This window comes from Hypanus sabinus, chromosome 10 (genome assembly GCF_030144855.1).
Source record: "Hypanus sabinus isolate sHypSab1 chromosome 10, sHypSab1.hap1, whole genome shotgun sequence".
NCBI classification, from domain to species: domain Eukaryota; kingdom Metazoa; phylum Chordata; class Chondrichthyes; order Myliobatiformes; family Dasyatidae; genus Hypanus; species Hypanus sabinus.
This window is the reverse complement of record NC_082715.1, coordinates 133,533,588-133,677,766: the sequence shown is the minus strand read 5'-3', so window position 1 is coordinate 133,677,766 and position 144,179 is coordinate 133,533,588. Positions and strand designations below refer to the sequence as shown.

The 144,179-nt window shown below is 44.3% G+C and overlaps 1 protein-coding gene across 5 annotated transcripts; it reads left to right on the top strand.

The window, feature by feature from the left end:
• Positions 1–29,949: 29,949 nt before the first annotated feature.
• On the top strand, positions 29,950–136,372 carry prdm1a (PR domain containing 1a, with ZNF domain). Of its 5 annotated transcripts, none has more exons than XM_059983022.1 (10): positions 29,950–30,163; positions 31,825–31,897; positions 41,207–41,395; positions 107,751–108,063; positions 115,131–115,250; positions 118,846–119,098; positions 122,539–122,610; positions 131,072–132,168; positions 133,291–133,419; positions 135,032–136,372. In XM_059983022.1, exons 4-10 carry the CDS (start codon positions 107,884–107,886, stop codon positions 135,605–135,607), a joined length of 2,427 nt encoding a protein of 808 aa, XP_059839005.1. In that variant the 5' UTR covers positions 29,950–30,163; positions 31,825–31,897; positions 41,207–41,395; positions 107,751–107,883; the 3' UTR covers positions 135,608–136,372. The 5 variants fall into 5 exon arrangements, with proteins under 5 accessions (XP_059839005.1, XP_059839006.1, XP_059839010.1 ...); XM_059983023.1 differs by lacking the exon at positions 29,950–30,163 and adding an exon at positions 31,467–31,670; XM_059983027.1 differs by lacking the exons at positions 29,950–30,163; positions 31,825–31,897; positions 41,207–41,395 and adding an exon at positions 105,382–105,643.
• The last annotated feature ends 7,807 nt before the right edge of the window (positions 136,373–144,179 follow it).

The following is a 144,179-nucleotide window of genomic DNA, read 5'->3' as shown; positions in this document are numbered from 1 at the left end:
GTTCACGAACTTGGCAGTGTACACAGTGGATGAATTCCTCTGTTGATAACTATTAGGACCTACAGTTTTATAGTACTGTAGTAGTATTCTTAGTGTTCTAATTAAGTCTGCATTTCATTTAAATACACATTTTTTTACTTGGTTAAATGGTAGTTGGTCTTTTTTTTGAACTATTTCCATGAAAATTGGCTTATTGTGGCAGCTGCTGAATTGGGCCTGTCCTGATGAGTCCCTGTTATTTATCGGCTTTGATCTGGTCATATAGATGGGCCTCACCTGCCAGTGCTTTCCCTCAGTATTCTTCAAGTGTGAGCCTGATCATCAGGCTGTCGTTCCCCTGCCCTTCTGCAAGAGTGCACCTCAAAGCCTAGCCCCTATCTGTACATTCAAATTTCAAAGTAAAATGATCATCAAAATGCGTATATGTCACCGTTTCTCATCTTCTCACAGACGTTCGCAGTAGAACAAAGACGTACAATACAGTCAATGAAAACTGTACACAAGAAAATGATGTGGAAAAGGTCAGACTGTGCAAATACAAAAAAAAGCAAATAATAATAATAAGCTCTTTATATAAACTACACCCAATACTTGTGAAATTCCTACAACATCTAATGAAGCATCCTAATCATCCTATCTATTAACAGTCAAAAAAGAACAGACATTGTCATCAAAATAAACCGAGGCAGTTTGCAGGACGACTCATTAAACCCATTATGATTTTGTGCTGCATTAAACCCACTCTCCACTTCACTGAATCAGACAAAACAAAGGTATCAAAACAGAGATAACCAAATGAATTATACCTTGACACATCTTCTGTAAATGATTTGAAATTACACGCGCCTTCATCAGTAAAGCTGAAGCAATTAATTCAAATAGTAGGCAACACGAGTGAATCTGCAGATGCTGGAAATAAATAAAAACACAAAATGCTGGCAGAACTCAGCAGGCCAGACAGCATCTATGGGAGGAGGTAGTGACAACTTTTCAGGCCGAAACCCTTCATCAGGAGTGAAGTAACATGGGATGGTCGAGGGGCGATAAGAAGTTGGGGGAGGGATGGAGTAGAGAGCTGGGAAGTGATAGGCTGGAGGGAAATGGGCTAGGGGGAAGGTGGGGAATTATGGGAAATAAAAGAGAAAGAAAGGTAGGGCTGGGGGGAGATTATAGTGAGGGGGGAAAAAAAGAGAGAAAGAGAACCAGACTAAAATTATAGGTAGGGATGGGGTAAGGGCGGGGGGGCAGGGGTATCAACGGAGGTCAGTGAGTTGAATGTTCTTGCCGGCAGGTAGGAGGCTACCTAGGCGGGAGATAAGGTCTTGCTCCATCAACCTGCATGTGGCCTCATCTTGACGGTAGAGGAGGCCATGGACAGACATATCGGAGTGGGAGTGGTCTGTGGAATTGAAGTGTGTGGCCACAGGGAGATCCCATCACTGCTGGAGGACTGAGCGCCTGTGTTCGGCGAAACGGTCTCCCAGTCTGCGGCGGGTCTCCCCAATGTATAATTCAAATAGCAGAACTATTTTTGAGAGATAGAAGCATGAACTCTAGACTAGATATGTGCATAAAGAAAGTTGCAATGGAGCTAATAGAATATAAAACAGCGCAGCAGGATACAATGCAACTGATGGGTGAATATGAAACATATGCTGTAAGTATCTGGGATATCAACATGCAAAGAAAATAGATCATAGTGCGATAAAGAAAGAATTTCAACAGAGTTTACTTTAAGGCTTATAAAATCTGCCAAACAGAGCTCAACAGTAAAAATATAACAAAGGCAATAAACTCTTTCACTATACCCGTATTAACATATTCTTTTGGCATAATATCTTGATCTAAAACCGATCTGGAGCATTTGCAAACAAAATAAGAAATTAAATGACAAATTTTAGAAAACACTTGAACACACTCAGGTTAACCCTACATAGCAGAGAAGCAGAAAGAGGAACAACAGAAATTTAAAAATTTACACAAGTCAGATAAAACCTCCAAGGATTTACCTCACCAACGAAAACGGGATTCAGCACTCCACGTAAGCATAGGCAATTCTGATAAGAAGTATACCTCACTAAATTTATTTGAGAGCACAACCCAGAAAAATGAAGACATTATCACTCCAGAAGAAAAGGATAACCAGTGGAAGAGCATGACCCTCCATGGAAGACATCCCAATGATCGGAGCAGGCCGGATGTTGACAAAGAAGCGTCGAACACCTGGCTCAGAGTTGGAGACCTCGTCCCAGAAACAGAGGGTCCCTTGTGGCAATATAGGACTAAGAGGTAAACACACAAAAAAAATCAAAAATACATAATAAAATATCAGCAAACTCAAGACGGTAAATGCAGAAAATGCGAAGAGAAACCAGAAACAATCCAGCGCATCGCAGGATCCTGCAGCAGTTCGACTCAATCTGATTGCTTACACAGGCACAATCAAGAGGTAAGCATCATTCACCAAATCTTGCTTTAAAATACAAACTCATAAAAGACATCATGCCTTACTATAAGTAGAAGCCTGATCCTGTTTTAAAGTTAGAGTGCCACAAATTATGTTACAACCAATCCATCATAACCACCCCAATATAATATTACACGATAATCAAGCAAGGATAACTTAATTAATAGATATAGCCATTCCAAATATACATAACATACAGAAATCAATAAGTGAAAATCTGCCAGAAATATGATGAATTAGAAGAAGAAATTGAAAGACTATGGAACATGATTAGGATATACATTGTCCCAAATGTGATATCTACAACTGGTATCATTCCAAAGTCTCTACACAATAGCATTAAACAATCAGGCCTACACAACAATATGTAAATCTCCAGAAAACCACAATACTAAACGCCATTAGAATAGCCCAAAAGTCTGTAGCAATTGTGGAAAAAAATGGCATTACATTTCAATTCCTCCTTGTAGTGAAATTACAAAAGAGCGAAATAATACAAAAAAAACTGCAGAGCTTGTAAACCTGAAATAAACACAATACTGGAGATACTTTGCAGATCACCCAGCATCTGTAGGGAGTGGAACAGGGCCATTGACCTTTGATTGGATGAAAGGTAGTCAACATGAATTTTAACCCTTAAGACAGTCCACCTGTTTGTAAATTTGTGGCAATAATCTGATTTGAGGATTAATGATATGGAGTTCGGGGAACTTTATCTGCAAGATTGACAGTGCAAAACGCAAAACTATGCCATTATAATCTCACTGCGTTTAGAATAGGGGTCAGCAAGCTTTTTGCCTCTGTGGACCGGATCGCGTATTAGTGAGTGGACGGTGGGCCAGATAATTGCCGTAAAAAACTTGAAATATGGGAATTATCCATTTAAATACAAATAGTTATATTTTGCCTCAAATTCATGAATAACGCATGCTAGAAAATCATTTGTCCTTAACCAAGGATGCCAATTAATAATCGAAGAACTCAGTTTAGTTGCAATTTATCTCAATCAAGACATCTTTTGAATCTATTAAAAGGACACAAATAATCTTTAAACATAAAACATATGAACATGATGCATTGAATGGTGGTAAATTAAGTATAATAGAAAAGAAAATTTTAGTGCAAACAGTCGATAAATCAATGTGAAACGATGCTGTTTGTTGCTTGAAAGCTTCTCAATATTGGGTGTCAGACTTGTTGATACCAAGAGCAAGACATTATCCAGATGGGCATCAGTCAATCTTGTTCTCAAATGGCTCTTGGGTGTGCTTCATTTTTGAAAATAATTGCTCACACAGATAAGTGCTGCCAAACAATGATGCCATCTTTTTTGCATGGTCCGCTAAGTTAGGATACTTCCCACTTGGATGAATATATTTTCTATAGAAGTCAAGCACTGACACACCTTCAGAATGAAATTTCAATCTCAATATGTCGTCGCACTGCATCTCAATCAATTCCATTTGAAAAATGTATGATGTAGTGTCCACTGCCACATCAAATGGAGCAGCAAACAGCTTGAACTCATTTGCATGCAAGCGAAAATCAGCAAAACAAGATAAAATCTTTTCTCAATTCTTGGACCATACTCACAAAAATGCCTGGATCTTGTGCTTTACTTTTTTGAAAAGTGGAAAAATGTGCACAATTTCCTTTTTGAAGCAGGTACTCCCACAACAATGTTTATAACATCTTTTAATTTCAAAGACGGAACACAATGCCTCTTGGTGGATAATGCAGTGAATTTTAACCAGTTTCTGTGCAATTCCAAGGCTCTCTATTTGTCCTTGCAGCAAACCGATGATGCTTTTTTTCTGTCCGAACATTGCTGGTGCCCCATCTGTTGAGATGCCAATTAGCTTTGACACATTAAGTTTCATTTCTGACATCATTTTCAACAAAGCTTCAAGAATGTCTGCTCCAGTAACTGTGTCCTTCATAGGAATTGATTGAATAAACACTTCAAGAATTTGAAATGTTGGAGTCACTCCTCGTACAAACTCTGCAAGTTGAGCAGTGTCTCTCAAGTCCACGTTCTCATCAAGCGCAATTGAAACACATTGCAATTCATTGCGGGAATCCCTTAAACGCGAGTTATTCAACAAGTATCAAAGCACATGTAAATATCCGGATATTTAGCATGGATTTCTTGGTAAAACACAGTGACACTGTTTCTGTTTTCAAATTTGAACGATCCCATCTGAAAACCTGCACGTGCACAGAGAGTATCTAATACATATTAATGAGGTAGTCTGCCTTCCTGTCATTCGTATCTCCCAGTGTTTGGTTTGGAACAAAATGGAACCTGGGGCCGGTGTAATCAGACACAATGCATGTCCGTCAGTGTGGTCGAATGAAACATTCAGAATAAGGCAAAGTCACTCGCATAAGCATAGTATCCCAATATTTGCTCACAGGCTGGTCAAAATACCTTCACAGGCCGGATCTGGCCCTCGGGCCATAGGTTGCCTACCCCTGGTTTAAAACCAATCAACTGCATTATGACTCTTATTTTGCACAGATATAGAAAGAAACAATAGTGAAGGCTGACAGAGGTCAGGCATCGTCTGAGATAAACTTAATGTACAACAGTTGGATATATTTCAATACCGCCATTTCTTCTCTTAGAGCAGGGGTGCCCCACCTGATGTCCACGGACCCCTTGCTTAATGGTATCAGTCCATGCCATTAAAGAAAAGGTTGGGAACCCCTGTTTTAGCAGGTGATGACTTTTCTACCTCAGGGAGCTGTAGAGGTGCAATCACTGATTACATTCAAAGCAGGAGTCTACAGATACTTCAGCCACAATGACATCGGGGGTACGGGGAGAGAGTAGGAATGCGGAGATAATTCCAAGATTGAATTAACCACTGTCTTGTTGCATGGTGGAGCAGGCTCATAGTTACAGTGGTCTATTCCTGCTCTCGTTTTCTCCTTATCTTTGTGTTCGTTATTTACAAAGAGAATTGCATTGAATCCAGAATTGTGCATGGCTTTCAATTTCCTTAAAATAATTTGGAAACCTTTGAACCAGTGCCAACTTAATCCTGCTATCAATGATCAACTTAAGACAAAACAACACAACTCACTAAAACAAAAAGTATTTTAACTGTGGGAGAATACAATCACTAAATGAGATCACATTGGTATCTGTATATGGAATGACTGTGTTTAACATGTAGAATATTAACAGGTTAAAAAAAAGCACAAGATATCAGAGGTTCAATATCCTCATGCACGTATCATCAACAGTGATAGTTTACAAAATAATCTCCATTCCCACAATAAAGGTTGATAACAGGAACTAGGAAACCAAAATGCTAGCTCTGCAGAGAGTAACAGGCCTGCTAATTTAATCAAGTACCCGAGATGCCTTTAAAAAAGCACAACAAGGTAAATTCAGTGATCTACTTACCTCAGAAAAAGGATGCAGAACGGTAGTACAGGGACAGTTATCTGTTAATAATTGCAATATATAATATTATACTAATTTGGTTTAAATAAAGGATCTTTACTGACAGGCATGTGAAGCAAACAAAATCTGATTCAGCTAATTGAAAGTGCCCTATGTGTCAGTGTTGTTTCCATTTAAGCTATGGTAATTTCACTTGAGCCCATTTACAAATTAGCTGCTGGGTAAAGGAAGTTAGTGGAGTAATTGTCTGAAGGTAGTTCATAATGACTGGTTACCTCTAATCTGAAAATACAATGAAAGATTTCAATTTGTAAACTGTGATATCAGTCTGCTGACAAGTGATACATAATGTCATCATCATTATTAGGTGCCGTGTCACACAACATGGGCAATCATGGTCTCATGACCATGATTGTTCTTGGCAAATTTTTCCACAGAGCAGGTTTTCCATTGCTTTCATCTGGCAGTGTTTTCACAAGACGGGTGGCCCCAGCCATAATCAACACTCTTCAGAGATTGTCTGCCTGGCATCAGTGGTCACGTAACCAGGTCTTTTGATGTGCGCCTGCTGCTCATACGACCATCCACCACCTGCTCCCATGACTTCCCATGACCCTGATCGGGGGCAGGGAGGGGGGGGGGCTAAGCAAGTGCAACACCTTGCCCAAGGGTGACCTGCAGGCTCGCAGAAGGAAGGAGCACCTTACACAACCTTTGGTAGAGATGTATCTCCACCCTGCCACCCATTACATGACATACTACTCCTAAAAGACAGTAAGACAGGAACAAGGATAGGGAAGGTTTAGAGGGATATGAGCCAAATACAGGCAAATGGGACTCAGGCAGGAACCCTGCTTGGTGTGGATGAGTTGGGGTAAAGGAGCTGTCTCCGTGCTGTACAGCTCTATGGTTCTTTGACTCCATGACACTTCTGCAGATTAATAGCAAGTGCAATCTTCTGAGATTTGCATGAGTGTTTACCTACTCGTTCACCATACTTTCACCGGCATATCAACACAAAACTTGGAGAAACGAGGCTTATACCTTTCCTCTAAGTATTTCCCAGTTCCGCTCTGGAGATTACATTGTGAGATTGGGAGAATGAATGCAGATGAATACAGATTGACAGTACTGGAACAATCCACACAGGAAACAAAATGCCCCATAATGTTGCAAGAAGCAAACAGCTGGAGGAACTCCTTGGATTTTGGATGCAAAGGGATAGCTATCATTTGAGAAAGAGACCCTGCGACAGGATCTCTGAAGAATCAGCTCTGTCTTGGCCTCCACAGATGCTTCTTGACCCACTGAGTTCCTTCAGCACCTGCAATCTCTTGGTGCTTCTTGATTTAAGCAGCTCAGTAGGTTTTGTAGAGCCCTAGACTTTCTACAAGGTTAAGTATTGTGTACAGCTGGAACCACTGAGCTACAAAGGTAGGATTCAAGTCATGGACATAGGGCAGATCAGTGAGTCTGAGAAAAGAAGGGTTAAAGATGGTTTGGTTTGATAGAAAAATGGTACCATGAGGTTCAGAGGAGTGATTTATGAGATAAGGGATTTAGATATGGGAGTTAAAACAAGGAAAGAGTTGAAGGTACAACCAGAATTAACTCCTGCCTGAGCAAGGACCTGGACCTGCTGTAATTTACCTGTCAGCACAATAGGTCTACAGTGGATGCAATTTTACAGGCTCTCCACTCAGCCTTGGACCTCCTGGACAACAACAATACCTATGTCAGCCTACTGTTTATTGATTACAGCTCTGTGTTAAGCATCATCATTCATTAAGTACCAATTGACAAGTTTCAAAACCGGGGCCACTGTAACTGGATCCTTGACCTCTTCATCAGAAGCCCACAGATAATGCGGATTGGAAGTGACACCTCCTCTTGCTGAAAGTCCACGCAGCCACACCACAAGAGTGCATGCTTAGCCCACTGCTCTACTCTCTCCACAGCCGTGGATGTGTGGCTAGGCGCAGCTCAAGAGCCATTCATAAATTCACCAATGTTTGCTGTCATGAAGGTGTACAGGAGCGAGATAGGTTCAATGGCTGGGTGGGCCACAACCTTGGGCTCGACAACAGTAAGACCAAGGAAATGATGAAGAATTCAGGGAGGGAAATCGAGGGAGCGCACACCAGTCTTCATTGAGGGGTCAGTAGTGGAAAGGGTGAGCCATTTCCTGTTCTATGTTCCTGGCTTTCAACATCCCATGGATCTACCCTGGGCCCAGCATCTCGATACAGTAACGAGAAGGAATGCCAGGCACTATAATTCATTACCAGTTTGAAGAGATTTGATACATAACCAAAGACTCTAGCAAATTTCTACAGATGCACTGTGGAATAAATACATGCTGACTGTTTGAATCACCCCTGGTACAGAGGCTCCAATACACAAAATTTAAAATAACTGCAGAGGGTTATTGCCTCTGCCAGCTCCATCATGGGCACTAGCCTTCCCCATCATCGAGGACATCATTAAAAGTGGTGCCTGAAGAACGTGGTATCCATCATGAAGACCCTCACCATCCAGCACAAGCCTTCTTCTCATTACAACCTTCAGTGAGGAGGTACCGGAGCCTGAAGATGCCTATCAACCTTTCAGGAACAGCTCCTTCGTGGCTACTGTCTGATTTCTGTATGGTCTTTCCCCACTATATTTTTTAGATTTCCTGTTGTAACTTCTTGTATTGATTCCTTGTACCCCCGCCAACAAATTTCAGAACATATATCGACAGTGACAGTAAATCTGATTCTGATTTGGCATTGCAATCAGAGGTGATGATGATGCTACATCATGTTCCCCATAGATCAGGCAGCAGCTATGGAGGGGAATAAACAGTCGACATTTTGAAACAAGGCCGTTCATCAGGACGTTCTTGACCCGAAACATCGGCTGTTTAACTCTGTTCTGCTGAGTTCCTCCAGCACTTTACATCTGCTCCTCAAGATTTCCAGCATCTGCGGAATCTTCTTCTCCAATGAATATTTGGGATTTGGATGGAGTACACTGTCTATTAGAGTGAACTTAACTGCAGCTTTCAAATAGGAATTGGAAAATAATTCTGATGTGAAAAATATGCAAGGAAGCTTGGAAACAAAACAATTGCTTGCTTTGAAAGAACCAATGCTGTGCATTAAATGGCTTCCTTCAAATCTGTAGATTTTGTTGATTGTATAAGTTCAAATTTCAAAGGTCAATGTAAATTAATTAACAAAGTAGATAGATGTTACCATATGCAAATTTGAGACTCATTTCCTTGTGGGCATACACAGTAGATCCATGAAGCAGAATAGAATCAATGAAAGACCTCATCCAACAGGATGGACAAACAACCAAGGTGCAAAAGACCACAAACTGCGCAAATACAAACAAGAAATAAATATATAAGCAATAAATATCAAGAACATGAAATGAAAAGTCCTTGAAAGTGAGTCTATGGATTATGGGAACAGTTCAGTGATGGGACAAGTGAAGTTGAATGATGTTATCCCCTCTGGTTCTAGACCCTGCTGGCATGGGTCCTGAGGTTCCTGTAGCTTCTTTCTGATGGTAGCAGTGAGAAGAGAGCACGGCCTGGTGAGGGTCCCTGACGATGGATGATGCTCTGTGCAGGTGTGCTGAGTGGTGGAGAGGGCTTTACCCAAGATGGACTGGACCATACCTACTACATGTTGTAGGCCTTTACATTCAAAGGATTGGCGTTTCCATAGCAGGCTGTGATGCAACCGGTCAATATGCTGTCCACTACACATCTATAGAAATTAGTCAAAGTTTTAGATGACATGTCAAATCCTCGTAAACTTGCAAGGAGGTAGAGGCACTGTCATGCTTCTTAATAGCACTTACGTGCAGGGCCCAGGACAGTTCCTCCAAAATAATAATGCCAAGAATTTTAATTTGAGGCCCCTCTTCACCTCTGATGAGGACAGGCTCACGGACCTCTAGTTTCCTCCTCCTGAAGTTAATAGTCAGCTCTTTGGTCTTGCTGACGTTGAGTGGGGGGTTGTTGTTGTGGCAGCTCTCAGCCAGCTTTTCAGTCTCCCTCATCACCACTTTTGATTCAGCCTATAACAGTGGCGTCACCAGCAAACTTAAATATGGCATTGGTGGCTCACAGTCATAACAAGGAGAGCAGGGGGAATAGCACTCTGCCTTTTGGTCTACCTGTGCTGATGGAGATTGTGGAGGAGTTGTTGTTACCAATCCAAACTGACTGGGGTTTGTAAGTGAGGGAATCAAGGATCCAATTGCACAAGGTTGTATTGAAGCCAAGGTCTTGAAGTTTATTGACTAGTTTTGAGGGGATGATACTGTAAAATGCCAAGCTGTAGTTATTAAAGAGAGATCCTGATGTATGCATCTTTGCTGTCCAGATGTTCCGGAGTTATGAGAAGAACCAATGAGTGGCATCTGCTGTTCATTTATTGTGATGGGAGGCAAAATGCGGTGGCTCTAAGTTGCTTTTCTTGCAGGAGTTGATATGCTTCATCACCAACCTCTCCAAGCCCTTCACAGTCAATGTAAATGCTACTGGACGATAGTCATTAAGGCAGGTTACCACGTTCTTCTTAGCCACCTGTGTAATGGAGGCCCACTTGATGCAGGTGGATACTTCAGACTGCCAAAGTGAGGGAGTAAAGATATCGGTAAATACGTCATCCAGTTGGTCAGCACCAGTCTTTAGTACTAGGCCGGGTATCCCATCTAGGCCAGATGCTTTCTGCGGGTACACCCTCCTGAATGATGTTCTCACATCGGCCTCAGAGATTGGGTCATCAGGGGCTGTGGAAGTTCCTCTATGTTTTGATGGTCAAATGAGCATAGAAGGCCTTGAGGTCATCTAGTGGCGAAGACTTGTTGTCACCTATGTTGCTTGGTTTCACTTTGTAAGAGGTCATGTGATAGCATTCAAACCCTGACATACTGCCGAGCATCTTTCAGTGACTTAAGTTTGGTCCGAATTGCCAGTTCACACATGAAATGGTTTTCTGGATATCCACCTGGTCGTCTTGTATCTTACTTGGTCACCAGAACTAAATGCCACTGATCTGGCCCTCAGCAGTGTTTGGACCACATGGTACATCCAGGACTTCTGGTTGAGGAAGATTCTGAATGATTTTGTGGGGACACACTCATTATAAAGTCCACGACGACTGTGGTGCACTGATGGGTCCTTGAGCATGGCCCAGTCCACTGACTGGAAGCAATCCTGTAGCTGCTCCTTGGCCTCCTGCAACCACCTCTTTGTTGAGCTTATCTCTGGAGCCTTGCTACTTAACCTCTCCCTGGATGCAAACAGGAGAAGAACTGCCAAGTGATCAGATTTCCAGAAATGTGATCTATGCATGGATCAGAAGGCATTCCTTATCATAGTATGGCAGTGGCCAAGTGCGTTGGGCCCCTGTTGCTGCAGGTTATATGCTGTTGATAATTGGGCAGAGATTTCTTCAGACAAGCCTGACTGAAGTCGCCGACTTTGATTTGAAATGTGTCACATGGTGTGTTTCTTGTTTGGTGATGGAAACATTCAATATCTTGAGTGTTTGATTAATGTTGGCTTTCGGCAGTAACTAAACTGCGGTCAGCATCATGGAGGAGTACTTTCTTGGTAAATAGAATGGTTGACGCTTAATCATCAGAGGCTCCACATTGGGTGAACAAGAGTGCGACAAAAATGCCATGACCAAGCACTGCAAACAGTTTACAATGAAAGATAAACCCCCACCTTTTGCCTTCTCTGAATCAGCAGTCTGGTTCATCCTGCGTATCTCGAGGTCTTACTGGTGCGTCTGGTGTGTACAGAGTGAGCCACGTCTCCGTGAAACACAGAACCCAGCAATTCTCCATTTCCCTTAGAAACAGCAGAGGTCCTCAATTGCGTTCTCTAATAACTGCACATTTGGAAACAAAATACTGGTAGAAGAACTTTCATTGTTCTGGCTTGGAGTCTTTCTGTCCTGCTGCTCTTCCAGGCATAGCAATATACTTTCGCCTGCGTGCTTGAGAGTTAATTCCACCGAGCCCTTCAGAGGATTGTGAAATTGAAGTTCAAAAGTACACTACTTAAAGCGAAATTACAGGCTGCAGATTGCAGTGAGAGTAATTCAGAAGAGACATATCGACAAGTTTTGTAAGCAGTCCACAACACATCACCAGTGCCATCTTGCCTGTTTTTCGTCTGAAAAGAAGATGAGACTAGAGAGCCACATAAAGTAGAAAACTACCTGGAGATACTGAATTTGAAGTAAGGAAGAACTATTCTCTATCATCAGGATGTCCACTAAGCATTTTATCATCAGGCTAACAGGTTTACATCTTCCCGGAAAGGGTGTCACTCCTCCAATATAAGTAATATTTAACAAAGGGAAATGGGGTGATAGATTCCTCTTGCAGAAAGATAAATGTATAACTAATGCTGGATATTTCTATCTCACATAAGCACGTGGAAGTGCGTGCAGAATATGCAGCAGAAACAATATATCTGAAATGATCTAAGAACAGTAGTACTCTAATAATGAGCTTGTCTTGCACCTAATAATCTGCTTGAGGATCTCAACAGGTCAAGCGACATCTGGGGTGGGGTGGGGTAGGGGGGAATTGTTGATGTTTCGAGTCAAACCCTACACCAAGATTAGGAGTCGAGAGGGAAGATGGCCGGTATAAAGAGGAGAGCAGAAGCAGTGAGAAAGGAACTTGAGGTGATTGGTGGACCGAGAAGGCTTAAAGATAATGGGTAGGTCAAGGTGCATTGAGGAAGGGGGAGGGAAGGTGGATGACAGCTGGAGAAGCAGATGGAGCAAAGTGAGGGAGGGATCTCCAGATTACTCTCGATGCAACTTGCAAAGTTCCAGAAGACTGGAAGGTGGCTGATGTTGTTCCATTGTTCAAGGGGGGTAGGACGGACACGCCAGGGAACTACAGGCTGGTGAGCTGACTTAGTTGTATGCAGGTTACTGAAAGGAATTCTGAGGGTGCAGGATTTACCGTGAATTGAATAGTCAAGGCCTGATCAGGAAGAATCAGCATTGTTTTGTTGCTGGGAGATTGTGTTTGATTGATCTTGGGGGGGGGGGGGGGGTGGGTTGGGTGTTTCAGAGGTAACTAAGGGAATAGTTGAAGGTTGAGCAGTGGCTGTTGTCTATGTGGACATTAGTAGGGCCTTTGACGAGTTCCCACATGGCAGGCTGATCTGGAAGGTTAGATGGCATGGGTTTCGGGGAAGATAGTGAGGTGGATTCAGATCTGGCTCAATGGTGGGAAGCTGAGGGTGATGGTTGTAGGTTAACTCTCCACCTGGAGGACTGTGACTAGTGGAGTGCCATAGAGGTCATTGTCGGAAGCAGCATCTGTGCAAAGAGAAATGAGTCAACGCTTCAGGAAGATGAACTTTCCAACGTTCTCTTTCTTTAGTTCTGATTTCCAGAATCTGCAGGTTTTCTTTAGCATAGCCGTTTCTCAGGCCTGGATGAATAATTTTGTGGCACAATTCTGTCTCATCATTGTCAACTGGGCATTTAAGTTTATTATAATAATTCTGGAATTTTTCAAATAACATTGACTATAAAATTACAACAATAAAACTCAACTCATGGAAGGTAATGTGCCTTTCTCTCCTGGTCTGACACCTACTAGCAAAATGGCCAAGCAATCTAATTCAAATTAAGCGGAGTGAATATGAAATCAATACTACAATGAACATGAAGATCTTAGAACAAAGAACACTGGAATCAACAGTCATAAAGAAACAGTAGTCATTTTTAAATTTTATAGTCATTCTTTCACCACCAAGCGATTCCAGGTTTAAAAAGTACTCTGAATGACTTCAGATAGTAAAGAGATCATTTAAACCTTTCTTTTAAAGGTTCCAATTGCTTCTAATTGCTTCCAATGGCAGATCCATGAGGACTACAGATATAATGCTGCATTCCCTAATTCCTGTTCTTTCATTGTTCATTTTAATTTACGAAATTTATCCATCACATTCCTCTCCACAGTCTAATTCGCTCAGGCGACTGTGAATCCCTACTTCAATTTACTCTGATTGGGATTAAAAGGCTGCTGAAAATTGCTACTTTCTATTTTTCACTCTTCCTAAGGGTCACTTTGCAAACCGCAGTCTTCAAAGTCCATGCTCACACCTTTACTCAAGAATCCCTTCTTTGAAGCAGCCCGTTCTGGTTTCTCCCCAGATATCACTATCGCCTCTCTGTTCTTTCAGTCCAGCTGTGGAGTCTCAACCTGTTCATCTCCCTCCACAAATGCTGCGGAGTTACTCCAACGTTCAATTTCCTCCACAAGTGTTGTAGCACCTCTCCAGCAGGGTTGGCTGCTCCAGATTCCAGTCTCTTTTGCCTGTTTCTACCTCTCTCATGGCACCAGACTGCATTTTTCCACGGCCACAATACATTCTACTTCCTTATTTTCCTGATGTTTGTACTGTTTGACGGGGCTCTGAGCATATTAAAGGGAAACCATGAAAATCTAACTTCAAGTTATATTATGCAATGTTTTACATCCACCTAATTGGGCTGAAGAGGCCTTGGTTTGACACCACGTCTGAAAGATGGCATCTCTAATCTGCAGTTTTTTCTGCATATTACAGAGCATGGCCGTCTAGATTACATGCTCAGACATCCTGAGAAGGAGAAAACCTCCTCCTTGTGAGAAACATGATGTACACTTATGTAATTCTGCAAATGATGGCAGTCCAGAGCAACACGCACAAAATGCTGGAAGAACTCAACAGGTCAGACAGCATCCATGGAGGAGAATAAATTTTATTCCATCGATGCTGCTTGACTTGCTTAGCTCCTCCAACATTCTACGCGTGTTACTCATAATTTGTCTGGAATCCAGTGGAAAAACTCTATGACTGAAAACAAAGGAATTTAGTCCCGTAAGTGAGAGTTCTTGCACTTGGGGAGGTCAAGTTTAAGAGGAAATGGTACAGTAAATATCAGGACCTTGAGGAACGTTTTGTTGCTTAAAGGGATTTTGGGGTACAAGTCCATCGCTCCCTGAAAGAGTCAACGGCAAGTAGAAAAGCTGTAAGGCTTCACTCTGGGTGTTGGGTTTAAAAGTCAGGAGGTCAGGAGGTCAGCTGTATCAGTCAGGTGGCATTCGGAGGATTGTGGGCTGATCTAGTTGCCTCTTTACTGGAAGGAAGTAGAGAGCCTGGAGAGGCTGCTGAAGAGGTTCACCAGCAAGTTTCTTGGCTTGGAGAGAACTGGCTTGGACAGAACTTGAAGAGGTTGGACAAACAACTTGTAATTTTTCTCTGGACCTTTGGAAGCTGAGGAGAAACATGACTGAAGTAGTTGAAACGGTGAGAGGCATAGATAAGGAAGATAGTCTTACTCTTTTTCTTGTAGGATGTCAATAATAAATAGTAGAAGGCATAGCTCTTAAGGTGAGAGGGGGAAAGTTTAAAGGAGATTTATGTGGCAAGATTTTCATACAGAGAGTGGTTAGGTACCTCAAATGCACTTCCTGGAGAGATGGTGGATACAGATATGATGCCATCATTTAGAATGTATTTATTCAGACACGTAAACAGCCATTGAAGGACATACAGTAGATCAAATGCAGGCTCTCTAAATGTCTGTGTTCAAAAACCAAAGTTAGGTCGCAAAGTTGGTGAATACGCAGTATGTAACTGAAGCAGGTTACAGGAAAATAAATGGATCAGTAGGTTTGATAGTGTTACTCAGAACCAGAATGTTTAATATCATCAGCACATGTTGTGAGATTTGCTGTTTTGCACAAGTAGTATAATGCAATACAGAGTAAAAATAAATATATGAATTTAAAAAGAAGTGAATATTTTAAAAAATAAGTAGAAGGAAAATAATAATGAGGTGGTGTTCATGGGTTCATTGTCCATTCAGAAATCTGACTGGGGAGGGGAAGGAGCTGTTCCTGAAACATTGAGTGTGTTTCTTCAGGCTCCCGTACCTCCTCCTTAATGGGACCAATGAGACGAGGGCGTGTCCAAAAATCTTGATGTGATTGCAAAGAAGAGTCCTTAATGATGGATTTTGAGGCAATGCCTTTTGGAGATGTCCTGGATACTGGGGAGTCTCACGCCAATGATGGAGCTGGATGAATTTACAACTTTCTGCAGCTTTTTCCGATCCAGTGCAGTGACCCCTCCACACCAGACGGTGATGCAACCAGCTAGAATGCTCTCCACGGTACATCGACAGAAATTTGCAAGTATCTTTGATGAGATACTAAGTCTCTTCAAACTCCTAATGAAATATAGCTACTGCTGCACTTTCTTTGCAATTGTATCAACATTTTCGGCCCAGGATAGATCTTCAGAGATGTTAGCACCCAGGGACTTGAAATTGCTCACCCTTTCCGCCTCTGATCTTTCAATTAGAACGGGTGTGAGTTTCCTCAGCTTTTCTTTCCTGAAGTCCACAACCAATTCCTTGGTCTTACTGACTTTGAGTGCATGGCTGTTGTTGCAACACCACTCGACCAGCTGATCCGCCTCACTCCTGTACGCCTCCTCGTCGCCACCTGAAATTCTGCCAACAATTGTTCTCCAGGAGCCAGCATAAACTTGATGAGCCAAGTATTCCCCTTTGTTGTGCAAGAAAATATGAGAAGCAAGGAATAAAAATCTACAGATGACCATTAATGCCAGGTATCTGACTCTGCATTAGCATTGCCAACTCTGGCTGGACGTATGAAGGTGTTAGTACAGAACCTATCCCAACCATATCCCAGGAACTCCACATTAAATCAAACAAATCTTTGAAACTTTCCAATATTCTTATCACAATAATAAATGCCTAAATGCATAATTTGTTTTAATATCCTTACAACTTTGCCCGTTGTAACTCACATCAAAATTGGCAAAGTTTTATTAATGCAACAGGAATTAGTAATGCTCTGGCTCTGAGCAGGTGGATTTTGAGATGATGAAAATCGTTTAAAATTTATGTTATACCATTTAAAGGCTGTGTAAATGAACACTCCAGCTGGCGAGGTGGAGGTGTAAGGTGCTCCTTCCCTCTGCTAGCCTGCACATCACCCTCGGGCAAGGTGTAGCACCTGCCTAGCCCCCCAATCAGGGTCACATGAAGCCATGGGAGCGGGTGGGGGGTGCTCATATGAGCAGCTGGTGTGTATCACAAGCCTCGGTTCTGCGACCACTGCCGCCAAGGAGACAGTCTCTGAAGGGTATTGATAATGGCTGGGGTCACCAGAAAAAGGCAATGGCAAACCACTTCTGTAGAAAAATTTGCCAAGGATTATCATGGTTATGGAAAGACCATGTATGACATGGCACATAACAAACGAACAAAGGTATGTGAACACTAGTTCACTCCCTGGCAAACTAAATATCTCTTGAAATTTAAAAATTATTCACCTGTAATCAAAGTAAAAAGACAATCACTTGAAAGACCAACTCTAGAAACTGTGAGCTGAGATTAGGCTTGATTGTCATATAATCAGCTTGAGAGTTTGTTTGCCAGTTCCTACGCTGACCCATCTGTCCTCAGCCTTACCCACTGTAGTGGTGAGACTGCAAGAACAATATCTGATATTCCACTTCAGAGGCCCATAACCAATGGTATGAATGTTGAATCTTCTAGTTCCAGGTAAATCAAATTAGTGTGTTCTATTCACACTCCTATCAATCCATTTAGATTCTCCCTCCCCCTAGTCACCTTTCTCATCTCTTCCCCATTTGTTAGCATAACTTTTCACCATCCCCCACCTGGTTCTATCTTTCCATCGCCTAGATACCTATTCACCTGAGATTTTACCTTCCTTTTCCCTTGAGTCACTTTTTCTATCTCATCCTCCATCTGGTTCTAATTCCCTATCATCCCCTCTTTATCTGGTCCCACTGATCAGCCAGCAGTCTCTGTCTCACCCCTCCCTCTCACTTGTACATATTAGCTATCATCCCTGTCTACTCTCAGTCCTGATGCAGGTTCCTGACAGGGTCATAGATGGGAAAAGGGTTAGAGGGATATGGCCTACTTGCAGTCAAATGTGATTAGCTCAGGTAGGCAACATGGCTGGCAAGGGCAGAGATTCTGTTTCTGTGTTGTATAGCTCTATGACCTGTTTTCTGTCTGTTAATCAGTTCATGTGATCTTATTCATCACCTTCCAAGTGACATCTTATTGATATCCCTTTAAAAATACTTCAGATTCCAGTTAATTGGGCCATTGCTTAAAAAGGGCAGCCGCTTATTTGGGACAATTCTTAAAGAAGAAAAACTAATCGAGACAATTGGAACGCAAAGCCACTCAATTGGGACAGGAGGCTGTTGCCTAACAGCTTCTAACTAGCATCAGTCATGTGCACTTGCTGTGGCATTAGTCACTACACTGCGTTTAGGGCAAGCACTTTTTAAATAATATCAGTTGCCTGTGTGTTCGGTTTCAAAAATTGGTGATTTTTGTCACTGGTAGTTGCCGAGAAATAAGCAGTAAGACAATTCAGAACTGCTTCGCTCACTGTGGTTTCAAGCACTCCATCTTGGAGATGCCAGGAACAGCGGGGAGCAAAAATGAAATGATTTCACTACTTCAACAAGTTAGAAACTGTGAAGGTATCGACAATCATCTTGAATGTTACAATGAAAATGAAGATGTGGAGGATGCAATAGTCAGAAGTATTGTATGAAGGCAGTCCAATATCTGCACTAGGTGATCATTTACACGCAAGAGAACACGACAGCGTACATTGGATGTGTTCCCCCGCCGATAACTATTAGAAGCGAATACGCAGTTTTATAGTACTGTAGTAATATTGGTAAAACTCTTAATTTGTTCTGTATTTCATTTAAACATGCAAGTTGTCACTCAATTAAATGGCAGTTTGTCTTTTCGTACCTTTTTAACTACTTCCATAAAAATTCAACTAACTGTGGTAGTCACTTAACTTGGCCACAATATACTGATTCTGATGTATCAAATTAACGGGAATCTGCTGTATAAATAAACCACACCCACATTGTTACTCCTTTATCTGTTATACTAGATATACGTTTTTTAGAAACTCCAATATTTTACCCAAAGATATGTAGCTCAATCTTTCTTGGTATTTTGAGAATCATGTCCATTATTATAGAATCCAGCAGCTTCCCTTCCCTGATGTCATTCTAACAGATGAATCTTATTTCTTTCTTTCCCCTTTGCTTCCGTTGTGGGACCACATTTGCAATCCTTTAATCTGTACGAACTATTCCAGAATCTGTTGAATTCTAGGAAATTGAACAAGAGCATTGATTGTATCTCTAGTCATCTTTTTACGAAAATTTTGGAACATAAATGACCAGGCTCCAATTAATGTCTCAGATAATACTTTATCACTAACACTAAACATATAACAGTCTTGGGGATAGCAGCCCGTGTGATTATGAAAATGAAAATTTGAAGAAAGTTTCTAAATGAGTAAAATCAGTAGAAATCAGCTCTGATTTTGGCTCAGCCTGCTTATTTCTGTTTCTTTTTTCATTTTAATTTTTCCCCTTCTGAGATTGAGAGACTTGTCCAGCCTAAACCACTGGCGATAGGTTCAGGCTCCGAAATTCACATTCTTTGTCTATGTTCTTCTGTTTTGCTCTCACTGTCTAATTGCTCCCATTTACTCACAGACCAGATAACCTGTTTACAGTTTATCCATGTGCTCAGCCCGGTTTTTTTCCCAATCGCAGATGCCCCTGTCCCCAACCCTCCTTACACCTCAGTGAGTTCCTTTTCTCTCTTTCCTACTTCTGACGAAGGGTCTTTGACCTGAAACGTTACTTGGCTCATCCAGGCTTCAAATCAGCCACCGTCATCCCTGCACCGAAGAACTCCGCACCTTCGGAACTAAATGACTACCGCCTGGTGGCACTGACACCAATCATCATAAAGTGCTTTGACCGTCTGGTAATGGCACATATCAAAAACTCCATTCCTGCCACACTGGACACTCACCGACAGAACCGCTCTACGTTCTCACTCAGCTGGCCCTGGCCCATCTAGAAACCAAGGGCACTTAAATCCATGTGCTCAGCCCGGTTTTTTTCCCAATCGCTTTGTCAGAATGCTTTGTCTGGATTTCTGTTTCACATTCAACACTATTGTCCCACCAACCTTAGTGAACAAACTCCTACTCCTCGGTCTAAATACGCCACTGTGCAACTGGGTGTTGGACTTTCTAACCAACAGACACAACTCCCCATCATCTTCCACATGGGTGCCCTCCCCCCCATGGCTGTGCACTGAGCCCACTGTTGTAAACTCTGCTCACCTTTGGCTGCATGGCCAAACACCCGAACAATCGCATCGTCAATTTTTCTGATGACATTTCCGTGGTGGAGCTCATAGCCAGCAACGATGAGACGGCTTACAGAGGTGGGAGGGCTCGAGGATTGGTGCCAGGCAAATAATCTCTTCCTTAGTGCCAACAAGACAAAGAGGAACTGGCACCACTCACAACCTCCCTAACGTCAGCAGCACAGCCGTGGAAACCCATCAGCTTCCATCTCCCGGGAGTGCGCATCGCACATAACACCTCACGGTCTCAGAACACATCCTATACAATCAGGAAAGCTCAGTCCTGCCGAAGGGAGTACTCTTTTCCTAGGTGCGGCCTGCGCTCCCCCAGCACTTTGTGTGTGTTGCTCGGATTTCCAACATCTGCAGATCTTCTCTTGCATTTGTGCCAAGGGAGCTCACCAACGTCTCTACTTTCTGTGAAGGCTGAGGAGAGCTGGACTTAACCCATCCATACTCTTGTCATACGACAAATCATCAGACCATAAGACATGGGAGCAGAATTCGGCCATTCGGCCCATCGAGTCCGTTCCACCATTTGATCATGCTGATCCAGCTCTCTCTCAACCCCATTCTCCTGCCTTCTCCCCCGTGCCCTTTCACACCCCGACTTATCAAGACGTGCAGCAGAGAGTAGCAAGCTGCATCGCAGCTTTGGGAACTGCAGCGCGGCAGACAGGAAGGATCTGCAGCGGGTCGTCGAAACTACCCATCGCATTGCCGGCCGTCAAGGATGTGTGCACAGAAAGGTACCAGAGAGAGCCTAGCAACATCATGAAGGATCCCATACGCCCTGCCAATGGACTGCTTGCCCGCTTAAGTCAGGGAGAAGGGTACACAGGATCCACACCAGGACCACCAGACTGAAAAACAAGTTACTTTCCCCAAGAAGTCAGACTGATCAACACCTCCACCCACTAACTCCACCACTGCCTTATTATTTCCTGCCACCTTACGTAGAGCCTAGCATCACTTTGCCAGCATGCAATCAGCCTATGGTAGAAGCTATCTGACATATTTATATTTATTTTGAGTTTTTAGTACATTCTTTATCTTCTGTGCTCATTTCTTTGGGCAGCCTCGGATCCGGATTAACAATTATTTTGTTCTCCGTTACACTTGTGTACATGAAATGACGTCAAATGAACTCTGTTACTTTTCCCACAGATACCTGCTGAGTATTTCTAGCATATTCTGTTTTTTAAAATTATTTTGTGATCAGTGGAATGCTCCATTGCCTCAGAAATGTGATGGTTTTGTCGGTGGAGCACTTGCAGGTAAATTAAACTCTTAAGCCAATGGAAAAGTTCACGCAAAATATTCAAGGGTGTGACGAACGGTATACATCACTCAGATTCAAAATTCCCATTCTTTTGCAACATCCTCAAAGGTATTGTCAAATAGGCACAGAAAAAGTTAGATGCCATTACCTTCAGAGTAAAAGAGTAAGGAAGGAAGCTGAGAAAAATACAGCCCACATATCGGTAGAAATGGTATTTGGGGCTCAGGGGAAATTACAGTGGGGAATTTACAAACTCATGATATTAATTCTTCTAATTTCAAGCATTAATTAAAAAACATCTTGATAATGTTCCTGATGATCAGCCTCTGTAATTTGCTATACAATGTGTATAATTCCATATGCATGAACAATGTTTTTATTAGAACACTAGCAAATGAAATGTTGAAAAACAAGACAAAAACAAATGTTGGATTCACTTATGCTTAGCTGGGGGAAATCATACTCCTTAAGCTCCCAATGACAGGAGAAGATCGGTTAAAATGGATATAGAATGGTAGGCGCTAGAGACTTGCAGATGCTGGAAATCTTGAAGTGCATACACAAAACCTCAGAGGAACACAGCAGATCAGGCAGCATCTAAAGGAGGGAAATGAACAGTCGACATTTCAGGCTGAGAACCTTCATCAGAACCGGAAGGGCAGGGAACAGAAGCCAGAACGACAGGGTGGGGGAGAGAAGGAGAAGGAGAAGTACAAGATGGCAGGTGTGTGGTGAGATCAGATGAGGGGGGAGTTGGGTGGGTGGGTGGGAGAGGGAAGATGGCAGGAGAAGCTGTGAGGGGATGGGCGGAAGAGGCAAAGGATTAAATAAGGGATATAATAGGAGAGGACAGTGGATCACAGAATAAGGGGAAGGAGGAGGGGACCAGAGGGAGGTGATGGGCAGGTCATGAGGGCAGAGTAGTGGAAGAGAAGGTGAGAAAGGTTAACCAAAATGGGGATTAAAAAAAAGAAGGGGGTTAAACAGAGGGGAATGATTACTGGAATTTAGAGAGATCACGTACGTACCGGCAGACGGAGTAAGAGACGTTGCTCCTCCCACCTGAGTTTGACCTCATCATGCCAGGAGAGGGGTTCAAAGTTCAAAGTAATTTCATTATAAAAGTACATATGTGTCACCAAATACTACACTGAGATTCATTTTCCTGTCGGCATTCACAGCAGAATAAAGAAGTACAATCGAACCAATGAAAAGCTACACACAAAGGATGAAAAGCAACTAATGTGCAAAAGAAGTTAAATTGAGCAGGTACGAACCCCCCCCCCAAATAATATTAAATATATAATACTGACAACATGAGTTGTAGAATCACCAAAAGTGAGTCCTAAGTTTGTGTTCAGTGATCAGCTCAGCGTTGTGTCGAGTGGAATTGGCTCTGCTGGTTTTGCAGCTTCATGGTTGAAGGGTAATAACTGATCCTGAACTTGGGGGTGTGGGACCCAAGGCCCCTGTGCCTCCTGTCCAATGGTAGCGGTAAGATGAGAGCAAGGCCTGGATGGTGGGGTCCTTGGTGATGGATGTTGCTTTGCCACACGAAGGCTGCTTTGCGACAATTCACATACCTGGTATTATTTATTTATTTAATGCTATTTGCCTTGTATTTTTGCACAGTTTGTCTTTTGCACATTTGTTTGCACGTCAGTGCTTTTGTGTAGTTGTACTTTGACAACGTTGTCTTTCTTTGCCCTGCCACGAAAGCCTGCAAGAGGCTACAGACAGACATGTCAATATGGGAATGAGGAGTAGAATTGGAATGGGTGGCCATAGGGAGATTCTGTCCTTTGTGCCGGGCAGCGAAAAGGTGCCTGTCAAAGTAATTCCCCAGTCTGTGTCAGGTCTCACCAGTGTAGAAGACGCTTATTGGCATCACTGTGAACATTAGGTGACCCTGATAGACTCACGGATGAAGCATCACCTCACCTGGAAGGACTGTCCGGGGCCCTGAGCGGTGGCGAGGGACAGGAGTAGCGCTTGTCATGCCTGCAGCGTTCAGTGCGGAGGGTTGAGTGGACAAGGGAAAAGCAGAAGGAGGCGGAGGAAAGGACATGCCTGATGATAGCATCCCAGAGGAGTTTGCTGAAGTTGCAGGAAGTGATGTGCTGAGTACAGGGGCTTGTGGGACGGTAGGAAAGAGCAAAGGGAGTATAATCCCTGTTACGAAGGCAGACGTGTGGGAAACGGAGCGGATTTATTTATTTATTCACAGTGCTGTGAGAAGGTCTTAGGCACATATGCACAGCCAGGATGCCTAAGTCTTTTGCACAGTACCGTATCTGTCAATGTGGAGCGGAGAGCAAGTGTGTAAATCTAGCGGCAGCAAAGGGTGTTGGTATTGGCGAGGGTGGAGCGCCGTGGGAGGGGTCTGAGATAGGTGGCGGAAAGGGAGTGCCGGAGGTGAGGGGTGGTGTGGGTGCAGACACACCCAGCCCTGAGACACCAGGCAAGGTCATTTGATTCCAAACAATTGCTTTATTGATTATTACAGAATGTCTGTCTGGTGCTTCTCGCTCCCTCGCCTCTCCCTTCCCCTTTTCCAACCATGCTCCTCCTCTCCCCACCCCCTTCCCACTTTCAGTCCCATATCAAAATCAGGTTTATCATCACTCACATGTGTCATTTTTTTTTGCCCCAGCAGTACAGTGCAACACCTAAAATCACTAGACTACTGCACAAAAGTCTTAGGCACCCTTCTGGCCCCTCAAGCTGTGCTGCCCAGCGCCCCCCAAATTTAACCCCAGCCTAACGACAGGACAATTTACAATGACCAATTGGCCTACCAGCCTTTGGACTGTGGGAGGAAACCCACACGGTCGCAGGGAGAAGGTACAAACTCCTTACAAGCAGCAGTGGGAAATAAACCCAGGTCACTAGGTCTCTAGCACTGTGCGAACCACTACACTACGGTGCCTCCCGATCTGGATGAGGGCAGCATTGATGGTGTTGGAATGGAATGGATGGATTAGACCTTCATTCAGACTTCGGGGTTTCAAGACACTTTGCCAAATGTTTTTAATCATTCATGCTCAGAACTGCAGATCCGTACAACATTGATGAAGGCTATCTGACCCCTCATATGTAGGCGGTTGATTGAAAAATGAGGAACTGATCCCAATTTCCTACTTTTTCCTTGAAAGTTCTAGACAGGATATAGAAATGATACAGAGAATGGTTCCAGGGAAGAGAGATCTGATCATCACCGGAGGTGTCACACTGGAGATGTTGCTATTCTCACTGGGCCAAAGGAGACTGAGCAGGGCTGGAGGAACTCAACTGGTCAAACAGCATCAATGGACAGGAATAAAGAGCTGGCCATTTTGACCTTCATCTTTATTCCTTTCCATAGATGCTGCCTGACCTGCTGAGTTCTTACAGCATTTTCCGAATGTGTTACTCTGGATTTTCAGCATCTTCAGAATCTCTTGTGCTTGAGATTGAGAATCTGTTTAACAGAAGTATAATAGATTTTAATTGGTTCATGCGGGTCAATTGAGAGAAGTGATCCCATTAATGGATGGCTTGAGCACCACAAGACATGGATTTAAAGTGATGAGCAAAATACTCATGAGAGATGTGGAAAAAAGCTATTTACACAGACCAATTATAATCTAGAAGTCACTGCCTGCAAGGATCATAAAAATTGAGACACACAAGACTTTTGAAAAGGAGTTGGATAGGCATCTAAAGAGAAAATTACTTGTAGGTCCTGGGGACTGAATAAACTGTCATTTAAGGTGTTGGAATGGATACAGTGGATTAAATGGTCGCAATAATCTCAAGTAAAGATGCTACCTAACAGCTTCTGCGGCCAATGTTCTACCCTGATGTCACCACATTGCAAAAATACAGGGGGTGAAAGGGTAGCTGACAACTGTAAACTGACCCTGATTATGTGCACAGCAAAATCTGATGGGGTTTTGATGGGAAGGTAGATGAATAAAACATGGAATTAGAGTTAGTGCAAGTAGGTGCTTGATAGCAGGCAGGCTAAATTACTTGTTTCAATGTTGAGTATCTCCAAGACTGTGACTTACGTCTGTGAGAATATTCTGTGACTTGAATGATCCAGTTCCCTTTTAAAAATATCCTCATTGGAGTGGTGTCAAGTGACATGACAGATGGGAAACTTTTCAACTTTTGTGGCCTCCATGTCAGGATCAAGGTCATCCCAACCTCAGAGTATTCAGCAGAGTACATTGGTGAACGAGCCTTATGCATGAAGTCACAACCAACGTAGAGGTAACCTGTGCAAATGTGAGGTTTTGCATTTTGTGGGGATAGGGTTCAAATAGACCCTTAATGGCACTGTTGTACAGAGGGATCTTGGGGTCCAAGTTTATAACTCCCTGAATGTAGCCTTGCACTTGCAAGTAGAGTGGGTGATGGAGGTGTACAGCATCTATGTCTGGATCAGTCAGGCACCAAGTACAAGGTTAAGGAAGTCATTCTCCAGCCACATAAAACTTTTTAGTTATACAAATAGGAAGGATGTGGAAAGAATAGTTGGCAGCATGGTTAGCACAACATCTTACAGTACCAGTGACCTGTTTGTAAGGAATTTGTACATTCTCCCTGTGGCAGTGTGCAGTTCCTCCCACAGTCCAAAGACGTGCTGGTTGGTAGGCTAATCAGTCTCTGTAAATTGTCCTGTGATTAGGCTGGGGTTAAACAGCTGGGTCGCTGGGCGGCACAGCACGGAGGGCCAGTAGGGCCCACTCTGTGCTGAATCTCAAAACATAAATAAAAAGACATTTACCAGGACATTGTCCGAGTTGGAGGGCATGAGTTATAGAGGAAGGGTGAGAGAAACGTCCATGGAGCATTGGAGGCTGAGGGGAGACCCGATATCAGTTTAGACTGAGTGACTAGTCAGAACCTATTTCCCTGGGTATACATGTCAAATACTGGAAGGTATGCATTTAAAGTGAGAAGGTGAAAGCTGGAAGTTTTTATTTATTGGAATTTAGTTATTTATAGAGATTAAGTGCAGATTAGGCCATTCCGACCCTTTGAGCTGAGCTGCCCAACAAACCCTGATTTAATCCTAGCCTAATGGCAGGACAATTTACAATGACCAATTAACCTGCCAACTGGTATGTCTTTGGACCATGCAACCTTTGACTATTCGAGGGAAAGAACATTTGATGATTAAGACCCATAGCAAAGCTCATGGTTTATGGAACAGAAGTGATTCTTGCCCCCTACATCTTTCTGAGATATGCATTACCCACAGTGGATGCCCATATGCCCCACTGGAACCTAGCACTATCTCAGCATAAACCTCCAAATTCACTGGCAGAATATGCAAAACAACATCTGGCCAACTTCTCTAGCCTGAAAGGCCACGCTTTCCTAAACAAAAGCCTTGGCCCAAGTTGTCAGCTTTTCATTTCATTCTATGGTTGCTGACTGACCTGCTGAGTGTTTTGTGTCTGTTAACAAGAACCCATTTTCCAGAGCAGAGAAGTCTACAACTGAAGGACTTAGACTTAAGGTGAGAGAAAGATTTGAAAGGGACCCGAGAGGCAACTTTTCCACACAGAAGCTGTGGGTGTATGGAACAAACTCCAGAAGAAGTGGTGTATAATTAGAGTTTAAAAGATATTTGGACAGGTAAAGGATTTAGAGGAATATGGATCAAAATGGGAAATGTGACTAGCTTGGATAGGAATCTCAGTCAGAGTGGGCAAGATGTGCGGAAAGGCCTGTTACCATTTCACATGAATTAATGAGTCTATAACTTGAATCCCTTTGAGGGCAGCACGCAGAAATCCAGTGTAAGTACCCACTTGGCACCACCTGCCCCACCTGTGGCAGAGATTGCAGGCCCCACAATTGGCCACTGCCCCAGTCCCCCTACACTATCCAAAAAAGGAAAAAAAAGAGAGGCTAACTACAACGAGCTAAGTAGCAGAAAAGCCGATGCCGTTTAACCCCGAGGCCGATGCCACTCAGGGTCGAAAAGGAACAGACGAGATACTTCACAGCGGGCGCTGATGTGTATTTTACTTAAACTATCAATATCATCAAATGTGAAATAACGTTTACTCGCACGGCGGTGTTGATTTTATTGAAAAAATAAAATTAGCCCTTGCGTACTGAGTGAATGAGGTGAACGATCGCTATTGTTAAAGAGAAAGAAGACAAAAGAATTAATAGTTCGGCTAAACAGTTCCTGAAATGTTGACAAACAAACTCCTTGCCTTTTGTGACCCTTAGCCAGCGAGAATATTTCTGCGAGGTGGAAGGGAATATTCCACTTTCTACCTGGTGGATGCATATTCCACAGGCGGGCAGATTAAAAATGTTCATTCCAGAACCCAGGGTGAGATTTTATTTTCAGGTGTACGATGACTTATTGTTGTCGCGTAATTCAATGAAGGACTTTCGTTCCGTTTCATTAAAACGGTGAGTTGAAAGGAACCCCAATTTCACACCACACGGCCCTTTACGTGCCTCACAGGACAGGTTTTGCCTGGGATATCTTTAAACGCGGGTGCGCGGTGAAAGATTCACCTCTGCGCCCAGACACAGGTATACTACAGAGCCTGAAGGTGCCTCCGTCGGAAGAGCACTAAAAACCGGGCAATAAATAGCTGGCGGCAGGCCGGCTCGTTTGGAAGACTTGAGCTTCATCTATCTCTTTGCTTCTGCTGTGGGATCAGCAAAGGGCTTCTGTGAACGCATTGTCCCCAGAAAGTTACAATAAACGTCTTTGCACTCTGAGCTATATCTGCTAAAAACTATTCATCAGCGTTTATGGACACTTTTCACTCTATCTCGGAGATCAAATCCAATCTGAACCACACCCAGGCTTTGTCGTCCTGCCACCGCAATCATCCCTCCATTCTGTTTTCCCTCGCTAATCAGATGAGAGGTGAGGGGGGGGGGGCCCAAGAAAAACATTCTTGCATGAGAATAGCTCCCAATCGTAGCCCCGCGATTGCCGGACCCGAGGAGTGGGAGAGGTGTTATTTCGTGACTTCTTTTATTGTTATTCTTACGAGCCATGATCAACTGAAAATGGTTGCAATCGACCGATATTCTCTGAGACCTTAAAAATATAACAAGCTGCTAAACTGCAGGACAACAATCCCCGTCCCGGTCGGAAAGCGAGAATTCGTTGGCGTCTCCATGCCTGAGCATCGAAAACACATTTTTGGTTACTAGGGTCACTAGGTGTCCACACAAACCTCTCACATCCATCCTTTTGTAAACACGTGCAAACGAATTTATAAGTGAAACGTGTTTTCTTCTCCGGCTCAGTGAATAGGCAAAGTTCAGCAGCGTCCTGTCTGAGGGCGCACAGGTAAACGGTCTCAGATACAACCCTTTGCTTTACACCGTAGTCCCACCACAGAGAGGGAGTGATCTCCCATGCTCGCCGTCAATCTTGACCGCAAGGATGGAGTGAGTTTGTGTTTAGAGAAAGATTAAGACTGGCGTAATGATAATCCGAGCATCGATTTGCATTTTGAAATAAGTGAGTCTTCACACTTTTAACTGCTCTTGTTATTCACGGGAGTAACCTGTCGAGGCAGCTTTCTCTCTGAACATTTTTTTGTGCTGCAATTGGTATCAATTGAGAAGCCGAGCGCTCGGCTTTGGGGGGGGGGGTGCGTGAGGGCTGCGGTGGGTGACAATCTCAGAGAGGGAAGTGGGGTGAATAGGGAATTTTGATAGAGAATCGGCTGGGATTTCGCTGGTAACGCCGGCGTTTTCTGACGCGTGCTGATTCTCTCCCCGGAGCTGTCTCTTTAGCACCTGATCCAGGGCCCGAGCACAGACAGATCCCACGATCAACCTATCTCCTAAAACACTTGCCGAAAGTCAATGTGGTGCCAGCTCATAAAATATTCAAGACTCTCTCCCTCGCTTTCAGCCTCCCTGAAGGAATAAAGTACAATCGAGAGCATCGTTAACAACCTGTTACTCACCTCTGGCAAAACAAGAGAAACTCCCCCCCCCCCGACTAATCAATCACACATAGTAACAAGGACTTTTAAGAAACAGCTCGTCACTTGACTTACTGCCGGCAGTACTCAACATTGCGAGGTGGGTACATTCTTATTAAGCAATTTCATTTATATGCTGTGTATCGCAAGCAGGGGAGAGCGATTAACTCCAAATATCGGTCAGACGGAGAGTTGATCTTTTGATTTGTTTTACACGCACTTACATACGATTATCAGTCACTATAGACTGAGGTAGTCGTCTCTTTGTTCCCAACGCCGCTGGGAGTCTTTACCAAATGACCTCTTGTAAATATTGTGAGTGGGTGAAATAATGTAACAGGAATGGTTATTTTTAATATGTGTATATGCCTAATTTTCTACTCACTGCGCAAAGTGCGTAGGTGCAGGAAATTAACTTGCACAATATTAAGGGAAAAAGCAGCGTAGCCTCATCTTTCTAAGAACATTTCGAAACCGTAGCTCAGTCCTGCAGATGACCAGTGAGGACATAATATTCTACCACGCGAACGCTGCCGCGAAGCCCGAGTGGCCGACCTTTCTTTTACAACATGGGATCGCTTGGGGACTGAGAGGACATGCTAAACCTGGGATCGCTGTATGCAAGGAGGAGGAAAGTTTACAAATAATTCGACTGTGAAGGAAAGACGGCAACTTGGAGTCGCTTTGCTGTTTATTCTGTGAGCAGCCACTTCCCATTAAAGCGTAAGATGGAGCTTCCCACCTTTTCTGAAATAGAGGCGTTTAACACGGGGGGGGGGGGAGAGAAAGGTTCGTTTTAGGAGTTTGAGACTTGACAGCGGGACTTTCTCAGTTTTAAGTCGAGACTGATGGGGACAGTTAAACAGAAATGTTTTATCTCACATAGAAGCCCGAGAGGCGATAACCTGGTGATTCATTAGTTGGTGACGTTCAGCTTACTGTCACTTCTGATGTATGAGTTAAAGTGAGCTAGGACTAATTTCGAAGTCTGAATATGTTTCAAACCAAGCGGATAGCTTCCGAGGGTTGTAAATATTCTACATTATTCCTTTATACAGGACTTTGCACAGTGCGTTCAACTACGTTAAAAAAAATTCAGTGTCACATTTTCCGCAGTTACACTTTTTCCGGCATTTTTAAAGTCTTTATAATCCATCGAACGTTGATAGAATCCATTTCCCTCTATCTCCATGTTCCTCTCAATGGAATAGCAAGGACAACTATTCAACTCTTTCCCGCAAAACTTTGGTATTCGCGTCTGCGTTTGCCCAATCCCACAGCGCTGCTTTAGCTACCATCCTTTATTAGTTAATGTAACTCATCCATTTTCTTTCCCGGGATAGAGTTGACTTAATTGATTTAAAAAAAAGGCGGAGAGGCGATCTGATGAAGAAGGGGTTCTCTTGCCCAGGGTGGAACAAGCTGCGTAGCTGAGTTAATGCGCTCGGGATTATGAACTATCTTTATGACAACTCGCTAAGGTATAGATGGCTGCGATTCAAGCGCTGCTAACTGGAACTAGAAGATATGGACGGTGGAGGAAAGGACTTGTTTTTGTGCTGTCCACAGCTAGGGTAGAATTAAGGGGAAATCATATGTTCTGATACAATTTGGCCATGGACAAGGCAGGTAGAATATCTGCCGAATGGTGTATAATAGCATGAATGGTGTATAAACCCATTAATACAAAACCACCATCCCAACCGGATTTAAGAGCTCGATTTACTTTCCGTTAGATTGAAGGAGACCATTGGGGCCATCGTTTCGGTTCTGTAATCTTCCCCAGGCATAGTAACGCTTATTTCGCAATGGCCACCCTCCCGTCGACAAGGGATGGAAGTTCCTATTTCAGAAAAGGACTAAGTTTGTTCATTAACCGCAGTGAACCGTGGGGGGAGGAGAAGGGGGTGCTCTGGGGTGCTTGCAGTCCGGGGACTGGTTGGGGGGGTGGGGAAGAACGTCAAGTCTCTCATTTTAGGGTGTCTCAAATGTTGGCGGAAGTTGGCCCTGGGGTCACGTGTGAGAGGTTAAACAATTACCAAGGAGGGATCCTGTCCATAATAAAACAAAGTATAACTTAAACGGTGCATGGAGTAAACTACCCCAGTGGCTGAGTAGCTCTCGGAGACACTTTAATCGTCCTGAACCGATCCAATTATTTCGTCCCAAATTCCCTGTGTGGGAGTGGGCGGACCAGAGGAGGTGAGGCATGGTTCGATCCGACCAACAGGTAAAGGCATTCAGTCTAATGAGAAAGTCCGTGTTCTGCAAACCGACACACTCGGAGTTCCGAAACGAAACCCGATTTTCAAACAAATGCTGCGGTGGTTGTTTATTTGGTAGATGATGAAATTTGTATTTCATGCAAATCTTGTACGTCGCAGGTTTGAACTACATGGGACCGCGTCCGCGTGATACCAGTCTGGGGCGACGGGCTTCGCGACCGCTCTAACTCAGGTAGGAACGCACACGGCGAGCCGCGTCATCCGGTGTGGATAGCCCGTCAAAAAAGAAATTACACACCGACTTTCCATTGCAATTGACAAAGTACCAAAGCAAATAGATCCAGGCGGTGCATTTTATTTGAATTCTTACGGTAGTATAAACATTAGTGTTTCTCCTCTGCCCTTCCTCGCGGTCCAGTTTCGAGGAATTATTCTCAGTAATAAAGGTGCTGGGGGAAGGATGGGTCTTGTGCCCGCACTGATTCTATTGGGTTTGCAAAGGGCGTGCGAGGGTCTGGGCGCTTTACAAAGACTCGGCTGGAAACCGGGAACAATCTTGGAAAAAGATATCAATTTTGTCCTCCGGGTAAGAAAGGGGTGGGGGGGGGGGGTGGTTTAAAAGGAGGGGTACTTGCACCGCTTGAAGTTTTGCATTTTAGAAATCTCTCTCTCTGCATACAGAGCGGCTGTAGGTATACAGAATTGTTCCAGAATAACTCTTGCCCCGACTGGAGGGGGTGAGATGGGGGGGGGGGGGGAGCTGAAGCCAGAAGCAGCTCGGTTAACGGCGAAGCTGCATTGCGTGTCTCCCCGTTAACCTCTTCTACGTGATCTCAATTCATCCCCCCACTATTTTCTGTTTCTATCCCGCCAGTGGTATTTTAGATCAAATCTCCCGACACTTTCGCGGTGGGCTTTGTGTAAGGCTGACACGGATCGGAAGAGATTTATCTTTCGGAGTGAGGATTTGAACTGGTGTGTAGGGGGCGGGGCGGGAGTCTGAAACTCATATTTTGGAGATGTGTTAATCTGCTGGAAGCCACGGAGAGGGCAAATTAGCGAGTCCCCTTTTAATAGAGGCTTGTAGCTGGGATGAACAATTGGCATTGGGGAAAATGAGAAAATCCGCCTGAGTCGGGCGTCAGTTTCTCTGAGGAGGGTTACCCTCCGAGGCCTTTCTTCATTTGGTGTTTTTAGAACCACACACCGTTCCCTGGCCAGTCCAAGGCAAGGTGCCAGACAGCACTGGTGAGTTCTCCGCAATGTTTGGTTTTGGTCACATCGAATGACCTGTTTGGGGAAAGTGAAGGATTTCAGCCAGAAAGGAGAAGCTCGGGTATGTATTCCCTGGAGCAGAGAGGACAGGGAGGAGATGGGGGGCGGGGGGGGGGGGCGGGTAAGAGTTTAGGGAGGGTTAATGCGATGCCATTCCCAGGTTGTGACAGGGACTTGAGCACAACTTTAGAGTAGTGAGTGACTGTGGAAGAAGCTTTTCTAACCAGTGCACCAGTATCAGCAATTCTTAAGTTGCTCTTTCAACCAAGAAAGGGGTTATATGTTAGAAAATGGGGTGCAGTGAAAAGAAGAGTGGGATAGGCACAAAGCAATGGGGAAAGAGAGGGAGGGCTACAGTATTTCTCAGCAGAGGAGCATGGGTGAGTTAGGTCCAATATCTCTCCTCCTGCCCCAAAACATTTCCAACCAAGTGGATGAGAGCAGAAGCTGAAAGCCTTCATTTGCCACGTCCATCTCAACAGCACCCTGTACTCAGCCATTTGAGGCCCTTTTCTCCAAGGCTGAACAAGACCTTAGCTAGTACTTGACCTCAGTAACTGCTTTGGTCTCGATCCCTGGCTATGTTGGCAAGCCAGTCCTCTGGAAGGGACACCATACCTTGATGTAGTCCAGCTCTTATTCGATGGCCACGTTCTGGCACTCCTACCAAAGTTAATTGAACTGGTTCAGGATTATAGAAACTGGTCCTCTATCACAGTGACTATTGAGTCCAAATGTGATTCCTTGTAACTAGATCCTTTAACTCAGGAAGTGAGACCAGGGTTGAAGGTGGCGCTTACCGCAGCTTTGGAAAGGAGTTCGCAAGGAAAACTGGCCAGAAAAGTAAAAGTCAATGGAAGTCAAACGTGGCTTCAAATGCAATATTGGCTGAGTGACCATGAGCAAAGGATGTGGTTGTCAGGAGTTTTAACATCTGGAAGTGCTACTTGGGATTTTGCTGCAGCGCCTTGCTAAGTGCTGCAAATGTAGCGAGAAATGGCCAAGTGGTTCAAATAATGAGTTGCAGAAAATACCAATGGCTAGGCCTGGTGGATAGGAAAGTGTCCAAATGGATTGCCTGGAGCAGTGTGATTGGGGTAGAGGGACATGTTAAGAGTAGAAATAACATTGATCTCTGGATTCCTGAAGAGTGCAAGTTCCTTTCTCGTCTTTGACTGTAAGAGCTGGGAAAAAATGTTAGAATTATATGCACTATTAATTAGGCCACAGCTAATACTTCTCATCGCCACACTGCAGGAAGAAAGTGGTTGCTTCAAAGAGTCTGCAGAGAAAAATTACAAAGAATTTGGTTGGTATTAGAGGAACTTGGCTGTAAGTAATTTTAGCTCAAACTGGATATAGCGAAATGAATTTCTTCAGAATAGAGGAGGCTGCTGAGGAAGGACTTAATTGTCTTTATGAGAAGAGGGAAGGAGGCTGCATAAGGTGGGTAAGATTTCAATTGACGTTAGTTAAGGTGTGTCTTGGAGAATTTGTACACAAATGAGAGCAAAGTTAGAGGGAAACTACCACAAGTGTCATGAGGGTTCGGAACCTACTACTCAATAGTTCTTGCCTTGTCTTCCTCCAGGTTTTGTGTACACTGACGCTCTGGATTAAATTTAGTAACTTGCTTACGTGCCAGTACACCACATGATTAGTTCAGAGTTTTTCGGAACAGCAATCCCATTAATGCAAATTTTGTTCCTTAAGCATGATTAAAGTCATGGGCTCAAACGTTGTCTCCAGCAAGGAGGAAAGAAGCTGAGTTCCTATGTTTTCGAGCAACAGGAGTCAGAAGGATCTGCTGCAAGTTGCAAGCTTTGCTGTGATGGTCTTAGTGCTGGCTTGCACGCAAGGTCTCCATAAGCTTTAATAATTGTAGGGAAACCTGACATTCCCAGAAAGCAGAAGAAACATGCCATGTTGGTTCACTCCAAAAATCAATGGCGTAGCCATGTTCCTCCAAATCAGGTTCAGAAACTTGTAAGATTAGTCAGCTCCATCATGGATACTAGTTTTCATAGTATCCAAGGCACCTTCAAGGAGTGGTGCCTTAGGAAGGTGGTATCCATCATTAAAGATCCCTATCTCCCAGGGCATGCCCTCTTCACACTTACCATCAGGAAAGAGGTACAGAAGCCTGAAGGCACACACTCAACAATTCAGGAACAGCTTCTTCCCCTCTGCCATCCAATTCCTAAATGGACATTGAACCCATGAACATTACTACCTTATAAGATTTCTGTGTTTTTGTGCTAATTTTAACTTAATGATTTTAAAATCCACTTCATGTAACTCAGTCTCTGTTTATCATACCGCTGCTGTAAAGTTAAAAAATTTCACGGCGTATGCTGGTGATATTAATTCTGATCTTCTGGTCCCGTTAGCTCATGTCACCCAATTACCTCAGTACTATCAGTCTAAGTCTGGAACAGTCACTGTCTTTGGAGGTAGAGAATCCCACCCTTTAACTGAATAAAAGCTTCTCTTGCATTCTGTCTCTGAGGAGTAAACCCTCATATTCTGAGACTGTGATCTCTGGCTGTTGGTGACCCAGACAATGGACCCTCCTGTCAGTGCCCATTCCAGCAGCTCCTTGCTCATTCTTCTAAATTGTAAGGAATATATAGCATATTTTACTCAATTTGTCTCATTGAAAAATCATCCCCCCCTCCTTCCTTGGTTCACTTTAATAAATCTTTGCAATTTAATGAATTCAGATCTAACGCTTTGAGTTGAGACATAGAACTCTCCAGAAGTTTTCCCAAACGCATTAAATATATTTTTTCGTAAACTTAACCCCTTTCCAATAAAGCACAACATTTGATTTTCAAATTACTTGTACATACTTGGGATTCATGCTGTTCCCTGGGCATGACTTGACAGTAACTAAATACAAGATACTTGTGCTTGCTCTCTGAATGTCAGTATTTCCCACTCCCTCCCAGTTTCAGTTTCTCCTCCCCTTATGCTTTCCCACTTTCTTGCTTGATCATGAATCTTGCCTTTATCCCTTTACAGATCAGTTGCCCGTTCTATACAGCTTACGTTCTGAACATGTTTAATAATGTCAGCATCCTTGCAAGCAGGTGGGATTAGTTTGTATGGTTAGAATGGCTATCGCGAGCTGAAGACTCTATCCTCGTACTGTATTGCCCAACGTAGCATCTTCATGAAACCAGTAGTCATCGTCTGCTGACACAAAAAAAACTGCCCACCCTCTGCCGAACGAACCCTTGTTTAATTTCTCAGCTCAATCACATAAATCCTGCAGGTAGAGTTCAGGCAGTGGTAAAGCTACCATATGCGTGCCCCACTCTCTCTGTTCTCTGTCAGCCCTTTCAGCTCAAACACAATATCTTGGCTTCACGTCAAGCAGGTTTGCTGGAGTACCAATTGGGGACGAAGACCGTAGCTGATTCTGCTCTCCGATTTGGTGCAAAGAAGCAAGTTTATCAGGAGGGCTGAGTGACTTCAGCTGGAGCCGCCTCGGTGCCGTCTCGCCAAGATTCTTCCAGAGCTGCATTAGTTTAACACACCTGCTCCAATGTCATTGAGAGTGAGCAGCAAAGCTGTTTAGAAATGCTGAGCCGTTCCTTTGAGCTTCTGTAAAACTGAATATGATCCTTGTGACTTGCAGATCATTGGCTTTAATCTGGCACAGAATGGACTGAGTCCCACTTGTGTGGCAACGGAAAGCCACCCTCACTTAATCTGCCACTCACTTTGTTATTGATCTGATTTCACAGCTTTGCTCAAATTTTGGGTGATGCAAGGCAACTATTGGGAAATTTGCAGATTCCCATTGATGCACCAGCCGATAACATTGCAGGGTTGTGTATATATTTTTGCAAAAAGTTTAACTTTTGCCATTACCTGGTTCGAGACTGACGGCAGATGATGTAATTTATTCAAGATGATGGAGAGTAGAAAGCGAATTGAATCAAAATGGAATCTGTCAGTTGCCTGGTAATCCGGGGAACACTTATTTAGCAGCACAGTTTCTCAGCCATCCCCAACACGACAAGGTTGTACTGTGCTGTGTAGTTTGGCTCATGACCTGAAATATACAGCAAAGCCCGTTACTGGCTTCGGTCCACCCTTATCACATTCCAGTTGTACACAATAAATTAATTAGTGTGCTGCTCGTACTACTAATTGCTTCCAGATAATGAAGTCAAAATCCTGCGGAGTTCTGTTGGAAGCTGTGCACGATTTGTTTTGACAGGCTCCTGACAACTTTTTTTTAACTTAGGGGAAAGTTAATTTTCTTCATTCACTGGCGTAGTTTCCCCTTTTGGTGTGGTGATGGGAGGTAGGTGGACGGAATTATACAGGTCATTATTTTCAGTCCTTTAGTCTAGCCAAGACAAACACAGTGTTAAATATTTATGGCCTTCTGTGTTACTGATACCTTTCCTCATTGTGAAGAGATGGATCTAGTTCCTGGCAACTGTTCTTAAACTGGCACATCTGCCCCCCCCCCCACCCCCCTCCCCGGCTCTTTCTCCTGCTGTCACCCTTTCTGTCACGTTAAGTTAGATAAACATTTGCTTCCCAGTAATTATTTATGGCTGAGGATACCTCTCCTTGCCAGTCATCAATGCATTACCTCGCCTGCTGTGCCGGGTGATTTGACACGTGCGTGCGGGGTGGGGGGAGAGCTTACAGCATCTTCAGCTGAGCATAGGTCAAGGGGACTGCTTAGATCAGTGGGCGGGGCCGCTGGGTTTATTTTTGGGTGAATCGATTGACATGTCTGTATAAGGCAAACAGGAGGGGGGAAAAAGTTGCCTCTCTCCCTAGTCATCCAGGTGGTTGTAAGGGGATCAGAGAGACTGAACGTTTTTATGGAGCTCTTAAGGAATGCCTGGAATTCTAGTGGTACTGATCTGTAGGAAGCTCTGACTAGCTGCATACGTGAGTTGTTTCAGGACATGCATTTCCTTTCCTCTTAAGAGAGTCTGGTATTTTTTTAATGACTCTGCACTTTAGTTTGTATCAGTAATTTCTCAGTCAACAAGTGGGAATGACTTGCCTTCCTAAATAAAAAAAAGCTGTCCAGAATTGGTTTAAGCTAATTGGTAGAAAAATTTGGAGGGAATTTGGAGAAAATAGTCTTGTTTTGGAGCATTGTGGAGGTTTGAGCTCAATGCCAGGAATCCTCACCACCTGTATAACAAATATCTAGAACGGAGCTTGAGGTACTGTGTCTGATTAATACTTGTGTGTCACATTTACGCTGTAGGTACCACGTATCCTATACTGTCCCTACGCCATAGGGTGACATGCACCTCCCCAAAAAATTAACTCGCGCGTCGTGGTGACGCAGACTGCGACAACTGTGATTGGTCCGCTTGGTAGCATTGCATTTCCGGTTGCTGCTTCTCCGCTGCGTCTGTACACCGACAGGAAATAGATGAACCAAATTGTCAAATCGACCTGGCGACGTGCAAAAATGTTTGAAATGCATTTCCTCATCCATGTCTCTCATGTAGAAACTCAGCACGGTGGCATAGAAACCCCACCGCCAACTAGCATTTTGGCACTCGCCACGCATGCTCGCTACAGCGTAGAGCCTATGCAGAAGTGAAACTCAGGCCTAAGGCATAGCCCGTACGCACGAGTATAAATGAGCCTGAAGCCAAAGATTAGTCATGAGCAGGTTTTATTTAGGCTGGTACAACCAATTGGGAACATATTGTGCCGTAAATTTCCATGATCCCATGACACATCACAGCATAGAGTTATGAGGTAAATTATTCAGTGCATATTACAACAGGCAGCAGGATGGCCCCAGGGCACCCAATAAATTATTATCCAAATGTTGTTGGGTATAGCTAATTCAGAGTAATAGGGAATGAGTCAATATTGTAATGGCTATATGGCTAGCAAATCCTTGTTGCTTAAGATCGAGTTTCTTGACTTGCGATAATCCTCGAAGCCCATTGTTAATGTTTCCTGTTGAGTAATTGGCAGAAGTGTAGCCACATCATTGGAACTGAACATCCATTCTGTATAAAATAAATCTGCTGGAATTCTTTGAGGAAATAACAGGCAGGATGGACAAAGGAGAATTAGTGGATGTTGTGTACTTGGATTTTCAGAGAGCTGTTGCACATGAGGCTGCTTAACAAGATAAGAGTCCATGTTATTACTGGAAAGGTACTAGCTTAGACAGCAGATTGCCAGGAAGCACGAGAGTGGGAATAAGCAGAGCCTTTACTGATTGGCTGTCGGTGAGTAGTGATGGTCCACAAGGTTCGTTGCTGGGACCGTTTCTCCTTGCAGTGCTTTGGTTAATGGAATTGATGGTTTTGTGCCCAAGTTTGCAGATGATACAAAGGTAAGTGGGGAGGCAGATCGGGTTGAGGACGCAGGGAGTCTAGAGGAGAATTTTGACGTATTGGGAGAATGGGCAAAAGAAGTGGAAAATGGAATGCTGTGTCAGGAAGTGTATGCCTATGAACTCTGTTAGAAGGAACAAAACTATTTTCTGACCAGCGAGAACATTTTTAAAAATTTGAGGTGCAATGCGTCTTGGGAGTCCTTGTGCAGGATTCCCTGGCGGTTCATTTGCTGGGTGAGTCAGTGGTGAGGAAGGCAAATACAATGTTGGCATTTATTTTGAGAGGACTAGAATATAAAAGCAAGGATGTAATGCTTGGGCTTCATAAGGCACTGGTGAGGCCTCACTTGGAATATTGTGAACAGTTTTGGGCCCCTTATTTAAGAAAGGATGTGCTGACATTGGAGAGGGTTCAAAGGAGGCGCAGGAGAATGATTTTGGGAGTGAAAGTCTTATCATATGGAGAGTGTTTGATGGCTGTGCTGGTTTGATTCCAGCGCTTGTTGGAATTTAGAAGAATGAGGGGGAATCTCGTTGAAATCTATCAAATGTTGAAAGGCCTAGATTGAGTGGATGTGGAGAGGATATTTCCTATCATGGAGGAGTCTAAGACCAGAGGGCACAACCTCAGAATAGAGGGACATCCATTTGGAATGGAGGAATTTCTTGAACCAGAGGGTGGAATTCATTGCCAAGGCAACTGTAGAGTCCAGGTATTTAAGAAAGGTTGATTGGTTCTTGATTAGACAGGGCCCAAAAGGTTACAGGGAGAAGGCAGAAGAATAGGGTTGAGAGGGAAAATGATTGGCCATGATGAAATAATGGAGCAGACTCGATGGGCTGAATGGCTGAATTCTGCTACTATGGCTCATGGTCTAATGACCTGAGGTGTGTTGGTATGTGCTGTCAGCTTCTAGGATTAAAGGTTTTCGTCAGTGTTGGACCGTGGAAATTATTGGGTGAAATGAGGCCAAGTCCATTCAGTTTCCCTCCACCAGCTGGGTTGCTATGTGCTACAGAATTAATATAGTTGTTGACTAGTTACAACAATCAACCCCTCTCCATCAGCCTACAACAGAGCCAAAAATAAGGGTGGGGGTGGGGGGAGGTATCTCTCTCATCAGAGAGCCAAAGTTGCTTGTTCCTCCCAAGACTTTGTGCGTCTCAAAAATCTTACTCTGATGGAGAAAATTCCGATCGTGTTACCTGAGCATGTAAGTGTTGGCCAAGGTGTGCCAGGATGTTCATGTGAAAGAATCACTGTGTGAGGAAGTGGGTGAGCGAGAGACGGTTGAAGTTTGTTGTCGTGTGCACAAGTACGTGCAGGCGCAGATGAGAGGCACGGCATTCACAAGAAAAGCATCAAATTAAACATAAAATAGTGAAAAAAAAATACCAGGATGAGCACAATTGGAACAAAATGAACCAAGTTGATGACCATAGTGAAGTATGCAGGTTGGATCAAGGAGTGAGTAGCTGAAGGGAAGTGACCATTCTGAAAGCTGGTGGTGAGGTAATGAATTGTTTACTTGCTCCCATTATAGGAGACGTGGGGGGCTACCCCAGATAACATAGCCAGACAGTTACAAGCCTTGCTGTTGATAGCAGCTTGTGGATGAATACTCACAATGGAATTTTGATGGAGGCTGAGGCTGGTTGCTAGCACACTGACAGTGTTGTTAACAGGTTTAGAAGCTGTGGGTTGGAGTCTGTTGCAGAAGGGACCAGATCTGAAGTTCACCTTTAGGAACAGAAGCCTAAGAGTCTGTGTTTTTTTATTTTTAAAAAAAACTTGGTTTAGCCTGTGCAGGCAACGGCTAAGCAGTGGTGTTTTAATGCGTCCAATGGACCATCTTCCTGACAGTAAACCAAAGGGAAATGTAACATCCGTGCCCCTTTTTCTGCCTATTCCAGCTGGCGTCACCGGGTAGCAGTTTGGAGGAAGGTTGACTTCTGTTCTTTCCTCATTCGAACTACAAGAAGCCTTGCCTTGCCTTGCCTGAGACCAGCAAAGTCACACGGCTCAGAGATCGTACCCAGTGCATTCCTCAGTCACATGGTTCAGTTACTCATCAGGTGACCTTCCTGCAATCAAATCACCAGGTGAGTGGCGCGAGAGATTTCCCAAACGGTTACACTTTTAAACTGAGCTCTGGGCAAACGTTGAGGGTGTGGGAAGAACTGTGGTGTTCTTTTTTTCAAAGGGCTAGCACAGGGAAGATGGGCTGAAACACTACCCGGTATGTTGACCGATTGCTGTTGGCAGAATCTGAAAACACTCGCCTTCAGAGTTGGGTGTTTCTATTTTTTTTTCTCATGTTTGACATTCAAATTCAAGTTGTAGTAATTGTTGGTGTCATTTTGAAAGTTCAACAAACAAGCTCCCGCAAGACACGAGAGCCATTTATATTTTCCAGCTTGTTTGACTACACAGTATGCCCTCTTACTTTTCAAGTGTGGTTAACTAAACATGAACCGGACTCCAGCGCCAGCGCTAATGAACAGTCCACGTTTTGGTTTATTTAAGGATCGTTGCAGAGACTATATGTACCTGGAGACAGTCCTGTGTTTGCATCCAGAACAATATCACTCTGTGTGATACAAACTGAACTACCTGGCACCTTTCAGACTGTCGCATTTTTCTCCCTCAGTTTTGAAGCCGCAGACCAAAGGTTCTATTTTTTTTGTTTTACAGAGGACCATATACCATGTGACTCACCTTGCTTTTATGGTGGGGGGGCGGTGCACCTCTAGTCTTTTGTTGGCTGGGGGAGTGGTAGGAAGGTGGAAAAAATCTCTTTCAGTCCTTACAAAACTGTCATACAGAGTGCTGCGATCAATATTCCTCCCTGAGCAAACTGACACATAGCAAGTGGGCTTGCCAGTATTTTTCTTTGCATATGTGTGTTTTCTATTAAATTAATCAAAGTAGTTGTTTGCACAGTCACTTTACTTTCTAACTGGAATTTCCATGATCACTGAAATCGGATGACTCTCCAGATTTCAGTACATTGTCACAAATTTGTTCATCTCTCCAGTTCCAGGAATTGCTCCTAAGTTTAGACCATGCCATTTTTTTTTAAATTGAAATAGAAATTTTTTTTAAATTCAAAGGGAATGGTTGCTGGCTAATTTTCATAGATACTGTGTCAGATTAAGGGGAGTTCATTCAAGATGGGGGTGCATGGGAATTTCTTCTTGCAGAGGGTTGTGAATTACTGGAATTCTTTACCCCTGAGAATTCTGGAGACTAGACCACTCGGGACAAGGTCTGGTGAAGGTTCGCAATGTTAATTGACAAGCTCAGACTCGAGGGGCTGAGTGGCCTATCTTATGTTCTTTTGTTATACATATTGTGTGATTAGATTGTAATATTAGCAATTTCAAACCATTTGGGCCCTTAAATCCATGTAATCATTCGTTGGTATTTCTATCACAGCTTGAAATGCTGTGTTTGTGTTCCATATCCCTTGGTAGACTAGGTGCAAGTTGAATATGACTTGGTGGTTTCATCCACACACAGTTCCTCTCTTCCCATTACAATTTGACTACTTGTCAGTTAACCTCCCAGAATTTGCTGAAACTGTAATTATTTGCTTGTGGGATATTTCACTCAAGATGCTACTTACTCATGAGATGCATTTGTGCCATGTCCCAGCCCTTGCTGTGGTTTCTGGGTTGTGAGCAACTGCACAAACCTTGGCTACTATGGAATGGTATTCTGGTTGGAGCTCCATAATTTTTGGTGGTTGTCATGACTGGTATTTGGACCTCTGTCATTTCCGATGTACATAAGAAACTTGGATCAAAATGTAGTTGGAGTGGTTGGTAGGTTTGCAGATGCTAGAGTTTTGGGAAGTGAAGAATGTTGTTAAAGGATACAGGAAAAGATCAACCAGTTCCACTTGTGGGCAGATAAATGGCAAATGCAGTTTAATCCAGTCAGATGTAAGGTGTTACACTTCGGGAGAGGAACTGTAAGGAAAAATTATAGTTATTAGAAGGGACCTTAATCACATTAATGTGCATTCTCAACCTGGGGTCTAGGGACCCTCAGTTAATGGTAAGGGTCAATGGCATAAAACAAGTTTGGGAACCTGGTATAGATAGATATTGGCATCCGTCCATTCAAAAAGTGGCAACATACAAGGCAACAGAGTAAAGTTTACAAACTTATGATGTGGTTTTATAACAGTTTGATTAATGCACGCTTGGAATATTGCAGGCAATTCTAGTCACCCACATAGGAAGAATATGGAGGCTTTGGAGAGGGTTTAGAAGAGGTTTTGCAGAATGCTGCCTGGATTAAAAGGTACTTGTTTTAAGGAGAAGTTGGACAAACTTGAATTTTCTGAAGTGTCAAAGCCTGAGAGCAGACTAATAGAGGTTCGTAAAATTACCTGGCATAGATAGGGTAGGCACCCAGAATTGCTCTCCTAGAGGACATAGCTTTAAGACAAGAGGGAAATATTTAAAGGGACTATTCTGGCAAAGTACCTTTACACTGAGTATGTAAGTACCAAGGGTGGGAATGGAAGCAGATACGACAGTGGCATTGAAGAGGTTTTAAGATAAATGCAGGAATATTTAGGGATATGGTTCAACTGCAGGCAGCAGAGATTAGTTTAATTTGGTACCAAGCTTGGCATCACATTCATTCTGGACTAGCAGGCCCCTTACTGTACCGTACTGTCCGATGTTCTAATATATCCACTTTAACTCAGACCTTGCACCATTATCTATTCCCTTGAGATGCACTTGGGACCCCTTCGGGTCTGCAGATCCAAACCACTTACAAGTTGAAGTTGCTGGTCAGTTTTTATGGTTCAGAAAAATAATGTTAATTGAAGAAAAAGATTGTTTACTCATCTGGCCAGTGAGACAGAAATGGTGATGCATTCATTTAAGATTAAAAAGTACTCTCCTGTGTCAGCACTCCTGTTATCTTATGTACAGCAATGAAAGCAGATCAGATACAAGGGTGGGGGGGGGGGGGGAGAGAGAGGAAATATAAGTCTCTGCTGCTCACTGCCAGAACCTGCTGAACGACAAACTTCAAATGAAGTCTTGTCTCAGTAATGGCTCCTTCATTGGGAATTGACTTGGATATGTGGGTGGCTCCTGATATCAGCTGATGGGGGCAAAGTGCTTCACTCTCAACTACTTCCTCAGTGCAGGGAGAATTCAGGTTGGAGGACATTCTGTCAACAAATCGTTGGGGGGGGGGGGAGGTGGCGAAACACTGCACTCCGCCTCTGTTGGGATGCATCTCAATGCTTTGGCTGAGAAGTGTTGGCATGAGACCCTGTTTTGGATTTGTATGTGTGGAGTAAGATGGAAGTTGAATTGAGCTAGCAACAGAGAGTTAAAACTCTGCTGTCTGACTCTTTGGCTGTTATTCAGTGGCACTGTTGAATGTGTGGGATGTTTAGGGAGCAAAGGAGAATATGACTAGGTTGTGGAAATTACTGATGACCCTGAATCAGAAAGAAACCCTTGAACTGCACTGGAGGAGACGGTACATGGGGGGCACGCAGATTTCTGTATTCATTTATTTTTGAAGAGTCTCACCTTGCTTAGAAAACAGTTTTACAGAAGACCTAGGAGCTGCTGCAAACAGCATTTAAATTCAGTGCATCCTGGGGTAAAGTACTTGTAGCTCCTTCTTTTCTTTATACCTGCAGGGAACAATAGGTGCTATTTAGTGTTTGTAGCTGACCTGCTAATTGCGGCATGCCTGCAGGACAATAACTGTTCAGAGTGGCATTCTGTCTCTTGGAAGATTGGGTGGGGAGGGGGAGCATTGAGAGAGGTCTGCACTCTGGAATAACACCTTCACAAATGGAATTGGAAAACCAAAATCAATCTTTAACTCAGTGTGAAAACAGTGCTCCTCTATGGCCCTGAGATCTGGAGAACAACAAAGAAGGCACTACAAAACCTGCAGGCTTTCATCAACCAGTGACTGAGAAGGAACCTAAACACCAGCCAGGCACTGTGGGGAAAGCACCAGCCAGGAATTCAGGGATACCAACACATAAACAGAAGTGGAGTGGTTTGGCCACGCCCTGAGGAAGCCAACTAACTACATCACCGGGCAGACATTAACATGAAGTCCCCAAGAGAAAAGGGGAAAAGGGATGTCCAAAAAAAATACATGAAGGAGAGACGTCCATTCTGAAATTAGACGATGGGTTCACTCCTGTTCCACCCTTGAGAAACTGGCTCAGAACCAAGGTGAGGGCAGGAGCTCATCAATGGCCTATGCCCTGCTGGGAGCCAAGGACCAAAGACAAGAAGAATGGAATTGGAAGGAATCTCTCAGGGCAGGGTCACACACATCATGGTGGAGTATGTGTCGAAGGATAATATGATCATAATTGGATTGGGAAGAGCTCTGTTTCCTCAGATAAAACTCATCACTAAGGGGATAGCAGGCATGTGTCCTCTTTTCTCTTTTGAAGTCATTCCACCCAGCAAGTCAATGCCAATTCTCTGAGCATTTCCATCCATCCCAACCCCTGCCTATTTCTCTGTAATCCATTCTCTCTCATTAGCTGCCAGCTCCCCAGTTCTTCTGCCCATACTTGTTCATTCGTTATGTGCTAATCAGATGTCATGGGTAATCATGGTCCTTCCATGGCCATGAATGTTCTTGGCAAATTTTCTACAGGAACGCTTTGCCTTTACCTTCTGCTGGACAGCATCCTTACAAAATGGGTGGCCCCAGCCATTATCAATACTCTTCAGAGATTGTCTGCCTGGCATCAGTGGTCACATAACCAGGACTTGTGATCTGCACCAACTGCTCACACAACCATCCACCACCCGCTCCCGTAGCCCCGATCAAGGGACAAAGCAGGTGACCTGCAGGCTAGAGGAGGGAAGGAGCACCTTACAACTCCTTTGGTAGAGATGTACCTCCACCCTGCCACTCACACATAAAATAGTTAGTGACCTAGCCAACCAGCACATCTTTCGGGTGCAGGAGGCAACCGCACACTTGGGCGAAATACTTGCAATCTTACTCTGCCGTGTATTATTGTCACATGTACTCAGTGAAGGACTGAGATCCTGTCCATGCCATTGCCGAGATGGAAAGGAGCCTGTTTGGGGAAAAGTTAGAACGGGAAGAACACCCACATTCCCAACCATGGGGTGACATGGTAGTGTAGTGGTTAGCACAGGCGTTACAGTACCAGCGACCTGGGTTCAATTCCCACCGCTGCACGCCCTCCCCGTGACAATGTGGGTTTCCTCAGAGTGCTTCAGCTTCCTCCCACAGTCCATTACCCAGCCCAGTCATTGCAAATTGTCCTGTGACTGGGCTCGGGTTAAACTAGGGGTTTGTGGGGCGGCATGGCTTGAAGGGGAGGAAGGGCCTGTTCTGCACCGTATCTCAATAAATAAAAAAAAGATGGATTCTATTTCCTGGGATAAACCAAATAATCACGCACGTGGAGAAGTATATTTCCTGGAATTGCTCATGTTGCAAAGGGAGTAGGGGGTCTTTATTCTGGGATAACAGACATCAGAAAGGGAAAGGGAAGAAGTCTGTTTCCTGTTGTGACATACCACGGAGGAAATGGGAAGGAAGGATGAAGCAATGGAAGAAATTCCAGGGAGATGGGTAGAACTGGCCGAAAGCTTTGTTACTGTTGGCAAACTGGGAGGGGCAGGTATATAGAAAAGAAGTTAGATATCTGGTATATTTTTTTGACCGAGGGTTGAATGTTAACCAGGACTTGAGGAGGATTCACTGATTTTCATTACATATTGTCATCTAATAGGTAGTCCCTTTATTTAGTGTCTGATTCAAAGGGCTAACATTAAGCAGCAGTCCCTCTTCAAGAAACTAGACTTGGTTTATTCTATCTGTGACTGGATCCCACTACCTGTAGTGCGTTAGTCCTGACAAAGGGTCTCGGCCCGAAACGTCGACTGTGCTTCTCTCTATAGATGCTGCCTGGCCTGCTGCGTTCCACCAGCATTTTGTGTGTGTTGTCCCACTACCTGTAAACTGCTGGGAGACAGTGCCATCCGGCTATGTCACAATTTTGCTCTGGGCCTCTGTAAACGGCCTCCTGAAGGTTCAACGTAAATTTATTATCAAAGCACACATATGTCACCATATTCAACCCTGAGATTCATTTTCTTGCGAGCATAATCAATAATCTGTAACAGAGTAACCGTAGAATCCACAGAATACCGCATCGACTTGGGAGTTCAGCCAGCGGGCGAAAGAAAATAAACTCTGCAAATGCAAAGAGAAGGAAATAATAAATAATAATGCACGTCAAGAACACGAGTCCTTGAAAGTGAGACCTTAGGTTGCAGAAATATTTCAACGATGGGGTGAGTGAAGTTATCCCCTTATGGTTCAGGAGCCTGACAATTGAGTCCTGAACCTGGTGCCTGTGAGTCCTGAGGCTCCTGTACCTCATTCCTGATGGCAGCAACGAGAAGAGAGCATGGCCAAGGTGGTGGGAGTCCCTCAGTTCTTGGAAAAGAAGCAGGTTGATATTCTTCCTGTCCTTTTTTTTAAAAAAGGGCACCCTCAGCACATAACAAAGGATTAGGTCGTAAACCTTTCGTAAGTGAAGGCCATGTAGGTAGCCGCACATGTTTAACATATTAGAGGCATTCTGTCTATCAGACCCTTTCCATAAGAAGTTGGTACAATTACACATTATATTTAAAAACATTTGGATAAGATCTTGGATAGAAAAGGTTTAGGGCAGTGGTTCCCAACCTTTATTTATGCCATGGATCAGTCCCATTAAACAAGGAGTCTGTGGAGCTGAGGTTGGGAACCCCTGCTGTAGAGGGGTGTGGGCAAATGGGAATAGGTGGGCACTGTGGTTGGCATGGATGAGCCAAGCTGAAGCTCCACTTCCATTCTGAATTACTGTATGAATCCAGCTATTACCATAAATCTCTATTACCTTCCTCACTAAATCCCTGCCAGAGTTTCAGATCAAACGTTTACGAGGTATTCCTAAAGTAAGTTGCCAAGCAATGAGAAAGGGAAAGGGGACTCAAATAGTTTACTCGCACGGACCTTTCCGTTCCTCTTATGTCAGTAAGTTTTCACTTGTGACACAGTCCAACTCGTTTGCCTGTAGGGTGCCCGACTGCATGTGATTCAAAACTTGTAGTTCAGTGTACTGATAGATCAACTCTAAACAAGTAACAAACACAATAACTGGTAAATATTGATGCTTGCTGCTAATCTTTCATGATCCCAGTTCTGATTTGCTGGTCAGAGCTTATGGCCCATTGTTTCTGTGAAGGGGTTGTTACTAGGAGACAGGAACTGTTAAAAGACAAGGTTCACTAATGCAAAGATGACCAGCAGGGACGGTGCCTTGAGTAGCCTCTTTTTAATGGCTGGCAAATATTTGTTCTTTTTTTGTTTTTGTGTTGTTGTTGAGGAGTGGGGGGGGGGGGGGATGAGGGAGCGAGAATAAGGATGTGTAAAAGCTCACAACTTTTAATTGCTTTTAAACAGCATGCGTGACCACTAAATAGTATCAGTTTCTTTTTCAACAGTTAGTCCCAATGTTTTTAAGAAACACAAAGCTAGATCGGTTACTTCATTAATCAAGACCCGTCTGCTTTTCCTTAAGCAGTTCATTTAGGTTTAATTTAGTAACAGTAGAAGAAAGGGAAGAGGACATTTGCTTACAATTTTTAATTTGAGTTTTTAGCACTGGAATTAAGCATCTTTTACTTAATGTATGATTTTGTATGAGACGGCTACTTTAACCACCTATTCTGCAGATTTTTATATCCTTTTTTTTTGTATCTGAACACCAGATGCAAGCCCCTTCCCTAACTGTCCTTAGAAAGGTGCTTACAAATGGCCTCTCTGAACTGCTGTAGCCTTTCGGTAGAGCTGCTCCCATGGTCTGCTGGGTGGGTGAGAACTAACAGGATTTAGACATGGCGGATGCGCTTGAGTTTGTGTCCAAGTACAGTAAAGAGGATGGTAGCGTCCTGCTGGAAGTCGTCGTCCTCCCCGGTGATTCAGTGTTAGTTGTGATGTGATGATGTCTCCGAAGGTGTGTTTGGAATGGTGGCTGCTTGTGGGGGGTGGGGGGGGGGGGTAGACCTCGGACTGGGAGGGAATCCAGTTTCGCTTCGTCAGGAGGAGAAAGGCTTTGAATAGGTGGGTTGCTGTGTCCGCCCCTCTGGAAAGTTCTCCCTCGCCCTTGCCCAGCAAAAAAATCATACCGACTGTTTTGCAGACTGAAGCGGGGCTCTGCAAATAGGGACGTTTCTTGAGCACCTGTTTCCCTCGGTAACGCAGTTTGCATTTCTGGGCAGTGCTGTGGGAGCAGCCTAGGTAAATAATGGCAGGCTATTTGATCGTTTTTGGATGTGATAGTATCCAGAATGATTCCACTTCCTCCTCTTCCCTGCTCCACAGTCTGAGCAGCTGTGTGCAACTTCTTCAGCCAGAGGGTGGTGAGTCTGTGGAATTCTTTCCAGGGATTCAGCACCCCCTGCACTCTCTGGTTGAAGAAATTCTTCCTCATCTCTGTTCTAAAATGAAGTCCTCTTATTCTGAGGTCCTAGGCTCTCCCACTATAAACAAAATCCACTCCACATCCGCTCTATCGAGGCCTTTCAATATTTTGTTGGTTTCCATGAGATTTCCCCGTTCTTCATTTAGCTTGAGGAGAACTGGTGTCTGCTTTCTTTGAGTGATCAAATGAATAACGAAGAAAGTTTGGGGTTGGCATTCTCGTAGCAATTGCACTGCATTAATTCCAATGGTACAGTATAATGGGGCAGTCATCTCACTTAAGGCTAGGGTGGAGAATAGACCTCAATTATTCCTCCTTCATTTGTTAATGAATTTGAATTTCGGAGACTTTTCTTTTCACTCTTGATGGCCGCTTGATTATGCGGTGACTTTTTGTGCCTTGTCTGCCCCTGCGTGAATCTGTCTACACTCAGCTGGTGGTCTGAATGGCCGCAGAAGCTAATCCGTCTCGGCCAGCAGGCCTTCCGCTTTCAGCCGCCCAGCAGGAGCACCTCTGCTTTGGAATGACCAAGAGTCAAACCTGCTGATTTATGCAATCTCCTGTCTTCGCACATTCGCCTTGAATCCAAATGCTCCAGGTTCAAGCCCCACCTTAGAGACGAGCGCAGAGCTTCTGGTTTGAAACTCCCCCGGCAACGTGCTGGAGGAGTACAATTCTGAGGGGAGTTGCTACCTTTTAGACGAGATTAAGCCAAGACTCCAGCTACTCTCCCAAGTGGTCACAACAGATCCCCAGGCAGTATCTTGAAGAACCTCCCGTGTCCCGGGTGACATTTATCTTTTTATTGTCGGCATATAAATACTCACTATTTAATCACAGTCAGGTTGTTTGTAAGAGTTAGCTATGTGCAAACTGATATATTCTCTACAGTACAGAAGTTCATTAGCTGTAAAGTTCTATGTGATGTTGAAACTTGTTAAACTCCATTATACATGTGTCAATCTCCCTACTCCTCCTCCTTCACCCTTGGATCGCACAAAAGATGAGTTGTTGCCTTCGTGGTTATCTAGCTTATCATTGCAAACGCGTGGCATTTTTGTATTAAAAAACCTGTGAGTTCAGCATGCATTTATAACTCTGAATTTATCTATCGTGGTCTTGTGACCGACCTACTGCATGCTCAGCAAGCACAACCAGGTCAAAGTCCTGAGCACGATCTCAGTCTCCTGCCGAACCCTGCTCTTTACAATTGCAGCGCTGGTGGGCTGAACCTTATAAATTCAAGGCTGTCCGGAGAATTTACTCTTAAGCTTTGAATCAGCTTGATGCAGTAGAGACGTGTGCTAGAAGATATGGATCTTAAAAAAAAGGGATATCTACTACCAGAAACAACAACCACAGGGCAATGAGAAGAAAGCGGGGCTAATGTGGAAGCAAGGAAAGTTGTAATGGGCTGTACATTCATTGCCAACAGACAGCTGGCAATGGGACGGCATAGTGGTTAGCAGAATGCTTTGCGGTACCAGCAACCTGGGTTCAATTCCCACCACTGCCTGTAAGGAATTTGTACGTTCTCCCCGTGACCGCGTGGGTTTCTCCCCATGGACCAAATGCATACGGGTTGGTCACTTTAAGTTGTCCCATGATTAGGCTCAGATTACATCGGGGGATTTGCTGGACATTCTGCAGTATATTTCAATGAATAAAGTGATACCAGGAATGTGCTTTGGCAACTTCCAACCGCCACACAGTATTTCAAAGATGCCAGTGCATCTAGTTTTGGTCCAATTTTCTGTTTGAGCAGTGAATGAAGGAAACTTGCTGGGAGTAAGATTTATGAGTGTTGTGACAGCTCTTGAAAAACCATTCAAAACAAGATGACCGTGTCTCCCTTCACGAGGAGATCTGTAGATGCTGGAAATTCAAACAACAGCACACACAAAATGCTGGTGGAACGCAGCAGGCCAGGCATCAGATGCTGCCCGGCCTGCTGTGTTCCACCAGCATTTTGTGTATGTTGGTGTCTCCCCTCACTTGAGTTACAGTTCCAAGATCACCTGTGATCATATTGGCCTTCCTGTTCCTAATATCCAGTGATATTAGGAACAGGAGCTGAGTTGCTTGGCTTCTCTACCACCGCAGTTTTACCACCTTCAGTTCTCAATAAAAGGTCACTTCTTTTCCAACGGCACCCCGCTGTTCAAAAGCAGGTCCACCTCCTGAGAAATTCAGAGAAATATAACTTTTTTTCCCCTAAACTTTTTAAAGTTAGGCATATTTGCATAACTTTAGTGGTCAGCTGCTGTTTAATTACCTCTCCTTTGTGTAAATTCTGAGGGATATGCTTTGTGAGCAAAACTTGCCCGTCCAACATCACCGAACTAGATTAACTGGTCTGTACGCTTGTGGGAGTTTGCTAGACTTTACCACATCAGCCTACACGAGCTGCAGTGGAGCTCTTGGACATTCAAGGGTGTACGGAGCGTGTTGCAATTGAAGCCTTTCCATTCTTTAAAAACTATTTCGGTTTTACTCTAATCAAATGTAACCAAGTCATAGGATGGGGAGGACAGTGTTCTGGCACAGTGAGGTCATGTTTGATTCCAATTTTAGGTCCTTGTTTCATCAGGTAAATTCAGTCCCTTTAGGAGGAGACATAAAGACAATGGTTAACTCCGAAGGGGAGTGAGTGATAACGCACTTTGCAAACGAGAAAGACTTCTGCACTCTCAGTGTTTGCAGTAGATCTTGTTAAAATGAGAATGGTTTCACTTTAGCCATCCTGAGCACTCACTAAACTGGAATTGTGCTCCTTTGACGACTGGCTTGTGACTGAGAGATAAGGAGTTGCAGTTGAAAGGTCGAGTTGTTAATGTTGGGCAGGACTGTTGATTGAATTGACTATGGTTGAAGAGCAGTGAAGTAAGTGAATGTCGGGAAGCATCTTGGCCAGTATTAATCATGTTACAATCCAGAGGATAACTCTGAGCTTTGTGTAGCCCCGTATCGAGTCCAGGTGGTGTAGGGAAGACTCGGGACTGATCTAAATAAAAGCTCTCAAGTTAGGAAGAAATATGAGAAATCCAGATGTGACAAACAAAATAATAGTAGTCTGGACAAAGGTTCTCCACACAAGATGTCGATTGTCCGTTTCCCTCCACAAATGTGGCCTGATTTCCAGCAATTCCTCCACCATTTTGTTTGTTACTCCAGATTCCAGGATTCTGGGCCTCTTGTGTCTGTGAGAAATTCACAACTCCCAGCATAAAAGGAGCTAATTCGAAAGCTTTGGTTTTTAAAGAAACTTATCTTAATAAACTGTTCAGTGAAAATTAAATCGGTGAAACTGTAGTGGGGTAAGGGGCAATTTAAATGAATGTCCCCTCTGCCATCTGAGTCCTAAATGGACACTGAATCTTTGTACACTACCTCACTTTTTTAAAAATATACAGTATTGCACATTTTAAAAATCTATTCAATATACATAATTGATTTACTTATTTATTATTTTAAATTTTTAAAATTTATTTTTCTCTGCTAGATTATGTATTGAGCTGCTGCTGCTACATTAACAAATTTCACGTCACGTGCCGGTGATAATAAACCTGATTCTGATGGTGAACAAAAACTTGAAATGTCTGAGTGGTATGATAGGGCATCGTGATGGATGAAATGGATTTTTTCACCTGTAACTATTTTGTGAATTTAGTTCTGTTGTGGCTTTAATAACAGGGATTAATTGAATGCAACTGAGTATGTTGTTGTTCCAGCTTAATTGCAATGGTGGATTAATGATGTATATAAAGCTGTGTGTCTGTTTGACCTGTTGGTATCCTATTTGAACCCAGTACTATGCATGTCTCTGGCTCTTTTTTTGTGTGTGGAACTGTTTGTAGTAGGCTTTTATTTTTAGCTTTGCTTCAGGAGACCATGGCGCTCTTGCTATCGTGACCCGCACAACTGTCCCCTCTTTATAAATGATGGATTATATGGCAGGGCTCTGTCCGATTCTGTAGAGCGAAGGTCAGCTATGGAAGCTTTACTTTTTTCTTTCCGGCAAACCCTTGGGGGGGGGGGGTGTGCTGGGGAGAGTAGTTTTTCAGGTCAATTGCAGAGACCAGACCAAAAAGAACCTCTTAAAATAGGCCGCAGTCTGGAACGAGGGCTGCTAATCGATGGTATGTCCCAGTGCTCGAGTTGCCTATTCAATATTTCAATAGCTAGAGAGCATTGACAACTGCAGGTCCACACTGCCATACGAAGGCTCCCAATTTATGGGAAGCCTTTTAAATAATTTTATGAACAATATTTTCCACTAATCTTTCTGCTTCCTTTTTATTTCTTACCTCACAAATAGCTAAATAATTGTCTTGGCAGCATCCTTTGCTGAAAATGTGACACGCCCCTCTTACACCAAACTCCGGTCGCCATGCTCTGTTTGGTGCTGTTACTGCCCGCTGCTAACTCAGACGCGCGTGACTGTCAGGACGACGGCAGACGGCGTTTTACAGGGCAGAGTTTGGCAGCTGAGCCCAGTCTTTACATCTTCACAGGTAGAACATCAAGCAGTTAGAATCAGAGTGGTTGAAAATCGTCAATCTGGTCATTCCACCTTAAATTCTGATTTAGCAACAGCTGGACTCCTTGAGCAGGCAACAACATGAGGAATTGTTGAAATCTTTCTACTGCCTTAAATACGCTTTGGTTTGTGAAGAGGAACTCTCAACTGCAAAGGTCCAAACCAGTTTGTTTGTTTGTTTATTTATTGTTTTATTTGAGATGGGCCCTTTTAGCACCCCCCCCCATTTAACCCTAGCCTAACCACATGACTCCTACTAACCAGTACGTCTTTGGGCTGCGGGAGCAAACCATGGAACCCGAAGGAACGCGGTCACCAGGAGAATGTGCAGCCTCCTCACCGACAGTGGCAGGAAGTCCAAAACTCTGTCCAATAAGTTATCCCCAGGTCCAAGCTGTTCCCCAAAAGATTTGAATGATCTATTTACTGAATGCGCAATCTGCAGTTTATTCAAGAGTGGCGTTGTGTAACATGGTTCAATTTGCCAATGCTAACTAAAAATGTGGATTTATTACTGGAATAAAAAGTTCAGCAAGTGGTCGGGAAGTTCTATTCAGCTGCATGCTTTGTGGCTGGAGTAACGTCCTTGAATCAGGTGATGTCATTGGAATCCCAGAAGACAACATCAATTGTTCTTGTGTAAGTGTGGGCAAGCGTATATACCAGCTTTCCTCAAGCTTTGTAGCTTCCTCATGTAGAACAAACAGCCGCTTGGATGGATCTCGGAGTAAGGACACTCACAGACGTTAGACGTCCACGTTTCAGAACCGTTCTCTGCTCGCTTGTATCTGTTCTGGGCAGATGGCGTCGGATTTGCATCTGCTGTGCTGCTTTGCTCAGTCCCTGCGCCCTGTTGCTCCGCACACCTTGCCAATGTGATGGGACACATCAAGGAGCAGAAAGGTCACCAAATGCCATTATAGTTAAACACGACTTGTCACAATATCACGGTCATTAGCGGTGTAGAAAGAAGGCCATTTTGCCCTTTGTGACCAGACAGAAGGGAAAAAAAAACCAATTCAAGTTTAGGTCAATCGATAAATCTTGGTTCAAGACTTGGATCTTAAAAAGTTTTTCAAACACTAATATGTGGAGAGATTTATAGGGATACTTTATTGGCAGAATGAGGCTTAATGAGTGATGGCCAATGGCAGGGCGAAGGGAGTGGTGATGCACTAAGACCCCAAGATAGAAGAATACATGTTTGTGACACTGCTTATGCTGTGAAAGGTTATTAAGGCTTTTCATACTGAGAAGATTATTTTGTGGTTTTCCTTCTACCAACGCTACCTTGAAATGTTCCAAATATTCCAGTCCTTTGCTGTTCACACACAGACAGGCAACCGTGCTGCCTGCCTTTCACTTTCATTTTTTCAGCAGGTTTTTGTAAGGGAAATTCACACTTTTCTGCTCTCTCTGAGGGAGAGTTATACTCAAAGAGATGGTGGGTCTGGTGCTGACAGACACCAGCATTCCCAAAGCTTCGTGGCGTCTGTGGGCACGAGATCGGCAAGTTAACCCCTCTAGGTAGGGTACTGGCAACGTCTTTAACTACCCCTTCCTCTGCCTTGTCCAGGCAGCAAGCCAGAAGATCCCATATTTTTCATTTCCTGTTTGACATCAATGTAATGTTTCCTCTTTGATCCAGTTATCCAGCTTGTTTAGTTTGGCACACTGCCTTCAGTAATACGATTAGCTCAGTGTTTGTAGTTTGTTTCAAACTTGGATCTCCTCCGAAAAAAAGAGTGAGAGTGGTTTTCTCTTTCCTGGATTATTTTTTCCCGGCCTCACCCTAACCCTAATGGTGTGATTTTTTTTTGTTAAAGCCGCGTGCTTGATTTCCTATACCTGAGCGTTTAATCGAGTGATGGTTTTAATTACACGATGAAAACAGAACCACATCTCGTTACGCTTTCTGGAGGTTTGGTAGTTACGAGTGTTAGGGGACCTGCGTTTGGAGGGGGTGCAGTCTGGCTCGGCGCAAGCACCCCTTATGTAAAACTGTGTAACACTGGAAAGTTGACACATCAAGAAAGTGATTTTATATATTGCACTGAGTGCTGAGTTTGTGCTTGACAGCTTCCAACGTGGGCTGTGCAGCAGCATTGCGATCAGCATGCTGAATTCATTAAAGCGGATACCCGCGAAGGTTGTTCTAAAAGGAACACAGCAGCAGATCTGTCACTTTCCCTGGCTGCCGGAGAGCGCCCCGTAGACGCAGTACTGTAGTTGGCGGACTAGAGTCGTGATGTGAAGACGGGTACTAATGATGCAGAAAAGCTCACCGTGGCAGCAGAGGAATTTTAAATGTAGCTGTTCATTTAAATACCTATTGAACAAAAGGTTAATGACGGAATAAAAAGCTGAAGGCAGTTCTCGGGGTACTCTGCTTCATGAATTTTCTTTTTGAGAAGAAAATCTGTTTCCTTCGCCTAGTTCCTTCGCCAATCTCAGTTGATGATTTTTCTTGCTTCTGAGGAAGAAGTTCTGTCGGATGCCTGTTTCCTCTCAAAGCCGCTATGTTGTTGACTGAGGTACTGTACAATGCAGAATAGGCCCTTCTGGCCACAGGACCCAGCAGCCCACGATTCAACCCTAATCCTGGGACAGTTCAACCCTACCAACCGGTGCAGCTTTGGACTGTGGGAGGAGGCCAGAGCGCCCGGAGGAAACCCTCGTGGTCATGGGGGAAGAACTCCTTACAGAGAGCGACGGGCCAGCATCTGTGAATGGGTGCAGTCCTGCGGTGTCTCTGCTTCTCAGTGAAGTTCAAAGTTATTATCCGAGTTCGTACATGGCACCACGTGCAACCCTGAGATTCTTTTTCCTGTGGGCATACTCTGCAAATCTATAGAACAGTAACTGTAAACGGGATCAATGAACAACAAAATATAAATAAATAGCATTATGTAACAAGATAAAAAGTCCTTAAAGTGAGACCATTGGCTGTGGGAACATCTCTTTTCTTTTTAAATCTTTTTATTAGTTTTAAACAAACATAAATGAAACATGAATACAAAATGTTTGAGAGCACATAATTAATAGTTTAAATAGACATTTAGATATGTAATAATAAAAATATATAACCTCTCAAACCCAGAACATTGATGAACAAAGAAGTAAAAAGAAAAAAAAGAAACCCCCCCCCCAAAAAAAGAGAAAAAAAAGCAAAAAAAAACACTAACCAACATGGGCCATTGAATAATGTTAAGTACATATACAGTAGTGCCAATAACTCTGAACTTCCATCCAAATAATTAAGGATAGTATAAGTAAGGTTTAGGAAAAGACAATTCAACTCGTGAAAATGTTGAATAAAAGGTCTCCCAAGTTTCTTCAAATTTAACTGAAGGTTCGGGAACATCTCAATAGATGAGTGTCGTTCTCCTCTCTTGTTCAGGAGCCTGATGGTTGAGGGGTAGTAACTGTTCTTGAACCTGGTGATGCGAGTCCTGAGGCTCCTGTACCTTCTGATGACAGCAGCGGCAAGAAGCAAGCCTGACCTGGATGTCCCTGATGATGGATGCTGCTTTTCTACGGCAATCTCTCGCGTAGGTGTGCTCAATGGCCCATCAGAGCCGCAGCCATAGAGAGTTACAGCGTCGGATGAGACCCTTCAGCCCTCCACCTACTATCCCATGCACCTGCGTCAGATACCTCGCCGGTCGGTCTCTTACTAGTAGGAGTCTCAGTTGTCCAGTTTGCAAGTGTAGCTCACCTAACCAGAATGCGTGTCTGCTTTAGTTAGGAACAGGGCTAGGTTACATTTAAAGAATGAACTTTCATTAGTTCTCATCCACGGAGGCTCTTCTGGCTTCTCCCGCGTTCCATCCCTTCAAAGTAAGGCCGGCGGTGGTAACTTGGTAGGACTCCAATGGAGCCTGACGTTAGCTTGGGTCAGGGAGGCAGTGGTTTGCACTGACCGGTGGGGGGGGGGGGGGGGGGGGTTAGGGATGGGGTTGGAGGGGGGTGGTGTGGAGAGGTATCAAGGTTCAAGGAGTCAAAAGGAAAACAATGAAGAGATGAGCTGATAAAGCACAGTAAACAGAAGACTGTACAGGAGTGTGGGAAAACATTCAGAAGAGGTTTGAGCAGGAAATACACTGCCCAGTCTAAACAGTGACCACAATGCAATGACTGACTTCCAGTGAATGTGAAGCCTATCGATGCGCCATCAGAATGACTAAACGTGCGTCAGACTAGCTTCAGCAGAACTCCCTCCCACTGCTGCTCTATATGGGAAGTGATCCCTCATCGGGGTGATTTGTGTTTGTCGCTGGATAGCTCTGCACATGTCATGCTGCAACTGTTGTGGGATTCCTTCCAACATGGTCAGGCTTTATTTGAACTTTGCTTACACACACAATAAGCAGACGCGATTGCGTTTGAACAAACAAAGTGGGCAGTAACTGGGGGAAATTGAGAATTGATTCACTTCGAGTGCGGTTAGCCAGTTTATTTCAGGTGGATCTTCATTTGTTGCTTTCTAGTGAGACACTGGAAAAGTCTGAATGTAGCTTACGTGCTCAGATCCACACTTTTGCTGCACTTCAGGGTGGTTGTAAGGCTCGGGGGTTAGTATTTATGGGAGAAGAAATACAAGTTACTTGTCAGACAGAGTTAATTCCTTCCAGAAGTATTTCCCTTCCTGCCAGATTGATAAATATTGATACCAATCTGCCAGCTCTTCTTTTATTTCCCTGATGATTTCAGAAGAGGTCGCAGATCACTGCTAAAACTCTCTGAGATTTACCTTCCTAATGTTGCTAGTAACAACCCATTAAATGCAACCAGGTACTGTGTTTGGTTATTTTACTACTAATCTTTTAATGTCAGCTGTAAGTTAAATAGTGATTGACATTTTCTGTTAGGTTTCCTCAGGCTGTGTTTCATCCGTAGTATTTTGGGTAATTCTGAAGGGAACTCGGGATATGATAAATACATATGCAAGTCGCGCTTTATTTCCAATTAGGACAAGTCAGCTCTTAGTAAATGGCCTTTCAAGGGAATTGGGGTTTTGCGACCAATATTCATGCTTACAAGTCGAACACACAATAAATATAAACAGTTCAAAGATGGAAACAGTTGCTGGTGTGGGAAGGCGTTGAGGGAGAGAAACATATTTCTGATTGCAAGTGTCTGATTTCTGATCCTTATTAAAGGATCAATGTTCACATCTGGACATGCAGTTTCATTAAAACCACAACCGTGTTTTTTTTCCATGGTACCTGTTCCTTTCATTGCTATTTAATTGGGCTGTCACGTACTGGCATGAGGCGCTAGAGTTGTCGAGCCTGCATGTCGGGGTACAGAAGCAAGGGTCAGACTGATTTCGCTCACTCTCCTGCGAATGTCTACAGTATTCCTTTCTCCGTGGTGCCTAGGCTGTGGACTGATCCAGCCGCTGTATGTTTCTGCCCTGCTGGTGTGCTGAACTGGGAGACAGAGGCTTTGGGCCTACCTGGCTGCTCACAGTGGATTTTGGTCTTTTTTTTTAATTGGGTAATTCCGGTCTGTTGCTTTGTGGCTGCCCGTAAGCAGACAAGTTTTAAAGTGTACAATTTATATATTTGATAATAAATGTGCTTTGAATCTTGAAAAGGCAATGAAAGCAGAACATAATCTGGATCAATATTCATTGTCAGGATAAATCGGGACAGGGCAAGTTCTAAATACGAGTGCAGTGCACTGTGAGTTAATTCAGATTCTGGAAGTGGAATAGTGAAGGCAGATTTTGAACCACTAAGAACGTGTTCATTTAGTACCGGGCAGGAATGGGGGTTGAGCTAGTAATTAAGAGGAGGTCAACAAAGTATGATGTAAGAATGATCTTAAAGGGGAAAGAGAGAGCATGTTAGATCAACTCTGGTGTAGGGGGGAGCGGAATAAATCTGGCTGCATCCTTCTCCCTCAAATGCTGCCCCAGCTGTTAATACTGATGGACAGAATGGCACAAGAGGTGTGGAGCATTGGCCTGATGGAGCACTGTAAATCCTCTCCACCTAGTGTGATATGGCTGCTTTGACATTGGAATTCACACTTCGGTTACATCCTGTCATTACAGAGCACAGGAGCGGGGGCTGTGGGGTTGCTCCCAGCTGTGGCTGTCCCCATGACATTTCTCTGGAAGGAAAAGTGTTTGGGGCAGACGGCGCTTGAACCGGACCGGCAGTGAGCACAGATCACTTTCCTGCCGTTGCTGGAACTGTGACTCATGGCCTAATCTGTCTGTTACCGCACAGTTACTTAACTTAGTCTGTGTTTAACCTAGTTCTCTTTAATAGTCAATGAGCAAACATTTTCATTTGCAAAGGGATGAAATCCTCTCCCTGAATGGCTTGTATGCCAAAGGCATTAATTGGGTCTTTCAGAGATGAATAATTGATTGATTTAAGGAAGAATCGAAAAAGAAGCTGTATGTTAAAAATCCACCTAAGTACGCAGATTACTATCTGGCAAAGCTTCCTTATCTCTGGCCAGAAGGCTCAAAGGCAGCCCATTGTCTTCAGCCCGGAGGTATTAATTTGAACTGATTGGCTCTGATGGGTAGAAAGTGATTCCACACTGTTCTATAGACCCCTGCCACTGCCACACCCCCACCTGTTGATGCCATATAAAATGCAGGTTTAGAATATTAACACGGAAGGTACGAAAGTGAACCTGCCATTTAAATGTCAAATGAAAAGCACTTGGGGGTTTCAGACCTCAGGATGGCCTGGGAGTTTGCTTTCTAATTTTGCCTGATAAGGGGGCAAAAGGTGCTGACAGGCAGGTCAGTATAGGATTGCCCGATGTCTGTTAGCACCTTAATTAATGATTGTTCGCAAGACAGAGCATAGCTTTTGTATTGCTGATCATAGAAGTCAGATGAGCTCTGGTAAAAAATGTTTTTAGTTCTCTGTCAATGTTCCTTTCAGTAACCCGGTGCTTAATTATTTTGTACCTGGGTAACAGTGAAACCATCGTCTTCCAGGGAGCTAGCTACTCAATAGTTCGACCTCATTAACAGCAAGGAACAAAGGTTGTGTCTCTTTTGTAAAGAAACCACGGTGATCTTCAAAATCCACAGTTGGATAGTCCACGTTATAGGAGGATGTCCTAAATGAGTAATCCCAGTGGACTATAGAAATGATAGAGCAGTTTTGTCTTCTCTGATAGAATTGTCAGTAATCAGAGGGTGTAGATTTAAGGCGAAGGAATCAGGGAGCAGATGAGAAGCTCTTACAATACAGTGGGTTGTTGATCTACAAGTTGCTGACCAAAACAATGGGAAAGGAGATTCAATAGTAGCCTTTAATAAGGGCTAAGTTATTCAGTGGTGGCACCTGCAGAAGAGCTCCTGCTTCAGGGTGAAACCCTGATTTCTGGTATGGGTCTGTGTGAAGTTTTCACGTTTCTACCTGTGACTGCGCAGATTTACTCATGGTGCTTTGCTGTCCTCCCACACCCCAAAGAATGTGCGGATTGCTGTGTTCATAGTCATTGCAAATTGCACTTACTGTGTACGTAAGGGGTAGAATCTGGGGTGGGGTTTGGGGTGTGGGAGAGAAGTTGATGCAAATATAGGAAGAATAAAATGATTACCATTGCATTAGTTTATATCGGTGTTTGACAGGACTCCGTGTGACAGTCTATGACCCTATACAATTTAGAGTTACGGAAAAAAACAAGGCAACTAATTTAAGTATAAGTCAAATAATCTCTCCGCACATTCTGATATGATGAGAGGATGAAACCGTTAAGAGAACGTGGATAGAACTTCCAGAAGTTATAAAGCAGATGATACTGGCAACTCTCAACAAAGCCCCTAGCACTCTTGGAAGGAAAGAGTTAACATTTCAGTTACTAGGACCCTTGTCAGAACTGCCAGTGGAAATGGTTTGCAGTTGGCTTTTTATTGAGTGTATTCCATTAATTCTTGGTGTAACTAAATTATTAATTAATACACACATTCTGCTGATTGGAACCAGATAGGGTTGTGCAGTAATGAAATTTCTCTTGGCCGTTTTTAAACCTCAAACCTTGGATGGACATTTTTTTTTGTTATCACAATATTACCCACGGATACTCAAATCTTATTAAGGGAATTCACAAAGATGCAGCCAGAATTTTCTGTTTTTATTTTAAATTTCCAGTAACTGCAGTTTTGATTTTTCAGTAATCATAAGCGATTCATAGTTCATATGACCAAATATAGCTTGCATTGCTGACCTTGATGTTTGAATTCAAGAAGCTTACTAATAGTTTTGAGTAAGCTGCTGATGACTTGCCATTGTTGCTAAGTTTTTAGGTTAAGTTGAAAAAAATTCATTTTAGTTTCTCTTTTCTAAGAAATACCGAACAGGACCAACAGGCTACTGGGCAGCTTCTTTCTACAAGCCATTAGACTTCTAAATTCACATGTCTGTACATTGCAACGGAGTCACAATGCAAAGATTTTTACTCCCTCGCATTGTGGGATGGATGCAAGGTTGAAATAAATTCCAAAATTCTTCTCAATTCTAACATTGGAACCAAGGACTGGGCGTTCCGCGGCTGCACAACGGGTCTTCCTATACTGATGGTTGATCAGTTGGGAAATCTGGGGAAATGATGTCTTTGTGTAAAATTCGCAGATTTGCACTAAATTCGGCCTTTTTACCCAGAAACAAGGTCATCCGGAATCCAGGTACCTGTTTCCCAATTTACGCTGAGCCCCATGTAGCTTTGTCCTCACCAATTTCCAGGTCTGCCAACTTCCCTAACGTTCTGCAGCAATTGTTTCTGAACCACATTATGGCCACCTCCTCCACGCAGCTGAAATCCACCCAGAGTTTGGAGCCTTATCCATGTTCTCAGTCTCCTTTACAACACCCAGTGTTAAACTCCTAAATCTCTTCCCCCTACTTTGCCTCTCATAAGAACTGCTTGAAACCCATGTGACTGACCAACCATTTGGTCACATGAACTACCATGTGATGTTGCTCAGTCAGACTTCGTTTGGTAATGCGTCTTGGAATGTCAGGGGTCCAATGAAAATGCAAATAAGAGTTGTTACGAGCCCAGGAAGTCTTCAGGAAGCAGAAGTTGGTTCTTGTGGCATAAGCACGCAGATTGTGGCACCAAATGTAGTAGCAGTTAACTAGAAAGTAACCTAGCATCTGTTTCTTTTTAAAAGTATCTATTAATGGAAAATATTTTGTGATGAATTCAGAGCCTGGTGCTTTGCTCTTTAAGGTGGACTGTGCAATTTTAAGAGTGCTCGTCCACTCTCATGTCTTTTGTGGCTTCTGTCAAGGAGGCAGAGAGGTCTGATGTGTTAACATTTCCCACTTACCATCACTTGCCATTTCCCTTTCCTCCCCTCACCCACCCCGTGTAACTTAAAAGCTCAGAATTGCTGTCAAATTGATTTCCATTTCCAGGGCATTTAATCAAGGAGGTCCTCGCGTGCAGAGGATGGTGCAGAGGATTGGTGGCAGAGATGGGTGATTCATCTTGTAATTCTTTAGCCGACCCTGTGCTCCCCACCCGTGCACGGGGCACTCCTCAGGAGGAGGACAATGAACGGCCGACAGAGAGCTGAAGGTCAGCGGCCATCAAACCTCCTCTTGCTTCTGCTTTTCTGCGGTCACTTCTGTTTATCAGCCAGACCCCTTGGCCGCTAATCAAGCCCATTCCGGGACAGACTTATTAATTTAATTAGAATCTGTCAGATCAAACGGATTGCTCTGACAGGCAGGCTTGGGATGAGAGCTGCTGAGGAGGGTGCATGTGCTTTATAGCTGAAAGTAAGACGGTCACCGAGGTGATCAAAGCATTTCCTTATCTGTCTTTCGTTACAGATGGGTTCTCTTTCATAGTTTCCCTTTTGTTTTGGATGCAGGCAGATCTATTTCTTGATGTAGTATTGTTTTCCTTCTGCGATGGAAGCAGCCTTGGTGCACTCTGACTGGCAACTTAGGTAGTGATTAGTCAGGGAGGAGAATGCATACTGACCCCTTGGCCTCTTGACAGGTTTGACAGGTGGAATATAGATTGAATATTTCTCATCCCGACCATGAGTCGTCGTCCACGATGAGCCACCGCGATAACCACAACGGCATTTTTTTTTAATTTCGGGAGGAGGTGAGGAAAGCTGGGGGGGGGGGGTCACAGAGAAAGAGAAGGGGGTGAGGGGATGAGGCTGCATCTGATCGGGTGCTGTTGACTGCGAGGAATTCTTGTGTCAGCGCCTAGGTGGGAAAGCTGCACTTGGCTGCTGAGCGGCATTTTCTTTCTGAGGAGGGAAAGGGCTTTCGAGTGGAGCCAGAAGCCAGACTAAAGTGGCCGAGCACACCAGAGGAAGAGTGGACAATGTCGGTCGCTATAAGTGCAAAGGCCATTGCAATGTCTGCATCTTTCAAGCAAAGGGGCACAGCCTGCTAGTCACAGCAGATTTTTCTCATCTTTCAAAGCTGAACATTAATCATAATAAAAAATATGTGCAAAGGAAGGTGCATTGCAAAAAGAATCTTGCGTTCAGTATTTACAGAGCATCGGGACAGTCAGTGGCAACAACTAACTGTTGGATCACCAGAGAGAAGCTTCTGAGAACTCCACACACAAGCGTGAAGTGTGTGCCTGAACACGCAGTGATACCCGTGGCTGTCGTTTGACCTAACTCACAGATCAGCTGGGCGGGCTGCAATCATCGATTGTTTGGCCGAGGCCTCCCAGGGTTTCAAAGGAGCTCGGTGCTTTTTGGTACTTCGCGCCGGGCTGTGATCGTATCAACCCAAAAAGAAGTGAGGTGTGAGTGGAGCAGCCGTTGTTGGCGTGGGCAGTGTTAGAGTGGTCAGGCTTCGGTGAGAACAGGTGGAGTAAGTTTTTCTAGGACGACTTAAAGAAAATCTTTTTCTTTGTCTATTAGTACATTGCTAGTGCAGAGAGAACGGGTCACCGGTCTCTCTGATGACAAGATCTGCATGAAGTGCGTTGAGCTGCAGCTCCTTGGGGACCACGTAAAGGAACTGGAGCTGCAGCTCGGTGACCTTCAGCTCATACAGGAGACTGAGGAGGGAGTCACCCCTCCGTCGCAGGGCCTGGGTGGCTGTCAGGAGTGGCACAGAATGGGCGCCAATGCAGAGCAGTCGTGCGGCTGTTCCCCTCAATAAGTGTGTCACTTTGGATACTGTTGGGGGTGGTGATGGTTACTACATGGGGCTAGCAGCAACAACATTGAGACCAGTTCTGTGGCTCAAAAAGGAAAGGGTGGGGGAGAAGAAAGTTGCAGTTATGACGGGGGGGGGGGGGGATTCCGTAGTTGGAGGAACACAATGAGATTCTGTAGATGTGAGACACCTGGCTGGTAGGGTTGCTCCCAGTTGCCAGGGTCGATTGACTTGGAACGGGCCCACAACATTCTAAAGGGGGGAGAGTGAGAAGCTGGAAATCGAGGTGCATATTGGTACCAGAGACAGGTGGGAAAGGGGGGGGGGAGAGATCTGTACAAGAGGGTGGAGGGAGTTGGGTAGAAAGTGAAAAGCAGGACCTCCAGGGTTGTAATCTCTGGATTGCTGCCTGTGTCACATGCCACTGAGAGTTAAGAATAGGATGATTCTTCAGACGAACGTGTGGCTGGGGGATTGGTGCCAAGGGCAGGAGTTCAGATTCATGGATCGGATGTATAATGAGTAAAAGGGAGGCTAGAATGTATATCGGACTGCTGGAAGATGACACTGAAGAGGTAGCAATGAGGACAAAGAAATGGTGGAAGAACTGAATAAGGATTTTGCGTCAGTCTTCACTGTGGAAGACTCTACCAGAATGCCAAAAATTTGAGAGTGTCGGGGGGCAGAAGTTAGTTTAGTTGCTGTAGCTAAGGAGAAGGTGCTCGGGAAGCTGAAAGGTCTAAAGGTAAATAAGTCACCTGGAGCAGATGGACTACACCCCAGGATTCTAAAAGGGGTAGCTGAAGAGATTGTGGCGGTATTAGTACTGATCTTACTAAAATCACTAGATTTTGGAATGGTTACAGGGGACTGTAAAATTGCTAATGTCACTCCACTCTTTAAGAAGGGGGGGGGGGGAGGCAGAAGAAAGGAAACAATGGGCACCCAGTGGGCCTGAGCTCATTGGTTGGGAAAGTGTTGGAGTCCATTATTATGGATGATGTTTTGGGGTACTTGGAGGCACCTGGTAAAAATATGCCAAAGTCAGCGTGGTATCCTTTCGGGAGATCTTGCTTGTCAGGACTGTTGGGAATTATTTGAGGAAATAGCAAGCAGGATAGACAAAGGAGAGTCGGTGGTTGTTGTGTACTTGGATTTTCAGAACGCCTTTGACAAAGTGCCATACATGAGGCTGGTAAACAAGCTATGAGCCCATGGTATTACAGGAAAGGTACTGGCATGGATGGAAGATTGGCTGACTGGCAGTGTCAAAAGAATGGGAATAAAGGGGTTCTTTTCTGGTTGACTGCTAATGATTAGTGGTGTTCCACAGTGGTTAGTGTTGGTTCTGCTTTTTACATTATGTGTCGATGAATTGGATAATGGAATTGAGGGCTTTGTTGCCATGCTTGCAGACGATATGAAAATAGGTGGAGGGGCAGGTAGTGTTGAGGAAGCAGGGAGACTGAAGGACTTGGACAGCTTGGAAGAACGGGCAAGAAGTGCCAGGTAGAATATAGTCTATGGCCATACTCGTATGGAAGGAATAAAGGCATGCAATGGGGAGGAAGTTCAAAATTCAGAGGTGCAAGTGGACTTGGGAGTCCTCATGCAGCATTCCCTAAAGGTTAACTTGCAGGTTGAATTGGTGTTAAGGAAGACAAATGCAATGTTAGCATTCATTTCAAGAGGACTAGAATATAAAAGCAAGGCTGTAATGCTGAGGCTTTACAGGGCATTGATCAGACCACATCTAGTGTACTGTGAGCAGTTTTGCACCCCTTATGTAAGAAAAAAATATGCAGCAGGTGTTCGTGACATGATTTCGAGAATGAAAGGGTTAACATATGAGGGGCCTTTGGCTCTGGGCCTGTACTCACTGGAATTTGAAAGAATGAGATGGGATATTACTGTATCCCATTGAATTTGGATAAAGTGGATTTGGACAGGATGTTTCCTACAGTGGGGAAGTCTCGGACCAGAGGGCACAGCCTCAGAATAGTGGGGCATCCATTTACAACAGAGGTGAAGAGGAATATCTTTTGCCAGAGGATGGTGAATGCGTGGAATTCATCGCCACAGACAGCTGTGGATGCCAAATCATTGGGGATATTTAAAGCGGAGGCTGAAAAGCTCTTAATTGGCAAGATTATGGGGAGAAGGCGGGAGAATGGGATTAAGAGTGATATTAAATCAGCCATGATGGAATGGCGGAGCAGGCTTGATGGCCTAATTCTGCTCCTATGTCTTGTGGTCCTACGGCGTGTTATAGCCCAACCCGCCGCCCCCCCCATGTTATTCTACAATTGGAAGTAAATTCGGTCAGAGAGTGAGGTTACAATCTCAGTAGCCTCCCATGGGGAGGGGTAGGTTAAAATTGTCTCGACTTCCGTACCCCCCTACCACTATTCTATTGCTCATGTATTCATAAAATTTGTATTTTTTTTCATCACCAGCACAGTTTTACATTCAGGAACCATTCACAAAGTTCCTGAATATAAAACGGATGAGCATCTGATAAAGGGAAAATTGGGGCAGGAACAATGGACAGAATGCTCCCCAATGTTAATATTTCTTACACATCTTTTTGTGAAATATGGAATTTGCTCCATTTTCAGAAACAGTAGCAGTTTTATAAAAGACTTAAAAAAAAACATCCTTGCATTTAGTTGTTCGGGTCAACTTTAGGTCGAAACCATCGAGTATTATTTATATGCTCCAAAACCTCAGTCCTGCTGTTTTTGTAAGTTGCAAAATGCTGAATAAACTTTAGTAATTGTATAAGGTAGCTTGTTTTTAGCTTTCAACGTTCTTGTTAAATTTTAAATAGTCAATATTGGTTCAGCTGATAGTTATACTGGAAAATGGACGTTATTCCAGTTTGCTGTCCTCAACAGCAAGACCTTCAAAGCCTTACGTTTGACAAAAACCTTGTGAAAAGCCAAAGCAGTTTCTTGGAATTGCAAGGGTTTGGGAAGTAAGGTGATCTGCTTGCTGACAGGTTTTTGTGCCTAATTCAAGGCTGCCTCTACAGGCTGTGGAAGAATCCACTTATCCTGGGGAAATCTGACTTTGCTTCAAAGTATTGTGTGTTTCGAAAGATCAGCGTGTTTACGTTGCGGAGCTCAGATCTTTAATTTTCCAGTTTTCATCCCACTGCTCAACCCCAGCCGTACCTACCCTTGCTGATATCGCATATGTATGTGCCCCCCTCAGATTCACCCACCTTGGGAAGAAACATTTGCATTAGCAAAGCGATGAACGGTTGGGAAAGTATCAGCAAGTGTAAAAGATAAATGTAATCCGATCAGAATGGGGTTAGTTAATGGCTAACGTTATTAAGGCATACCTGTACCTCAGCATATTAGGCATTAGCAGAGAATGGGCCCTGACTACCACTTGAGCCAGGTGTGAAGCCACGGCTACTTTTGACTGAAGAGCGGCAATAAACAGTGGAGATGCCGAGACAAAAAAAAGGCTTTCACTGGCTATCAGGGAAAGAAAGTAAGGACTTGTGTTACCTAAGTAGTTGTAGGTGGTGTCTCTCCAGCTTTTAGGGAGGTGACCTGACCCAGTCAGCTGTTGTTTTCTTTATCTTCCTGCCCATTTCCCAACAGGTGCTCGAAATTCCAAGGGCTGCTTAAATATTTGGCATAACGTTCCTTTTTTGCCTTTGGAGAAGAAAAGCGGCAAAAATAGATTTTGGGAAGGGATGGGGAAAGAGGTTTCTGAGGATATGAATGAAAGCTTGTTCCCTTTGCTTTAAGGCAAGCCTTGGAGAATTTTATGCTATTCAAATAAAAAATGTCTGCAGTTTCTGAGGAGGTATTGTCTGAAGCTTATATCACCAACCTTACTGATTCACCTTGTGATTTCTATTCAATCTATTTCGCTACAGGTCTATTCCTTCAAACACCTCACCCTGACGGTTATATTTTGTAACTTCAAAACATTAAACTAATTCAAAGGAAAGCACTGGATTTCAAAATGTGGGTCTAACTTCATGTTTACTTTAAGCGAGCTGTACATGAATCACATGCTGGTGTGATGACGTATGCAAATCACGTACTTATACATAAAATTCATAACGAATTATTTAACTAAACAATGCGTAATCAACCAATATGTATACCAGATTGCCCCAATATTGCTTGAATATTAAATGCAGAATACTGACGATGATATCTTGTGGGTGGTAACACTTGGGAAAGGGAATGGATGTAGACCTCCAGGATCTTTGACCCTCCTGTGTTTAATGATAGCGCAGATGGTTTTGCACAATTGCTGTAACTTGCAGTTTACAAGGATGGAAAGAAAAGCACAAAGAATGAATTCAAAACCAGGCAGGTCAGAGGAAAAGAACTGGGGCTCTGGCGAAATATTTGAGTTTGTTGCCACATTTTGAAAGAGGTTACAACCAAACAATCTACTTAATGGCACAGATAAAAGGTCCAGTATTGATTTAACATTGCTTGACAGAGGCCATTATATGACACTTTTATCATTAGCTAATAGGACTAGGCTGGTTGTACTGCTATTTAAAGCAAATCAGTCTGTCTCCCCTTGTGCAGAAGAGCTGTAAAATAAATCTACAGTTCAAAGGTCATTCAATAGATGAACCCAGCTGTAAAGTTGAGAGACTTCGAGTTAGTGAATGATCCTCTTATTGGTAAAGTGTCCATATGAGCAAAACCTACTGACATGCTTAGAACTAAAATGCTGTTTAATGGTCGGTATTGGAATGGAGTTTTTTTTAAAAAAAGATCTTTCATTTTGTTCTGTTTGTGAATATAGAGTTCCAGAACGGAGGGGTGTATTAATGTCTGCAGGTGTTTTTGAGTTGGCCTTTATAAATCAGAGCATTGAGTATAGGAGTTGGGACGTAATGTTAAAATTGTACAAGGCATTGGTAAGGCTGAATTTGGAGTATTGTATACAGTTCTGGTCACCGAGTTATAGGAAAGATGTCAACAAAATAGAAAGAGTACAGAGAAGTTTTACTAGAATGTTACCTGCGTTTCAGCACCTAAGTTACAGGGAAAAGGTTGAACAAGTTAGGTCTTTATTCTTTGGATCATAGAAGGTTGAGGGGGGACTTGATAGAGGTATTTAAAATTATGAGGGAGATAGATAGAGTTGACGTGGATAGGCTTTTTCCATTGAGAGTAGAGGAGATTCAAACAAGAGGACATGAATTGAGAGTTAAAGGGCAGAAGTTTAGGGGTAACACGAGGGGGAATTTCTTTACTCGGAGTGGTAGCTGTGTGGAACGAGCTTCCAGTAGAAGTAGTAGAGGCAGGTTTGGTATTGTCATTTAAAGCAAAATTGGATAGGTATATGGACAGGAAAGGAATGGAGGGTTATGGGCTGAGTGCGGGTCAGTGGGATTAGGTGAGAGTAAGCGTTCAGCATGGACTAGAAGGGCCGAGATGGTCTGTTTCTGTGCTATAATTGTTATATGGTTATATATGCTGGCCACTAATTGAGGTGTGTGTATGTTGAATTTCTGACTTGGGTTATTCTCACGTATATCGAGGTACAGTGAAAAACTTTGTTTTTCATGCCATCCGTAGACTATTTCATCACATCAGTACGTTGCTGTAGCAGAATAACGTTACAAAGAAACTGCAGCCAGACAGTAGGTGAAGGCTACAGCAATGTAAATTTTGAGGTCCGGATTCCATTTTACTGTACAGACTAGAGGAATGTGCCGTAGCTCTATAACAGCAAGACAGAAGCTGTCTTTGGGCCTGGTGGTAACACTTTTCTATCTTCTGCCTGATGAGAAAGGGCAGGGGAGAGCATGGCTGGGGCAGATGGGATCTTTAATTGTGTTGTCTAATTCACCGAGGCAGCAAAAAATGTGTGCCTGACTGTTGTCAGTTTCTAGTCTCATGAATCATTGTTCAGAAGATGGTTCAGGTGAATTCTAATAAGACACTTAGATGTGGAACAACTCTAAAATGTGTTATCACTTTCAGTTTTGTCAAAGTTTACCTACTGACCTGAAATGCTGCAATTATGTCATGTTCCTCTAACTGTGATAGCAATCTAGGTCTTTGAAATTGTTGGTTTCCCTTGCACAATGAGAGGGTTATGAAACCCAGATTTCATAAGTTCTTGATTAGTAAGGAGTAAGGTTGAATATTTTTTATTTCCTGTTCCATTTTTCTGGTGTTCAATGTTACTGTAATTCATATTCCTAAACATGCAGGAAAGCCCTAAATTTACCTATGGCTGACATTTGTATTTCTGGCCAATGGAGCCCCAAGTGCAGGAGGGATATTATCTTTGTTTTTGGTGTCATAATGGTCAGTTTGGAAACCTCAATGAGACGAGAGGCTGACTTGAAATTGGGCCTCAGTTTGCTGGGATTATAAAACCTCATCCACCGGCAACCAGTTCCATCAAATGAAATGCCCTCTGCTTCACCAACAACGGCGCTCGGGTGTGCTTTGAGTGAAGATTTGAATTCGGTAATAGGATTAGGTGGAGCTGCTTTGGTCAAATGGCCCCGTCACTGTTCACATCCCAGTGGCACTTGCAGGAAATCCATATTTTATCATCATAGAGTGCAGGCATGACGGTCACAGTTGATATCCATCCATGAAATATGCCTTTCCAGATGTAGGGAGTCACCAGGGAGACCAAGAAGGAAATCACAGAGGGCACGGCTACAGTACACCATCTTCATCGGGGGAAAAAGCAAAGGAAACAGGATGGAGAATTGGTTCTATGACAGGAAACAAAGACTAGTTCTGAAGGACCGATTCTTTGACAGGGGGCCGGGGTGGAGGGGGAAGTATACAGAGGAGCTTCCCAAAGATCAATTGATTTTCAACATCTACGCTCCCTTGTTTCTCTTGTATCACCTCAGATCGGCAGGCTTCCTACTGATTTGGGAATTAGTTTCAACCCATTAATAGGGACTTCTGTGATGGTTTCATAGTCAGTTTTCCCACTTGTTAATCCAGTTTGATTAGTAGTTTAAATTCCTTATCTGTCTTGATGGGAGAAACTTTCGCATCACTGTATCATAGTGGATGCCTCCGAGTTGCTAGCCCGCTAAGGCAGGGTTTTATGCCGTGGACCCCTTCGTTTAACTGAGGGGTTAGTGGACCCAGATTGGGAATCCTTGCACTTTTGGGTAACCATTCTGCTAGTCTAGCCATTAAAATTCCTGCAGGCAGGTTGATTCCTGCAGCAAATTGAGCTCAGCAGCCACAATTTTATCCCCAGCTTGTCACAACCTACAACCTTTGAGCAAACCCACACTCTAGATGGGTTACCACCAGAAGTATGGCTGGGCTAGAGGCGGGCAGAACATGGTCCCCCTGTGGCTATTCCCCTCCTTAACAGATGTGCCCTTTTTTTTTATACAGTTGGGAAGGGTCACCCTTTCGGAGACAGTTGGGTCAGTGGCCTCATGCATGCTCTGAGGCAAGGGTGATATGAAGCAGAGTGACAGGAATAGCAGACTCGATAAGAGAGGTGTTTCTGTGACCGCAATCGAGTGGCATCAGGGAGGTCCCGCAGTCTGTACAGGACATCTTGAGATGGGAAGGGTGAGCAGCTGGTAGTTGTAGTCCCCATAGGTAAAAGCGACACGGGCAAGAGGTCCTGCAAAGGAATTTTGGGGAGCTAGGTAGAACGTTTTAAAAAGCTGACATTTCTGGCTTGTACCACCAGTGCCATGTGCTAGTGAGGTAAGAGATTGATACAAATTGCAGTTCAGTACGTGGCTGAAGGGTTGGTGTAGGAGCAGGGGATCTAGATGTTTTATTGGGCTCTTTCAGGCAGGTGGAATCTGTACAAACAAGGCAGTTTGCATCTGAACTGAGTATCCTCACTGGGAGGTTATTCGTGCTACTTGAGAGGATTTAGATTGGCCGGGGTGGGGGGGGGGATGGGAACCACAGTGGCAGAGCAACAGGTGGTGGGTTGAGGGCAAAAAAAAGATGGTATGATAAGTAAAACTGAAAGAAAGGACAACGTGGGACAGACTAATAAACTGTGTTTATGTTAACGCTGAGTGTATTATGATGAGCTTGGGGTCTGGATTAGAATATGGCATTGCAACGTTGCCATTATGGAGAACTGGAAGAGTGAAGGACAGGACTGGCAGCTCAACTTTCCAAGGTTTCATTGTTCTGGATGTGATAGAGTGAGAATAAAAAATGTGAATAAGTTGCATCTCTGAGCAGGGAGAATATTGATGACACCTCTCATCTGCAGAGGGAATTGTGTGGAGCTCTGAAATGAGAAAGGTGCAATTAGTCTGATTGGATTAGGCTATAGGCCTCCCAATAGCCACTGAGAGGTGAAGGAGCAGATTATGAAATGCTGCTGAAACAAAAATGTTGCCATAGTGCGGCAATATTCCCCAGTATTGATTGGAACTTTCTTAATACAAGAAGCTGAGTTAGGGTGTGAATTCTTCAGTGGATCCAAGAGGGATTCTTGAAGCAGTATGTGTAGAGTCTACTATGCGTAGAGTCAACTAGAGGAGAGACCATAGTGGAACTAGTTTTGGGAAATGAACCAGGCCAGGTGACAGACCAGACTTTATATTGGGGGAAAAAAACAGACGTAGATGAGCATTTCCCCACAAAACCGATCAGTCTTCCCCAACCTGAAGCCCTGGGTGAACCATGACATCAACAGTCCTCTGAGGGCCAGATTCAGTGGCGCTTGGGTCTGGTGGCCAAATAAAATACAAGTGGTCCAGATGCAATCTCCAGAAATCCATCTCCTGTGCAAAGTGGCAATTCTGGACCAAACTTCCAGCCATTGATAGCTGCTCGACACCTGTGGCAGAGCTTCAGCACCTGCTCCTACAAAGTGAATCTGAGTGACACGGGCGATAACAAAGCTTCATTCCCAGATGAGCCCAATGCCTTTTTTCCATGTTTGCTTTGCCAGTCAAAACCTGGAAGCGCCTTCATGAACTTCCACTGCCCCTGTGGTTTCAGTCTCTGAGGGTGACATGGAAGCATCTTTCAGGAGGGTGACCCATGGGAAGTATCTGGCCTGGACGGGGGTACTAAAGACCCATGTGTGTTGATCAGCTGGCTGGAGTGTCATTGAGATCTTTGACCTCTCAGCTCGGCAGTCTGAGATACCCACCTGCTTCAAGGAGACCAATGCCTAAGAAGAATGTGGGAACCTGCCTCGACGACTATCGTCCAGTAGCACTTGTATCCACAGTGATGATGTGCTTTGAGAGATTGGTGATGAAACATAACAGTTCCTGCCTGATAAGCGACTTGGATGCATTCCCATTTACTACCATCATAACGGGTCCACAACAGATCCCAGATCATTGGCTCCTCGCTCAACTCTGGAACATATGGCCAATGAAGGTACATCCATCAGGATGTTCCCTGTTGACTACAGCTCGGCATTCAACATTGTCATCCCCTCAAAACGAATAAACAAACTTCATATCCTTGGCCTCAATACCTCCTTGTGCAACTGGATCCTCGATTTCCCCGCTTGCAGACCCCAGTCAGTTCAAATTGGCAGCAATATCTCCTCCACAATCTCCATCAGCACAGGTGCACCACGGGGCTGTGTGCTTAGCCCCCCTCTCTACTCACTTTATAATTTTAATTGTGAAGTTAAGCACAGCTTCAATGCCATATTTCAGTTTGCCATTGTTGGCCAAATCAAAGGGGGTAATAATCTGGCTTAAAGAAGAGAGATTGAAAATGTGCCTGTGTGGTGCCATAGCAACTCAATGTCAGCAAGACCCGGGAGCTGATTATTGGCTTAAGGAGAAGGAAATTAGTCCTTCTTGGGGGATCAGAGGTGGAGAGAGTCAGCAACTCTAAATTCCTTGGTGTTATCATTTTAGAGGATCTATCCTGCGTCCAGCACGTTAGTGCCATGACGAAGAAAGCACAGCAGCACCTCTACTTACTTAGACGCTTGTGAAGATTTGGCATGTCATTTAAAACGTTGACAAACTTCTATAGATGTGTGATGTATAGTAACTGGTTACATCAATGCTCTTGAACGTAAAATCCTACAAAATGTGGTGGATACGGTCCAAATCCATCACGGGTAAAGGTCATGCAAGTGCAAAAGGGCGTGACCCTCCCCAGCATTGAGAACATCTACACAGTGCACTGTCACAGCAAAGCAAGATCCAGTATCAGGGACCCCCACCATCCAGGCCATACTCTCTTCTTGCTGTTGCTGTCAGGAAGGAGGTACACCACCAGGTGCAGGGACAGTTATTACCCCTGAACCATCAGGCTCTTGAACTAAAGGGGATAACCTCACTCAGCTTCACTTGCCCCATTATAGCACAACCTATGGATTCACTTTTTTTAAATTAGTTTTTTATGCATTTTCTACATCGCTACAGATAGAAAAAAACCCCAAATCAAAATGAAGAACATTAATACAGTGCAAAAATAAACATACAATAATAATATAATACAAAAGAAGATAATTGAGAAAGCACCCAAATTGAAGTCATGTAAAGTTAGTATCCTCCCCAAGCCCCACAGCAAAAAAAAACTCCAGACCAACCACAACACAATATAGAGAATATAAATCAGGACAATCAAACCCCAAAAACTGTAAATACACTTAAAAACAGAAGATAATAATGCCTACTACCAAAAAAAGAGCTGAAAGCAAGGGACCAAAACAAAAACCTTAGTTAAGAGGAAGGTTATGAAAGTACTCAATAAAAGGTCCCCAGACCTTATGGAACTTTAAATCCGAATTAAGAACTGAATAATGAATTTTTTCAAGGTCTAAGCAGGACATAATATCATTAAGCCATTGACCATGCGTGGGCGGGGCAACATCTCTCCATCTAAGGGGGATTAAACGTCTAGCCAGGAGAGAAGCAAAAGATAATATTCGACACTTAGTCGAACTCAAATGTAAATCTGTCTCACCCAAAAAACCTAACAAAGCAATTAAAGGGTTAGGTTCTAGGTGGTGATTCAGAATATAAGATAAAGTTATGAAGACATCTTTCCAAAATTTCTCCAAGCTAGGACAGAACCAGTACATATGAATAAGAGAGGCCTCGCCCCTTTTGCATTTATCACAAAGAGGACTAATATTAGGGTAAAATCGAGATAGTTTAGATTTAGACATATGGGCTCTATGAACAATCTTGAACTGTAAAAGGCAGTGGCGAGCACAAAGAGAAGTTGAATTAACCGATTAGAGAATCGAGTCCCAAGTCTCATCAGATAAAGATATTTAAATCATGCTTCCAAGCCATTCTAATTTTATCCGAAGGGGCACACTGTAAGAATGCTAATTTATCACAAATAAATGATATTAAACCTTTACCCAGTGGATTAATAGAAAGAAATAAATCCATAACATTTTTCTCAGGCATTTCAGGGAAGTTAGGAATTAAAGGATTAATAAAGTGTCTAATTTGGAGATATCTTAAAAAAATGAGCATTAGGCAGATTGAACTTAGCAAAGAGCTGTTGAAAAGATGCGAAGCGATTATCAATAAAAAGATCTTCAAAATGTCTAATGCCCTTCCTATACCAATCATGGAATGTTGAATCATACATAGTAGGTTAAAAAAAAGGTGATTATGTAAGATAGGGCTAGAAAAGGAAAAACCATGGAAACCATAAAATTTCCTAAACTGAGCCCATATTTGCAAAGTGTGTCTAACAAGAGGATTAACTATTAATCTGGACAAACTACTAGGGAGTACAGAGCCAAGAAGTGCAGAGATAGATAATTTTTTAGTGGAGCTCAACTCCGTTGCCACCCAGTTAGGGCACTCGGGTTGGCCATGGAAAAAAGACCAAAAGGTAGCACAACGTATATTGGCTGCCCAATAATATAACCGAAAGTTAGGTAAAGCCATGCCACCCTCTTTTTTTAGATTTTTGGAGATAAACTTTATTAATTCTAGAACGCTTATTCTTCCACAGATATGACAAAATAATAGAGTCTAAGGAATCAAAAAAAGATTTAGGAATAAAAATTGGGATTGATTGAAATAAATATAAAAATTTAGGGAGAACATACATTTTAACAACATTAATACGACCTACCAAAGACATAGATAGAGATGACCATTGTAACAGACTCTGTTTTGTAGTATATAAAAGATTGGCAAAATTTTCACAAAAAAGATCTTTAAACTTCCTTGTGACTGTAATCCTAAGATAAGTAAATTGATTATGAACTACTTTAAAAGGGAGGTCATGAAATGTTAATTCTTGTGCTGCTTTATTAATTGGGAAAAGTTCACTCTTATGTAAATTAAGTTTATAGCCAGAAAACTGGCTAAACTGATCAAGAAGTGAAAACATTGGAGGTGAGGATGTAGATGGATTTGAAAGAAAGAGTAATAAGTCATCAGCGTAGAGAGAAACTTTATGTTCAACACCCCCCTCCAAATCCCGGTCAATTCAGGACAGCTTCGGAATGCTATCGCCAAAGGTTCTATAGCCAAATCAAAGAGAAAGGGACTTAAAGGGCATCCCTGACGGGTGCCACATTTGAGGTTAAATAACTGGGATTTCTGAAAATTAGTCAAAACAGAGGCAGTAGGACACAGATACAGCAATTTGATCCAAGAGATAAAACTTTGACCGAAGTCAAATTTTTCTAAAACTGCAAAAAGGTAGTTCCGCTCTATATGATCAAATGCTTTCTCCGCATCGAGGGAAATAACACATTCAGGAATCCCAGTTGAAGGTGAATATAAAATGTTAAATAAATGCCAAATATTAAAAAAAGGAAGACGGTTTTTAATAAAACCAGTTTGATTATCAGAAATAATAGAGGGAATAACAGTTTCTAATCTATAAGCCAAAACTTTGGCCAAGATTTTAACATCAACATTAAGCAAAGAAATCAGCCTATACGAGGAACACTCTGTTGGGTCTTTACCCTTTTTAAATAAAAGAATAATAGATGCCTCATTAAAAGAGGGTGGCAATTTACCGTAATTAAACGAGTCAGATAATACAGAGAATAACTGAGGAGAAAGAAATGAAGAGAATGATTTATAAAATTCTACGGGGAACCCATCATGTCCAGGAGATTTCCCTGAAGACAATGCAGAAATTGCAAAAGATATTTCTTCTGATGATATAGGCGCATTAAGTTTGGCTTTAAAATCAGATGAAAGCGAAGGAATATTCAGATTATTTAAAAAATGATCAACAGAGATTCAGAGGAATAAAGTCGAGAGTAAAAATTTTTAAATATGTCATTGATTTCTAAGTGATCCGATGTAAAGTCTCCATTCTCCTTCCGGATCTTTGTAATATGTTGTTTAGCTTTAGAACGCCTCGGCTGATTGACTAGAAATTTACCAGATTTGTCACCATGAATATAAAAGCGACTCTTACTTTCAAGAAGTTGGCGTTCAACAGGTTGAGTAGACAGAAGGTTAAATTTAGTTTGAAGTTCTACACGCTTCTTGTATAATTCAGGATTCTTAGTTTGAGCATACAGTTGATCCAATTCTTTAATCTGATTAATGAGGTCTAATAGATCTGTACAGGACTTTCTATTAAGATTTGCTGTATAGGAGATTATTTGACCCCTCAAATATGCTTTCATGGCATCCCAGACAATCTGGGATGACATTGGATTCACTTTTAAGGATTCTTTGTCTCACGTTCTCGATATTTATTGCTTATTTATTATGATGATTATTTAGTGATACAGCAGGCTCTTCTGACCGTTTGGTTCAGGCCGCCCCAGCAACCTCACAACTGCGATAAACTCTAACCGAATCAATAATCAATTAACCTAATCTAACTGAATCAATAATCAATTAAACTAATCTAACTATCAATAATTAATTAACCTCCCCAGTGGACTGTGGGAGGAGACTGGAATACGGGAGGAACACCCTCACATTCCACGGGGGAGACGCTGGAGCTGCATTTGAACTCTGGAGCACCCCTGAGCTGTGATAACATGGCGTTAGCCATTGTTCTGCTGTGACACTCTTCTTCCTTTTGCATTTGTACAGTTTGTTGCCATTTGCACATCGGTTGTTTTTTCTGTCCTGTTGGGTGCAATATTTCATTGAATCTATGTGTTTCTAGTATTTACTGTGAATGCCTGCAAGAAAATTGATCTCGGGATTGTATGTGGTGACATAACTCTGATAATAAATTTACTTTGAACTTGAACTTTGATAGTGGATGAATATTTTGGGAATAGGGACCACGACTCATAATGTTTTAAGATAGTTATTAGGAAGGGTAACATCAGATTTTGCAGGAAGCTGCTATCTTGGGGAAAGGGGAATTATGACAGGTCAAGCTGGGAGCTCAGAACCAGTGATTGAGAGCAGCTCTGCTGTTGAACAAATCCACAGCTGATCAGCATTGAGGATTATCATGTTCCATTAAGCAGTCAGGCCACAATCGTAAGGTAAAGGAGCCCAAGAGGCCCTAAGTTTAGTCAGGAAGAGAGAAAAACAAAGTATATGAAAAGTTTAGAAAGCTAAAATAAAACTGGGACCCTGTGGAATATTAAGATGCTCGAGCAGGTGATTAGGAAGGCCAAAATGCGCCATCAAATATAGTTGGTGAGTAGGATGAAAAGAGAATCCCAAAGTGCTTTGTACTTGTATTAAGAAAACAAGGTTAACTACGGAGATGGGGAGGTGCATTCATGGCTAAAGGGGGACAAATGTGCTCGGAGTCCGAGCAAGTGGCTGAGCTAGTAAATCAGTACTTTATGTCAGTGCTTACTGAGGAGACAGGTTTGTAGGCTGATGAAGGCAGAGTGGGGCATGGTGATGTGCTAGGATGTTATGAGATTAAGGAGGAGGCAGTGTAGGGTGCTTGGAAAGGCAGTAAAGTGGATAAGTTTCCAGGGCCCAATGGCATTTATCCCGGAAGCAAGCGAGGAGATTGCTAGGGGTCTGATAAAGATTTTAGTGTCCTCACGAGCAACAATTGAGGTCCCAGAGGACTGGTGAGTGACAACTGTCATGCTTTGTTCAAGAAGAGAAATGGGAATAATCCAGGTAATTCTAGGCCGGTGAGCCTAGAATGATAGGAGAGCTACTGGAGAAGAGAGAAAGGGGGAGGATTTATGCACATCTGGAAAAGCATGGCCAGTCAGCAAGGCTTTGAGCATTAGGATTTAAGATGAATTGCAAGTTTGGATTATAATAAAAACTATAATAAAAATAAAAACTGGGATGCGATGTATAAATGGGAGGGTTAGCAAGGTTGCTGATGATACCAAGTTTGGCAGAGTTACGAACAGTAGGAAGGACTGTCAATGAATAAGAATTCAAGCATGTTACAGTGGCAGGTGGAGTTTAATCCAGGCAAGGATCAAATAAAAGGAGAAAGTGTACAGATAGCGATACACCCCTTAAGAGTATTGAGGTACAGAGAGAGATTCGGGTCCAGCCAGGTCCATAGGATCCTGAAAGTGGCTGTACCAGTAGATATGGTGGTAAAGGTATATGACATGTTGACCTTCATTGGTAGGAGCGTTAAGTGTAAGAGTAAAGAAGTCATGCTACGGCTACATATATTCAGACGGCACTTGGAGTATTTTGTGCACTTCTGGTCACTTCATTATAGGGAGGATGTGGAGAGGATGCAGAACAAATTTACCAGGATGCTGCCAGACTTAGAGGGAATGAGCTATAAGAAAAGGTTAGACAAACTTGGGGCTGTTCTCTCTAGAGTGTGTAGGGGAATTGAGGATTTAAAAATGACGAGAGACTTAGCTTGGACAGGTAGTCAAAGTAAATTCTCCAGGGCAGAAATGTGGAATGTTTAAAATATATATGTGAGAGGCAGTTCTTTTTTTTTACACAGAGTAGTAGGTGCCTTGATTGGAATCCAAGGGGATAATAGTGGAAGCAGGCAGTTTGGTGAAGTTTAAGAGGTTTTTAGACACAGGAATATGAAGGCAATGGAGGGTGTGGATAATGCACAGGAGGAAGTCATTGGTATTAAGATAGGCACAATGTTGTGGGCTGAATGGCCTATGCCATGTTTACTATTCTATGTTCTATGTACTATCCAGATGGTGAACAATGCGCCATTGCCTAGGATTGGAGCCTGCAAAGGCTGGTTGGGTGAAGATGCACAGGAAATTGAAGAGTAAAATAAATTTTAGCATTCGAGGAAATGACAATACTCTTCAGCTGAGCAGTGAGGTTCATTCCAGCAAGAAACTAAATACAATTGCAGTATTTACTTGGGGAAGGGAGGGGAAGAGGGCAGCGCTCCACGTGGACAGCAAGATGGGAGGGAAGATTTATTAGCATCGTCCTGTCTCTAGACCTGGCCGGTGAGCTCTTGTGCCATAGAAGGACAGCGGAAAAAGGAAAGATCACTTTCTGTCAGCTCTGTAAAACCGCAGGGTAGGAAGTCGCAGCTGCTGAGAGCAAATGAAGATTGATAGCCCCCTAAAGGAAGAAGGGATGTTGGCAGGAGCAGAGAGGATGGGTTGAGTCGCAGGCTCCTGGTAGCTAGCCCTCAGCTGCTGCTTTCTTAAAGGGCTGCAGTGTTTCAAAGACTGGGCAGATGAGAGAGCTTCTTGATTATGGACATCCTTTAGGCTTCAGGTCAGTGTGAGGCCATTGGTAAAACTGTATTCAGGACAGGGGGACAAAAAGATCACTGAGGATGGAAGCTAGTGAAGTGAAAAGCATTCTTCTGGTGATTATTTTTCCAGTGAGAAGCTCGACTTCCACTAACCCATGAACGTAATTGTAGAACGGAGGCAGGTGGGAGTGCGCGGACGTGGTTCATAGGTGGGCAGGGCAGTGAAGAAAGCTTTACTAGTCTAGGCACTGACTGTACAAAATGCTGGTGAGGCTGAACCTGAAATGTTCTGTACCGTTTTAGTCAGCCTCTCATAGCAAAGTTGTAAGTGGCACAGAAGAGACTAATTAGTATGTTGCCAAGACTCGCGGCACTGAGATAGTGATTCAAGGGCAAGAGGACATGGTTTTAAGCTGAGATGGGAAAGATTTACAAACCTGAGGGTGGGATGTAGAGATAATGGAATGAACATCTAGAGGAATGATGCAGGTGCACGAACACAAATTAAAAACAAAAATGGAGGGGTATATGGATAGGGGTTTAGATTAGGGGTTCCCAACCTGGGGTCCATGAACCCCTTGGTTAATGATAGGTGCCCATAGCATTAAAAGATTGTGAAACCTCTGTTTTAGATGGATAGGTTTAACGTGGACAAATGGGTAAGCTAGCCAGGTGGGCATCTTGGTTGATTTGGGGTGAGAAGCCTGTCTCCGTGCAGTATAGCTTTCTGACCGAAGAACCCACGGCCCTTCCTAACTTGACCTGGCACGCTAGCCCTCTTTTTCGCTCTCCACAGATTCTGCCCCACCTGCTCACTAGTCTATTTTTATTCTTGTGATCCTGTTCTCAGACTGTGGTCTATAGTCAGAATTGTTCCCCCCGCCCCCCACACACACACTCATTTGTAAAATCCAGTCCCAGACACCTTGTGTCCATTCTACAGCAACTTCTTGGGGAACTAAAGAAGGAAGTGTGTATAACAGTCCAAATGACCCTGACATGATCCAGTACTCCAGTGCTGAAAATGTGCAGTCCTTGCATTTCCCATGTGAACCTCCCTCACCCTAGTTGGCCTGTGTAAAAGGGTATACAGGCTGAGGAATAAGGGTAGGTGAGGGGGCGGCTTGTTGAACAGAAAATACACCATTTTATGAGGGATATACGTGGGGGAGGGGTTGTTGCAACGAGCAAGAACACTCTGAGAGCTGGCCGAGAACCGAGACAGAGTGTCTTCCCATGTTGTTTGAAAATAATGTGAAATATGCCCAGTAGCCAGGTGGCATTGAATGCTGCCTTATTTACAACGGAAACTGAGCTCAGTCGAGGCGTAGGGGGAGAGAGCAAGCAGGAGAGCAGAGCCAGCAGCCTCTCATTTCTTTCAACCTTATCATTATTGCCCTAGGCCCAGATTGAATATGGAGCCCAGAATTAGATTTGGTTTCTTCTGTTATAACATTATAGGATTCTATTTATTAAATTTCCCTTTTCATTTCATTTGGGCTTGCAGTTTATACAACAATTATTTGAAATTTTCAGAGCTAAGAGTTCGCCCTTGATATATATTATAGTAAGGCTGTGTAATTATGCGTAACTGTTTCTCCTCACACGCCAGGCCCAGGTGGTGAAAGTTAAGTGTTGTGTCATTTAGATAATGTCCTGTAAACAATTTTGCTAAGACTTCCATCCTGTCTTTCCGCACTCCCTCTCCGTTGCAAAGCTGTGGAGAGACACAGTCCAGACTTCACAGCTTCCTCACTGGGCCAGATAACCTATTCAGTGTCTCTTGTTACTCAAAGTAAACTTACCAGCAGACTGATAGGCCGGGTTCTGAAACACAGCCAGTCGACCGTGGATTCAGCAGAGAGCTGGAAAGTGTCCCAGTGTTTAGTATCAATGAGATGTCCAGCTGTGTGCGCCTGCAGAAAGTTGCTTTGAATTGAACGCACTGAGGGGAATGGCTTCTGAAATATCCTGACAATGCACTTGTGGCCTAGAGGGAGACTTGTTTCCAGTTACAGCGCCATTAATAAAATGCTTTGTTTAACTCTTCCTTGCACTATTTAATGGATGAAGACTTCTCCATCATTGAGAGGATCCACCTTTCCCCCTCCAGGGGTAACAATTCCCACTGATGTCACGGCCACAGGAACTTGACCAATTTATGGTTAATTTTGCACTTGAGGAATTTCTGGGGCAGGGTTCGATTAGATATTAGCATTCTTCCAGCGCCCAGTTCTGTTCCAGGGCAATGTTGAGCACGACTGCTTGAAGTCAGCAGATACAGTTTGGAGGTTAAACTGTGCATATCTAAGCACATAAGTAGTTTTATTTTATTGCACCTGTTCACAGGATGTGACATCAGTAAATTGTCGGCAGACCATCCCAGATTGGCCCGAGGAGGTAGTTTAGAGTGGTGGAGTTTAGGCTCGAAAGCCACATTTCAGTTACTGAAGGACATTGGTGAACCAGAGTCGTTTTTAAAGCAGTCTGGTAATCCCACAGTTAACATTACTAAGGCTAGGTTTAATTCCAGATTTTGTAAGGCAGCAGGGGTTAAGTTTAAAGGTGAGGTGCAGGGCAAGTTTTTGACAGAGAGAACAGTCGATACCTGGAATGCATTTCTGGGGTGGTAGTGAAAGCAGATACGACAGCATTAAGGAGGTTGTTAAACAGGCACACGAATGGAGGGTTGTGGATCATGTGCAGGCAGAAGGGATTAGTTTAATTTGACATTGACATCATGCTTGGCATGGGAACTGTGGGTTGAAGAACCTGTTCTTGTACTGTACTGTTCCATGTTTTCTCAATCACTTCAAATCTATTGCCATTACTGGTTTGAATTGGAGTCTCGGCGTCGATGATCTGGAATCCTGGCTTCCGATCCAGCGAGTTAACAGGAATGCTGCTATATCCTATTAGCTGCAGCTAATATTTGTTCTCACACACATCTCGCCAGTGAGCACTACATTGGGACTCAGAGATTTCTCTCTCTCCACGGGCTTTTGCTTCTTCTGTTTGAATTGTTCCAGCTGAAGTTGAGGAGATTGTAGTGCGCCTGCTTTTGGCATTACACTGGATGTTGCTCACGCCACCTGGGACACAAGATTCTGTGTTTTTTTTTTGAAACAATATATAGAAATGGATGTAGTTGGAGTGACCGATGCCCCTCAGTGTCCACTCAGGGTGTCTTTCCATCTGGCCGCTCATCTGTGAATAGTTGTCGGCGGTTCTCCTCTCCTACCACAGTTCCTGTGGATAAATGATCTCTGGTTGGGTCGGCATCACCTGGAGGTGAGCGGCTGCTGAATTTCACTCCAGAGTTTTTTGAGTGGCCATTATATTTCAGGATCATGAGATTAATAATACACCTCATCTGGAGAGAAAACGGCAAAGGGCTTGTTTCTGGGTCGTTCCAGAAAGCTGACCAGTAGCTCCCTGGTTTGCATGTATGAAGCATCAGAATCGCTACCTCCTCCCGTAGATGCTGTCTGGCCTGCTGAGTTCTGCCAGCATTTTGTGGTTTTTTTAAAACATTTCCAGCATCTGCAGAATCTGCTGATACGTGTTATATCAGAATCAGGTTTAATATTTCCAGCACATGTCATGACATTTGCTAATTTTGTAGCAGCACATGATAAATGTAGAAAACCAACTGAATTACAGTAAGTATGTATGTATATTAAATAGTTAAACTACTTGTTTACTTGTTTTTATTTTATTTACTTTTTTCTCTCTGCTGGATTATATATTACATTGAACTGTTGCTGTTAACAAATTTCACAAGACGTGCTGGTGATTAAAAACCTGACTTTGATTCTGAAAAGCCCTGCGACTCCTATACCATTATAACTATTAAAAAGTTAAGTTATTAGTAAGTTAGATTTCATGGGTTCAATGTCGTTTAGAAATTGGATGGCAGAGGGGAAGAAGCTGGTCCTGGATCGTTGACTGTTGCCTTCAGGCTTCTGTACCTCCTTCCTGAGGAGTTTATCAAAATTTCCCGGCAGTGTTACCTGAGAAGTTAGTTGGTGCTATCCCAGGATTGTTGGATCACCTGTGGGGCAATGGAGAGGGTCCACAGTACAATGCAGCAACCGGGCCGCTCTCCCATGCTCGCCTTGTATCCACTGGGCAACCCGAATCTGGGAAGGGTTGACAGGAATGTGGAGAGGTGAGGAAGTTGTAGGGGAATGTAATTGCTCGGTGGGCCAATCGGGCTCCTGGTTCACAGGGGAATGACACGAGAGTGGGAGTCGTGCTGTCAGGTCCTGGAAGGAGAGGGCGAATTGCGGTATGGATCGAGGCTCGCGAATGTGATATACATCTGGAAAAAGAGGAGGATGAGAGGAAGGAAGAAAGTAGGATAAAGAGGTGGGGGGGGGGGGGTGATGGAAACCTATACAAGGTGGGAAGGAAAGGGGATCTTGGGATTGAAGAACTGGGCAACATGTGCATAAGGCGGGAGGGGAGAAATTTAATAGGAATCTGAGGGGCAATGTTTTCAGGCAGGAAGCGGTTCACATGTGGAGTGAACTGCCAGAGCAGAGGGTGGGGCAGGAACATAACAATTAAAAGGCTCTCGGGTGGATAGGAAAGGCTTGGAGAGGTGCGGGTCAAAGTTGGGCAAATGGCACTAGTCCAAAGGGTTGGTATGGATCAGATGGGCCGAAGTGCCTGCTTCTGTACTCTCTGCCTTTATGAAAGAGGTTACAGTGAGCTGTGCAGATGAAGACAGTGATGATAAACAATGGGGCAGAGGATTTGAAAGGAAACTACTGAATAGCGTTGTTAGATGCCTTGGTGTTAAAGCTAGGATGCAATCCAGGCTGCAGAGGCTTGGGCTAATTTGTTGCTGTTGCACACTGATAAATGCATTAGAACTCGAGACCTAACAAAGCCAGGTCTGGGGTATTGACTTCCATTTCCTGAGGCAGCCTGAATAAGGCTCAGTTTTCTAACCAGTGTTTAAGGAGCTTGTCCATTCTCTGATCTTAAATAGGAGCTTTGTTTTAGCCTCTCGGCATTTGCTGTCTTCAAGCGGTGCGCTCTTGTCATATCTGTCATAGTTTTAATTCATCACGGCCACTGCGCAGAAAGCAGGGTTGATGATATCAGGGAATCCCTCTTATAAGATTAGGGATCAAAGGCATTCGTGAGTCAAACAAAGCAAAGGAAAGGGGATAGAAAATGAGCAACTTCATTTTTTTTTGGCTTCCATTTGCTGACTGGCTCAGTAAGGAACCCAATGGTGCTTTTCTTGCTTCCATCTCGCGCCCTGTGCATTGCAGAGTGGATGAAAAGAGTTTCACGTATTTCTGTTCTTGTGGGTGCTAGGTGCATTTAACCCAGATAGTTAGTCATTGAGGATTTGTGGAATTTTGGTAGCTAGTGATGATACTCCTTGTAGGAAGAACAATTGCCCTTGTGGAGTCGTAGAGCATTACAGCACAGCAGCAGGCCTTTCAGCCCATTTAGTCCATGCTCAACCATTACTCTACCTAGTCCCATTGACCCACATCAGGACCATAGCCCTCCATACCCCTTCCAGCTATGTAATTACAATTTTTCTCTGAAATGTTGAAATCGAACCCAAGTCTACCACTTTGGCTGGCAGCCTTGTCCCACCACCATCTGAATGAGGAAATACATCCTCATGTTCCATTTAAATATTTCACCTTTAACCCATGGCTTCTGGTTGTAGGCTCACCCAACCTCAGTGGAAAAAGCCTGCCCACATTCACCCTATCTATACCCCTCTTAATTCTGTATACCTCGAACAAATCTCCCCTCATTCTCCTACCCTCCAGGGAACAAAGTCTCAGTCTACTCAAACTTTCTCTATAACTCAGGTCTTCAAGACCCAGCAATATCTTTGCAAATTTTATATACACTCTTTCAAAATTACTGAAATAATTTCTGTAGATAGGTAGCCAGAACTGCACACAATACTCCAAATTGGGCCTCCCCAACATCTTATACAATTTCAACGTAACATACCAATTCCTGTACTCTGATTTATGAAGGCCAATGTGTCAAAATCTCTCGTAACAACCCTATCTACCTGTGACAGTTTCACATTTTCGCCGATCCCTCTGTTCTACCACGCTCTTTAGTGCCCTACCGTTTGCTGTGTAAAACCCACCAGAGTTTGTCCTCTCAAAGTGCAACACGTTACACGGTCTACATTAAATTTCATCTGAAGTCAACATCACCAGCTCCCCAGGTGCTTACGTAAAATTCTGAGGAAACTGCACACAGATACTGTGAGTGCATGCAGCTGACCCAGCTCCAGCAGTTCTAGTTCAATCCCAACTTCCAGCTTCTCCCTGTGACCGTGTGAATCACCCTTGAGTACCCTGTCAAATCCCAGATACTGGGTGGTTGGCTATTGCTAAATTACCCTGAGTCTAGGTAGGCGGTGTGAGAATGGTGGGTGTAATATGCATTTATTAGAGAGAAATGAATGGGTAAATGCCATTGGTAGATGAGAGTTAGCAAAGAACCAATGTCAAGATGTGAGGAAGTAATAGATATGGCAGTAACACACAAGCTGTTCTCTTGATGGCTCTTAAATGTCTAAGTGGCACTTTGCACTGTAGGCATCGTGGTGACAGAATATCAATTCGGTACTGGTACAGGCTTGTGGGGCCGTAGGTATGTAAATTGCTACCTTCCAGAACAGAACATGTTGTGAAAAAGGACCAGCATAAATGACTCGGGCTTCCAGCCAGGCACAGGTGGTGGTTAGTCCTCGTCCAATCAGGTTTCCGCTGTCCCACCTCGTTTACAATCTGTGACGCACCAGTGGCTTTTGGCACCCCCAGGTGAAGGAAACTGTTGAAATAAAACCAGAGGAAAAGAATTTTTAACAAAGCACAAAGGACATGCTCTCTGAGTAAGAACTGGAATTCAATTGTAAACAAGGTGGACAGTGGAAATCTGATTGGATATGGACTAACTGATCAGGAGGGGCAGACAATGGAGTTGCAAACACTACTGGACTAGACATGCTTCGGCACCATCCCTGATAAAGATGGCAGAGTTTGTTTTCGAAATTTTGGCTAAAATCGATACCTATACCCAGCTGGAAGCTCGAGAAGAGTTTATTAGAACATGGGGTGATATTATCATTTGTTCGGGAGATGTTGAATTGACCAAGCAATAATAAGCATACTCTTATCAGCTTATTCATATTGGCAAAATAGCATGCTTGCTATGTAATACAAATTGGCCCATTGACGGGAGATTTGTGTTGCCATGATGTAGATGTCTTCGAATCTATTCGGATCCAACATTTGGGCCCAGGTGAGCTCCTAACTCTGCTCCTGATTAAAATAAATAGAGAAAGTAGAAGATAGAAGTTGAGTTGAATCTCTCCGAGCATAGCTTGCCTGGTTATAAAGTGTCCTTACCGTCCTTGCAGTTCTGCATTGAGAATTACCCTGGTAACCAAAGAACGATATCTTAAGCTGGTTATTACCATTTCCATTTTCTGGGGGGGGGGGGTGGTTCTGAGATGAGCATTAACTAGCACCAAAAAGATTGCAGAGCAATTCCATTTCCCTCATTTTTTTTTTCTGTCTTCCCATTTTCCCATCAACTACCCCAGCGACACACACAAAATGCTGGTGGAACGCAGCAGGCCTGAGAGCATCTATAGGAAGAAGCTCAGTCAACGTTTCAGGCTGAGACCTTTCATCAGAACTACCCCAGTGTTCTGCCACTTGGACACCAGCCTAGTGGTTAAGTTGTTCGTCTATGTCCAGAGGTCTGGACCGTTCATCTAGAGAGATCTGTTCAAGCAATCACAATTTGAACACCAGTAATTAAATAAATTTGGAATGAAAAGGTGGCATGAGAAACATTGTGTGAAAATACTGGAGTATAATTAGAAACCCTCCTGGTTCACAAATATCCTTCAGAGCAGGAGATCTTCACATGGTCTCCCACCCACCCCTCAGATCACCGTATTTCCATGTACCAAAACAGTCCTCTGAAATGGCACAGCAAGTCGGGTAATCCAGGACAGAGAATAAAGCAATATCTAATAGAAACTACTGGTATGAAAGCAGAAGATGCTGGAAATACTCAGCAGTCAGCTGGCATCTGTAGTTATAGTATGGAGAGGTTGGACAAGGTGGGGGAGTGCCACAGTTATCAGGTGTGGCTCTTACTGGTCTTGTTTGAGCCTGACTGTTACATGTGATACGTACAAAGCACATTCCCTCTGTTTCGACAGTATTCCATGGCAAGCAGCCAGCCCTAACATTTCCAATGAATAAGTACTCCAGCTGACTATCACTGAGAAATCCCTTTGCACACAGCTGAAGTCTTCGAAATCCCTTTTTCTTTTAAGATATCTTGTCTGTGGGCCGGATTGCCTCTTTGATAATCCAATTGTAAAATATTTAATATTTGGGTAAGTGCAACAGACAAGCCAGTACACAATGCTGAATATACGGACACAGTAGCACAATCAACATCATCTAATGTCTAGTTCAATTTCACATCTAGACTGAACAGCTGGAAACTACAAGTGCTCTCAAAACAAAACCAAACCCACAACAGTATATAGAAACTGCTTTGGTACTGAAGCCAGCGAAGTGTATCAATTCATGCTCTATTAATCTCTGCTAAAATCAGAATGCGTAGGGAATGCTAGAGTGATTATCAATCCAGTGCCATTTGTGTGAGCAGCCCAGTTACCTCTGTGATTCATACCAGCTGCTGCTGAGTTGTTAGTGCCCTGAATCAGTACGTTCTGGGTCTAAAAACGACCCTGTTATCTGTCTCCGAAGTGCTGCACTCTCAGACAGATACCAGAATCAGGTTTAGTAGCATTGACACACGTCATGAAATTTGTTGATATGCAACAGCAGCACATAATAAAAGCCGTACATGACTGTATGTAGTATATACAACACTGTGCAAATACTATACAGTCTGCCCTCCTTATCCGCGAATTCAACCAATCGCGAAAACCTGGAAGTTCGTTCGAGCATGTACAGCCTTTTTTTCTTGTCATTATTCCCTAAACAATGCAGTATAACAACTATTGTACATAGCATTTACATTGTATTAGGTATTATATGTAATTGAGAGATGATTTAAAGTATATGGGAGGATGTGCACTGGTTATCGTGGATCGGGATTAAAAAAAAATCAAAAGTTCTCTTACTAAGTAAGTCGGAACAGGTACATCCGGTATTGTTTAGCGTCAGTTAGTCAAACGTTTGTCTTAGCATATAGTATATATTTTATCTTTCTATGCATATAAAACACTTAAGAACGTATACTTCAGCGCCGGGCTTGGGAACGGAAGATCCCGAGTTCGATCCAGTGACAGACCGCTCTTGAGTGTGCTCTCCACTGTGCCGGGTTGATGTGGAGGATCAAAAACTCAAAACCCCAAAACCCAATAATTAAACCACTGTGTTGCTTAGTAATAATTGTCGCTTTCATCGGGGCAGGGCCTTTCTCACTTAATGCTTAAAGTTGTTTCGATCGTTGACCGACGTAGCCTAACACTTTTCCAATGACCAATGGTGTTTCACATCTTTCCAATTGCTTTATTATTTCCACTTTATTTTCAATCGTGATCATTTTCGTGAACAGAAACACTGCAGACTCAGAGCTGTACCACCAGGTCCTAATGTCCACTGCACTGAGACAGGTTAAATAAGGTCTGGGGTTCCACTGGGTCCTAAGGTCCACCACATTGAGACAGGTTGAATAAGGGGCTTGAGCATCCGCGAATTTTGGTATCTGCGAGGGGTCCCGGAACCAATCCCTCGCAGATAAAAAGAGAGAGCAAAAAAAACTAATGAGGTTGTGTTCTTGGGATCAGTGTCCATTCAGAAATCTGATAGCGGAGGGGAAGAAGATATTCTTGAATCACTGAGTGTGTCTTCAGGCTCCTGTACCTCCTCCCTGATGGTAGCAATGAGAAGAAGGCATGACCTGGGTGATGGGGGTCCTTAATGATGGATGCCGCCTTTTTGAGGCATCGCTCCTTGAAGATGTCCAGGATGCTGGGGAGGTGGGTGCTGGAAACCATATTGTTCAAGAAAACAAAAGTAAGAATTAAGAAACTAGAAATATGAAATACTGGAGGTACTCAGTGAGGCAGGCAGCGTCAGTGGAGAGAGAAACAGAGTGATCATTTGAAGTTGGTTGACTTTTCATCAGATGACTGTTCCAATGGATGAACATTGACCTAAAATATTAAGTCTGCTTTACTTCTTCAATGGCTGACCTGCTGAGTATCCTCAGCATTTTCTGTCTTTTTCAAAAATATATCAGATGCACCCTCAGCTGGATGTAAAAGATACCGACAAGCAAAGCAGGAGAGTTATCCCATTTGAGATGATTAGGTTTTGCCCCATGCCAATATAGCTAAACTAGATTATTAAGAACATTTTATGTTGTGTTTGAGCTTCATCTTTGCTAATTGGCTGCTGCATTTCCCACCTGATTCCACTTCAAAATACAGTGGATTCTGGTTAATTGGGACACACTGGGCAGGACCAGAACATTTTGGCCCAATTAGTTGAAGCTTCATGGAAGTAGTTAAATGGTATTTTTTAAAAAAAGACAAACTACCTTTTCACTGAGTAACAATTTATGTATTTAAACAAAATACAGAACAAATTAAAATACTACCAGTACCTCTACGGTACTATAATACTGCTTAGTTCCTAGTGGTTACTGATGGAGGAATTCTTATGATTGACTGTGAATGAGCAAAATCAGTGCAGATAATGGCTGTAATGACTAATATAGATAATTGACTGCCTTCATAGAGTGTTATAGACAATAGGTGCAGAAGTAGACCATTCAGCCCTTCAAACCTGCACCGCCATTCTGAGATCATGGCTGATCATCTACTATCAATACCCGGTTCCTGCCTCGTCCCCATATCCCTTGATTCCCCTATCCATAAGTTACCTATCTAGCTCCTTCTTGAAAGCATCCAGAGATGCTTTATTATTATTGACAACCTTCATTTCATTGTAACATTCAAGAAAGTTTCAAGTTCTTCATTGTTCCTAACTTGAAGTAATGAAATTGTTTCATTTTCACTCCAGGCTGTTTCTAGCATCTCTAAGCCTGAATGCTTGAAACTGTTGTGAACAAAACAGTTCTGAATTGCCTTGCTGCTGATTTTTTAGAAACTATCCACGATAAAAATCACGAATTTATGGACACAAACACACACAGCTGATGTTATTTTTTTTTAAAAAACTAATTGCTGTAAGTACAGTGTTGTGTCTTAACAGCTGCGCAAAGTGAATGCGACTGATGCCAGTTGGAAGGTGCTCAGCAACAGTCTGCTGGGCCGATTAAACTGTCTATTGTCCCAAATAAACAAAGGGATTTCCAGCCATTTTCTCAATTTAGTTGTCCCAAAAAATGGCTGCCCCAATTAACCAGAGTCCACTGTACCTTCAATTGCTGACCAAATGCTTTGGGTCATCCATAAAGAGATTAAATTTGTACACATCAGCTTTTATTTCTGCCGACTCAGCTCTGTACCAAAAGAGTGTAAGGTGCTTCATCCCTCTGCTAGCCTGCACAGCAGCCTTGGGCAAGGTGTAGCACCTGCCTAGCGCCCAATTGGACACACGTAAAGCCATGGTAGCAGGTGGTCGAAGGTCATATGAGCAACTGGTGTGTGTCACAAGTCCTGGTTATGCGGCCACTGACGCCAGGCAGACAATCTCTGAAGGGTATTGATAATGGCTGGGGTCCCCCGCCTTGTAAAGACACTGCCCAGTGGAAGGCAAGGGCAAACCATTTCTGTAGGAAGACCTTGCCAAGAACAAACGTAGTCATGTATGGAAGACTATAATGGCCCTTGTTATAGGGCACAGTCCGTAGTCTTGACGATGATATATCTTCCCTCATTGCCTCCTGTGTACATCTGACTCCAGAATCAGTTCTAACTTCTTTCTCACCCCTCTTGCTTTCAGTCTTTCAGAATTTCAGTCTTGCCATGAACTTGTCGGTCTTGTAGCAGTACCTTGAAATATTTTCTCCCCCAATTGCGATGAGGTCTTGGGTTGGTACGTAACTCTTGGAAGGCTCACCCAGATTACCCTCATCAGACTTGGCTTCCATTTACTGATTTCAAGGTGAAGACAGGAAGGCAACTGGGTTGAATAACCTGGTGGAAGCAAGTAAACATTGAGAAGGTATCTGGACAAGAATCGTCAAGGTTATAGACCAGAAACCATAGCCAGGATAACAGTCTCAACCCATCCAATCTCTCCCCAGAACTCAAGACAACATCCTTATTGGTCTTCCCTGTACCCTTGCTAGCTTCATCAAATCCTTATAGAATGGTGACGCACAGTAGTTCTAATACGATTATTTTTTTATTTATTGAGGAAGGGCGTGGAGTAGTCTCTTCAGTCCCGACAAGCCAAACCACCCAGCAACCTCCCGATTTAACCCTAGCCTAATCACAGGACAACTTATAATGACCAATTAACCTACCAAATGGTACATCTTTGGACTGTGGGAAGAAAGCGGGGCTCCTGGAGGAAAGCCTACAGGGAGGATGGACAAACCCCTTACAGACAGCAGTGGGAATGGAACTTGGGTTGCTGGTACTGTAAAGCATTGTGCTAAGCACTATGCTACCGTGTGATTCCACCAATGTCCTATTCAGCTGTAACGAGACATCACAGTTTCTGCGCTCAGTGCCCGGTTATGGTGAAGACAAGTGGGTCCTAGGCATTCTTCCTCACCTCGTCTCCCTGTGCCACTCTTTTGGGGAGTTACACGCTTTGCTCCATCGTCACTCCCCGGGATACTGTTGTTTACTTTTACAAGTCGGTGCCTGGTTTTAACTTCCCAAAATGCTTCACTTTGCTCATGTCTCAGTCATTTCTTGGCCCATGTTCCCAATTGGTTGGAATTTTGGACCATTTCTGCAGCACACCGCCAAGTTTGGTGTTGGTATGTGGAATGGTACAGCACGAGAACAATGTTGTGCCAAACCGCCTAAAATGCAAATCAAAAGCCCCTGAAGTCTACTCCCTCCTACCTACGCAATGTCTATATTCCTCCATCTTCCTCACATTCATGTGCCAATCTAAACGTCTCTTAAAAGTCTCTAATGTATTTGCCTCTATCACCAAACCAGGCAGTACATTCCAGGCATCCATGCCTCTGAGCTTACCCCTCACATCCCCTTTGAACCTACCCCCCGCTTGCTTTGAATGCCCTCTGGTATTACCCTGGGAAAAAAGATGCTCTCTCTCATAATCTTATAAACCTCTCAGGTCGCCCCTCAGCCTCTGCTGCTCCGGAGAAGACAACACAAGTTTGTTCAGCCTCTCGTGATGGCACGTTTGCTAATTATGCCACCTATGTCTCATCTAAGCCTTTAATAACTATAGCAAAGGCCAGGAGACCCAGCACTGACTTCTGTGGCACCCCACTGGTCAGAAAAGCAACTCGCTACGACGAACACCCTCTGTCTCCGTTCACCAAGTTAGTTTTGTATCCACTTGGCTAGGTCACCCTGGATCCCATATGCTCCCATGTTCTGGAGCAGCCTCCCATCCAGAACATTGTCAAAAGCCTTGTAAAGATCTATGCCCTTCCCTCCTCAATTTCTGTTCAAGAAACTAATTCAAATATTAGTTTGGCATGACAGACAAAGGGCCTGTTTCTGTGCGATATGACTTGTGACAAGTGACTGCAGGAAGCACTGTCTATGTGGAATAGGCCATTGCAACCGCAGAGGCAGAGTGGGTTGAAGGCGCTGGCAAGTTGGCCTTCTTTGTGGGAGGTTACAATCAAAAGCACATCTCAAAGTTCTGTTGTGTGTGTTTGGTGCGTACAGAATCTCTGAGACCCCACCTCAGATGCTGTGCAGTTTTGCTCTCTGAGAAGGATGGATGAAACCAGACTTGATTCCATGGAAGAGGGTTACCAGGAGCAGGGGTGAGTTTTAGAATAGTTTCCTGAGAGAGGATGGACACTGAGCTGGAAAGTGTTAGGAGTACGTGCCAGTTCAAATGTCTTCAGTCAGATGGTTGAGATCTTTGGAATTTGCTACCCCAGAGGATGGACAGTTGCTGACCACATTCAAGCTGGCTTCAGTTGAGTTTAGCGTTCAAAGGAAGTCAGGGTAATGGCGTTCAGACTGTGCCTAGTTACGAATACTTGAATTATGGACACTCCTACATCCAAACAAGCTCCCATAATATTAATTCGAAAGTCCAACTGACAAATTGTGGAACTCTGATTGGTCTTGCATCTTTGACATTCGTTACACTACTATGCTTACCATGCCGAGTGGGCCTTTGATGGCTCTGCACCTGCATTCACTGGAATTTGTAAGAATGGGGGGGGTGGATCTTTTTGAAAGCTATTGAATGTTAAAAGGCCTCAGTAGAGTAGATGTGAAGAGGACGTACGCTGTGGTGGAGGAGTCTCGGACCAGAGGGCACAGCCTCAGATTAGAGAGATGTCCATTTAGAACAGAGATCAAGAGGAGAATTTCTTTAGCCAGAGAGCCATGAATCTGTGAAATTTGTTGCCACAGGCGGCTGTGGAGGCCAGGTCGTTGGGTAGGTATACTTACTGCATAGGTTGATAGATTCTTGATTAGTCGGGGCTTGAAGAGATAAAGGGAGATGGCTGGAGATTGTGGCTGAGAGGGAAATGGATCAGCCATGATGAGATGGCAGAGCAGACTTGATGGGCCGAATGGCCCAATTCTGCTGCAACGTATTATGTCCTGTATGGTCTCATGGTGATTTGTGTATTTTCCCAACTTGAAACAAAATCGACTGGAAGATACCTGCAAAAATGGAATCTGCTCATCACCCAGGGATGGTCTGTGGCTGCTAATAAATGATCTTACTGACTGCAGAGCAAGCCAGGAGGGACTGTACCTAAAGGCTTCTAATGTGGTCTTGTACCAGTATTGGTGGATTTTACCTTTCATTGCTGCTTAGACTCAGATCTTTTTTAATCTTGTCTTTGCCTGAATTTGAAAACTGCCAAGTACCACATAGTCATCATGGAGACTGGGGAACAAAAAATCCGCTTCGGATTTGGCTGCCCTCAAAAGCTTGTCACATTTGGCCTGCTGGCCCAGCTAAGGCTGTGTTATCACTCCAATGCTTTCCTCAACGTCTCTCAAGGCAGCATTGTATCTCACCTCCCGTGATCTGTCTGCGGGTGTGAAGCTAGTGAGCTGGGTGTTTTGAGGCGCAGTGTAGGGAGAACAGGCTAACAGTCATTCATCTAACACTGTGCAGGAAAGACTTAGAAGGATATGGGGCCAAATGCAGGGAAATGGAAGTAATTCAAGTAGACACAGTAGTGGTTGTCACATTACTTTGGAGTGCCAGTGACGCAGGTTCAATTCCCACCACTGCCTGTAAGGCGTTTGTGCGTTCTCCCCGTGACCAAGTGTGTTTCCTCCCACAGTCCAAAAGCATGCCAGCTGGTATGTTAATTAGTCATTGGAAATTGCCCTGTGATTAGGCTAGGATTAGTGCAGCATTGGTGGGTGGTGTGGCCGGAAGGGCCCACGCTCTCTGTGTTACAATAAATAAGTAAGCAACTTGGTTGGCGTGGTTGCGTTTGGCCGAAGGGCTGGTTTCCATGCTGTGTAGTTTTATGGCAGAGAGTAAGTTTATGTGCTCTTTGAAACCGAGATTTTTAATTTGCTCTCCATAAATCCCTGCTACGGACAGACACCTTGTTGGAGTATTGAGGAGGCTGCATACTTTCTTGAAGTATAGGCCTATTAAGTAGGGGTTAAAGGACCATAAACGCGAGAGATCCTGTAGATGCTGAGAATCCAAATCAATGCCAGCAGAACTCAGCCGATCACCTCTGGTAAAGTGATATAATTCATTGAGCTTGACTGTTGGGCTTGAACCTACATCTGGACTTGCAACACAGGTTTCAAGAAACTAGGAACAGATGACCCATCTCAAGCACGTGAGAAAATCTGCAGACCCATCTCCTTCCATTTCCTCGTTGCCAGTGGCTGGTGGCTAGAGTGCCCTAGGCAGAATCAGCAGGCTGTGTTTTCCTCCTTCTTGGTCTACTTTTGTCCAAGGTTACGAATGCTCAGCTCAAAATAAGAAACTATTTTTAAAATAAAAGTCAGCCTCTATAACCCTGGCACCACAGCACTGCAGCGTTGTCTAAAGTGGAAGTCAAACTGCAGATGTTGGAAATCAGAAATAAAACCAGAATCTTCTGCAGGTTGCCCCACAGATGTCACCTGACCTGCTTGAGTATCTTGAGAGCATTTTCTGTTCGTGTTGAATACAGAGGCCTGACATCGGGAGAAACAGGCTAATATGCTCAATTAACAACAAAGGAAGTTTGTTACCCCCTGCCTTGCCGTTGTTGGACCTTAATGGAGTGGGTGTGTTTGGTGTTGGCTGCTCACAAGCACCATCTAGTGGTCAGGCACTAGTTTTCATTGCTAGAGGGAGAGAAGAAAAAGAGGGGAAGGGAGACCTGGACGTTTATGTAGTAGTGACAAAGCAACAGGCTCTTTTTAAAGCTCTCCCATATTTTCTTCTCTCTGCTATCACTGTAATATCAGTCCTTTTACGCAGGCTGAGCCCTACTCCCAACATTGGGAAGGGTGGAAAGAATGTTGAGGAGAAGTCTTTTCCAGTAAAAGATGGAAGTCAAGCTTTTTACCCAACTTGGAGGTCCTATATGTTTTTGTGTGAGTGAATTGTATTGGCCCTGGATCCAGAAGCGGTCATAGATTTTGCGACTCAACTCAGACCTAGTCTAAGTTCCCAGGTCCACCTAAAAGATCACATTGAACTATTTTGTATAACAGAAGAATTAACACCTCATTCATTGTATGTCAAACATTTATACCTTGACTGGCATCAGATTATCTGGTCATTATCGCAATTTCCCACATCCCAGCTACTGAAAGCACTTCATTATCTGTTTATCAAGTGGAAAGCTACTGTGTTAAGGCAAACCTTGTAAATGCATAACTTGAGCACAGACTAGAAAACAAAAACTATTGTTTGGCATTGCAACACCTACCATTGTATTTAATTAATGTAGTAGTGGGGATTAATGTTTCTGTGTGAACATGTGAGTACGTTGTGTACACATTTGTTCACTGTGGAAAAATGGGAACTCAGAGCAACATAAAGATTTCTCATTCTGTAACCAAACCTAATGGACTTTGCATCAGATCTTGAATGCCTTCTCCCTGCAGCCAGTTGACAATTGTTTTCAGTTTTGAGAGGGTTGGGGTAATGATTCATAGTAATCAGTGTCTGCTTTTTGATTCACTTGGGTGGGAAAGAGGCCTTTATTACCCAACATATTAATGGAGATCATTGTATTTTCTCCACTGAATCCAAGCCCCTTCCTTTCATTAACATCGATCTACCAAAATGGTCTGATTTCGAGTGACTAGAGAAAAAACAGCCCTTCCTAGTTCCATTGTGTCACAAACACTGCCATTTTCTTGCCAATGCTGTGGTATCAGTCTATACAGATCTCACCTCTGGAAGTAGCCACAAAGCCTGGAATTCCATCTAACTTTAAAGGTGCTCACTTCCCACAAACGTTCTATGCCATTCCTTGCTGAATCATAGGGGGGTGTAACTCTGAGCACAACAGTAAGTCAAGACTGGCGTCAAAGTATGGTGTATCACAGCACCTTTCTGTCCCTCGACAAGCAGGCTTAATTCTCGTAGGCTAGCAGTCTCTGTAGTCCTTTGATTGCTATTGATAAAGCAATCTTGTACTTTCTCAGCAACACACACACACACACACACACACACACACACACACACACACACACACACACACACACACACACACACACACACACACACACACACACACACACACATACACACACACACACATACACACACACACACACACACACACACACACACACACACACACACACACACACACACACACACACAATACTGGAGGAACTCAGCAGGCCAGGCAGCATCTACGGGGAAAAGAAAAAGAGGCTGAAGCCCTTCAGAGGGACTGGAGAGAAAAAGTTGAGTATATTTAAAAAGGTGGAGGGGGGGAGTGGGAGAGAGAAACATCAGGTGACAGGCAAAACCTGAAAGGGGAGGGATGAAGTAAAGAGCTGGGAAGTTGAGAGGTCGAAGGCCACGAAAGAAAGAAGAGCACCAGCAGGAGGTGATGGGAGCAAGGAGATGAGGTAAGAGAGGGAAAGGGGATGGGAAATTTTGAGGGAGGGGGTCATTATTGGAAGTTGGAGAAATCGATATTTGTGCCATCAGGTTGGAGGCTACCCAAATGGAATATAAGGTGTTGTATTGGATGTTGAACGGCCTCAATAGAGTGGCTGTGGAGAGGATGTTTCTTCTGGTGGGGAAGTCTAAGACCAGAGGACACAGACTCAGAATAGAGGAGCATTTAGTTAGAACAGAGATGAGGAGCAGTTTCTTTAGCCAGAGGGTGGTGAATCTGTGGAATTCATTGCCACAGGCAGCTGTGGAGGCCAAGTCATTAGGTGTATTTAAGCCGGAGGTTGATGGGATCCTGATTAGTCAGGACATGAAAAGTTTCAGGGAGTAGGCAGGAGAATTGGGTTGAGAGCGAAATGGGTCAGCCAGGATCAAATGTCAGAACGGAGTAGATGGGCCGAATTACCTAATGTGTCGGTTGCTCTTGTGTAAGATGAAGGAATGCTTTCTGGTTCGACAGAGACTAGCACTGGAAAGAGAGAGAGAGAGAGAACAGAACTCAATAGTAAAGGAGATCTTTGCATCCACCCTGGGAATGACATCTGGATGTTGAAGTGACAAATTAAATAGACCAAGTTGTGTGGAAGTGCTTAGAGATGGTTGTTTATTCCAATCTTGAATACTTTATTTAAAATAGCTAATGGAAAATTATATGAGAATAGGAACATTTAATAGTTTAAAAAAATTCAGCTGTACTGAAGACAATGAATGAATCATTTACTGTACTTACACAATGTCATATGTTTAATGAGAGCTTTTGGAGAAGGGGGAATTATTTATAGCATTAATTGACTCATTGACAAAACCTCTTTTATACAGTGTTATCTTTTTGTTCTTAAATGGACAGCGTCCATATGTACGTTGCTTCTTTTGCCTGTTACGCCGCTGGCGTTTCGGGCACCGATGAAGGTCCTCCATTTCCGGCTGCGGTCACAGTTTCCTTCACCGTGTCAGCAGCTTCCTCTTGGTTTGCTCCCAGGCATGCAAGTCCTAGGTGGAGACGCCAAAAGACGTGGAAGAATTCTTCATTGCTGTTTCCATAACAACTTAGATTGACCAGTCAGGGTTGTTATCCCTGAGCTGAACCCCCAAACCTGGAGGACCGGTGGACCACTCTTAGTCTGACCTCTACCCTTTGACCTGTTTGACATGGGTGGTCCTACCAATGCTGGCCCTGACTCCAGCCAGTATAGCTCTCCGGGTCATTGAGGCCCGAAGCCTCCAAGCCACGACAAGGTTGTAGTCCTCATGGACAATTATGCATGTTAATAGTTAGAAAATTCTGTGTATTATATTTCCTAAGTGTACACAGTATTGATGTGTTTACTTAAGCAAGAACTTATTTGAATTGGAATGTTAGAGTGGCTTCAGTACATTGGTTCTTGGGATGAAGATGTTTTCTTACGAAGAAAAGTTCAGCTTCAGGACCTACACAAATTACAATGTAGAAAAATGAAAGATCACCTTGAAGTTGCAGAGTCAAATAGCGCACAAAAAGGCCCTTTGGCCTGGTCCTGTTTTTGCCAACCATCAAGAACCTAAATGTACTCATTACCAGCGTCTGATCCTTAAGCCAACTTTGCCCTGACCATTCAAGTGCTTGTGTATCTACTTGTTAGCTGCTATGAGAGAACCTGTCTCCAAACTCACCAGGCGTGTTCCTGGTTGCAGCCGCCAATTTGACAAGAGAATTTTTTTTTGCTCAGTTCCTCTCTAAACCTTCAACTCCTTTTACCTCAAACCTGTGCCTCACATCTGCCTCAGGGAAAGGTTTTCTGCCACCCACTTTACCCGTGTCCCTCAAAACTTTGTTTTCCTGTTTAGAACCACCCACCCCCTCCCCCAGAATCCTCTGTTCCAAGCAAAATGAGTCCATCCATTTGCTGTTGAAAATGCGAAACTCTGGGGAGAGATGGGAGAATGTGTTCACTTTTGGGGGATGTCTAGATCTCGAAAGAATGTTTTGAATAGGGATTTACTCATTCAAAACTTCTCTCAAGGAGTTCTGATCTTTTGACTTTTCTGTCCTGGAGATCTCTGAAGGCTGAGTCATTGAATGGTTTCAAGGTGGAGTGTGAAAGAATTTTGGACTATTGAGGGTTATGAGAGGGACAGTATCAGATTATCTATGATGTTACTGAATAACAGAGTCAAGAGGCCTTTGGCCTATTGCAGACACCCCACCCCTCCTGGAAGTTCTGGGAATCTCCCGCAAATTGATGGTGGCTCCCTGACACCCACAGACTATATACTATATCCCGGAAATCAATTTTTTTTTGAGAGCGAGAGAGGGAGAATGAAAATCCTGATTGGTCTCTCTTTGTGCTAAGTAGACCAATCAGTTTTCTCTGTGGGCGGGCTTTACAGTCGATCTCTCTCTCTCTCTCTCTCCCCCCCTCTCTCCCCCCCTCTCTCCCCCCCTCTCTCCCCCCCTCTCTCCCCCCCTCTCTCCCCCCCTCTCTCCCCCTCTCTCTCCCCCTCTCTCTCCCCCCCTCTCTCTCCCCCTCTCTCTCCCCCTCTCTCTCCCCCCCTCTCTCTCCCCCCCTCTCTCTCCCCCTCTCTCTCCCCCTCTCTCTCCCTCTCCCCCTCCTCCATCCATCAGTTCAGTTTAGTGTCCTGCAGCGCCATGACAGAGTGTTCCAAAAAAAAGAAAATATAAAACGTCCTGCACCCCAGACTACACTAAAGTGTACCCCTGCCTAAACGGGGGGGGGGGGGTCAAAATTAATGACAGTGTTGCTCGCTGCACTGTTTGCAACAGACTTTTCTATTGCCCATGGTGGGTTAAGTGACTGTAAAAGACATGTTGATGTGAGTTTAACAGGTGTCATTAGCAAACACTAATTCTAATTGTGATGTATCCAGCATGGTGCGTCACATTATGACAGAATTCAGAAGTCAGCTGACTCACAAAACAATTGCAAAATATGTCTTGCAAAATTAACATTCATTGACACAGACTGCTATGAGGTTGAGACTTCTGGCAAAAAATGCTCAAATGTGCCAAGCAGGCCACATTACAGTACAAGGAAAGTTTGCTAAAGAAATAGAAAAGCTATTTGCATTAGCATTTAGCTTTTAGCATTGAGACTGCCAATAAAGTACTTAGCAAGGAATATATATAGTTTCAGTATGTGATCAAATAAATTGTTGTGTTCTTTCATGATCAGATGTCCTGTATACATATACCCTTGGAGGTCGATGGGGGAGGATATGGGGTTGTGTGAGGGCAGAGGTGGTGGTGCTACCTCCCTGAATGAGGTTTTGCAGGGTGGGATGTCTGATATTGCTGGATCACAATCTGTCCTATTTTCTTCGGTTCTTGAATAATTCAGTGAGGTCCAGGTGCAATGATGTCACTTGTCAGCTAAGTTGCATCATCCACTTATTGTGCCCACATGACTGAAACCAACTAGCTCCACCTGATCAGAGCTCAGTGTAGCTCCAATCCCAACCTGGCAACACGATAATCAACAGATGAATCCAGCAGTAGGACCGAAAATCCAATGTAATGCCTAAAGCAAGTGTGTGTGTGTGTGTGTGTTTCAGGTAATGCAGAACTCTGATTCCAGGTGTTATCTTTACTAGTGTATTCTGTCCCACAGCCCCCCCCCCGTCCCCCCATAACCTAAGCTCCTTTCGTAGCACCCTTATCCTTCTCCCTCTGTCTCAGTGAGCTGGCCGTCCGTCTCCTCAGCTGCCCGCTACACTTGCCTTGAGCGCAAGAGAGGAGCTTACGGTGATCTTTGCTGTGGTCAGAAAATGTGCTGCCTCATAGTCTGGTTCCACATCAGCAAGCGCTGTGATGTCTGCGACAGTAGATGGAAATCAGGCAGCAGCACCTTCTCGTTGCAGTGGTATGAGCCGAGCTGGAAAGCCCATTACCACAGACATCAGCTGAGGGCGTGGGGTTGTCTGGGGCTACTGATCCCTGAGATCAGATGCATTCCAGGAAAAAAGAAACACCATTTAAATGAGAATATCCAAAATAGTAACCCCCCCCCCCTTTGAAACCCTACCTAAAACGTAGCATTGTATTGCCATTTCGAGGCACAGTAGTGTAATGACGGATGTGTTGATTGCCCCCAAGAAGCATTGGAAAATCTCTGGTGTTTTAATCTCAAGGAAGCATAGAACGAGCTATTTGGTTTTCTCTGAACTGAAATTTAAATCCTTGACGCATATGAAAGGGTTTTGGTGAATTCCCTTCACATAATCTGAAAGGGTGGTTTTCTGAAACATTTTAGCGAATTCAACTGCAGACTGATTTAAAATACACTCCCCTTTTTACTGCACATGTTTAAAAAGTACCTGACCAACCTATTGTGGAGAGTTTTGTTTTCCTTTCTTGACAAAAAAGAATCAGATTATCTTTTTTTTCTCTGTAAACTTCGGTTTCAGAGAGGCTATATCTGTGAGAGAATTTCTCTTGCTCTTTGACGGATTTAGAAAAAGTACATCCGAGCAGCGTAGAAACTACCGTGTGGTTTTTAAGCAGAATCTTGTTCTATTACAACCAGCAACAACAAAAAAACATATCAGCAAATGTTGGCAATGTTAAGTCATCATTTACTGTAGAGCGGTCTGCTTTCCAGGAAGTGACTAGAAGAGATATTGTGAATGATGTTGCAAGGTTGTGTACACGTGTGAGAAATGTAATTATAGAAAAGGAGTCCCTTATTTCCACTCTTCCTCCCCCCCCCCCCCATACCACCACCACCAAAGCCTTTTTAAATGCTCATTCCTGCATGCACATAATCTCCCTCAGAGCTGAGAGGCAGTGGCTTCTTGCCTCGACAGCTGAAGTCTGTGTGACATCTGTCAGTTGGTGAATGGTGTTGATAGCCATCAAAGGAACCGCTTGCTGGAGGATTTCTCCAGAAAGCCATGGCCATGCTCCGAATTTTAACGTGCTGCAGAGAGAGGGTAAAACTGGAAAAAAAAGGATAATATTCTTGATAAATTGACAATCGATTTTTGAATGGCTGCGGGGCGCATTTGAAATGTGGGGAGAGAGTGAGGAAGACCGGCTGACATACTGGATCTTTGTGCTGGCCTGGGAGTGTGCGTTATCAGTGCTGTTATTGGGAGGCTGGGGACGTTGAAGGAAATGAAGTATCTGGTTTGTTTTGTGAGGAGGAGGAGGAATGCAGGTCGACATTCCCAATAGTAAACAAATGGGGCACTGTGTCCCTTCATCACAGGATATCCTTCCTCCAGCCCAATGACAGGAGGAAGAGATTGACGCGGGATTCCAGTGCAGTGGATAAAATCACTTCTAACTCTTCACTGCCCCACAGGGGTATCTCTGCAGTGAAATGTTTATCTAATCAGGTTAGCACTCTTACCACTTCTTCCTAACATCTGCTCCCTTCTTAGTTTCCTCTCTTATTAAACAAGCAGCTTATAATGCATTTTCTTGAATATTTAACATTCTGCTTTGGTCTTCGAATAACTTATATTTATACAGTTTTAAGGCAGCTGAGCTGGTGCCGAATGTGTGTTTTAGAGTCTGTTTATAACTTGTGTTGCTGCAATTTCACTAGCTTTTCAGCTGTTACGTGGCTGTCTTCCTATTTCCAAATCATTTCTGGTAATTATTGTGAGAGAGGTGTGTTCACTTTGTACTGGCATTTTGTGAGTTAAGACCAGGAAATTGATTAGAAAGAAAAGGACTCGCAGAAGTTTACTTTGGCTGTTTTGAATGTTTCTCGGTCAGGAAAGAAATTGTCCATTTAAAGGAACTTAATCATGTGCCTAGTGGGTGTGTCAATTTATTTATGTTGAAGGGGCATGGGATCTGGAAAAGGAGCCTGTTCAGCTTGAACTGTCTGGCTTGTCTTTCCAAGCACCCACAGTATAAAGGACCACGAGAGGCAGCCTTTTGCATTAGCTTTACTATTGGCTCTACACTGTTGATGTCTGTCCAGGTACAGATCCCGCCCTACAGCTGGCAGGTTTTGACAGGGAGGTTTTGGCATGTGAATCATCAGATTATTAATAGGAAACTTGAAAGAGGGAGGAGAAAGGAAGACTCTCTTTTGGCTTATACTCACCGAAAGTTTCACTGCAACCATCAGCTCTTCAGTATTCACAAGAGGCATGAGCTCAGCACCTGTTAGAAGATCAGTGCAGTGTGATATCTGCAAGTGGGTCTGCATTCCAGCACAAAGCTGACAGTACCTGTGAGTACGACTCCTGTATGTTTAAGCACAGCTGCCTAATTTCACAATTCACTTTCTGTTCTGGCACTCTCTTTTCCTCCCATATCTCTTAACAATGCCTCCCTATTTCAGCAGTTCTGTTTTCCTGCTTAAGATGCCTGTATCCTTCTCAGGCTCCTTTTCTTCTTCCTCTCCCTTTCTCTTTCCTACGTTTGAGATAATTATTTGATTTGTTTTTCTAAATGTTCTGTGGTTGGTTTTAACACTGCGCTGCAGCGGCGACTGTGGAATTTCTCTTTGGGATTTTGAAGTAAATGATGCTTAAAATATTTTACGTAGCACTTGGCTGACAAAGAAATGCTTATCTGATTATATGAGAGTATAATCTGTTTGTTGAGGGCAGCCTGCCACGCTCCCAGAGCAGGGTTGAGTGGTGGGTCCTGATTTTTGTGCTGTGTTGCACAGCTTGGCTCGGTGTCCGTGACAACTGGGGCAGGCCTGGCCGCGGTGATGGAGTTGCCAGCAATCCAATCTACTTCAGAGGATGAGAGAGCGTCACGGCAGCTTATTTCTTGGGATGTTGTTTGCTCCTGAATTGTGCTGGGAAAGTTCAAACTTCCCCATTTGGAAGGAGCAGTCAGTTCCGTTCCTGCCTTGCACTGTTCCATAATTAACCTGCCGACGCAGACAGCAGCTCCTTCCTCTTTCCTTTGCTTGTTTGTGACACTTTCTGAAGCAGCTTTTCCATAGCCCACATCCCCAACCCCCTTTCTCCTGCATCCACCCCATCACCATCTATCTCCGACTAGGTGACTGGTCAGGAACCAACATGCACTTGTGACTGCAGAGAGGGTAAAAAACAAAGATGCCCTGCAATGCTGCTGGTCACACAGAGGTTGAGGGTTAAGGGAGTTGTGAGTAAACAAAGGGAGAGGGGAGCCGAGGTGCCAGAGACAGGGAGCCGTTCACGTCAGTTGCATCTGAAGCCTTCCAACTTACTGAAATTGACTGTCAGCACTGGTTTCAGTGGCTGTGTTCCAGACTGGCGGCCTGGACCCGAGGCGACCGAACATTTTAGTTAGAAGCTGGTTTGATGATTGCTCAAGTATGTTCAGCAACAAAACTGATGGCAAAAGTACCACAGTCTGCTCTATTAGTCACACACTGTCTCAGAGGAAACCACAGAATGTGGACAATTCAATTTAAACAAGTTTTTTTTTCTCTCTCTCTCCTTCCATCTACCCCATCAATCCACCTCACCCTCCACTCCCATCTAGGTTTTCACAGCAAGTAGCTTGCACTGTCACATCTGAAGCCTGAGGACGGAAGACACAGTGTGTGTGTGTGTGTGTGTGTGTGTGCATGCGCATATGTTTATGAGTGAGTGTGTGTGTGAAAGTGCTTGAAGTGATGAAAATGGACATGGAAGATGTGGATATGACCCAGTGGACCGAGGCTGAGTTTGAGGAGAACTGCACGTACATTGTAAACGACCAGACGTGGGACCCCACTGCCGACGACTGTCTGACCCATGCCCAAGCCACCCTGCCACGGAACCTGAAGTTCAAGTTCGCACATGGCGGTAGTGAGGTAAGGACACTGATGCTTTTGCCCTCATTATTTTTTTTCAAACCATTGTTAAAAGTTGGTGTCTTCCCAGTCCCTGTCCCGATGCAGGTAGTTAGCTGATTTCCACAACTGTGATTACCCTGGCTTCAAACTGAAGAAAGGAGCTATAAATGCTTAAAGAAAAAATGCTCTCAAAAATTTATGGAGATTCATTAGAGCATGTTTTCATACGTATTATGTTGTAAGCTGGAGAAATCAAGCCATTCGGGAGGTTTTCAACTTTTTTTTTAAGGATCAGCTCCTGTCTGCTAGAATGCCTGATTAATTTAAAGTGTCATTGCGTTAATTCAGTGATACGTTAACACAATACATTTTTTAAATAGCACGCTTGAGTAGTTTCTGGGTGGCCAGTAAGTGCTTTATCTCATTAATCTATGACAGGCAACTAATGTGTTTTATATGAAACTAATTGGGCAAGATTAGAAATGTTTCTCTAGTCCACCACTTAAAACAGAAAAACAGCATCGACTAGGTACAAATATGTTTCAAAGTTTTCATGACCTCCTTGAATGTCGTTCTAAAACTTACCTTTGTTGGTTGTAGCAATTCAAAGCAGATAAATTGTGGATGATGGGGCATAATAACAGTAGCGCTGTTCTATGTGAGTCTATATGCGTAATATAGATAATAGTAGTCCATTATAACATTTGAGAACAGTCTGTGTCTAACAGTTATATTAACTTACATACATTTGATACAATAAACAAAAGTGCACATTTACAAGTGAACCAGTAGGTGGAGTGAGTATGAAATAATAGATTATGTTGTATTCACGAGTACATGTGTATCAATAACAGAACCAAATACCATTCTAAAAATGAGGGATGCAACTCTCTATTTATGTGGAGAAATCAGAGATTTTGGACAATGAGGGAGCACTAAAGAGATTTAGTAGTTTTCTTTTAATTGCAAAGGGAGAACAGGAAGCAGCTACTTTGTCTGATTGGAAAGCACAAGCAAGCACCAGCTTAAAACAGGGTGAGTGGAGGGTCTCGAGTAAGGTTGGAAACAGAATGAATAGTTGCCACGGACTCTTATCGAGTTTTGAAGAAACGTCAGAGTATGTGACGAAGGCAGGGGATGTTGAGTGATAGTTGCTTTAGCAAGAGACACTTGGTTTCTTTCTGCCCTTCGAATGGGGTTTTTGCTCGTTATGCTTGCGGAGTGTGGCGGGTTCCTTCTGCATATGTCCACATGGTTTCCCACCCACGTCCCAGAGACGTGCGGGTTGGCCACTGTAAATTGCCCCATCCCAGGGAGAATTGGTGAGATTATCGGGAGGATTTTAAAAAAAAGGGATGAAGATGCCATCGACGGTCGGAGACTCGGTGAGCCGTGCTGTGTCGCTCTGTGACTCTAAATAATCTTCACAATTAATGGCACGTTTCCAGTTGGTCATAGAAAGTTGAACAACATCCTTGATTCCCACAGTTTACTTTAAGTGTCTCTCAGCCCCATCAACACTCGCAGGAAGTGCAGAAGGAGTGGAGACATTAAGCTGTGGTGATTTATCGGAGAAAGCAATGGGTCGGAGCTGCATTGTGCTCGCTGACCACCTCCTTGATCAGTTTACATTCAAAATAGGTAGGGATCATTCCTGAAGTGGGTGGGTGTGAATTGTGGGTTCGATTCTAACCTACTGCACAGCTCATGATTTATTTTTGAAACCACATGCAAAGCGGTTCATTTAAAATGTGATTTTGTTGATTCAGGTTTATCTCCCCTATCGTAAATTTGATTACAATTTGAATCAAATCCTGCGACCATAAGGTCACATCTCTACCAGCTGGGCATCTATGCATCACCTTTCATAAATGCCTTTCTACTACTTTTTTTCTGATTCTCACAGGAAAGTATAACATAATTCTCCTACATACAGGATAGAGCATAAGGCTATATGAAATAATCTCAAGGGTAGGCTTTCGGCCCATCATGCCGAGCTCCACCATCTATAAGGTCAAAGGTGACCGCTTACTTCAGCCCCATATGTAGGAATCTCCCTGCTTCAGATCAACGTACCCAAAATCAACAAATGCTGTGATGGGTGCTTCTGGCATGTTCAGTTGCCACCTGGTGAAAAATCTTCAACTGTTATTACCTAGCTTAGCTCAGCCTAGGCCGGGGAGGAGTTCCCAAACTGTGGTCCATGGACCCCTTGATAACGGTATTAATCCACAGCATTAAAAAAAAGGCAGGGAGCCCCTACTCTAGGCTCAGTGGACTGGATGTTTGATGTAGGACCTGTGCCTGAAAGTAAGTTTTGAGAACAAAGCGGCTCCATTCAATTTCTAGACTACAATTTTCAATGGATCCAATTCCAAACAGTTTGCTGAACAAGAATGAGGGCTCGGAATAGCTGACAGGATAACTTGGAGTAAAGGAAGCCGCGTGTGAGGTGAAGGGACGAGAGCAAGACGTGTTGGAAAGGCGGCTGGTGCAAAGGGGAAAATTAAACCCACAATGGGTTACCCTCCACAACCATAGCACCTTCCAAAATGACACTGACGAGTGCTATCTAGAAAGTCACAGAGAGAAGTTCTACCTCACTCTCTTTCCTCACACCGTCCTCAGCATAGGTAAAGATGCCGTCATATAGTAAAAATATATCGTGGTTTCTGATCCTTGAGCAACGCATATACAAATTTAAAATGACCTTTTAAACAGTCGGCAATTTTTAAAGAAGGCATCGCTAGTATGTAAACTGTAATCACCACTTACTTTGCAGACTTCTAATTAATAACTTGGAAGTTGTTCCCTATGTAAATAATTAAAGTAAATTGATTTAATGAAGATGTGGCAGAGCTGTTCTTCTGTTTTTCGTCTGTGAGGCAGACATGTAGAGTGACCTACCCTACTGACAGAGATAGATGTTCCATGCAAGAGTAGTGGGGGTCAGGGTTATTATAAACTACCAAGAGAAATGGCTTCTGCAGTGGAGGTGGAGTGGAGGGGGTGGGTTCGTTTGGGTGATGTGAAGCCTAGAAGTGTTGAAGCTTTCTACCTGTTATCCTCGGCTTGTTTACACACCACAGGCGCCAGGCCTGGCCTACTGAGAGCTGTTTTCATTGGCCTCCGGCTTGCTTGCGCAGATTTTTACACGAGTCCAATGGCGAGCCATTGATCTTAAGCAGACGCCTTTGCCCCTGCTCTGCGCCGCGGGCGCTGCTGTATCTGGGAAAGAAGGGAATGCCAGCGGGATGGAGGAGATGGGAGTGACAGCATCGGTCTGCTAAATCATGAGGAATTAGTGGAAATTGCAGAAGAGACTGGCCCGTTTTCCATTGGGAAAAGAATTTGAAATTGGTCTCTGACACCTAGATTTACCCAATCACATAGGTGACAACCTGAGGCTAATCCTGTCTCACAGTGTTACAGAAGAAGGCCGTTTGCCCCACTTAGTATATACTGGCTTCTGATCAAAACAATCCCTACCTGTAGTCTGGCAGCTCACTCTCTCTCTCTCTCTCTCACACATGACCACCATTTCTCCTTGGATTCTCTCTGTAATTAGTCCCCACTAAGGGCAATTTGCAGCGGCCAATGAACCGAACAATCTTTAGCACAGGTTGGCATTCTAGCACCAGGAGGAAACCGGTATGATCAGGGAGAGAAGTGCGGGTTACACAGGCAGCACTTGAAGTCAAGACTGAACTGGGGTTATCACTCCTTTCACACCTTCTCCATCTTCACGTACCGCTGTCTGGATGGTGGGCTCCACGGCGAAGGGTGTGATGCACGGCAGAAACTGGGGAAGTCACAGAGTCAAAGAAAGCATAGCGACAGTCCCTTCGGCCCATTTACTCCATGCCGAACGGCTTACACTGCCTAGTCCCTTCGACCTGCGTCCGGGCCTTAGCCCTGCATACCCATCCACGCTTCTCTTTACCGTTGACATTGAGCTCGCGTGTACCACTCGCGCTGGCAGCTCGTTCCACACTCTCACCACCCTCTGAGCACCCTCATGGTCCCCCCAAAGCTTTTCACCTTTCACCTTTAACCCATGATCTCTAGTTGTAGCCCCACCCAACCTCAGTGGACAAGGCCTGCTTGTACTTACCCTATCTTTTGCACGTTGTTGGGAACGGGGAGAGGATTAGGAATAGTGTGGGATTAGTGTACGTCAGCACAGGCTAGGTAGCCTGAAGCGTGTCTCCTGGTGCATTACGATTCTCTTTGAGGCTTCACTGCTGCCTTGGAGACCAAGGACTGAATGTCAAGCTCGAGGTCTTGATTCTAAAACACTCTTGGAGATAGGGTGTGCTTGGGGGGGGGGGGGCAAGATGTTAACTGCACTGTCCCTGTGTGGACTTACTGCAGACGGGCCAGTTTCCCCCCACATTTCGAGGACTTGTGGAATGGTAGGCCCACGGCCTGAGGTAAATTAGTGGGTGGACGGCAGAATCTGGAGCGGCCGACGGTGATGTGAGGGGTTAGAACAGGAACAGTGAGAATGACAGAGAGCTTGATGGTTGGTGGATGCCTTCTGCACCGTGGGGCTCTGTGACTCGTGATTCCCTCATGAGAAACGGTCCTCTGAGGGCCACTTCAGTGGACAGCTGGGGGTGATCACTGCGGCCGAATGGTCGGAGAGCGAGGGGGAGCAGCAAGAGTTATCCCAGGCGGCACCGAGTAGGCGGGGGAGAGACCTGTGCCTGAGCAGTTGTGATGGGCGTGTCACGGCCGTGACAGAAGCTTCGCTTGTTCTTTTGCATTTAACCAAAAAAAAAAGAGGCCCGAACGCCGGGTGCAGAAAACGGCAGCACCAAGTATAAATCGAATTTATCTCTGTGCAGCCAACTCCAAGCAGGGTTTCAGATTCAGTTTCTGAAGTGATTTTTAGAATTTGTCTTTCCCTCAACTATCTCTTGCATGGACAGGTGTCGTACAGAAAAAAAAAATACCCTGCATGGAGATATGGCAAAGTTGAGGCCAAAACTGTTCAGTTCAGGAGTCTCACAATTACTTTGCTGTCAACTCTCGGGGGTGGGGGGGGGGGGGGAGAGAGACTGGGTATAGAAGTCCCTGGTGTCGTGACAGGATTAGTTCACGTGATTTTTTTTTTGCAAAGGAGGAAGGTTGACTCAGCACATTGAGCAGGGCTGAGTCTTGGCATCAGGACAAACAGTGATAAGGGTCACACACAGAGCCACGGGCGAGAACCCACAACATGGAAGTAAAACTCCAGCTGATTGGCTAATTTTAGTCACGCTGAAGCCTGAGAAAGCCACTGGCGTGATGTCACAAAGCTTGGAGCTGAAAAACCCTGTCATAATGTAAGAACTCTGGAGGTGAGGAGAGGCTGCAGGTGTGTGTCCTCCACACTCCCGGACCATGCCATTATGACCCTGAGCATGTGCCGCTGTTTACACTGGCAACTGGGGGGGGAGGGGGGTCACACCGGCCTAGCCTCTGCTTAAATCTAATCAGCAAGTGTAACCGCAACAAGGCTCGTGCCTGGAGCAGAAATGATTGCTCTCCCCATTGTCCCACTCATTTGAGTCAGTGGTGTGTTCCTCCAGGCAGAGCAGTGTGGTTTCTGGTTCCACGAGAGGCCAACAAGGTGCTTCTGTTTTTGGACAATGAATACACCTCTTAGGATTCAGGATCTTCAGCCCGAGAGCCTGCGGGAAGACCCCTGCTCCCAAAGCCCCACCTTGCCTCCTCTTTATGAGAGTACAGCCCCAAGCTAATTCCAGGCCCCTGCGCTAAAAGATTGCATTTCACTGCGTTCAGAGTGCTATTTTAAACACAGATTTATATAATACCCACATTAACATGTGTACAAGGCATTTGGATTGCGTTCAACACCATACCGTGCCTCTGAGCGTCCAGCAGGTGTGTTATACAACAGGGTGAGATCCTGGCGTGGTGGGAGGGTGGAAGGTGGGTGGAGTTTATTCTTCGGTAACATGAAATGGAGTCTAGTGCGTTTTCACTTCTTCATTCATGCATGAGGAATTTTAGCTTTGTGTGTGTTTCGGGGTGGGAATCTGGAGGGCATGGTTCTTGACACTGGGTTTGTCTACACAGAAGGCAGCAGGTGTTTGGATAACTTGAGGACTTGGTGCCTGCAAGAAAACCAGTCCCAATCTGCATCAGTTTGATGAATAATTTTTTTTTAAAAAAAGTCAACTTCCTGCTGATAGCAAACTGTTGTGAAACCAAGTTTCCTCCTATGCAGTAGCCTCAGATGAACTAATATGCCAGGAACAGGAAAATCTACTCCAAGATTTTCCTAGTATGTCTTTTACTTGGGGCCATTGTAAACAAGCAGAGTTTGAGAGTCACAATGCCAGTCCTTACTACGTCATATCAAGACTTCCTGATTGGAATGATTACCAATAACAGCATTTACTCTTGCGTCTTTTCAATGGTTTCTGCTCAGCTGTGTTTGACTTTATCTTCATCTCCCCAATATCCCCACTTTCAGTTATGTGATTAAGTGGCCCCTCAGTCTGAATATTACAGTAAAACTATCGAAGCAGACCTGAGAGTGAGAGACAGTCGCTCGCGATCAGATCTTTCTCTTTGAAATTTCGTGGGTGACCTCTGCTCTCAGCGTCCGGGATCGACAGGCCCAAAGATGAGCTGAAAGCCCTTGCTAGAGGCAGGAGTGGACGGGGTATCATGGCTTATCTTGTAAAGACTGGAAGGATAAAAGGAAGAAGAGCTTCCTGCCATGGCAAAATATTTTCCAGTCAGTAAATGCTTTTGGTTATTACTCACAGTCTGTACTGGCAGTGATGGAGAAACGTTGCCAGGTGCCCAGAGCTAGCTAGAACAGACTGACAACAGGCAGGCCATAGCTACGAGTTTTGTTGCTAAGTCTTTCAGGAATGTTTTTTTTTAAAAAAAATGAATATTACATTATTATGGCACACGTGTGTTGCAGAGGTCTACGCCTGTATCTGATTCTAAAATGGTAGCTATGGGATGTCAGATATAATCTGACAGAAAACAGCATAAAACAAAGTCATGCTTTGTGCATTTTAATTAAGACAGTGTACTTCTGCGCATTGTATCCACAGGTGATCGGAGTTTTGAGTGCAGAATACATCCCAAAAGGGACACGATTTGGGCCACTTGTGGGCGAAATCTATACCAGTGAAACAGTCCCGAAGAATGCAAACAGAAAATACTTCTGGAGGGTGAGTTGGAAAATAAAGACTCTGTTGATGCAATTGTAAGTTCACCAAATGAATAGATTGAAAAGGTTTGTCATTTCCTGTTTTAGATCTGTGTGTGTGTGTGTGTCTTTATCAATGAGGTTCCTGTGAAGTCCCATATATGTACATAGAAAATGAGCTGAGTAAGTGTCTCGGTCTCAGAAGTTAGGAATGCTGAGGGTGAAATTTAGTTGAAAGTGAGCTAATTTCAATATTCTTGGCGCCGGAGGACAACACTACCTTGAAAAAAATCATTGAGTTCCTGCTTGGAGGCATGTCAAATGTCTATTTTCACCAGGAACTAATTGGAACCAGTTCATGCAAATCTCCTGGCTTTTATTCTCCGTGCTTGTCCCTCCCTCCCAACTTCCAAGAGGTTGGGTGACTCATGGGAAGGCCAATAAAGATGTAAGGTCTCTCCAGTTTCTCCTCAGTTTTTTTTTTGAGAGTATGATTATAGCATCTGCTTCACCAGGATCCCGGAGGAAGTCATCCTACTGACTTCAGACGTGTGACCAGAGGCCGTGGTATATTCACTCAGTGCCCTCCTTCTCTGCTGCCTCGGACCATGAGAAAAGTGTGACAACCAGATATGCATTTCCCAGACGTCATGCTCCACTCTCATGGAAGTCAGCCTACTGGCTGCAAAAGATAGACTCTCCAGCGCCCAGCGCCTCTAAGTTTGCTCCAACATAAAATTCCTGACAGGAGTTTTAGTGGCTGTCTTCCTCCATTCTCCGCATAACCCCTTGATGTTTATTATTGCCCTCTTTATTTCTTTCTGGTCCCGGCACAGCCGCAGTCCATCTTCTGCCTGTTGTCCTGCAAGTGGCATTGGGCATGGGCACGGGCACGGGCACGGGCACACATTTATTTTTTCACCAAGAAGTCAAAACAGAGCCTCCAATAATTGGATAGTCACTCTTTCTGAACAGACTTCTGAACCGGGGAGGTGGGTTCATTCTTAAGCTTACTAACCCGAGATTAATATAGTGATGTTACCCCAGTCTAATGAACCACGAGTACTTTTTAACCCATTGGCCTCAAGCATTAGGAGTATCACAACAGCTGCAAGCCCAACAGTGAATGAATGAAGTTCTTTCTCCATCTGGAAATTGTTGACAGATTATATGTTTTCCTTGTTGGAACTGGGAAACCCCACTTTTGCAATAACCATAACTGACTAAAGAAAAAGACAACGTCCATGTAAAAACATCCGAGCTTTATTTATTTCCAGCTCCCTCCCCTCCTCCAGTAAATCACAACCCGTTACGAGCACCAGTTCATTTCATTCAGTACGCCCCTGGCATAAGATTCAAAGGAGTTTAGGCAGTTATATGACGAGCATTAGAGCATGTAGCAGGAAAGATTTAATTGTAACCCTGTCTAAAAGCTACTGAGATGGAGTACCTTGATAGTCACAGACAGTCACCGAACATAAGGAAGCCATTCAACTCATGTCACATGCAAAAGTTCGTCGTCCTGCCTTTCTGCCGGCTATGGTTCATCCTGGTACATTGGGAATGTGGTGACAGGTTCTGCCTCTATCGCGAGCACTGCATTCAGGACTACCACCATTTATCAGTTGAAACTTTCCCTCTGATCCTTCTATGAAACAGCTTCGGTCAGTGCTCCCTAGTTATTGGCCCGGCGCAGTAGCGCAGCGGTTAGAACAATGCCTTGCGGTACCAGCAACCCGGGTTCAATTCCCGTCGCTGCCTGTAAGGAGTTGACGCCTTCTCCCCGTGACCTCGTGGGTTTCCTCCGGGTGCTCTGGTTTCCTCCCACAGTCCAAGGACGTGCGAGTTGGTAGGCTAATTGGTCATTGTGAATTGTCCCATGATTAAGGTAGGTTGGGATGCTGGGTGCCACGGCTTGAAGATCTGGAAGTGCTATTCCGTGCAGTATCTCAAAATGTCAGAGGTTTAGAACAAACCAATAGAAACCACTTTATTTCACACAAAGCTATGAGGTGTGTAGGATACGTCCAGAATTAGTAAATGGGTCAAACAATTTGTTTCCATTTTAATGTCTTCATACTTCCCATTAAGTAATGGGTTGGGGTGGGTGTGGTTCTGGCATGAGAGTTTCTAGGATTTATTAGTCAGCTTTCAATGTAATGATACCGCCTTGACTTGAGGTAAATTTGAGGGGATGACAGAAGTCTCCAGGTTTTGATTGAGTTCAGCAGAGTCACACTGTTGATAAATGATTACAACAAAGAATAGTTGTTACTCTTTTCAAAGACATACATTATAAAGGTAGTATGAGACTGTATTGTGTGACTTAAGCAAAGTCAACAGTTGAGTTTCATTCAAGCTGCTTAGATTATAGCTTCAGTTCAGTTATGACTTTTTTATATTTAGTCATTTATAACCTGAGGTTTGGCCTTAATTCTAAAATAGCAATACGTGTGACTCCGTGTTGGCCAGAATTGCAAAATACATTACAGATTACCAGAAAAAAGTTCAGTCAGAAGATGTCAGTGGGATTTTATTTTCTTTCTCTCTATCTCCTTCCTGCGTCACCACGCTGTGGAAATGAGGCTTCAGATACAGAGACGCCGACGACATCGGAGCCTATGTCTCAATTACATTTCTGAAAAATTGACAGCGAGCAGCTCAGTGGAAAATTGTGTAGAGATTAACCAATTTCAAACACACCTAACGTTTGAGAAAGCTGCTCACACCAAACAAAACCTCGAAAAGCTGTTTGTTCACAAAACACTCCGCACTCCTCTTGCTGCTCCAGTTTCTCATAACGAGCTCACGCCACGGTGTAAGACGGGTCGCACGGAGGAACCCACACTCGACACTGCTGAATTTACCCCCTCCGCCACCACCCTCCCCCCCCACCGCCCCACCTCCCATCCTGACAGGAAGCACCATATGTTTAGAATGAAGATAAACTTGAATAAGTGAGAGGGATACAGTTTGCAGTGGCGAAGCTCGGTGTAATCACAGTGTGCAAACGTGTGCTGCTAAGGTCAAGACTTTGATCCGATTCCAAACAGCTGCTGACCTTGTCGTGGTCGGTGATCCGCTGCTGCCCGTCCCCCCTCTGGGTCGGTCACTGGTGGAGCTCAGTTCTAAAGGCAAGTGCTCTGCACCAGCGTTTTTGCAGAGTAGTAGGACTTGGGGAGGGGGCGGCAGGAAAACAGAGGCTACAGATTCAGTTTGAGTAGCCTTTGACGTCAGGCCCCTAAGTGACTCAACACAGAGCGAACGTTTAAAGGCAGAGCTCGAAACGGAGCAGTGATTATTGCATCCACCTGTCTAAGCCAGTTCCCCACCCCATGCCTGTTAGTGTAGTGTTGGTTGAGTGACAGATGGAAGGGTGCAGAGCTTCAAATCTTAGTTTTATGAATACGCCACAGCTGGAGTGAAGAAATGGAGAAGGTAACTGTCCTGTAGACGAGGTGGAATCCACTCGGGCTCCAAGGGCTCGCTTGTTTCAACCGAGCACACCCAGCGGGTCCGCGTTCGGGAAGAGTAACAGGTTCGGAAAGTTTGAGTTTTGCGCATTTAACTGTGATGTCTCTCTCTCTCTCTCTCTCTCTCTCTCTCTTCCTCCGCAGGTGTACTCAAACGGTGACCTGCATCACTTTGTCGACGGCTTCGACGAGAGCAAAAGTAACTGGATGCGATATGTGAATCCGACGCGCTCAAAGCAAGAGCAGTGCCTAGCGGCCTGTCAGAACGGCATGGACATCTACTTTTACACAGTGAAGCCCATCCTTGCTAACGAGGAGCTGCTGGTGTGGTACAGCAGCGAGTTTGCGGAGAGACTTCACTACCCAGGCTCCGATGATCTGATGATGATTAAGCTAAGTAAGTGCACTGAGTTGAGCCCCACAGTGAAGGGTGCTTTTGAGTGGGATTTCTTTGTCCGCACGGTCACTGCAAGGTCCGCAGCACATCCCCACCACGAGCATTAGGGAAACGCTCGAGCAGTGAGGTCTGAAGGAGCTCACAGAGGTAGGGCAGGGTAGGGGAAATGATTAAAAAGAGAGACGATGCGAAAGCAGGAGCTACAGCGGCTCAGCAAACATGGCGAAGCAGGATATTTGAGGCACCTTGGAATTACAGGTTTGCGGGCAGTTAGAACAGAACGCATTGGAATAGAGGTCAGTGAGACTTGGATAGCTTTGGAGTAGGAGCTAATTACTGTATCACCTCTACAGTGGCGAACCTGTGAAATTCGTTGCCGCGGGCAGCCGGGAGCCCAAGTCTTTATTTAAGGCAGAGGATAATACAGTAGATTCTTGATTGGTCAGCGCATGAGGGATTATGGGAGAAATCAGGTGATTAGGGCTGAGAGGGAAAATGGAACAGGCATGAAATGGTAGAGCGGACTCGATGGGTCAAATGGCCCAATTCTGTTCCTATGTATCGTCTTCCAAGTTGATGTTAGGAGACGCTTTGGGCCGAGGCCCTTCTCAGCTGAAAACGTTTGACAGCCTGTTCCCCTCCATCGATGCTGCCTGGCCTGCTGAGTTCCTCCAGCACCTTGTGTGTGGTTGCTCAAGATTTCCAGCATCTACAGGATCTATTGTGTTAATATTAGGAGAGTCGATTCTCTTTATACAAAGCACAGGCAGATCCTTTTGTGTTTGTGACCCTTTGTGTAGAAAGGGTATTTTGACGTTTATTTTCCAAGTCCAAGCCAAATGCAGACACGGGCCTGTCTATCCCCAGCAGTTCTCACTACATAACAGTGGTAAAGCTTCTACAGTTAATACAGGCACCAGCACCTAGCACAGTAAACTGGAAGCTAAGTTCCCACAGGGGCCTGCTGTGATCTTCTTAAATCTGTTTTTTAAATGGAATATTACCAATAAAAGAACAAACGGGAAGGGTGCCAGCTTTTTAGTGATATCCCTCAGGAAAGAGAAACTATTATTATTACAGCTCCACACAGCAGGACTGAACCTTTAATGGCTGCATAATAAAAAGAGCCAGGTAATATATGCTCTCCTGTGATGTGACTATCTTACTGAGGGAAAAAAGTGCTGAAAAAGTGCAGTGCTTATACAGTTGTGTTGTAAAGTACTCCTCACCTGCACTCTCAAGAGAGCCTTTGGCTAGTGAAATAGTGCAGTTCGTTTTTCTTTGTTTAAAAGTTCCCAGGCTGCTGCTTTCCTCCATAAAGTAGTGTCCGTTGCGGGAATTATGGTCCCTCAAATACCCGTAATATCTTAATGCCCCCACCCCCCTCAGGGTAGCCTCTCTCAATGTGTATGCTCTAGGTATATGTAAATAATGATTGGACATTATTCCAGCAGAGTGGGCATCTTATTCAAGTCTGCTTCTGCCCAAGCCAAAGATTCTAGATATTTAAAAATGACAGGGATTTTCTCATTCCCTCTCCTGCCTTTGCTGTGTTTTATCCCGTATTCCCAAGCAGAGTATTTTCTCGTGTGGCTGGGAGCTCCAAATCTCACCAGGAATACCTGGCAACTCGTCAGGCACAGCCCCAGGTCCGGGGACCTGAGGGCGGACTGCCATTTTGCCCCGGTGGCGCCCCCCCGCCCGCAGCCCCAGTGCTGCGTGCGTCCGCCCAGTACCCCGCCAGTTGGGATCTGCTGGCAGCGGGGGCCCCAGGGTCACATAGTGCCTTTAGCAAGGAAGCTTTAGCATTCAGTCTGATGAGAGAGTCCCCCATGTACATCCAAGCCACTCAACACCCACCCCCCCACAAAGGTTTGAGAGCAAATAGCCCGCAGCTTGAAATGGTGTGAGGCAGCGTATGCCAAAAGCACGTCATCATAACGGAGTCTCGTCCATTCAAGTAATGATTGCATGTGCAGCTTCCTGTAAAAGGCTGAATTATTTACATTTGGTCTTTTTTTTCCTTTTGAGTTAAGGCATGACGATTCACTGAGCATCTGAATATATCAGAATCCGGTTTATTTTCTCCGGCATGTGTCGTGTTAACTTGGCAGCAGCAATACATAATATAGAAGAAAAATAAAAGTAAATATGTAAAATTACAGTATATGTATAATGAACAGATTAAAAATCATGCAAAAACAGAAATAATATATATTTAAAAAGTGAGGTAGAGTTCAGGGGTTCAATGTCCATTTAGGAATCGGATGGCAGAGGGGAAGAAGCTGTTCCTGAATCGCTGAGTGTGTGTCTTCAAGCTTCTGTACCTCCTACCTGATGGTAACAGTGAGAAAAGGGCATGCCCTGGGTGCTGGGGGTCCTTAATAATGGACGCTGCCTTTCTGAGACACCGCTCCGTGAAGATGTCGTGGGTATCACATGGGAGGTCGTAGGGATTCTTTTGTACACTAGCACAATCATAGTCCACCCTTATGACGAGGTTAAGGTAAAAAATAATCCAAGGAAAGATTAGCTTCAGAAGGTATCTGGAAATGGTTGCAGAATGATACTATTAAGAGTTTACAATCTGTCACTTCATGATTCCTATTCAGTTTGTGCTGAGGTGAGATTATTCACTGAGGGGAATGGATGTTGCCCAACAATAGACCTGTCAGAGGCAAACAGGAGCTGCAGTCTCTTTCCCCTCCACCCTCATTCCTGCCCGTCCCGCCATTCGTTCCCACCTTTTAATTTTTTAAAAATTGAGTTACTGCGTGGAATAGGCCCTTCCTGCCCTTCGAGCCATGCCGCTGAGCAATCCCTTGATTCAATCCTAGCCATATCGTGGGGAAAATTTACAATGAGCAACTAACCTACGGACTGGGGTGTCTTTGGACTGTGGGAGGAAACCAGGACACTCATACCGGGAAATCCATACGGGGAGAATGGACAGTTGTGGGAAATGAGCCTGGGTGCCAGTACTGTACTGTACTGTGCCACCTCACCTTCTCCACTCTCCTATCCCTCCCCATCCAACCGTTCCTTCCCTCTGCCCTCCTTTTGCTTCCTTCATGCTTCCCTTCCCGTCTGTCCACACAGCAATGGATGCAACCCTAATGCATGCAATCATTTGTCCTGGCTGAGATCTCACCACACCATAGAGTCCCAAGGTCTCGCTCGTTCTTTTGGACCTCACCTTCCAAGGGTTGTTTCAGGTTGCTGTGACCTTAAGATATGGAGCCAGTTTTCCATGGCAACATTCCAACCAATGGGAGCCTTTGGTTGATGGGGGCATAGTTTCAAGCACCATATGTAGCAATTATTAATTTCACAAAATGGGATATTATAATTTTGTTATTTATAAGCTCTAGACTATGTGTGGTGGTAGATACTGCTTTTCCAAAAGCTTACTCCAAATCCTTTTTATTCCTCAACTCCAGAGTGCATCAACCTACCTAAGATCGAGGAACTGCAGGGAAAATGGCAGCCCGGCCCAGGAGACCGACACAACAGTAAGGGAGAATCATTAATGGAGACAGAAATTGCAACCCCTTTAAGAACCTTGAGGAATATTCTCTTACTGCGTTCCACTCAATAAGTACTCTGTTTTTTGAGAGTCACAAGAGATTCTGCAGATGCTGGAAATCTGCATCAACAGGCAGAAAATGCCCGAGGAAATCAGTGAGTTGGGTAGCGCCCATGGAGGGAAATGAATGGTCTGTTGAAAACATTGACTATTCAGTTTCCTCCATGGATGCCACCTTTCCCGCTGAGTTCCTCCAGCATTTTCTGAGTCGTTGCTCTGGATTTCCAGCATCTGCAGAATCTCTTGTGTTTTTAAACTACGTCCATTTGTACGAAATTCTCCAATTAGTGGAAACATCTAACACCTACCCTTTCAGGCTAGTTTGAGATCTTGTATATTTGAGTAAGATCACTGCTCATTCTAACACCGATGAGCTTCTTAAAGAGTTCTCCAATTTCAACCAATAGGAGAACAGCTTGCATTTATCTATAGGATATAGGAAATAACTGAAATAATGTAACAGAAGGCAGGAGAAAATATCTGAAATAAAACTGATCCTGAGCTAAACTATGAGAACTTGGAGACTGAGAACTTGGCTTAAGATGGTGGACATTCTTGCGTCTCAGATCAAGAGGAGGTGGAAATGGTTTAGATGGAATTTTATTGGTGAGGATGTTTCAGTTGACTGATCAATCACCATTAATGCAAAAGAAGAGAATTAACAATGGACCAAAGAGAGGGTGAGATCTGTTGGCCAAAGCAGCTGGGAAGAAATTGTGGGAGGAGGAGGATATTTTGTTTTTCTGTTGACGTACTGAGATCCAGCACGGAATAGATTCTTCCAGCCCTTTGAGCCTCGCTGCTCAGCAACCCCCCGATTTAACCCAAACCTAGTCCAGGTACAATTTACAATGAACAATTAACGTAACACCTGTACGTCTTTGGACTGTGGCAGGAAACTGGAGCACCCGGAGAAAATCCACACGCCTTACAGGCAGCGGTGGGAATTGAACCTGGGTCACTGGTACTGTAAAGCGTTGTGCTAACCGCTACGCTACCATGCCGCCCGATCTATTTTCTATTCTATTGATCTATTTTCAGAGAGTAATGGTTGGATGCAGAACCGTTTCATTAAATGCTTATTTATTTTAAATCATTTGTTAAACCCATCCAGAAGATTGCAATGTGTATCGGTGAGTTGCTTCATAAATACCACCTCATGCTCAAAGCACTATGATTGTCAATATAAGAAATAGGAAGTCTTTCAAGTGTTTTTTAATCTGAAAGCGTTGATCCAGTTTTTAATCGAAGAGCAACCTCCCAGTCTGTAAGTAACCACGTCTGGGAGGTATTTAGTTTTACGAGAGTTTGGTGCCTTTTTTATTTTCGGAACATTGTCCGATTTTAGTTCTCCACTTCATTGCCCCTTTCAGTAAAAGCTGGTTGTTATAGATTGATTAGTGAGAGTTGTAACTTTGCTTTTTTGAGGATAAATAAACAAACTGAGTTAAGGAAGCTATTTTAAAAGCTTAGAACATTTAAGTCACATTCACAACCTGGTGATTACCAGGTCTTAGCACAAAAGTCCAAATGCACTCTAATTAATTGAAATTATTTCCCTTTATTTGGAATATTATCTACTGCACTGGGAGTTTCTAAATCTGTTTAAGCCAGCAACCAATTCCCGTATCACTAACTGATTTGTTCTAAAGAATACAAGAGTCTGTCAAGGTGCAGATCAGTCCCAATCTGGCCACCTGCAAAGTGGAAATCATTGGTAAACTAGAGAATAAAAGCTGAACATAAACAGAAGCGACTTTTCTTCTCAGTGCAGCAACTGCTAGACATGTTGCCTGAAGTTGTGGTTGCAAGGAAAAGAGGGAAACACAATACAGAGTGAAATCTGTCTCTGTTCATTGCTTTAAGAGGAAGGGAGAGCGTTGGCTGCCAAATATTTCCCTATTATTCACACCTCAGCATTCTGTCCCATTGAAATCAGTGGGACCAGATGTGCGGAACAGAAATACAATGGCTGTGTTAACACTAATAAGGGATTTTGAAGGTAGCCCATTGGAGAGACGTTAGTAATGTTCGATTCTTCCAATCCCCCCCCCCCTGCCCCCCCACCATGTACTCACACCCCTGCCAAGCAAGGCTTCTGATTTTGCGCTCACTTTGCCAGGAAATGTGAGAGATCGGTCAACATCTTGCGGGCTAGTTCTGACTGAGAGCAACACGCCGTAGTTTCTAAAAGTGAGGGTTAGGAAGTACTTATTTGTTGAGATACAGCTTGGAACAGACCCTTCTGGCTCTCAGAGCCACGCCAAACCAGCAGACGACGATTTAACCCAGTTTGGGAGTCAATTATGTGATAATAGCACTTTTCAATGCATCCCTTATAGCTGGCTGGGTGGAGGGTCATCTATCAGGAGTGTGAAAACCCTTGAGTGACCCAGTTTTTAACTGGAGAAAGCAGGGTTACAGATGTCCCATCAACTTGTCCTTTTATTACTGCACCACACAGTGGTTGCTAGTCAAGCTGGAGTAATCTGCTAGTCTGGCATCTTGTCTCCTGTGGTTGCCGAAGGTCAGACTATCTGCTTTTTAACTCTCTTCAGAACTAAGTGTGTGGCCCGCCCCAGCATCCCTTAATTTAATATCAAAAGTGATTCAGCAGACTTGAGAGATACGGTGCAACGTGGGCCACAGTCCCGCTTCCCTGGCGCATTGTACCTTTCAAGCCAGATGGCATTTCCCATAGATGCCGTAATCTTTAATGTGTGCACTTGTCTTGCACTGCTGTCTGCCTGCCTCCTCCTCTGAGAAGACAATAAAGGAGTGTGGAGTGATTTGTGGGGGGGGGGGGGGGGGGTCGGGGGTCTCCGAATGGAGATAAATAGGAGAGGGAAATAGGAGCTTTGAGGTGGATGGGGAGGGGAAACGTGGAGAATGGGACTTCGAAATGGCTCGTGGAGGAGCTTTTGGAGACTTGGAACTGAAATGGAAAGCCATGGAGAATATTGGACGGAATGGAGGGGGATGAGGAAGAGGTGATGTGGAGTGTGGGACTTCCGAGTGGACAGGAGGGGGGAGGGTGAGTGTGAGGCTCGGCAGTGGGCAGAGTGAGTGAACTCAAGTAGACGTGGGGGGGGAGAGCGTGGGCCTTTTCAAGACGGGGAGGGGAAATTGTGTGAACTCAAGTAGACGTGGGGGTGTGGGGAGCGTGGGCCTTTTCAAGACGGGGAGGGGAAATTGTGTGAACTCAAGTAGACGTGGGGGTGTGGGGAGCGTGGGCCTTTTCAAGACGGGGAGGGGAGATTGTGTGAACTCAAGTAGGTGTGGGAGAGGGGACCTTTTCAGGATAGGGAGGGGAGGCTGGAGTGCGGGTCTCTGAATGGATCTGACAGAGGCAGAGACTAGGAGTGTGAGGAGAGAGTTTGGAGCAGCTGAACCACAGTGATCCTGGGTGATGTGTTCAGAATGATCCTCCCAAAAGGCTTTGCTTGGTTAGAAGTGATGATGTGCAATGGAAGACTCACTTAGAATACCCATTGCCAGTTCAACGGTTGCTCTCGGGGGCTGCAAGCTGCTATTCCAACGCAGCCTTTACCGAGCAGCAGTACTGTTGTGATTCTCTGCCTCCTCCTCTTTGAAGGAGCAAGTAGAAACTTTTAACCCTTCACGGTGTTTATCAAGTCCTCACTTAATTGAACTGCCTGTTGAAACCAAGTCCTGCACTTTGTACGGACTTTGGCGCCAACTTCCGTGCCACTTCAGCAGAATGAGAACGACAAGGAAAGCACGCCACGATCCCCTCAACCCCGCGCTGCGGGCAGCTGTATTTCTTAACTCTGCTCGCCTCAGCCGTCCTTCAGCTGGGCTGCTGCGCTGTTCACTGACAGATCACCTTCCGGTACATTGACTAAGAAAAGTTCAGTGACTACTCGAACTTCCTGCCTGCCAAGCCCTATTTGAGAGATAGGTATCTCCCTGATAACCTTCTGTTTATTTTTGTGTACTGGCCCGAGGAAGCCGGCTCATGCTATCTGTGCTTACTATCAGCTCCTTGCCTACAGTGTCCACTCAACTCTGTTTGTTTAGCCCTGCCAGAGCAGAGAGGCATTGATTGCTAGTGTACAGCAGTCATCCATCACTGTGCCTGAAACTTCAGCACACTCATCCCCAGCTTCCAAAAGCACTTTGTCTGACAGCTCTGGGATGTCAAGTTAAATGGCAGCTGGGACATGCATCCTTACTTAAACAGGTGATTGTGACAGGCCCGCTATTGATGGAAGTGGAGTGGAAAGGCAGTAAACAGTGTGCAGAAAGAAAACACGGCCAAAAATGAGCTGCTCGTTTGATCTCAATGTCGGAATTCTTGCCCGCCCCTCCCCCTCTTGCCAAAAAAAAAATTATTGCGAGAAGCTAACTTGGATAGACTGATTAGTGAACATGCAGTAACTGGGCAGTAGTCCTGTCCGACAGTATAAGGGTCTGTGGGAGTGCGCCTCTTGACTCCACAACAAAGTATTAATTGATTTTAGAGTGCTTTGAGACATCTTGGAGATGGAGTCAAGTAGGAGATAATTTCTTCCTTTCTCTAAGCAGCTGAGCTACCCAGGGTATTAGAATGTAGAGACACAGGGAAATGTCTAGAAATATAGGTAAGTCAGGGCTTGAGGCCTTGCTCTCTGTTACTGAGTACAATTGTGTCTGATGACTCTATCTCTTTACCATATTCCTGCTCTCTTCACCCATTCTGTTTGATGCCTTTTGTGTCCAGAAATCTATCTGTTTCCATATAACAGGAAAACTTTTTCACCCAGAGAGTGGTGGATATGTGGAATGCTCTGCCCCAGAAGGCAGTGGAGGCCAAGTCTCTGGATGCATTCAAGAGAGAGTTAGATAGAGCTCTTATAGATAGCGGGGTCAAGGGATATGGGGAGAGGGCAGGAACGGGGTACTGATTGTGTATGATCAGCCATGATCACAGTGAATGGCAGTGCTGTCTAGAAGGGCTGAATGGCCTACTCCTGCACCTACTGTCTAATGTCTATAACACAGCACGGAAACAGGCCATCTCAGCCCTTCTAGTCTGTGCCGATGCTTACTCTCACCTAGTCCCACTGGCCTGCACTCAGCCCATAACCCTCCATTCCTTTCCTGTCCATATACCTATCCAATTTTACTTTAAATGACAATACCAAACTTGCCTCTACCACTTCTACTGGAAGCTCCTTCCACACAGCTACCTCTCTCTGAGTAAAGAAATTCCCCCTCGTGTTACCCTTAAACTTTTGCCCCCTAACTCTCAAATCACTTCCTCTTGTTTGAATCTCCTCTACTCTCAACGGAAAAAGCCTATCCACGTCAACTCTATCTATCCCCCTCATAATTTTAAATACCTCTATCAAGTCCCCCCTCAACCTTCTACGCTCCAAAAAATAAAGACCTAACTTGTCCAGCCTTTCCCTGTAACTCAGGTGCTGAAACCCAGGTAACATTCTAGTAAATCTCGTCTGTACTCTCTCTATTTTGTTGACATCTTTCCTATAATTCGGTGACCAGAACTGTACACAATTTTCCTTCGTAAGTATACTTAGCAACAAGGTCTCCACAGCCTTCTGTGATGGAGAATCCACCCTCTCCTCCTTTCAGTCCAAAATGTCTCGATGCTAATTGAGGCTAATTCTCTGAGCAATCGGTTATTAATTTGCTCAGGAGTATTGCCTGTATTGCGCCTGTATGGTCTTCAGTCTGTGAGAAAGGACTAAACCATGGGTCTTCCTGTCAGCTTTGCACTCCTCCTTGTAAAGTCATCAGGCTGTGGGTTCACAAATCATATTTTAGGATTTTAAACTGCACACCCAGAGTTCATCCTATTTGTTGGCATGCCGAAAGAGTGCTGTACGTTTAGAGTTGCTGTTCTTTAAAGCCCCATCCAGCTTCTTGATTGAGGCACCTCAGGCATTGAGAAGTGTGTGGCAATATTTTAAGGCCTGGAGCTCTCTCCAAAGCAAAAATAACAACAATAAGTCGCCATTTCCCCGAGTGGTTTATGTACGTGGATTCTGTACGTGTTGTGGCTGCTACGTTGGTGACTCCAGAGTAAATGAATTCATCAAGAATAACATGCTTTGGAAACTGATTTCACCCCTTTGTTTGATGTGCTGTTTATACCCGTCTGGATCCCCGAGTAGTGAAATTGGCCAAAGTTATGTCAGAGAGAGCACAGTGATGATATAATCTAGGGTAGGATCGCACTCAGCGAAGGCAGTGAGGCAGGCTCTGCAGGGCGCCGGGCCTTGAAGGCACTCTTCCCTCGGAGTGCCAGACGCAAACAATAGACTCTGGCTGCCGCTGGGCATGGGAACAAGGCAGTAGGCACACCCCTGAGCACAGTGAAAATGCCCTGTGTCGCAGGAGTCCAAGCAGAGAGCAGACCAGACATGAGAGTGCAGCCAAAGGTCTCACTAAGGGGATGTCACATTCCAAAGTGATGAGAGCGTTGGAACCTTTCAGACTTTTATATCTATATTAGGTCTTCTTCAGCACTGAGAACGTAAGAAAAAGGACCAGAGGGTTCGCAAAGAGGTCACTGGTAACAAAGCCTGCACTTCCATTCAGGTTATGAAGATGCAATTGTTGACCTGATCACCAGAACCATTGGCACACCCCCCCCCCCCCCCCCCCCCCCCGTGGTCCAAAGTTCCTCGTTTCGTAGAAAGAAGTCAGTTTGTAAAGGTTTCCTTATAACGTCTTGAAGCTTGTGTCATTTTACTGAATTTTCGCCGGGTCTTTTGCATAGCTGTTCTCCCCCCACCCCCAGAAAGCTTGGTCATCCCAGTTATTGTCCAAAGGGGATTTTAGACAATATCAATGTTATTTCCTTGCTTCAGATTTGATGATGTTATATACAAGCCGTAGAATTCCTCAGGAATTTTTCATCCGCACTTCTGTCCAAATGAGCTTTACGTCTGCACAACCAACCCTCTTTGTTCGTAGTAAAAGAAAAAGAATCACTTCTATAGTAGCTTTGAAGATCTCAAGTTATCTCAAAGGGCCAAAGCACTTTCCTACTCCTTGCCACACAAAATGTGTCAGCCAAATTGTGCACAGCAAGCTCCCATTAATAACTACATGAATCTGACTCCATTAGCTATCTTAGTGATGTGATTAAGAGATTAAACTAAATAAGAAATGGTTTCCCTGCTTTTCATGCAAACTCTTGGATTCAGCTGAGAGAGCATCAATTGTGTCAGCAAGCTTATCTTTTTGAATATTAAGAATGAGTTGGGATATTAAGTTACTGTTACATAAATGTCAGTCTCTTGTTTCTCCCCCCTGTAACCTATATTATGTCATTGATGGCATAAACAGATAGCTCTCCATTTTGGTATGTAGTTGACCATGTTAATTATAACAATATGTCAGTGATTGAGTGAAAATCAGCAGGGATATTAAAACATTAATTTCCACAAAGAATATCTCCATTAACAAACATAAAAAAGATATTTGCTTTTCATTATGGTTATGGTTTAGAGGAAAATTACTGTAGGAAATGAGCTGAAGTCAGCAGGATATTGGCAAGTCATTGTCTAACAATGTGGTGAATAGCGTGGCTGTTAAGCCAGTAACAAGCAATGCAGAAGTACTCTGCAAACCGGGCAGAGCTTTTTTTTAAAATTAGCCTCGGCTTTTATGGGGGTCAGAGGCTTGTGGTTGTTATCGTGGTCCCGTCTGAAGCCATCCTCCGTGAAGACCACTGTGGACGCAGCATTCACCCAGCAGGGTTGCACCATTAGAATCATAAAGGGAAGAGGTGCGGGTGCTGGAAATCCGAGTAACACATGCAAAATGCTGCAGGAACTCAGCAGGCCGGGCAGCATCACGGAAAAGAGTACAGTCGACACTTCGGGCCGAGACCCTTCGGCAGGACTTGGTCCTGCTGACAGGTCTCGGCCCGGATGTCGACTCTGCTCTTCCCCCGCACCTCTCCATAGATCCTGCCTGGCCTGCTGAGTTCTTCCAGCGTTTTGTGTGTTGCCGTCAGAATAGTCGCCAGTCTTCATTCTCCAACCACAAAGTCTTGTGGTCTGGCATGGGTTGTACCAACATGTTGCTCCCGTTAAAGCTTCATCATGGATGAAGGCAGGATGTCTACGAAGTAAAAGCTGCAGGGAAATGCCGAGCAACGTACTTCAGTGACTTGGCAATCGTTGAACAAGAAGCAATGAAAAGCGTTAGTTTGGCCTGTCATCCAGACGGATCATTTGAAATACCAATCACAATAAGAGAATGCACGATTAGAGTTACACTCGCAGAGAATGTGCACTGTAGATAGGCAAATAAGGTACAAGGGCCAGGATGTGTTAGAGTGAGAGATCAAGAGTTCATCTTTCTCGTACGATTTGTTTCCTAATGCAACCTTTCTCCTCTATCTGCAGAACAAAGATATGTAACTGAAGAGAATGGTATTACAAAGCCAGGCAACGGGACACACAGAATCCTCGATAGTGAGGAAAATGCTGTGAAGGAGAATCACAGGGTAACGACAGCCCAACCATTGGTCGCTCCAGGAAAAGAAATGGAGGACATCAGCAAAAAGCACAGTCTGGAACGAACCTTCTTGCCTCGTGTCCTGTACCCCGTAAGGCCTCACGTTCCGGAAGAATACGTGAAGCCCACTTCAGTCTACGGGATTGAGACGCAAAGTTACGTCAAGCACTCTCCCCTGCAGTCTTCCGTCATCTCCAGTCCCTCATCTCGAAGCAGCCCAGACCAGAGTTTCAAGAGCTTAACACCACACAGCAGTCCAGAATCTCACATCTCCCCCTTAATCCCCTCAACAGAGGAACACAAGCAAGCTTTTCCATACCTGACTGGGCCGTACAACCGGGAAGGGTTGGGCTCTCTCCCGGCCTACCCCCCTCCTGGACACCTGCCTTTCATCCACCCCTACAACCCCGTTAATAGCCAGTACTCCCGACTCATGTTACCTCATTACCAAGTCGGTTGCAACGGGCTGAATACCTTCGCAGGCCTGGGGGGCATAAACGGCATGAGCAACTTCAGCCTCTTACCCAGAGTGTACCCGTTGTACGGCAGCCTCCTGGGGAACGGTGGCCTCTCCCAGCACCTCTTTGGCCCGTCGGTTCTGCCCGGCCCGCTGCCACCCGAAGCAGGCCAGAGGCTGCTGCTCCCGGAGCGGCCGAAGGACTTCCTGATCCCCGCGCGGAACAGCGCCTTCTCCATCGCGGGCCCCGCTGCCAGCCTGAAAGATCGTCCAGGCAGCCCCGGCAGCAGCTCCCCGACCGCAGGAACAGCTGCATTGCACTCGGAACATCTACTGCAACCCAAACCTACCTCAGCTGGCCTGGTCAGCAGCAGCAGCAGCAGCGAAGAAGCCATGAATCTCATCAAACCAAAGCGCAACCTCACCGGTTACAAAACACTTCCTTACCCTCTAAAGAAGCAGAATGGGAAGATAAAGTACGAGTGTAATGTCTGCTACAAGACCTTTGGACAGCTATCGAACCTTAAGGTCAGTGAAAAGCCTCCTCCGAAGGAATAATTCTGTCAATAAGGGGCTGAGTGGAGAGGGAGAAGTCAAAAGGGTCGACGTCTTGTCCCAAGAAGTAAGAGGTCCTTGTAGACAAGAGCAGTGAGCTGATTGTTAGCACATTGGTGTATGTGGGGGATTGCTGCGTACCACTTGACAACTTCAAATGCTGGCAGCAAGTTTTTCTGGGCATTTGAATGACATTAAATAAATTCAGCTCATTTCCTTTCTCTCTTTATATTCTCTACCCCCTCTCTCCCCCCACCACCACCCCCCTCTCTCCCCACCACCACCCCCCTCTCTCCCCACCACCACCCCCCTCTCTCCCCACCACCACCCCCTCTCTCCCCCACCCCCTCTCTCCCCCACCCCCTCTCTCCCCACCACCCCCTCTCTCCCCACCACCCCCTCTCTCCACCACCCCTCTCTCTCTCCCCAACCCCTCTCTCCCCACCCCCCTCTCCCCACCACCCCCTCTCTCTCTCTCCACCACCCCCTCTCTCTCTCCCCAACACCACCACTTTCTCTCCCCACCCCCCTCTCTCCCCACCACCAACCCCCCTCTCTCTCTCCCCACCACCCCCCTCTCTCTCCCCACCACCTCCCCCTCTCTCCCCACCACCACCCCTCTCTCTCCCCACCCCCCTCTCTCCCCACCACCACCACTTTCTCTCCCCACCCCCCTCTCTCCCCACCACCAACCCCCCTCTCTCTCTCCCCACCAGCCCCCTCTCTCTCCCCACCACCTCCCCCTCTCTCCCCACCACCACCCCTCTCTCTCCCCACCCCCCTCTCTCCCCACCACCTCCCCCTCTCTTCCCCCACCACTCCTCCCCACTCTCCCACCACTCCTCCCGCCTCTCTCTCCCACCACCCCCACTCCGCCCCAAACCCCTCTCTCCCTCTCTCCCTCTCTCCTTCCCCCTCTCCCTCCCCTTCTCCTCTTATTCAATAAGGTCTCCCTGCTCATCTGAATAATCTCTCTCACGTGGCATATCTTCTGAAGGCTCTCTGTGGTTCTGACAAACCCAAGATGCGCAGCGCATTTTGTGAAATCAAAGAACAAGGGAATTATAAAGTCAGGTTTGCCTCTGTCTTTTCCAGGTCCACCTGAGAGTACACAGTGGGGAACGGCCTTTTAAGTGTCAAACCTGCAATAAAGGCTTCACCCAGCTCGCACACCTTCAGAAGCACTATTTGGTTCACACTGGGGAGAAGCCACATGAATGTCAGGTAGAAGAATGCTTTCACTGATGTATTTAAAAAAAAAACATAAAAATGCATACACGTTTTTAAAAAAAATCACTCTGCTCCTTTCCCTGTTGCTTTAGCTTATTGTGTATTAAATATGTGAAACTGCAAACTTCGCCTTGGGGAATTTCTGGTTTACTTTTAGATCAAACCATCGGTAGATCATTGATGTGTCGTGAGTACTGGTCCCTGGAGTTGTGCTTCTCAGCTTTTGACATCCTGTGAGGTCCAGAAATATCATTTTGTTTCAAAATCTACTCAGGTTATTGAGATTGAGGTTTTTACTGTTCCTGGTTGTAAGGTCTATGTTTGTTGAAAGGCACAGAGTTGTCCCCTCTCTCAAGCAACGATGCAGGTGAATCCTGACAGAACAGCAGAAAGAATTGGCAGCTTTTGTTTAGCTGCAGGGTTGATGGATGATGGTTTCTGCTTTTGCCCCACACAGATTCTCTCCGGACTCTGATCAAAGTGTCATTAACTAGTAATGGGCTCATAATAATGGCTAATGTGCTTTGTGCCCACTAATATGATGAACTGATAAGTGAGGCTTTGGGCCTACTCCAGGGCTCGGATCTGAGGACACAATTTTGGTCCGGAATGTTGTTGTTTGCATGATTTGTGTCCTTTCTCCTTTCTCTTGCACATCGAGGGTTGGTGTTTTATTTAAACTTTTATTTCTTTCTTTAACTGGGTCCTTTCGGGTTTCTTGCCTCGTGGCTAACCGTGAGCAAACAAGTATCAAGGTTGTATAATCTATATAATGAATACACTTGAATCTTGAACACAGCAGCGTAATGTGCCTGTGCACAGGAACAAGACAAATCAGCAATATTCAGAATTATTGGAAAGCTGTCGATCATTCAGAACCCATCAGCCTTGGGGAGAAATGAGCCCTTTATGTGAATGTGAAACTGGTTTTGCTTTAAGGTGAACACTGCATGTGGAGTAATGTTTCACCGGGACAATTGGCCTGTGGTTGTTTGTAAAATGTGAGCATTGATGGTGAGAGTCAGCGGACAGCTTGGTTAAAGGTGCAGGTACAGTCCTCACTGTCCAGAGAGGATTACTGTGGCAGGGATCTGCCTGTGATCCTACGCTGACAAAGGGGAGCTCCTCCGATGCCCCAGTACCTGGAGGGCACGGACTCCCAGTTATGACCCTCGGCTCAGGGCCAGCATTGGGGCCCAGAAAGGCTCGCCTCTTTGCAGAGCAAATCGTGAAATGGCTTCCTTTGTCTATAACCTTCTCTGATTAAAACTCAGCATTGTGAGTTCATTCTGTAAAAGAAAAGTTAATAAAAGCAAAGTGGGGAAAAGTCCGTATGAGACTGGAGTGCAGTGTTGGCTGCTGCAGCACTGTCCACTGTCCTCTGGTCCTCAGTTTGTTTTGAAGTTAACATTGGGAGCAAAGTTCAAAGGGGCCATCGGCACCAGTTTCTGATTGCTGCCTAGATTAGATGGCGGTGCTTTGGGCTGGCATAAATTCAATGGCTTCCTTCAGCACTGAGAGGAAATATGAAATAAAAAAAACAAGGGAGGATTGTTAAAACAAGCTCGATCTGCCCCCTTCACGTTTCCTTTCTCTCCCCGTGCAGGTTTGCCACAAACGATTCAGCAGCACGAGCAACCTGAAGACTCACCTCCGCCTGCACTCGGGCGAGAAACCTTACCAGTGCAAGCTGTGCCCGGCCAAGTTCACCCAGTTCGTGCACCTGAAGCTGCACAAGCGCCTGCACACCAGGGAGCGCCCCCACAAGTGCTTCCAGTGCCACAAGACCTACATCCACCACTGCAGCCTGAAGGCTCACCTGAAAGGAAACTGCCCCGTCGCCCCGGGCGCCGGCCGGTCCCTGGAGGACCTGCATCGCTTCAACGAGGAGATCAACAAGTTCGACATCAGTGACAGCGCCGACAAACTGGACGACATGGGGCACGGCGAGGAGCTGGAGTCCATCGTCGAGAAACAGATCTTCAGCAGGCTCAGGAGGGAGGTGGAAGAGGCCGGTTTAAAGAACACGTTTGAAAGGAGCCTGGGCAGCGACCTCCTCTCCTCCGGGTGTAACACGTACGAGAAACTGGACCTACCAGTCCTGAAAATGGCTCACGGTAGCCCACTACCTCGTGTGCCCATCAAAGTCAAGCAAGAAACCATTGAACCCATTGATCCTTGAGATCAGACAGATGTGACACTTTTTACAATTTGGGGAGCAAAGCTGCCTGGACCACCCAAATGTAGATAGACCTCTGCAACGCTGCAGGACAGACTGACTGACTCTTTTGAGAGCTGCCCCCATGTGGCAGGGCATCTCAACATACATCTCAGGGCATCTTTAGTAAAATATTAGACTATAGCAAGCCTCCCAGCAAAGCTTAAAGACAATCATTTTAAGCAGAATTATTTTTGCAAAAGTAGTCAATAATTTATTATGCAATTGACTTTGTTAAGCAATACCTGAAAATGATGTTTACAATGACCCAGGTTAATCATTGTAATCAAATATGGAAATGCTTTATTTTTATTTTCTCTGATGCCATTCTTTGTAGATACTTTAAGCTGTGTTTTGAATTTAAGGAGAAAATTAATGGGATCTTAATAGGAAAGCAATTTAAACATTTAAATTGGAATATCTGAAAATAGTTTTGTAAAATACTGTTGCAATATAGTGTATTGCCAAAGCAGGAAGTTTTTAAGAAAAATTGTTTAATCATCATTACCTTTTTTTTCTCATTTCCCATCATGTCTTTTCACTCCCTTCTTTAGTTCTTTCTCCTTTCTCTCCTCTTCCCTTTGCCATTTATCCCCACACAATTCTCTCTCTCTCCCTCTCTCCCTCCCTCTCTCCCTCCCTCTCTCCCTCCCTCTCTCCCTCCCTCTCTCCCTCCCTCTCTCCCTCCCTCTCTCCCTCCCTCTCCCTCCCTCTCTCTCTCCCTCCCTCTCTCCCTCCCGTTCTCCCTCCCTCTCTCCCTCTCTCCCTCTCTCCCTCTCTCCCTCTCTCCCTCCCTCTCTCTCTCCCTCTCTCTCTCCCTCTCTCTCTCCCTCTCTCTCTCCCTCCCTCTCTCCCTCCCTCCCTCTCTCCCTCCCTCTCTCCCTCCCTCCCTCTCTCCTCTAAATCGTGGATGAGATTGCAAAGCTGAACAACAGCTACCTCATTGTTTGTCCAGTGATGCAGGGAGCATAAAGAAACAAAACTGGATAGATTTTATTATTTCTTGTTTACTGGTAATGTAGCAGTAATATTTGTGTATTTTTAATATAAAAAGTCAAAAATCCTCTAAGTTATGAATTATGAGTGAAAATCAAAAGTGTTTTTATCAACAGGAGGTTTTGGGCCCAGAGTCCCAGCAGCTGTGACCACATAGTTTGGGTGCAGTTTAAGGAGCTGGACTTGAATTGTTTTTTTGTTGTTGACTGGTTTAATGCAAACCGAAGCATCACTACTCTACCACTGGATACACTTTATTCCTGTTTAATGCTTCTGTGTTGTTTTATTTTGGTTTTGGTTCTTTGTGCACCAGCTGCGTGGCACTCCAGTCAGCTGAAGTTGACTGTGGGCTCCGTTCAAGTGAATGTAGCAGAAACCTGTCTGGAAAGTTTGTTAACAGTGGGATTGATTTGATTTTGTTTTGTTTTTTTAAAAATATTAATTTAAATTTCCTCCTTGACCTAAGCAAACAGGTATTTTGGAGCCTTTGGGCTTTTGCTTATTTCTAGTTTACATTCTGGTTTACAATGTTATTTATGCACAATATGTCAAAGTGTAAATTAAAATATAAATGCTCACTTAACTTGTGAAAGTTTTGCTTTCTTGTTCAAAAGGAATATTTGTGGAGGGATAAGGATTTGGGGGCACCTGAAGCTTCATTCTGAACTTTGCTCCCTCACCATAGCCACCCTTCCATATTGTTGCCAAGGCATTGAAATGGGCCCACTTAATTGGGCTAAAATGCATTGAACACCAGAACCAATTCAGCTCAACCCCACCTCCCTAGAGGTTATTGGAGTTGCTTATGTGGGCCACTGAAGCTGTCTCGTTCATTGTTCCTACCTCAAATAAAGCACATTTTCTGGCAAGTGCTCGACCAGAACGGATAGGAGCAGAATTAGGCCATTTGACCAATTGAGTCTGCTTCGCCATTCCATCACGGCTGAATTATCATCCCTCCGAATCCCATTCTCCTGCTTCTCCATCTGACCTTTGACACCCTTACTAATCAAGAACTTATCAACCTCTGCCTTAAACACACCCAATGACGTGGCCTTCACAGCCAGCTCTATCAGTGAATTCCACAGACTCATCTTAAAGAAATTCCTCCTCAACTCTGTTCTAAAGGAATGTCCTTCCATTCTGAGGCTGTGCCTGCTGGTCCTAGATTCTCCCACTCAAGGAAACATTCTCTTCACATCCTGTTTAGCTAGGCCTTTCAAAATAAGATGTTTCAGTAAGATCCCCCCTTGTTCTTCTAATCCTCAGTGAGTAAAGGCCCAGAGCCATCAGATGCTCCTTGTACATGAACTCTCTTTTTCCTGGGATGGTTCTTGTGAATCTCCTGGACAGCACATGTTTTCTTAGATAAGAGACCCAAAACTGCACATAGTATTCCAAGTGTGGTCTGACCAATGCCTTATAAATTAACAGCGTCACATTCTTCCTTTTATATTCTCATCTACTCAAAATGAATGCCGACATGTAATTTGCCTTCCTTACCACCCACTCAACCTGCAAGTTAAACTTTAGGGGATCTGCACGAGAATTCCCAAGTACTTCATTTCCTTTTATTTGCCCTCCATTTAGAAAATAGTGCGTGCCTTTGTTCCTTCTGGCTTTTGCAGGCACTGGTGAGGCCTTGCTGGAAGCATTGTGAACAGTTGTGGCCCCCTTCTCCAAGAAAGCATGTGGTGACATTGGAGACGGTTCAAAATTGATTCTGGGAACGAAAGGCTGACCCTATGAGGAGCGTTTGGCTCTGGACCTGTACTCACTGGAATTTAGAAGAATGAGGGGGGATCTCATTGAAACCTATAGAATGTTGAAAGGCCTAGATAGAGTGGACGTGGAGAGGGTGTTTTCTGTTGTGGGGGAGTCTAGGTCCTACGGGGCAGCCTCAGAATATAGAGGGATGTCCATTTGGAACAGGAGGAATTTCTTTGGCCAGAGGGTGGTGAATTTGTGGGATTCATTGCCACAGGTGGCTGTGGAAGTGAGGTCACTGGAAGCATTTGAGGCTGAGGTTGATATTCTTGTTTAGTCGGGGGATGAAGGCAAGAGAATGGGGTTGAGAAGGAAAAGCATCTGTCATGATGAAATGCCGGAGCAGAATTGATGGGCTGAATGGCCTATTTCTGCTCATATGTCTTATAGCTTTATACCTTTATTCCTTTATTACTTCGACCAAAGTGCGTGACCATACACTATAATCCACCTGCCACTTCTTTGCCCATTCCTTCTGCTTCTTCAACGCTACCTATCCCTGCACCTATCGTTGTTTTGTCTGTAAACTTGGCCACAAAGCCATTAAATTCCATCATCTGAATCATCGACATACACATGAAAAGAAGTGGTCCCAATACTGACCCTTGCGGAACACCACTAGTCACCAGCAGACAACCAAAAAAGGCTCCCTTTATTCCTACTCTTTGCCTCCTGGCAGTCAGCCAATCTTCTATCCACCCTAGTATCTTTCTTGTATGGCTATTGGCTCTTACCTTGTAAACAGCCTCATGTGCAGCATCGTTTAAAAGACCTTTTGAAAATCCAAGTAAACAAAATCCAAGAAAATCCTTTGTCCATCCTGCCTTTTACTTCCTCAAAGAATTCCAACAGACTTGTCGGGCAACATTTCTCTTCAAGGAAATCATGTGGACTTTGACCTATTTTATCATGTGCCTTCCAGTACCCTAAAACCTCAAACTAGGGTTTTCTGGCCTATAACTTCCTGTCTTTTTGCATCCCTCCCTTCTTAAAGAGTGAAGTGACATTTACAATTTTCCCATCCTCTGGAACCATTCCAGACTCTGGTGATTCATGAAAGTTCATTACTAATGCCTCAACAATCTTTTCAGCTACCTCTTCCAGAAGCCTTGGTTGTAGTCCATCTGGTCCGGGTGATTTACCTACCTTCAGACCTTTCAGCTTCCCAGGATCCTTTTCTCCAGTAACAGCAACTACATCCTCCTCTGCCCCCGATATTCTCGACATGCTACTAGTGTCTTCCAAAGCGAAGCCTGATGCAAACTGCATATTCAGTTCATTCGCCATTTCCTTTATCCCATTACTACCTCTCCAGCATCATTTTCCAGCAGTCTGATGTCCATTCTCACCTCTCTATTACTCTTTAAAGACCAGGAAAAGCTTTTGGTATCATCTTTTTATTATTGGTTAGTTTACCTTCATATTTCACCTTTTCTCTCCTTAGAGCTTTTTCTGTTGCCGCGTTGGTTTTTAATAGCTTCCCAGTAATTTTTATTATATTTTGCTGAGCATGGATAGCTGACATACCGTAAAAGGATCTCCCAGCATGGCATCCAGCAATTGAAGAACTATTGTGAAGGGGAAGGGACCTGGGTTTGTGGAGCTTGCTATCTCCCATCTTGGCATGATCTCCAATGATTTTATGGAAGCAGCCTCCAGCTACTGCAGGGTATGAGATGGTCAGTGAGGCAAAGGTCACAGCATACAATATTGAGGTATGTAAGATAAAAAGGCTGAAGTACGCCGGAGCAAGAAAAAAATACCGTGCAAATATCCTGGCCATTAAGTCCATCAGATTTTGTGATGACAACGTAGAATTAATAAGAGCGACCGTTTAATTTCTGTCAAGTTGCAGATGGTCCCCGTTGTGCTTTTGTGAATGTCATTGAACAGTCGGCCCTTCACCCAATGTGGCAGGCTTAATTTCATTCAGAAGGGGGTTCAATGGGCAGAGTCAAATATGACATTCTTGTCTGGTCAGACATGTTGACTAATTGTGACCGAATGACCAATCCAATTGTGCAAAAGTTCTGATTTCACCCGCAAATGATTGCCAATGTGACTCATTTAGGGTCATCCAAAAGAACAGCACAGAAGCAAGCCCTTCAGCCCATCTAATGTGCTGAAGCATTTAAACCGCCTGGTCCCACCAACCTGCACCTGGACCATAGCCCTCCATCCATGGACCAGTCCAAATTTCTCTTAAACATAGCTCGTATGCATGACTTGCACTGGTAGTTCATTCCACACACTCGTGACCTTCTGGGTGGAGAAGTCCCCCATCGTATTCCCCTTAAACATCTCACCTTTCACCCTTAACCCATGACCTATAGTTGTGGTCCCACTCAACCACAGTGGAAAAAGCTTGCTTGCATTTACCCTATCTATACCCCTCATAATTTTGTATACCTCTATAGAATGTCCCCTCAATCTTCTCTGTTCCAAGGAATGAAGTTCAATCTTTCCTTGTAACTTGGGTCCTCAGTACAGGCGACATCCTCACAAATGTTCTCTGTACTTTTTCAACCTTATTTACATCTTTCTGGTAGGTAGGTGACCAACAGTACACAATACTCCAAATTAGACCTCACCAATGTCTAATACAAGTTCAACATAACATCCCATTTCCAGTATTCGATACCTTGATTTATGATGGCAATGTGCCAAAAGCTTTCTTTATGACCCTATCTACATGTGACACCACTTTCAATGAATTATGGACCTGTATTCCCAAATCCCTTTGTTCTACCACACTCCTCAGTGCCAACCACTCACTGTATAAAACCTACCCTGGTTGGTCATACCAAAGTGGAACACCTCACACTTATCTGTGTTTAATTCCATCTGCCATTTTTCACCCATGTTTCCAGCTGGTCCAGATTCCACTGCAAACTCTGATTAGTCTTCCTCACTGTCCATTACACCCCCAATACCGAGGTCATCGGCAAACTTGCTGATCTGGTTAACCATATTATTGTCTAGATTATTGATTAAGATGACAAACAACAATGGACCCGGCACCTATCCCACCGGCACTCCGTTAGTCGCAGATTTCTAGCCAGAGAGACAATCGCCTACTTCTACTCGGTCTTCTCCCAATGTCTAATCCAATTTATGACCCCACCTTGAATGCTGAGCAAATGAACCTTCTTGACCAACCTCCCATGCAGGACCTTGCCAAATCCAGATAGACGACATCCATTTCCGCGGCTTCATCAACTTTCCCGATAACTTCCTCAAAAACTTAATGTTTGACTACGTGGTTCTTAAAAATTCCGGTGAGATCCAATCTTCAGGCTTTCTTCAGTGCATCATAATTAATTGGATTTCAATTTAATTATTAGCCGAGTAACCTCATGACACTCTGTATTCCAGACTATTTTCCATCTATTTGGTCCCAAATTAGCCCCAACTATCCAAAAATCCAACTGCCTGTGAATTTGCAGAATTGTACAATTCTCCACCTCCCAGTTACCCCACTCTTGTGCACCCTCTTTGCCCCATTACTTTAATAGTCTTCTCCACTATGTCTTAGTCCCTCTTCCTGATAACCCAGCATTCATCATAAGCCTCCATTTGCTTGGCAATAGTACTTTCTTCTGTCTGTTTCGTGTATGACTCAATGCTCTGCTTCTGGTGAAAGTACTCCCACGGTTCTGTTGACAAAGTTTGTGGGGGAGGTCCTTCTATGATTTAGTCACATTGAAAATGAAGGAATAGTATATATTCAGATCAGAATTGTGTACATCTTGGGGAGCCTGTAGATGGTGATATTCATATACACCATTTTCTCTCTTCTTCGCTGGTGATCAACACCATTAAGTTATCATGAATGGACAGAAGTTAGCTGTGGCTCATTGTTCCCAGTGCCGTTCTATTCTGCAGTCCTTTCTGCATCGGATTAACATTCAGACTTACACAGTGAAATGCGTTGTTTGTGTTGACCACCAACCTACCTAAAGATGTTCTGGGTCAAGTTCACAAGTGTTGCCACACATTTTGGCACCAACGCAGCATACCCATAATGACTGGCAGAATCACACAATCATGGAAAGCAACTGTAAAGCAAGCTCCCCTCCCCCACACACCCACACACCCACACACCCACACACAGACGGTCCTCCCAATCCAGGGCAGACCTCTGGGTCTCTGGGATGTTGGGCTTCCAAGCTTGGGCCATCCAGACTTCCAATTGACCTTCAGGTATTGACCCCTGGACTACCTGATGACATCGATCACACTGAGTGCGCCAACTGACCCAGCCCTCGTGCCGCCCGCTTGCACGGAATCGCACGGACCCGGGAGAGTCCGACAACTATGGACGCCCTTCATCCCCATGTTCAATAACCTCCATACCGTACAGGTGCTGACCTTTCGAGTATGGAGTTGAAGTATGGATGCCGGATGCCAGATACCTATTATCCCATGTCCACATCGTTGGCCTTCAAGTGCAGAGCAGAGGCCTCCACATAGAACATAGAAAACTTACAGCACAATACAGTCCCTTCAGCCCACAAAGCTGTGCCAAACATGTCCTCACCTGAGAAATTACCTAGGTTAACCCATAGCCCTCTATTTTTCTGAGCTCCACATACCTGTCCAAGAGTCTCTTAAAAGACCCTTTTGTATCCGCCCCCACCACTGTCACCGGCAGCCCATTCCACACACTCACCATTCTCTGTGTTTAAAAAAAACTTCCTGCTGATATCTCCTCTGTACCTACTTCCAAGCACCTTAATGCTAGCCATTTCAGCCCTGAGAAAAAGCCTCTTGACTTTCCACACGATCAATGCCTCTCATCATCATATACACCTCTCATTCTCTCATCCTGCCCCTAAGCCCTAATCAGAGCTCATTGTCCTCACTTCCAGCAACTTATTTTCCCTGCCAGAAATTTAAAGTTCCCGATAAGCTTTTGCTCTGTGAAATAGCCCCAGAATCTTTTTCTGTGTTTGTTACTCTTTGAAGTGGTATCAAAGCAATCAGTATAACCCTATGGTAACCTGACCATTTTAAAGCTTTACATGCAGAATTGGCTTGTGCACTTATGTTCAACCGGGTGTATTTGCATATCATAAACAAATCCACATTTGAATAAGATCCATGGATAGTACCTCATCCCTGGGAAAAGCAGGCAACTTGGCTGAGGGTGTGCATCCTACTGTTCTTGCAAAATTTACTGAGACATTAGCACTACCAGCCAGGGATAAGGATCCAGCACCTTGCCTGGTTTGCCTATTCTCCATCTCTGGGAAAATTAAAAGATTACCTGACTTAACTCAGCACAGGATTCAAATAATGAAGCAAAGATCAAAGTACATATATGTCATCACATACAACCTTGAGATTCATTTTCTTGCAGACATACTCAATGAATCCAGAATAGAATCAAAGAAAGACCGTACCAACTTGGGCACTCAATCAGTGTGCAAAAGACAACAAACCGTGCAAATACAAAAAGAAAGAAATAATAAATAAACTGTTGCGAACATGAGATGAAGAGTCCTTAAAAGTGAGTCCATAGGTTGTGGGAGCATTTCAAAGATGGGGCAAGTGAAGTTATCCCCTTTGGTTCAAGAGCCTGATGGTTCAGGGATAATTGTTCTTGAACCTGAGACTCTTGTGCCTTGTTCCTCATGGCAGCAGTGAGAAGAGGGCGTAGCGTGGGTGGTGCAAGTCCCTGATGGTGATGCTGCTTTCCTGCCACAATGCTCCATGTACGCTCAATGGTTGGGGAGGGCTTCACCCATGATGGACTGGGCCATATCCACTA

Coding starts and splice junctions, on each gene's coding strand:
- prdm1a (XM_059983022.1), top strand. CDS start 107,884: ATGAAAATGGACATGGAAGATGTGGATATGACCCAGTGGACCGAGGCT. Junction 115,251..118,845: donor ACAGAAAATACTTCTGGAGG/GTGAGTTGGAAA, acceptor CTTCCTCCGCAG/GTGTACTCAAACGGTGACCT. Junction 132,169..133,290: donor GACAGCTATCGAACCTTAAG/GTCAGTGAAAAG, acceptor TGTCTTTTCCAG/GTCCACCTGAGAGTACACAG.